Source organism: Calypte anna, chromosome 13 (assembly GCF_003957555.1).
Source record: "Calypte anna isolate BGI_N300 chromosome 13, bCalAnn1_v1.p, whole genome shotgun sequence".
Classification (NCBI taxonomy): Eukaryota; Metazoa; Chordata; class Aves; order Apodiformes; family Trochilidae; genus Calypte; species Calypte anna.
In genome coordinates this window covers 17,405,941-17,547,160 of record NC_044259.1, presented here as the reverse complement: position 1 = coordinate 17,547,160, position 141,220 = coordinate 17,405,941, and the positions used below count along the sequence as shown (strand labels likewise).

The window sequence follows — 141,220 nt, the reverse complement described above, 5'->3', positions numbered from 1 at the left end:
TTGGTGGATGCAGTATACAGTATGGCTTTCTGGGCTGCAGGTACACATGGGTGGCTCACATCTGACTGTTCATCCCCCAGTATCCCCAGGTCCTTTCCTTCAGTGCCACTCTCGATCCATTCATCCCCCAATCTGTATCGATATCAGGGATTGTCCCAGCCCAGGTGCAGGACCTTGCACTTGGCCTTGTTAGAAGTTCATGGAGTTGATATGGGTCCATTCCTCAAGCCTGTCAAGGCACAGTGCACCATCCTAAAGATTAGAAGTCTGTGCTCATGGGTGGGTTGCAAGAAGAGCTCAATAAATGTATGCATGAAGTCCCTGATAAACACCAGTTCTGGATTACTTTCAGTTCCCTTTTCAAATGCAAGGAACTATACTACAGGTCATATTCTAGCTTCTTTCTGTTTTGCCCCTTGTAACATACACTTTTATTGCCCATTATCACAGCTAGTAACAGACATGGGGTTTGTGGGTTAAGATGGATTTCTGTGCTCAACACCAGTAAGTTTAGTCCTGTCTAGCAAAGGATGACCTTGCCTGGCCTTGGGACCAACCTTCTTATGAATCCTTAGGGAACACATGTAGCTCACTGAAGCTGCATTCAGCACAAAACCCCTGGGACATTCAGTTGCAAAAATCTCCAGGAGCTGCAAGTACCCTGTGCCTCTCCACATTTTCAAGTCATCATTGTCCCCTTTGCACTGCCTGCCCAACCTTCTCCTCCTCTGATGAGCTCTATTTCATGACCTGTTTATCCTAGAGTGTAAATGTGTGCACTGTGTAACTGCGGTTATTTTGTACTGCATTTGCCTGTTAAAATGTCGTGTTAAGTGTATATTAAGTATATATTGATTTCTGAGCATAGGTTAATAGTCCACAGTCAATTGTGTGCATGAGTTGCCTCATCAGCCTGCCTATGCTTTCAGGGTAGCTAGAAATTCAGCTCAGTGCAGCTTCTCCATGTGCACTTAGACTGTTCCCTGCTTATCCTACAAGGTACAAAAGATCTGAGCATTATTATATACAGCCAAACACTGTTACAATCCTGAATGGGTAGGTATTTCTTTCTACCCTGTACTTTATCTGTTTCCAGGGAAGCATCAGCATCAGCTAGGTAATATGCTGTGGTTCCCAGTCACTGTCTTATCACAGAATCTGACATTGTGATGTGTATCAGACTAATTGTCCTTCTGCAGTGCTAATATTTCCATTTCAAATTCCAGACTTCTCTTTACATCCTGGGCAGGTAGGCCAAGGAAATCCCTGTATGGAGCAGAACCATCTCCTCTGTTGCACAGAACAGCAACATCTTACTTCCATGCAGAAGGAACAAATAATCTTTTTTTCTTGACAAAGAGGAGTACCAGTGCTGGTATTTTTGATTACCTATTGAAATAGGCTGTTTGGATCAAGAGGCAGCACTATTTCCACATGTTTGCAATCATTCATTCTTTAATGAAAACAGACCATACCTGTATTCTAATACCTACAGTAGACCATCCTCCATATGCTGTGACTAGAAATGTGTCAAGACTCTTGACTGTAGTGTAATAGTATCTATCATCTCCAAAATTCAGTGGAGAATGACAGGCAAGAAGAAAATGTTGTTCTTACCAACACTCCACAAATCAGTGAGGATATCTGCAAAAGTAACGGAGTAGATTACTAAGTTGCCTGTAACACACACACACGGAGTGTGCTGTATTCATCTTCCACTCATCTGCACTGAGATCCTCCCTCTTTCCGCACTGTAGTGCTTTGAGACAGGCTGAGATGGAAAAAAGACTGAGCATTTTGTTGGTCCGGTTGAGGACACTGTAGACCTTTAGGCCCTCACCCCGACTCTGAAGGTTAATGATTGCAATTGCAGCCTCCTGTCATGTTCTGAATGACATGGGAAAACACTTGACATTCTAAACACTGCTCTAGACTGAAACTAAAGCAAAAACAGGTCAGTTTGGGTTTTTCTCCAAGTGTTCTATGTCCCTTTCGCGTGTACATATGCAGCTTCAATACACATGGTGGCCTCTGAAAACACATTCACAGGTACTCACACTGTTATGCTACAAACCCATTTTTGCTTAGATTTTTGTAACACCCGATCTCCAAATGTCACATGCAGATACTCAGCATACATGCATGCAAGTACAACCACTACTAGAAACGTCACACCAGTATGTCTTCAGTTCTTTTAGCACCATTGATACTTGAAGACTAGCCCAGCCACCTAGCCTGCTCAGAACAGTTCTTAACCATACTACAGGGCATTTTACAAAAACCACTCGGCTTCTATTCCCCAGAAACTAGAATACAACATCACGTTACTTCCTTCAGTCTAAATACAACAATAATCTAATAAAAGTTCTCTGTCCTGACAGTCTTAACATGGAGCTCTTAGCAAGCATATACAAGGAGGGACCCTTCTAACTGTTGTAATGTAGATTATTTTTTAAAGTGTAAAATAATGCCAAATCTCAGTAATAAAATTTATCTTGCAACTCTAGAAGTCTCCTGCCTTCAGTTACATTTAACAGAAGCTACACTCTGTGTCTCCTACTGCTGGAAGCATTATAGGAAAGAAATTCAAAGAACAGTTAGAATCTCTTACAAAGCAATTTAACTTTTTCAGACATTACTCGCTGTACTGTACCTCAGAAACAGCTTCAAGAACTCTGACATAGCTTTAGATCCCTTAACATGGCTTAATGTAGCATTTTCCAAGGACATTAATAAGGAAAAGCTAGGACTTACTTTGAACTTATTCCTGGATGGAGATCCCTGACATGCCTCACAGAATCTGCTGACAATAAAAGGTAATTTTGGGTCAATAAGATAACACTACAGGTTCAGCACCTATAAAGAAGGGAAGGCTCTTTTCCAATACATCCCAAAAGTCACAAGTCCCTCTATTTGCTAAAATAGCTGGAAACTTTACACACAAACAAGACTGAAAACTTTCACAGTAATCTCTGAGGTGTCCATAGACCAGCGAAAGCTTCTGGGGACAGCAGTGGAGAAGCAGGCAGGCAACCAGCACTGCTGGGCTGGAGGGGTTTGTTCAGCACTGCCATGGAATCAAAACCAGCCACTGCTCTACATCAAAACAGACACTGGCACACACCAGTAGAGGCTGATCTCTCTTACCTTGGGGAATTTGTGGCTGAACCGTTTTCCAGATGAAGGAGGGTCGGTGGAGGCTGAGCTTGTTTCAGTCCCTAATGGAAGCTCTTCCTATAGGTGATTAGCTCTCCTCCAGGAAGTGACTTGGTGTTTGGGTTTCTTGCAAACCCCAGGGTTACCAGAGGTCAGGGGATGCAGCACTTTCACCAAGAGCCTTCATGAAAATAACCCCACATACCTTCCATTTACAGCTGATCACCTCCATTATCCCCAGGCTAGGAGGAGATGATCAGCAATTGTTAAGTGCTTCAATCAGACTAATAGCTCACTGCTAATTCTCCCAGTAATGTGAATCTAAATTCCTGGTAAACAAACTGACTGCTTTTCACACAAAGGGATGAATGCCAAAACCCTAATATTAGAGCTCTGGAGCTAAAGCTTTTAGAGCAATCTTGTCCACTCAAAGATGTTTAATGACATTATATTATGTACTAAATAATTAGAAAATGAAGGCCCACTTGGAATCAATGGGTTACTGTCTAATTAAGATGAAAAAGGGGCTCTACCCTGTTTTAAACAAGTTTATACTAAAATGGTATACCTGATAAATGGCACTGATAACTATGTCTTTACCTTTGGGCAGAACAAGACTGACATTAAGCTAGCAAAAAATAATTGTGTGATTTTTGGCTCATCTTTGTTATTGGTCCCACCTGTTTTCCTGTAAGGCATGAGATACAGCTGCTCTCCCCCCACGCCCATCAGATGACAAAATTTATTAAGCAATATTCAAATAGCTTATCCTGAGAGAGGGAAAATAATCTTTGCCTGTGTTTTATTGTGTGGCCCAAACCACAGAGTTTACATCATGAGATGCCTGGAGAGCTGAAAGATGCAGGCACTTTGCAAGAATTGCTAGTGAGCTTGAGAACATGAGAGAAGATTACAGTTATCTCTGTGTGTAAATAAAAAGACAGAAAAATGTTCTACAGGTTATCTGAGTAAATGAAGAATAATTAGTAAAATAGTCTTCAACTGAAATATATCTAAAAAACCTCTGTTCCAAATAGAGAGCCATATTACAGAAAAGCACTAAACAGTTAGAGCAACTGGAACTATGTACCTGACAATTTTCATTCCACTTTGATTATACAACACACACATGTACTCTGTTGCATGTATCGTCCCCTTGAAGACAGTGCAAAAATACAACAGTTACGTGAGACTTCAGTTTTCTTTCTCCTGCCAGACATGAAGGATTCCACATTGACATCCAAAGCTAAATTAATGATTTTGATTTTTGTACTCCTGCCTTCCTCCTTCCAGTATACTGCTCAGGTAAGGAAAACAAAGGTGTTTTCCTGTAATGGTGCTTATTGTTCTATATTGTGTCCATTCCTTCTCCTAACTTTTTTTTCTCTCAGAAAAGAACAAGTATTATGTGACAGATTATATGTATGAATTTGTGACTGTGGTAACAAGGGATTGATCCTGATGACACAGGAGGTCCTTTGCAGTCTTAAGTCCCTAAACAAAGCAAATAGAAACTATTTCCCACATTATTTTCCCATTTTAGTTATTCTGTCTTTGTTCTTATAACACTGACCATTCCAATAGACTATAGAAAGGGTGATTCCTCCACAGACTTCTATCAAAACGTCAGGCACTCAAAAGTTATAAGAAAAAATAACAAAATGTGTTTTCCCCTATGAAAAGATCACTATTAAAACCAAGGTGACTTTGAATCTACAGGCCAGTTTACTGTCCTGCATCAGAGATTTCATTGTGAGCTCTTCAAAAAAATGCCAAGGGCTTTCAAGAAGTGTGGGTATCAGTTATAATTTAGGCTTCCTTTTACCTCGGACTACAGGAAAACAGCTCCTAAATTGGAATAAAGGCAAATGTTTCTTTAATATGTTAAATTATAATGCATGTTAAGTAATATTCCAGATCATGCACACTGGACAGTTCTGTTCTCTGTGCACCCATTACTGCTGAAGACTCTTATGTGCATCCAGTTTCATAAACAACTTGCTCAAGAAATGTTTTACTAAAGGGTGAGCAAAGTGCCACTGTAGTCTCCTTTCTTTCACTTCCTCCCCCCCCAGCCTACGCTTGATTTACTTTTTCTTCTACTGAAGTTTGCCCATCAGATACTGTCATCATAGGTCACTGAGCCCCACTGCAAGGAACTAAAATTTCTTCAACCACTTGCAGTTACTCCTTCTGCAGCTTTCCAAACCAGCAGCTTTTTTTCCCCTCTCCCTAAAGAATCTTTCGATTAACTGAAGTCAATTTTGCTAAGTGCTAGTGGCTCTCAGAAGCTTGTTGTGTCAGCAATCCCCAGGGCTCCATTATGTTTTCAGGGCTATAAAATGGAATTGTTCAGTCTTTCTGTAGAAATGTGAGACTAGCAGCTAATTCTTCCAGCCTCAAACTCACCAGATTCCACTCCCATCAACTCCAAATCAGAGCATATTCTAGCAAAATTAGTTAAGAGATTTCCCTGTCTTTTTTCTCAATTTCAATCCAGCCTTGTGCAAAATTTTTAACACACAAGATTTAGTCTAACACCCCCTGTCCTTTCCACCTGATTGCTCAGTGCCAACTACTGCAGTCTGGCTTCAGGATTCAGGACACTGGTCTGCTCAGTATCAGCCAGGAGCACAGAGACGGACACCTTCTCTGGACTGTTTCATTTGCAATTTAATGTTGATGTCCAGTTTGCCTTTTCTCTTCACCATGACCACGGATCTTAGGCACCGTACCTAATTTTGGCTGCTGCTCATCTCCCTGCCAATTATCTTTAATTTTATGATTGCTGATAAACGCACCAGATACCTTCAGGGACTCACTCGCATGAGCCTTCTGCCACGCTGAAGAATTGTTTACTATTCCTCCATTTTCTGGATTGTGCTATTTCCTCATTCTTCTGCTGCTCACAGCTACCATCTGGGAAGAAGCCAGGTAATGCAAAAGCAATGCCATGACCTAGCAGAATACATAATTGTTGCTACTACAATATGTACAAAGTTTCTGTTAACAGAAGGTGACAGAAGTACTTACACATGCAAGTCTCTGGCAAATCAAAAAGGATGGATCAAGAATTACAACAGGACTGGTAGCACTGTTTCAAATAGAATTACTCAATATATGCCCAAGAGCATAACTAGGTATCAACAGAACTTAAAAGTGAAAAGAGGTGTAAGCCAAGTGTTAAGCACAGTTTCCTGAGCTCTACTTGCTAGTGAAGTAGAACCAGCAGTCTAGGAAATTCACTTCTGCTCTCCCTCACCAACAAACACTTAGGCACGTATGTAGTTATTAGTATAATTTAAAAGCTGTCCTACTTGAACCCTCCACACTGAATAACAACAAGAAATTTCATGGTGTAGTTGTTTGGAAAGCACTGAAGCATTGTTTCATTAATTCCTCAAGGGGAAAAAAAAAGCCTCCTCTTGGAAAGGAAAATACCTGTTTTCTAATTAAAGAATTCCAGTTCTCAGACAAGATGGTGACCTTCAGATCCTCAGACATTCACAAAGCACAAGCAACTCAGTTTCTGTTGAGATTTTTCTATACGACAAAAAAACCTTACAGCATTGAAGTTGGTATGAGATGTTACATCCAGTAAACCTCAGTTGGTGTAAAGTGAGAATGCAGTAGTAAGACTGATACATTACACCCATACTTAACCTGAATTTTCCTCCTTTTTTTACACTATTGGTATACTGAACTTCATGTACTGATTGCATTTTTGCTCTAGTAACTTCAGCGAAGCAAAGCATCTCCCAAAGCAAAGGTGTAAATCTGTGCATGGCAACAGCACACGTAACAAAATAAAACAGCTGCTTGGGATGAACTTCCAAACTAGTGGCTTTAAGTCATTAAAAGTGTAAAACCACTTTTGTACTAAAATCATGCATTTTGCTTTTCACATGCTGAAATTAAAATTTCCCAGCCTAAGAACTGGCAGGTTGCATAAGATTTCCCCTTCCAGTGTAGCAATATTTTAAGTTTGGTTTAGTAGTTTACATGGGATGGTTGCTTCATGACCCCAGACATACAAAATGACTCGGGTATCCTCAGGAATTCATAGCCCATCTTCATCTAAATGTACACCTTTCCCAGCAGCCTCAAATCAGCTGAAGGAGCAAGCAATCCACAGAGAGGAGTTAGAAAAGCATCCAGCCAGTGAACCAGCTGACCAGCAACAGAAGCCCTGGACATGTAGGCAGGCAGGTACACAGCATAAAGGAAAGCTTGCTTTACAAGATATATAAAAGCAAAGTCAGTCCTTTAGATGCTCTATTTTGCACAGACTGAGCTAATCTGGACAAAATCAAGCATAAAAGGAGGACACATTTCATAACACAAACAAGTGGACAGCTTCAAGCAGAGGGCTCTTATTCAGTCTAATGCAGATGTCAGTTAATTAGAGTAGAAGGTTATATCATTAGCAGCCAAATCGATATAAAAGGAATTAAGAGCTCGGACAGCAAGCTCCCCTGCTTTCCAGCACAGCACCTGGGGCTGTATTTAACTAAAATTCAATACACATTAGCGGACAATCGATGCAGTCTTGTATGGGGATGTCTTCTTGAAACACTTTAATTGGACTCTCTAGTGTTATCAGTGCTAAACAAGATGTCAGATTAACGTAGAAAGCCTTACCAAATGGGACTGGCAGCCCACAGTCTGGAGAGGCCACATTTACTTCTATTAAAACCTCATTGGCTTTCCAACATGTATTAATAGTATTGTTTTCACAGTTATCTTAAGAGTGACAGAAAAGGATCTTTACATACAGATGTTCCATCCAGTAAAACTTGGCCATCTCCATACCACCAACAGCAGGTCCACTCCTTTTTTTGCAATTTCAGTCCTAGGCTTCATTAATCAAGAACCCATCAGTCACTGACAGTTTTAACCCTGAATTTATAACCTCTGCAGAGAATACAAATCAATATTGAAATCAGCAAGTGTAAAATACTCAATTGACCCAAATCCTGTAGCTGGTGTGAAATTTGACACAGCTATATTATATGTAGCAGCACACACTTCTCATGACAAAAATTTAAAAGGCTTTCGATTCTGTGTATTCCCTAAGTAAAACTGCTCTACTGTCATATTTAATAGCCATATCTTACTGCATTGAATTCACCTTTGGTAAAATTCAACAGGTAGAACACAGCAGCTATATTACAAATTTCCTGCTCAACAGAGTGGATGCTATAAACCAAAACTAATTCTTTCCTCTGAAATAATTTATCTAACAAAATAGGAAACAAGTAGATCTGTAAGAGAACACTACCAAAAGAAACAAAGAACATGTTCACATTACACTGAAGTGTACAACCTAAGGCACCTTGTTGCTGTGTAAACTTGAAGATACTGCTCAATTAACCTCCAGCTACTACTGTTTTTAAAAATTACTCCCCTGAAAAATGCATTACAAAGATCAGCTTCCCCTTAGGCAGTTTCTACATAATACAAAGCACATAATTGTCCAACAACATAAATATGCAGCACTGTAAATCTCCATCTGACAGCACATTCACCCAAGTTCTCTACCTCAAAAAAAACCCAAACCAAAATTACATCTGGTTCTATGGAACCATAAACTATTTTAACAGGCAACATATTATGACACAACAGAGTATATTAAGATGTGCCATGCCTATCACGAACAGTCTATTAGTTTCAAAAAACAGTGACACAGGGAATCGGATTAAAACCTATGACTCTACTACTGACTTCTGCAGTATTTTTCAAATGTGCTTTTTAAATAACAGTGCCCTGAACTCTTCACACAGGACACGAGAATTTGTTGTTTTGGAATACACATTCCAAAAACCAATGCAGCATAATGAAAGTTCTGAAGATTATGTCAATGTGATCTGCGTAGCTTTCACACGTTGTATAGCACTTTCGTACTGTGTCCTGGAAAAACATGAAACCATTATTTCTCCCCAGTAATAATAAATCATCTAAGCAATGCAGTACTTTCTGTAATGGAAGAGCTACACACTGTATCTTCCATTACCTTCCAGTTTAATTAAATGTTCCTTGAATAAATCTTGTGCTTACACTCTTGTGACATGCTACCAGTGCTGACTTCTCCATTTATAGACTGACTGGATTCAGTCCAGTCGTCCCTGCTTCAAGTACCTGCCACTCACAGAAAACTCCAGCTCTCAGAAGCAGTCCTATTTGGGTACTTTTTTGCTAGTTATTAATTTGGTATGTCTGCAGAACTGAATTAATTATACAAGTTAGGTACCAACAGACCTCTTTCAGCTCACTTATTTAGAGTGGCCAAGAGGCTGAAGGAGAACAGGACACCAGCATTCCTTGATGTGAAAGTACCAGAAAAAAATTTAATTTACTAAGCAGGGATACATGCACTTGATTTAGTTTCAGTTTTCAATTAGGCAGAAAGCATTGGTTCAGGGAGCATGAAAAGCCTTCTCTTTGCCTTTGAATAGAGAATCTTCTTATTCATCTGCCCTGACAGCACACTAGCAGTATGGGAAGATGTCTTCAAAGAAGTCTGTGCATTTTTAAAACACAAGAGTCCTTCAGATGGCTACACCTTGGTAGTCCAAAGAATCATCATGGTGACTGAAGCTAAACTGTTTTACTTTGACCTAGAACAGACAGAAAAAGAGTGTATGAGGGGCTGGAGCATGACCAGGGAAGGGCAAGGGAGCTGGGGAAAGGTCTGGAGCACAATGAGAGGGTTCTGGAGCAGAAGTCTGCCCAGGAGGGGCTAAGGGAGCTCTGGTGGGAGCTCTGAGGTTGAGGAGCCAGGGGGGGTCGGGCTCTGCTCCCAAGGAACAAGTGATGGGACAAGAGGAACAACCTCAAGTTGTGCCAGGGGAGGTTTAGTTTGGACCTGGGGAACAATGTCTCCCTGGAAAGGGTTGTCAGGGCCTGGCCCAGGCTGCCCAGGGCAGGGCTGGAGTCCCCATCATCCCTGGAGGGGTTTCAGAGCCCTGGAGATGTGGGGATGAGGGACATGGGATGGGGGTGGCCTGGGCAGTGCTGAGGGAAGGGTTGGACTGGATAGTTTTCAACCAAAACAATTCTATGATTCAATAGATCATCCTTCAGTAGATGAAGGGATAGCTTTCAGAGGAGATGCAGTAATATTTTAAATCACTACTAACTTAATCATTAAGAGTAATCTGACCAAATGCGACTTCGCAGCCTGGGAAGAGAAGGCACCAAGTACCATAAAAGTTCTTCCAGATCATGTCAGCACCAAATAAAACAGAATGAGGATAAGCACTAAATCACCTACCACTGGCAGCAAATCTATATAGTGGTATTTTCCTTTCCTGAACCAAGACAGTCACCAGAAATTTTCATAATGTTGCATTTTAATATGGACTCCATGATGATAGGGAGCCATGTGAGCTTTTCATGGTGGTAAGAAAAACACAGTAATCTCCTTTCATTAAATACATCCCTATGAATTCCCTAATATTGCATTGCCATTACACAAATCTAGTGGGGTTTATGAGGTTTTTACAGTTCTTGCTCCTAAAAGGGAGGAGAAGAGACATATGCTGTATGTATGTTTGAAACAATTTAACAAACTGAGCATCTAGAGAAAATTCACAAAACTCTCTCAGAAACAGTTTAAAAGCATTGGTTACAGAAATTCTTAAGTACTTCAGCAGCTTGAGCTAACACTCAACACATCAGTGTGGGAGTTAAACCACCAGTTAAACTGCAGGTCCTTAATATCCCAGTGTCTGCTGATCTGTGGAAAATCAACTGGAAACCAGCTATATCACAGAAGTCACTACTGGGTCTCTTGGACTTTTTAATCCATCATAATACAGCTAGCACCAGACAATTTAGATGTACTAAAACCTGTTTCAGAACAGCATCACTCTCAATAAAAGAAAATAAAGTAAATTATGTGCAGAACATAGTTTAGTAATATTTAACTTCATTTTCCTCAGGATGTCTAATATGATACACAGTTACATCAAGGAAATAAATTTTGCCTTTGTATCAGATCCAGTGACAGCAGAAACCATTTCTGCAGCAATTCATCCACATGGCAGAAGTCTACATGTACACTACTTTATCTTCCATTTGAATTGTTACAGCTCTGTTAACAGCATCGGAATTTTAATCTAATTAGCACAGGTAATAAAAGCCCTGTAATGCAGCCTTGCTGTTTACTTGGATATTCACAATGTCCTCAGAAACCTTTCACTTGAGCAAGGCTTGGAAACCACTAAGTTCCAGAGGACCTCATCAGATCTGAGAGGACAGCAAAACGATACTGCAAAGTTAATTAAAATTCATTTTTTCATCACTACAGTATAACCTAACCTGTTAAGACACATTCTTAATGCTGTTCTAACATTAAGGTTCAAAAGAACATTAGAGAAATACTGTGTTTAATTTAAAAAGATCAACCTGATGATGGCATCCTTCCCATTAAATATACCCTCTCGGATTCAAAATGGAAATGCTACTGAGCATGCTGATTTTGTGATGCACCGAGCAACCACAATCTCTCTTATGATCAGGAGGTGCTATGGGGACTGACCATTTAGTTATTTTGTAAGGTTGCAACTACTGCTCCAATTTGTATAAAATGCTGCTGCCTTAAAACATAGTAATGGATTGCTGATCACCATAAAAATCCTCTTCTCAAATGCAAAGCAAGTATAGTGAGAAAAGGGGAAAAAGCACCTGGACAGACCAAGTACAGATGAAGATTTGCAGAAAGAACACTTAGAAGTTTTCTAACATTGGAAATCTACACTAGGCTGTGATGCATAAGGAACCTACCAGCAGCTTTGACCACTGTTTTACTTCCACGTTCAGTTCTTAGGGTAAGGGGAGAAAAAATCGTGTATCAATAGCTTCTACTTCCAGCATAAACTTTCACCAATAATGAAGGAGGCAGTGCTGTCTTCACTTTCTTCACTCTTTGACTCCAGCAGCCTCATGAAAAAAAACAGTGGACCTTCAGCCCAATTAGTTCTTTCACTGCCATCTAAGTGTACAATCAATAGCATCAAAAGAAGGATGGCAGGTGTAGGACCAATCTTTTAGCATACAGCACAGCCTCCTGTCAGGGGGCAGTGCCAGTGCTGCAGTGCCTCAGTGCTGAGTGGGCTGCTCTCAATAGTCACAGATTTCCTGCTGCTCACTTGCAAGAAGAGGCTGGAGACAACACACTGAGTTGTGGTCTTCTTCTCCTCAGTGACCTTGAGGATGCACAGCAGCACATCAAATGTACCCCAGTAAGTCTAATTGAGTTCTTACAGTTCAGCCTAACCATCATTTTTTGAAGATGGGCTAAAACAACTGTCTTGGTCCATTCTCCATTAAGTCAGGAACTGCAGTTTAGCAGCAATCTGAAGGCTCTTGAATACCAGAGTCCTTAAGAACCTGCAAGTTCTTTACAGTTTCACTGTGATATCCAGGGGTCTTAGTGGGTAATGTGCTAAGCAAATAGTTCATGCTGGTTTCCTCAGAGCTCCTGGGATAGTTATGCATGCATAACTGATACTCACACTCATCAGAAGCTGCAATTAAATAAAATATCTTCAAATCAGAAAATATATGGCGTGAGTCAATGGATTTCTCCAATATGAAGAAGTGATTCAGGCACAGTAAGCACTTTTGCTGCATGACACCAGGGTCCTCAGAGGCATTTTATGTCACTTCATCTCAATTAATCTCCCAAGAAAGCATTTCAGACCTGAGCAAAAGAGGAAAAAAGACATTACTGACAACACACAAAAGCTTAGTCTTATGTCATAATTACTTGAGTCATAGGCTGATTTACTGGAATTCAGGCAATAAAGTGTGGAAAGGACAGCTATCTGCTGTGAATCAGAGAAGTTCCTTCAGATACTGATGAAATTGTTGTTAGGGATGAAAGTCAAAGAAGATTTCCAAATCACACCTTAACACATTATTCAGCTTTGAAATGTTCCCCATTTCAATTCTGGACACACTGTGCACAAGGAATTCAACAGTTCTAACTCTCACATCAGCTTCTGGGTCACAAGATGGTTTTCAGCTCTTGCAGAGCAGACAAGCAAAAAAGAATAAACCCACAACTCATCTGGTGCAGTATGAAATCCATCTGCTTAGCCTTCCCCCAGTGGGAATGTCTCAAGGAGCAGAGGAGATTCTGCCACAGCCCCATCAAACCCATTGGCTACCACAGCCCCAACTTCCCCTGGACACAAAGGTAATCCACATCACACAACACAGGTGCCAAGGTGAGTTTGAAAGCTTGCTGCCTTGCTATGGGGGCTATAATTTTTTTAGAGAAAGACTACGTGCTTTCCAGGACTATCTGCACTGCATCTGTCACTTAAATCCTGATTAAAAAAGAGTAAAGAGCTGTTGTAGTAAAACCTTACTGTCTCAGCCATGCCTGTTTTCAATCAGGGCAGTTACAAACTTTTCCTGCAGTGTACCTATCACTGCTTGTTGCCTAAGGGCACGGGGTAGGTATCACTGCATCAAACAGCCAGGGGAAAAGATGACATTCTGTGCTCCATTACTCATGTTAACACACTCTCTGGCCATCAAACATTTCAGATTGTACTGGTCAGCACTGTGACTGTGGACTATAATGCAACTCTGCCACGTGAGATATCTTGCACTCAACTCACCATAATTAATAAATGGCTCCTTGTTTCTGTTATGCAAAATACATATACTGTTATACAGTACATATGGATTACAAGATTAATAATTGGTATACACATGAAGAAATAATGGGGGTGGAGAAATCAGAAACTGAAGATGGGAAAATCATATTAAAAGCCTTCCCTTCCACTCTGCTCAAAGACTAACCCTAACATCCCATTTTTCAGTGCATTTTAAGTGTCCCAAAGCACAAAGTATCTATTTTTGTCCCTACAAGATCACTGTCCACACTACTGCACCTCACTAGGAAGCTTTGTTCTGCTTTTTTTCATAACATTCTTAATTTCATATTGTTTGTCAGACCTCCAGTTTATACTAAACAATTCTTCCTCCTCTGGTGGGTCTGCATTTTTTCCATGTTTATGCAGTGCACCCTCTTTGTCCACTCAGAGACCTGTCTTGGGCTTCAGAGATTTACAGTACCTGAAACAACTTAATGACTCTGCCAGTAATCACCTCCACAACTACTGGGACTGGAGTCAGACTGTCACTTCTGCTGCTGCAATAACCAGGGCAGCAGAAGGAGTTCCTGTCAGAAAAGCCAAAAACTTCTATTTCACCAAGGCCATATCATACAGAAATGGGAAAGAAAAGCTTGTCTCCATGGGATTAGAAGTTTGAAAAGAGCCCCCTTAAAACAAATAAAATACTATGCTCAGGAACTCAACAACTGTGTCAGAGCTGATAAAAATTTCTGGGTAAACTTGTCCACTTTTGACAGGAAATCTCTTGTGTTCTGAGAGTATCCACAGATTATGAGAATTTATTCTTCATTCTTGATGTAAATCAACCATAAATGGTTTCCTTCACATCTTTGAGTCACGTGGTTTCCAATCTCTAACCTCAATGATGTCCTGGCAGGCTGTACAAGAAAAAGAAAGAGTTGCATTAACTGTGCTAAATAGATAACAAAACCAACAGTAGAAAATAAGTTCTTACCACACCAAATTTATCAGTGTAAAATTATAAAAGAATGTGCAATCACAGCTGATTTTAAACAAGGTAAAAAGCACAGTTTGATAGCATCATAATGAAGAAGTTGAATGCAGGTACTGCAGAAGTCTGGATTTTCTCTCTCCACAGACAAAAATTCCCTCTATTGGCAAGACACTTGAGTTGGTAAGACACTTAGGCAGGATTTCATTGAGCTGTACAGTTGAAGATGATAACTCTGAAAAAATAAAAAAATCCTTTTAAAACACCTGTATTGACACAACCCATCTGTGGGATGGACATAATTCTCCTGCAAACACTCACACTGAGCTTCACTGCTTTTGTTACCATGTGTGAGGGGCCAGAGCCAGGTTCCTCCAGGTGGCTGTGCAATGACATGGCCAACAACCCCCTGTTCTTCCAACAGCACCCAATTAGTGCAGCTAAGTTAATCTGTACTTCCCCAAGACATTATTAGTTTTCATGCGCAGAGGATTTAATTAGTCCCCTGCTCTAAAAGCCAGCTCCGGGTGTCACTTAAAAGACTCATCCATTACACAATGGAATGACAGGAGGAATTACGAGTTCTCATTATGAAGCAAGTCTTGAGAAATTGAATTACTGTGTCTGAGGCATATTTAAGTACCCTTTCATCTCCTCTTGCTGCTTCATGAAAGAGCCCAAACGCCACCTTCTGCTGAACACTTGCAACTGAAACCTCACGGAGCACCTCAAGCATACTGTCGGCTTCCAGACAAAGAAGCAGCACGCAACACCAGGTGGCACAAAACCGGAGACAGATCACCTCTAGGACTAGAACCTAGGACACATGGAAGGTGTCAGACAGACGTAACGAGTATTTCTGCTACCAGCAGAATGCCTAAGTCAGTCGTGAATGAGATTTCCAGGTGCTGCTAACTGGGGGAAGGCTCTCGAAACAGTCCCCTGACAGCACTGACTTTCTCTGACTTCTCTGAAAGGCCTTTCCCCTGTATTTCTGTAGTTCTTGTTTCTTCTCACTTTGTAGCATAAAAAAAAAAAAAAAAAAAAAATTAAAATAAAATAAAATAAAATAAAATAAAAAAAAATCAGCTTTTGCACCTCAGTGTTGACATCTGGCTCCAGTGGGCGGGCACAGAGCCCGCACGGTGCTGCTCAGGCAGCACGCAGGGCGCAGGCGCAAACCGCGCAAGGGAGGGAGGAAAAAAAAAAGCGGCAATGCTGAGGAAAAGGGGAGGGGAGGAGAGGGAGATGGGAGCATGGCACCCGCAAGGAACACTCAAATCGCTTCCGTTCAGCCTCGCGCTGCGGTTATCCTTGCTCCCAGAGCAGGCGCTTCCCAGACAGGGCACCCGGGGAACATGGGCTCGGAGGAGCCCCGGGAGCCGCTCCCCCCCTCAGGCCGCAGCCCCTGGAACCGCACACGGACCCGAAACGCGGGCCAGGCCGCAGGGACGGCAGGACAACACAGAACAGGACCGGAACAGGAGCGGGCCGGGCCGGGCCGGGCGGAGCCAAGCCACCCCCGGTACCGATACCGGTGCCACCTCCAGCACCGCGCGGTGAAAACGCGTCACGGGACAACTGACCAATCAGGCGTCAAGGCTTCAGCGCGCCTCCTCTGATTGGTTCTGCGCCGGTCCCCATCCGGCGGCCGCCCAATGAGGAGGCTCCATCTAGGGAGTGGCAGGCACTCAGTGTGCGTGGCTGCGATTGGCTGGGCGCGGGCGGGATGGCGGCGGCGGGAGCGGCGGCGGGGCTGGGGAGCGGCGACTTCTCGGATCTGCGGGAGATCAAGAAGCAGCTGCTGAGTGTGGCGGAGCGGAGCCGGGAGCGCGGGCTGCAGCACAGCGGGAAGTGGTGAGCGCGGCGGGGAGGAGGGGGAGAGAGGGAGGGAGGGGGGAGAGAGAGAGCGGCGGAACCGGGAGTGTCCGAGCGGCCCGGGCTGACCGACCGACCGACTGACCGACCGCCGGGTCTGCCTCTCGCTCCCGCAGGGCCTCCGAGCTCGCCTTCGCCTTGGACCCCCTGCCGCTGAGCGAGCTGCCGCCGCCTCCCGCGCTGACAGAGGTACGGGCCGGGGGCCGAAAGAGCGCGGCCCGCTCGGGTCCCGGTGCCGGGTGGGGAGGGAGGTGAGGCCGCTGCTGCCGCTCCCGGTACGGCGGTGGCGGGAGCTGGGAGTGCTGCGGGCCCGCGGGATGGTTTGGTCCCGTCGCGGATGGTTTGTTTTCCCGAAAGCTGTGTGCAGGGTCCTTCCCCTCCGTGCTGATCGTTGAGCTGCCGTGCTGCCCTGCGGCTGCTGTGTAACCAAACCTGGAAGTCGTGCTACTTAATTTTACTTTTCGCTCGTCTTCCCCAAGACCACAATTTAGAGTATGCAAATTACGTTGTGCCATTAAACTTGTGTGCTCCAGGACACGAGGAAGAAGCTGTATCTCCATCTCCACCTCTGCAGGTCCATGGGAGGGCTTCTGGGTGTTATCTGACAGCAGTGTAACACATTCTGAATGCATTTCAAGGCACAGTTGCCAATAAAATGCCTTTAAGTTAGTGGGTTATTAATGTGTGACGTGGAATTCCTCAGTAGGTTTCTTACTTATGGGCATTCACACTCACTGAGCACAGTTCCTGCCTTCTGTCAGCATGCTGCAGTGTGTTTTCTGGAATCTGGGTTAAGTGTTTCTAATTAGTCTACTCATTATTTGAGAACTGGGAATCCCATCACATGAGGGAGTGGATGACTTTTCCAGTGGTACTCAAACCATCTCTGAAGGTGACTAAGCCATGTTTTTAGCTTCAGAACAGCCTCCTTGGTGTGTGTGTAGCTAGGTGATTTTCCTAAAGCGTGTTGGAGCTCCTGAGGTCTGAAAACCCTTCTGTGTCCCTGCAGGAGGATGCTCGTGATCTGGATGCCTACACATTAGCCAAGTCTTACTTTGATCTGAAGGAATATGACAGGGCTGCCTATTTCCTGCGAGGCTGCAAGAGTCAGAAAGCTTACTTCTTGTATATGTACTCCAGATACCTGGTAAGATGGAAGGAGAAGTTCTTCTCATCCTGGGCATACCTTATTTTTTTCCTGTTCTTCTCCAAATGACCACCCAGAAGTCTGAATTGTATGTTTTGGGGAAAGGGAGATAGGGGTGTTAGAACTGGGACATTTGTGAGAACTCAATTTGCATCCTTATCCTAGTGTTAGAGGAGTTTCATACTGCAATATAACCTTAGTTTTCCTTTTCTCCGCAGTCAGGGGAAAAGAAGAAAGATGATGAGACAGTGGATAGTTTGGGTGAGTCTCTGGTGTCAAGGAACACAAGACAATATAATTAAGCTTACAGTAATGCCTCTTTATGGCTCTTTCCTTGCTTGCTGGACAACAGTGTGCTGTAACATGATTTCCTTCGTTCTGTCTCAGTTCATTGCATTAATGCAGGTTACGGATTGCCATCAATTGGTTCTTCTGTTAAAGGAGGTGATCACACTAACTGATTTTTTTGTAAAAAGAGGAAAATAATCACAGCCTGGAAAGCCTTCAGGTCATGTCAGTGATGATTCTGAATGTACCCTAGACTTCACAGTTGCTGTTATAAGAATCTTGACTGGAAATGAGCTGTTTGACCTTTTCCTTCAGGACCTCTGGAAAAAGGACAGGTGAAAAATGAAGCTCTACGAGAATTGAGAGTTGAGCTCAGCAAGAAACACAAGGCACGGGAGCTGGATGGGTTTGGCCTTTATCTGTAAGTGTCTTGTATGTTCACATGTCTGTGTGTGGATGTGCAGAGTATTAAGATTCTGACTAACTTGGTAACTTTTCTTTACAGGTATGGAGTGGTGCTGCGGAAGCTGGACCTGGTGAAAGAAGCAATAGATGTGTTTGTTGAAGCTGCCCATGTCTTACCTTTGCACTGGGGAGCCTGGCTGGAACTTTGCAACTTGATTACAGATAAAGAGATGGTAAAACTTGGGAGATGACCAGGATGTGGTCACAAATTACAGTTTAACCTGATTCAGTAACCAGTGGTTCAGTTGCCACAATACTGGTGTTACCCACTGCTTTATTCTGTGCCACTCTATCAGGCAAGGCAATCCAAGACTTTAAGATATGTTGTCAAAGCCTCTTTTTCTTCAGTTGCTTGCCAGGCTGTAGTTTGAGAATGTTTATACAGGCAGGGCTGGTTTCTTATCAGTCACCCACAAAATGGTTCAAGGAGTGGCTGGCTAATTCATGTGTTCTGTTGTAGTTCCACAATTACTGAGAAATTTTGGTTGCCTGATAGGATATATAGAAGCACTGCTTTTAAAATTAGAACACTGCTGTAGGTGTTTGATTTGTCAAATGCAAAGGTGCACATATGAGATGAACTGTATCAAGTAATTGAACTTGGATATAAAACCAAAATACATTATTTTCCTTTATGCAGCCATGAGAATAGGTTGGGAGTGACTAAATGGAATTATGTGATCCATGTTGTTCTGCTTTTTAGATTGGGTGTCTTAATGCTCCTTCTTCCAATATTCTCAATTTATAGACATTATTTAGTCTCTCCTTTGAAAGAACCTGATACTGATTCTTGGTCCTGATACTGGTAGCTGGTGTAGCTGGTGTTAAAATTTAAGGAAGTGATGGCAGGAAAGCCTCCTACCTCCAGACCTTCTGCTAGATCATGGGAGGGAAGATAATGGATTCTTTGCCACAGGTGTCTGTTAGAATACTACTGATTGTCATCTCTTCCTCCTCTTTGATTCTTGCTAGCTGAAGTTCCTGTCCTTGCCAGATACATGGATGAAAGAATTCTTTCTTGCACACATTTATACAGAGCTGCAGCTGATAGAGGAGGCTCTGCAGAAGTATCAGAGTCTCATTGATGCAGGATTTTCCAAAAGCACGTACATCATCTCTCAGATTGCAGTTGCCTACCACAATATCCGAGGTCAGTGACAACTAACTAGGAATGAGCCTTGTAATGCAAAATTGGCATTTTTAGTTCTTGTTCTATCATCTGCTGTTGTTTCTGCAGATATTGACAAAGCTTTATCCATCTTTAATGAGCTAAGGAAACAAGATCCTTACAGGATAGAGAACATGGACACTTTCTCCAACTTGCTGTATGTAAGGGTAAGTGGTATTTCTCTTGCCTGTCCAAATGGTGGTATTTACCAGGGGTATGTTACACACTGATAAAGCAGTTGGTGTTGTCAAGCTTCTCTCAATATAGGCTTTCAGCCTTTGCCTTCTTCCCAAGGCCATGAAATAGATGCAGTAAATGCTTGGGTTTTCTTTGAAACTAGCATGCTTCTTCTCTCATCACTTTATTTTGTTTCACTAGAGCATGAAGCCTGAATTGAGCTACCTGGCTCACAACCTGTGTGAGATAGACAAGTATCGTGTTGAGACCTGCTGTGTAATTGGTGAGAGCAAATTTGTTGTGTTCTCATTAAACTGCAAGGCTGTAGGAGGAAATATTAGGGACAGTTGTGAAAAAGATTGTCCTGTGAGGCTATCAAAACCATTGCTGAATGTAGTTCTAGGCAGCCTAAAAAGCAGACCAAATTACAAGGTACCCTTTTCCCTCATTTCTGCAAGAGCTGCTGTAAAACTGCCAGTGCAGAAAGGAGCTGAAGAAATCATTACGAAGGCCCATGATAATTCCCTTATTTATAGTCTTGAAATATCAGTGGAACTAATTGTTTGTCAGAACCAGGGAATTATTTGTTAGATTATGACTTAAGTTTTAAGGCCAGAGGGGTGGATTTGTTGTTTTGTTTGGGGTTTTTTTAATTATTTTTATTTAATTGTTACTTTTGCTTTAGGGAATTATTATAGCTTGCGTTCCCAGCATGAGAAAGCAGCACTCTATTTCCAGAGGGCCTTGAAACTGAACCCTCGGTATCTGGGAGCCTGGACACTCATGGGACATGAGTATATGGAAATGAAGAACACATCTGCAGCTATCCAGGCTTATAGGTATCACTCATGAACTGCACAAAAGACTGCAGACGTAAAGACTGACGTACTGTCTTCTATTTTTTGTTAGTCTTTTGCTTCTTGGTGTTGATCCTGACTGCTTTATGATTAGTTCATCTCCTGTTCTTTGGCAGACACGCAATAGAGGTGAATAAAAGGGACTACAGAGCGTGGTATGGCTTGGGGCAAACCTATGAAATCCTGAAAATGCCATTTTATTGTCTCTATTACTACCGACGGGCGCACCAACTCAGGTAGAGTTGAGAACAGTGCCGTGTTTATTGGTGTTCACTCTGATGTGCTTGCTGCTAACTAAGGAATCTTCATTCAGGAATTAAGTTGAGGAGGGAAGTATCAGTGCTGTGTGGTTTATGCAGTCTCGCTATTTCAAATTCTTTCAGTTATGTTAGTTAACTGTTACCAAATCTTTTGTCAATTAAATGCTGAGAACTCTTGATCAGGAGCATAATGATGTTTTATATAAGGGTGATGGATGCTGCCAGGTGTAGATTTTACTTTTTTTCCCATCACCCCTCTGCTCCCTGAGATCAGCTTGCTGTCTGTTGAGCTACATTTAGGAATTGCTTTTCTTGCAGACCAAATGATTCTCGTATGCTGGTTGCTCTAGGAGAATGCTATGAGAAACTCAATCAGTTGGTGGAAGCTAAAAAGGTAAGTTAGAGCTGATGTGTGGACTAAACATGAGTGTCTCCCAGGACACCAGGTGGAGTCACAGCAAAACTGTGTAGCTGGTGCTGCAGGAAAAGTGTATACTGTGTTGTCAGGAGATTTTTGAAACCATTTCTGTGGCAGTTAGAGTTGAGGGAGTTGTGCTGCAATATAACTTGAGCGGATGGTAAATGGGGTTGTCTAGACATGATGCATGCCCCCTTGCTGGAAGAGTGTTGTTTTCTGTTTCTAACTTGCTTGCCTGGGTCATGAACTGGAGTAATTTTTGTGTGTGCTTGACTGACTTTCCCCTTCCTTGACAGTGCTATTGGAGAGCCTATGCTGTGGGAGATGTGGAGAAAATGGCACTGGTGAAACTAGCCAAGTGAGTATGGATTATAACTGAACTGTCTCTACTGTGTTAAATGCAACTAGCATTTGACACCTAATGATGAAATGCTGAAAGAAGGGGAAGTGTCCTTAGGTAGTATTACCTTTGGAGCTGTGTAACAGCTGGTATCTTTTGGTCTGTAGTGACTGCAAATTCAGGTGTCCAGCTTTAGCTTTATCTTTTTCTTGGATAACTAGAAGGAATGGTAGCATAAAGTGGGTTGCAAGGGACCTTTGAATTCTGAGCAGGCAGTGCTAGAAACTGTTGTATTGAAACTTAAAGCAAGCTTCAGTAGTAGATGATGTAAAAAATTGTATTTTTTTTTTTCTTCCCCAGTATATGTTGTGACATTGGGAAGGGGTCTAATGTGAAACAAATGTGAACACTGAAATCAGCACTGATTTTTAGTGGGGTTAAAGTAATATAAAGTAGAGTGAAGGGTAGGGAAACAGACAAGCGAAAGGTGAAGTTGCTGTACAAAGACTTCTGGGATGTAGCAGGGAAAGAAGGAGCACAGTAGAAAATAGCCAGTAAATAAGATTGCAAAGGTCTTGTTAAAAGCTTTAAAAATTGGCAGAGTAAGCAAAGGTCCCTGCTCTGATTGTCACTGCCTCTAGCAGTTAGTATCTGACTCCCTTCTGGTAATATAAATGTTCTCAACTCTCAACCTGGATCATCTCCTTCTGTGAGGAGCAGTGCATGGTGCATGTCCTGCAAAGCCTGAAGGAGAAGACCTGACTTTAGTCCAGGTCAGAGTGAGCAGGGACTTTCTCATAGATGAGGATGGTCTTTCAGTGAACAGTCATGCCCCAGTGGCTCGTTTTTCTCCTTTTCTAGGCTGCACGAACAGCTGAATGAATCTGAACAAGCAGCTCAGTGCTATATCAAGTACATTCAGGATATCTATTCCTGTGGGGTAAGATGATATCTTGGCAATAAAAGAAGTAAACATGGTGTAGAACTACTTTGGAAGGCACTCAAAGATGATGGTTTTTACCCCACTCACTGTAGGAGATGGTGGAGCACCTGGAGGTCAGCACTGCCTTCCGTTACCTGGCCCAATACTACTTCAAGTGTAAGCTCTGGGATGAAGCCTCAGCGTGTGCTCAGAAATGCTGTGCATTCAATGATGTGAGTAGTGTTACAGTCTTTGGTGTGTCTTTCTTACGGGATCTGTAACCTTAACCTTGACTCCACTAGGAGCAGAAGGAATCCTTTATTGAAGAAATAAGGGCTGTCTGCCCCACAGGTCACATCGTGAGTGGTGGTGTTGAATACCTGACCACTAATGCTGCTTAGGATTGATTAAAAACTGATTATGATGTGGGTAGTAAAGTTGAATCATGTAGCATTGGTGTTTGCTGCATAAAAGGATATGAGGCTCCACATGGCAGTCTTAAGACTGCTGAAGATCTTGGTGGTGAGGAGGTGGTTAAATGGTCACAGACTCCCACACACTAAGTTGAGATGGCACATAACGTTTTTTCTCATCTTCTGTGGATAGACAGTGCAGTCATACTTGTGTTTTGTATGTGACACTTTATTGAGACGTTCTGTATCTGTGAGTAGGCAATCTTCAGTTTTTAACTGCAGCCTAGTGGTAGGCACCTAGTGCAGATGATTGGTCTGTCCTTAACAGCTGTCTGGAACTCTGCAGAAGCCCAATTCAGCTTGTTTAAAAATTTTCCAGTCTACATTTACTAGAATATTTAGACAGCTTCATTGGCTGATGGTAACACTGTCTGGAATAGCTAAGTAATATGCAAATCAGGTGAGAAAATGAAGAAAGACTTTTAAAAAAAGTGACATACCTTAACACTTTTAAATACCAGAAATAAGAAGTAATGAGGATGGTTTTTATAGGTTGTAGGCTTGCAGAATGACAAACTACTATAATTTACAGTGCTTAAATACTGAATTTGACCAGAAACCAGTCATCCATAGTTGTATGTATTACTCTTTTTTTATTATTATTTTTATTTTTATTTTTATTTTACAAATTGTTTTTTTCAGACTAGAGAAGAAGGAAAGGCCTTGCTGCGGCAGATCTTACAGCTTCGCAACCAAGGAGAAACTTCATCCACAGATATTGCTGCTCCCTTTTTCCTCCCAGCATCACTGTCTGCCAACAACACTCCCACACGTCGTGTCTCCCCACTCAATCTGTCCTCTGTAACACCATGAACAATGCTGCTACCTCTAACCTGTGCACTGAATGTGACATTGCAGATGGGGCTTGCAACCACTTGTTTCTTTCCAGTGAAATTTCTACATCCATTGTTGCCTTCATGTGAAAGGTAGGAGTTACTAGAGCCCACACCTGAAGACAGATGTGCCCCATCAGGCAAAGGTGCAGTCTGCATGAAAGATGTGAGAACCTGCTGTACTTCTCACCAAGTCATTCCAGCCAGAGGGCAGGCGTTCCAGAACACGGGACCTCTCCTAACTGAGGGACTGGGAAGAGCTTGTCTACTTGAGTTAAAATATATTTGAAGTTTTATTCTGCCCTGTTATCTCTGGTCTTTGCTGGACTTCTTTGGATGATCTCTCAGTGGGTATCACTGCTGTTTGCATCAAAAACTGTTACCTGCCATACTACTTCAGGACTTTTGCTTGTCTTGAACTACACAAATGATGTTCCACTAAAGCAGCAGACACAGGCACTAAGAGGTGCCATGTCTGTTGTGAAGGACTAGTAAGTGTTAGAGGAAGTCCAGGTAGCCACAGCTGACAGCTGTTTGCTGTTCTGCCTGTGGATCTGACATACTTTGGCTTTCAATAGAAAAGCAGTCAGTGATATAGCACAATTAAAAAAATAATTGTTAAGTTACTGTCCTTGGGCTTCCTAATGGTGCAGCTGTCATGTACACTCTAGCAAATTAAATTGGATGTACTGTAAATGGATCATTTTGGTAAGGATTGCCACATCTCGTGGTCAGGGCTGCCTCTCGTTCCTTTTCTCGTGTGCAGCCTGGAGTAAGGCTGAGTGTGAATTTCAGGATACACTTGTATGCCCATATACTACAGCTGTAACTGTAAGTGAGCAGGTTAACATAAACCAGAGGACAGTGTCCTTGGATGCACTTGCTTAAAACAGAAACTATGGAAGTGTTCTTATCCTGTTCCTACTTGCTTAAACTTTGCTAGTGGAACCTATGTGTATGCTTTTGAGTTTGCTCAAGTACTTCTTCAGATTCTCTGGTCTGCCCATGACCTTCACTCTCCTCAGTATTCATGTCTAACCTTGGGTATCTTGTTCAGTCTCAACCCTGAATCTAAGTTATCTACAGAGTTTGGGTTTCTCCTGGTTGCTGGCCTATCCCACTTGGGGTTGCTGTTGGAACACATGTATGTACATAGGGTAAGGAGGATGATGACTGAAAAATAAGCAGCAATGATGTTTAAGAAAAGTATAGAACATATTACAGTGATGAGTCTCAGCCAAACAGGTTACTGACCAGCAGCCTGCCTGTGTGCAGTGTCCCTCCTCTCAGAACCAGTATTATTCAACATCTTTGTCAGGTACAGGGACAGTGGGATGAAGTGCAGCCACCCAAGCAAACCCTCAAGCTGGAGGGTGGTTGATACTCCAGAAAGAGTAGGTGTGACATCCAGAAAGATTTTATGGGCTTGAGAGGACCCATGTGAACATCATGAAGTTTAACAGTGCTAAGTGCAAGGTCCTGCACCTGGGTTGGAGCAATCCCAAACATGGACACAAGCTGGAGGGTAAATGTGAAGAAGATGAGGCCATGACAAACTGGTCAGCTGTGAGTCAGGCACACAGTGCCAGTCTCTTGAAGACCTCTGCTTCTAGTGCTTGGTTGCCTTCTTTTCTGAAAGACTTAACGGTAAAGATTTGGCACTAAATCTGGCACAAAAGTAAGGCCTAACAACTACGTATTAAAGAGGGATTGTGATGAAATTTGGCATTCAGGGTGAAGGACTCAAAATTAAGCCTTTGTCACTAATTGTGTTCAGGCTTTGTCACTGACCAAGAAACAACATTGTAGAATGGAGATAACCTGCAAGTCCAGCACCCAAATAAACTCTTTTAGTTTCTATAGATGTTTTTTGTTTTTCCTCCTGCATGTTGCTGTGGTTAGGAAAAAAACCAAGCCACCACACATCTGTATCACTTAGTTTGCAAAAAGAAGAGTCTGTTTTTGGGGAAAAATTAACACCTTATTTGACCAGGTCTAATAGCGATACTTACTTTCTCTGTAAAGTTACAAAAGGAGAATTATTTGAATTCTTGATGCATTATTTTCAGCCTACCCCCCCCCTTCAGGGGTATCACTGTCAGTCCTGGGATGGAGATGAGGAAGAACCTCGAGCAGGGGCTTCTGTGGATACTTTGCACAACTGCCTCACTGATGTTTGAGCTGTGCAGAAATGTGATCGCTTTAGCAGTTGATTCAGATGGATAAACAGTTCTGATTCATTGTCTGGACTGGAGCTTGTTCTGCAGAACATGGTGAGTGGCCTCTCGGGGGAGGTTCATGGCCTGGTCAGCACCAGCCTTACACCCTCCTGCTGGCAGCTCCTTCCTTTCTTCCTTTCTGCGATGTCAGCCGCAGGGACCTCAGCCCCACACCGCTTTTCTGAGGGGCGGTCTGCACGCCGTGGCCGGGGGCTGCGGAGGCTTTGTGCCGCTCAGGCTCCCGCCGGGGGGCTCCGACCCGACATCCGCAGCGAGCCTCCAGGCCTCTCACCGTCCCCGACAGACCCCTGCCCCTCCGCTGTCGCGGGACTGCCGGGCGCCCCTCCGTCCCCTCCCCTGCCCGGGCCGAACCCGCGGCTCCCTGACTCGGCGTTGCCATGGCGGGCGGGCGCTGCGGCGGCGGCGGGCGGGGCCTGCGGCAGACCCCGGCCCGACAGCGTAAGGCTCCGCCGCGGGGAGGCGGCGGGGCGGGCGCCCGCCCTCAGCGTCGGCGCACAGGAGGCAGCGGGGCCGGTGCTGGTGCGGGGCCGCGGCGGGAAGATGGGTCCACTGTGCTCCTCCCTCGCCGCTCGGCATCCTCTCTTGGCCGCGGCACGGTGAGCGGCGGCGGCGGCGGCGGCGGCGGCGGCAGGGAGGGTGGGCCGGTCCCCGCGGCTACGGAACAATGAGTCGGGTCGGCTGCGGGACCGGGGGAGGGCGGCGGCTTGGCGCGGGGAAGCGATGGAGGTGATGGAGCTGGGAAGGAGGAGGAGGAGGATGTGCGGGAGAGGTGTGGCAGCCCGCAGCGCCGTGCCGGAGGCGCCGCAGGTTCTGCCGGCCCCGAACCATTGTGCTTCGGGTCGGTCATTGTTCGCCTCCCCGTCCGGAGCGCGGTGCGGCGGGTACAAAGGCGGGGGGGCGGGGAGCGGGATCCGGGGATGGGCGCGATGTGCGGAGACTGCGGCCGGCTCAGCCTGGGCTGGGCCTCCGTGAGATGGCAGCGGGGGCGGCGGGAGCAGCCGGGCTCGGGGGCGACTCTGCCGGGGGCGGCTCTGCCGGGGACACCCGGCCGAGCGGGTGGGCTCGGAACACACCTGCCGGTGCCTCGGAGCGCCGGGGCTGCTGTCTGCGGGCGTCAGCCCGAGGGCGTTCTCCTCCACGCAGGGGCCCGCAGGATGCGGCTCTTTGTACGCGCGACACATTCCTTCTTCACAGCCATAAACGGGGAGACGTGCCGCCTGCGCTTGGGTGCGATGTTTTCTCGCTTAGCTGGACTGCCGTCCCTTGATTTCACGATGGCTACTTAGGACAGAGCCAGATTGCGCGTTCTGTCTGCCTTATGGCACTGAATACTCATCTGTAGTCTACTTCCATTTTTTTTTTTTCTATGAATGCAGATATACAAAGGATGCTGAATATACCTTCTAGACTAGGCACATAGAGAAGTATAATTTTTTAAAATTTAATTTAAAGTCTTGTGAGGAAAAAAGGAATGAGATGTGTTTTTTAAAGCATTTGCATTCTGATACTGTCCTATGCATCACCATGAGGTGACATGTTTCAGTCCCATTCTCAGTGTCTCGTATTTGCTGGATCAAATTCTGCACTGGTGCACACACTGATCTAGCAGCCTGGGAGGCTCATCAGGAGAATGATTTGTGTCTTTTCAGACAGTAATGGGAGGTTTATTGCTTCTGCTCTGACAAGGGTTTTGTTTCTATTGATCTGGATTGCTTCTCTACATATGAATTTCAAATCCAGGCCTGCTGTACTGTAAATGCTACCTTTGCTGGCACCACATCAGGTCCAGATTGGTGCTTGAGTGAGGTAAATATCTGGTGATTCTAGGAGGCTCTTCAGGAATGCAGGTGGTTCAAGGGTTGGACTCGATGATCTCTGAGGTCCCTTCCAACCCAGCCAATTCTATGATTCTATGATTCTGTGAATGGTTGTGATATTGGTGAAGTCAGAGTGGTTACCTGGGAATTCTTGAAGAGGGGAGTGCTGTTTAAGTGGTTCTGTAGCAGTCAGAAAATATCATGGGAGTCTCAGTACTGGAAGGACATCACGCATCCAGAGCAGGACGACCAAGACAGTGGAGGGTCTCACCAGCAAGACTATTGTAAATGTGTGCTGGGTTCTGCTAGACCTTTTATGTAGCTGGAAAGATGCTGCTGCATAATTTCTCTGTCATTACAAAGCATATATAACCTCAGGGTGCTCAAGTCAAGAAAGTGCTATGGAACATAACTGGCAAAGTGATGCCCAGAATAATTTTCAACTTTGATTTCTATTCATCCGTCTGAGCCAACTGATATTCTGATTTTAAAAATGTACAAAATTAGTCCTCCAACTGTAAAAAAGGTATGGTGATGGAGTCTACTGTCATAAGGGTGGTATAACTCTGTAATGTGAGTTGTTCAAATCCAAGTAATTTTTTAATTAAAACTTTTTTCCCCCCCTCTTCTTTTTAATCAAACTATGGGAGACTGAAAATGCTTGCAACTTGGCTTTTGCTACTGAGTCATGGTAATTTTTCGTTGTGGTAAATATTAGTTTTTTCTGTTTGCTTTGTGAAGTTGTGAGACAGCAAAGTTGCCCTTACCAGATCCGTGGATTCTGAATCACTTTCTAGTTGGTCATTCCTTGTATCTTCTGGGTTTCATCAGATTTCTTTTCAGTCACTGTGCATGGCAATGCAGTGTTGGCATTACAAGACTGTAAAACAAATTTTTTTTGTTTAAAAAAGAAAAAACAGTCAACTTGAATTTATAATGGCATGTTTGCAATATGTGTTTCTAAATCAATAGCTTGCTCAATTTCCTGACAGGTAACCTCTTCAAAGTTCATCTAGAAATATGTACCACTGGAAGATCCAATCTTTACCAGATTATAACAAATCTATGTTCTCAGAGATGGATTCTCTGCTGCCTTCTCTTTAGTAATCATTCACAGCTATGCAAAGCATCTGTACAATTCTGTGTCATCAGCTCAATATCCAGAATCCATGAGGGTACAAAAATGTAATTTTTGTAGTGCTTCTAGCTTCTGAATCCTTAAGGTAAATTTGAATTTATCTTCTAAAATACGAGAACTAGGAATCTTTGCTCCAGGAGGTGGGGCTCTAAATAGAAAATTCAGTGGCACATTGGAAGAGTCATGAAAAAGCTCTACGGCTTATCCACATCAAACACTGTTAAGTGAGCATAAATACAGCTTTTCTGTAAGTGACAGAAAAACTGTGGTTCACAGCCACAGTTTGGATTCTAAAACATCCAGTGAACTTTAAAGGAAAAATAATTATATGCAAGCACTTTTAGAAAAGCAGGCTTCCAGTTCATTTCACTAAAATCTAATGGTGCTGTACATTTTGCTTGCTCTGTGTTTGATCCTCTGGTGAGTAGCTGAGAAACTGTCACATAACATGGAAGCTTTGGGATCTGTTTTATCTGGAAGATGACGTGGACGTCACAGCCAGCACCCTATGTTAAATAGACTGAATCAGCTGTTGTCAGAGGAGAAGCAAAGTGAACTGACATATGTGACCATCCACACTGCATAGTTAAACCAGGAAGAGGCAAACGAATGCAGCAGACATTTTAGTACACAGCTGCATAATGAAATTCTCTTAGTTTGCAGTTAAAAAAACCACCAACAGATAAGGAATAACAATGAAGACTGGATAGGCCACAATTCCATTTCTGACTTGGGATGAAATGTACCTCTGTGATGAGTAATAAACCAAACTGATGTACTTGAGAAAATTGTTTAGCTAGAATGGCTGCTATTTCATGCCAATTATTCTTTTATGTTAAAAATTATAATACAAAGTAAAACATTTTCTCAATTATTTTATCAAAAATAACAAAATGAATTAATTAATTGAGAACAGCTGTTGTGTCCTGTTTTTACTTTATGCACTCCTCACATCTACACCTGGGAGGTGATATCTCAGTTACCATTTAACCACCTGTATTTCATTTGTCAAGCTATTTGTTGAATTTAGTGGAAGTTGTTTATTATAATAGCCTTACATATACAGGGGAAAGACTTGTTAAACCTGACATTACATGGACTGTAAGCAAAAGGTCTAAGTAACATGGAAATCAAAACTGAAAAGAAGAAACAGCTGCTGAGGTCCCAGGTGGTTTAGGGTAATCAATAATGAGTAAGAAAATAAATTCAGGAGAAATGGTGAAGTCAGAGTTTCTGGATTTTTTTTTTCCTGTGTGTGTGTTGGTTTGCTAAAAGTCACTAAGATGATTTTCTTCTAAAATGGATAGAACTCAATGCTGTAGGCAATATAAATTAATTAGAACCAATACTGTACTATTTTGCATAGATTTGGGGGAAGGCTAGGTATACAAATGTTTTACTAATGAATGTTTAAGAGATCTAAAATTGTATTAATAGATAATATACACTTTTATTTTCATGAACATGGGTGTTATTTTTGTTCTTAAAGTTCTGTCATTCACAGAGAAGTCGAAGGGTTCTTTTACACTGTCTTGTATATAAATATTTAAGGTTCTGTATTCCATCTTTGTGCATTGGTGAGAGAGAATGAGATGCAGTCACTTTTGGAGGATCAGTTAGGAGAATTTGCTTTAATAAACAACCCTTAGTAACATCCCCTTCTCATCTCTGATAGGAAATTATGATCAGTCATAAGCAGTCTAAATAAGTAGAGTATATTTGGGACACTGGAACAACACCGAGTAATTTACATCTGAATGAACAATTGTGTTCGTTACTATTTGGTTGCGTATAACTAAACAAAAAGTTGTATTAATTAATCTGGAAATGCTTGTAAGAATGAACCTGTAAGTTTACCAGAGCGTCTTCAGGAAGTGTTTCAGTGGCACAATTGATAGCTAATGAACATCCATGCATATCCAGGGGTAAGTATTACTGACCTGGTGGTATTCTGTCTGCGGGGTTCTGTGTTAGCAGATCCCTTTGAATTGTGTTGTGTATTTTTGTAGGTCACAGCATGACCTACATGTTGCTGTTTTCCTGGAATATGCAGTCAGTGGCAGTGATCTGCATGGCAGCCTGTGCTGGGTGAACTCAATGAAGATGTAAGCATTATCCTTGGAAATGGGTTTGAAATGATACACAATAGCTTAATGCCTATTAAAATCTCTATTAAATTACCCTAAGGTATTTACTGGTTTCAGGTGCAGCCTTAATGGAAATATATGTGTTCAAGACAGCATCCTGAATGTCTTAAATAGAATCTTTTAATTTTTTTGTGCTTTGCCATGGCACATACAAATTAGCATCTCAGCTGGGTTTAATGGGTAGTGTTTCATGCTTACATCTTTGCCAGCTGAGAATCCACCCAATCACCTGCTTATAAGGGAGGAGAATGCTGCTCCCCTATTGATGGGGAAGCTGATGCTTCCATTTGCAAAGCAGCACAGTTCAGCTAAAGATTATCCTGTGATTTCTAGGGCTAGTTTTTAAATACTAAACTGTAAGGATAAATTCTACATTTAACATGAGTTTTGCTTTATGCTGGTTATTTGCTGAGTCCTATTCATGTTATTAGAACTATGTTGTTATTATATGGGGTTATTTACACTAGCAGGTACGGTGTTACCTCCTATGTTTTCATTTGATTGTTTTGTTGAGAGGGCAGGGAATGACAGTTTCTTGTCCCTCACCCGATCAATGCTATTGATAGAAATGAAGATTTCTGATTTATCTGGTGATAGTCCTGTTTCAGACCATTTCAGTATCAGACAGAAGGGTAAGGATCATTACAATTCAAAAATTAGAAGGACCAACTCTGGTCAGAGTGTATTCCTAAGTGAATAATCTTAAGTGTTTCTGCTTGTCATGCTTTTATTTCTAAAGTTATTTTGACTCAAAAAGTGGGATAATGGGATATTTACGTACATGTTTACGTTTCTGCTGTAAAGCTGATGTGAAGAGACAAACTAATTCATGTTGGCTTAGTTTTTGCTAAGCTTTCCTGGTAATGGGAAAATTCAGATTCTTTCCCAAGATAATGGAGGGAATGGGCAAGAGGGATAACAGAACATGGGAAATTAGAGCAATATTTATGTGAGGTTCTGGAAGGCATTGATAGAGATAAGTTGGGAGAAGAAAACAGATGTTTTGAAGTTACATTGGACTACAAGCTGATAAGGAAATGCAAAACATAGTGATCTGGTTGGAAATAAGATGTCCAGAACAGAAAATTCATCATAGAGATTTGTGTTTAAACTGAATGTAGGAGGCAGGAATGCAGATTTTTCTTACTTGTACTGACATCAATATCTACCTTTATCAGCAATAACTGAGCTAGAATGGCAAAACCTTTCACAAGTTAACTCTTATTTTAAACAGAAAAAAAACCTTAAATGTCTGATAATCTTTAGTAGTGAATGTGAAATACCCTTCTCTGATACCTGTAAGACAATTGATAATTATGGTTATGGCCTTAGAACAAAAAGGAAGTGTTACCAGGAGGAATATATGGGGCATGAACTTCCCCTTCCTGTTTGTTGTTTTCTTGTTTATATGCATTTCAATGAAATAAAAGATGTTTCTTTGGGTTTTTTTCTGGCTTGTTAATGGAAGGAGAGACTGATCCTGTAAATGCTGGGAACTGCAATGTTTCTCTTTCTGGCTGTACATGTTGTCTCTGGCAGTGGTTGAGTGTGACCCTACTTGCATAAAATACATTTACAAAAACATCTTTTCAGTAAACTAAGAATGGGCTTTGAATAATGCTCAAATACAAAACCACTGGAATGTGTTCTTAGACCTCCATCTTGCAATGAGCTGGGCAGGCTGATAGAGCTCACCCTTTCCCGATAATTCTGCCATTCTTAAATACTGTGTCTAGTCTCCATCCACATACATTTCGTGCTGCAAAGTATGGATTCTGGAAACCACCTCTTTCCTTTCAGGATAGGGCAGGATTCTGTATTTTCACTGGTAGTGTTCTTCTCAGTATGCATCATGTTACGGCAACTTAGAGGGAAATAATTGCATGGAGAAGAGACAGATGGTATTTTAGCCACAGAATACCAGAATATTGGTTTAAATCTTCTCAGCTTTGCTGTGGATAACAATAATGCTTCTGTCCCCTTTTGACTGTTTCCATGGAGTTGTCAGCAAGTTGGATAGAGTTTTTGGTTCAAGTTTTAGAGTGAGAGCCAATGGTAATTTTAGCATGAGTGGCCTAGCAGCACCAGATTCATACTGTATTCCTCATGCAGAGCCTCAAATCCTATGGTTATTGTGAGTTCAGTTTTGAAGGAATGCTAATATTCCTGAAAATCGCTGTATTACTGATTAAAAATCTAAATATGAGGCTATTAATTTTGTACAGTCAAAAGCAGGGAGTGGTTAGGATTTGTTCTGAAGAGCTATTTATCACCTTTTGGTGGAATAAAATGCATGAAAACCACTAATGTGAAAATCACCATGTTCAAACCATAAAAAGAAATACAGAATGGAACTGTTTAAATGCTACAAATATTTGAGCTGCATTTTTGGTTTCATCTTGGGATACTGAAATATGATTTCATACCAAAATAATAGAAGTCATACTTTTAATAACTGTTTTGATTATTCGTGTGTTCTGTTACATGACATAACACACACACAACCTGGAATGCAGCAATTAGGACTTGAATTTTATTCTGAAGCAATGCAAAGCATGTGTGAAACCTGGTAAATAAAAGCCAAAGCAAAGACTGAATTTTGGATTTAGTCAAGTCCAAAACTGGATTTGGAGACAGGATGAGATAGGATTTGGAGAGATAGGGAAATGTGCATGGCCAGTGTTCCCCTTGTTATCTATATGCCCAATGATGGGATTGGCTTAGGTGGAAATGCTATTTATTAAAAATATTGCTTAATATCAGATCAACATGTGACGAGTTCCTCTTTAGCAGAATTTAGATGATTGTATGAATGAGACAGTTCAAGAATTCCTGTTAGTCCCTCCCTAATCTTCTAGGTGCTGTAATATCCCTTGAAACTTCCTGCGGGACCTGGTGGACTTTGGAGGCTTCAGCCAGAGGATGTAAAGTGGATGCTCTGTTACAGGTGATCAGTTAACCCCTTGAAAAAGACAGAAGATACAAGCTAGTGCTTGTACCAGTGTCATTCTGAAGTATTTTTTCCTTTGTGGTAGTGACTTCTGAGAAAGGTGAATATTCCTCTGAGATGGTGGGAGTAAGTCAGCACACTGGGTCACCTGTGTGCTTTTTCCCTGTTAATGGCACAGGTTGCTATTAGCAGTTGTCTGAGCTATTGACTTATAAATACTGTTGAGTAGTGATTGTCATTTGTGCTGAACTGCATAGTGTTTGTTCATCTTTCTGTTGTCCTCTTGTGCAAAGAGGAGCTGAAACTGAACCCCTGACCCTGGAGATCCTGAGTCTATAAACATTTTTTCCTTTTTGATATGCCTCACAAAATCACATATACTTGATTCAGGTACACTTGAAAAGTACGCAGGTTTGGATTAAGCACTTTACTATGTTGCATCAAGACTTATTCTAGAGAGGTTCTAAACCACAGCCTACAGAGACCACAAAATCCAAATTTGGCCACGGAATGGCCTGAGAGTAATTGAGGGAGGCAGAGTCCTTTCCAGAGTTAGCATGTGATGATGATTTGCTTATGAAATGTATGTTTGGTGATACTGCACATGAGAATCCAACCTGACAAGGGGTTTTGCAGCTTCTTCAGTCTGCTTTCCTCATCTGTGAAGGAGGCAGGTCTTTCTGCGGCTCTGGAGATGTGCTTGAGAATGGAAGCTGGGGAGGAGTGGCTATCTGTTCAGATTTTTTTGTTTTTATGATGTAAAAGCTGTTCTGCCAAACAATTAGCTGATGTTAGATTTGGTAAATAGGTCTTCACAGAACTCACAGACGTTGTGAATGAAGGAAGCAACTTTTTTGCTACAGTTTTCAACAACATTTAGTTAGTGCTTGGCTTGACAGAGTTGGTTGGTTTTGACACAGCTGTTTCATTTTTAAGTGTGATAGTACATAAATCAAAATAGTATTCTCAACAATGATGCACTGATTTCACAATAGCAGGGCAATTTTAATAAGACAGTTTCAATATTTCCAAAAGATAAATATCAAGGTTTCGATTTCTTTTCTGTTTGGCAGGGAAATTCTACATTTTCAGGATTTTCCACACTACAGAAATTATATATATTTTTAAAAAACAGGTCTAGATTTTGAGACTATTGAAACCTTCTTAGATTTGAACCCTTTTTTCTCCTCCCTTCATCCTGTAGGGCTTTCTAATATTTTTGATGCTGAGAAAGGAAGATATTTAGAATTACACAGAGCAGATTTGTCTTATGGTGTTAATCATGACCTGGTCTAGAATTTCATGCCTTCAGACTCGATAAAATCAGTACAATTTTAGGGATAAATGCCGTCCTCTGCTTAATAGGGTCACATTGTAAATTTATGGGGATCTGTGAAGGATTTGATGTGTTGTGCAGAAAACTGTGCTTTTATGCAAGATGCTGATTTGGTCTTTAGGGAGAACAAAGAAGTAAACAATGTAAACCAAGAAAATAAAGCATAGTGCTGTTAGAGTTGGAAACAAAAATACAAGCATAGTGCTTCTCATTTGTTTTAGTGATACAACAAAATATTATACTTTTCCTCCTGCATGTCAGTGAATATTCTTATGACAGTGGGCTTCCTTGTGGCTTTTCAATGCAGAAATACACACTTTTCTCTGGTCCACATTTTGTGTCCTTAATTCTAGCCTAACCTATGTTTAATGTGCCTGTTCTCTTTGTTTACTGTACCTGAGCCATTGCCCATATCTGAACTATTGCTTCCAAAAGGGATTAAGAACACCTCCTATCTAAAAGGGGCTTTCATACATTGGAGAATTGCTCAATTTTTTGACAAATGCAAAACCCCACAGATGTCAAATCCTCTTTTGTAAAGAGCCACAGGAAATGCTGTACCTTCAAATGAGAGTTTGGTCAGGTTTACTGAAACAGCCTCAAAATTCCTTCTTGGGTTAAAACACAGGGAAATGAAACTCCTTTCTTTCCCTTCCTTCTTCTGGTGTGTGCAAGGTTTTGTTCAGCTGAATAGACTTTTGTATTTGGAGTTCTCCCTACTTCTTTGTGAGCACAGGAGGTTGATTGATTGATTTGTACTAGAAGTAAGTAGAGAATGAAAATAAATGTGCAGCCTGACAATAGTGCAGGAGAGCTTGCCTCGAATCTGGTATCAGAACACTGATCATTTTTCCTGCAAAGCTTCGCCACTGCTGCTGCAGTATGCACTACCCCCTTTTTTGCAGCGTTCATTTTTCAGCACTTTGTCAATCTCCAAACAGATAAATCACATCTTTTCCAACACTGCAAACCAGATCTCCAAGCATTCTCTCAGCTAGGAGCCACAAATGGGAATAATGTTTACGTGTAAACTTGGGGATCCTCACCATTTTAAAGCTACTTATACCATTCAGAGTGAAGACAGGACTGGTGCTATTTTTTAAAAATATGAGGTAAGTGTCCCCACTTTGCATGGGAGTTAAGAGCCCAGGCACTGCTGAGAGCCCCTTGTGAATGTTTTGGCACACTATTATTTTTATATGTCTGGTTGTGCATTCCCACAGATGGTAGTTTTGGGAGACTTCTGTAGATCAGACATCAAGGGGAAAACAAAATACACACGGAACAGTGGGTTATGCTCTACTGCTGCCTGTCAGAGCAAGCAGTGTTCTGAGGGATGGCAAGCAGTGTTCTGAGAATTTAAATCCTTTCTGCTTTCCCACCACTAATGAGAAAAAAAAGTGCATACAACTGCTGATGATTTTATTTGTTTAAAGGAAAATACTACAGTGGGGATTTTCATAAAGCCTGAAAGAGTTATAGGCCCAAATTCCACTGAGTATTTGGATACAAAATATGCATGGGGAGGCATTCTTGGTCTTTTTGTTCAGGTTCATTTCTATTGTGGGTGGAGGCCAGATGATAAAAGAGCCATCAGGATGAGCTGATTTCTCTGCCCTTGCAGAAGGCTTTTATGACCATGTGTTTTTGGCTTTAGTTTTGCTACTGCCAGAGGCCTGCACTGTGGTCTCTTAAAAAATCAAGCTGGATTTCCTCATTGCTCAGGAGATGCAGCATGTGCTTTTGTTCATTCATAGTCAGGGTTATTCCTGTGTTGAGACTCAAGAGATTCTGTATGTGGAGGCTGAACAGCCCAGCACTTGGTCAGTAGTGAGTAAAATTTACCTCACGGAAGGCTTTGCTTTGCTCTAAGGTGGGGTTATGCTTTAGGATAGGTTTTAGAGAGATTTTGATTGGTTTTCTAAACTTTGTGGAAACTGCCATGTTACTGCTTTATTTAAAAATTAAGCGTTACACTTGTATTTGGATTTGCTTGCTAAATACAGACATAAAAACCTGGACTTACCTGCGAGTAGCAATTCCGGGTGACCAAAATGAGAGCGTGGCTGCCAGTGCGGGCGTGAGGAGCGCTCTGCAGGGCCTGCATCCGGAGTCTTCAGCTGTTTTTTCCTTACTATCTCATCCAGATCAATTCCAATTTGCTGCATTCTCTCAGAGTATTGCCGAGGCCCTATTACTCCTCTGGCAGTACTGTGTGCAGATGACCTAGAAAGCGCAGGCAGCTGCAGAAAGAGCCAGCTTGCCTCAGCCCCGCTGGTGCTGTAGAACTCGCGGTAGGCCCGGGGGCCTCCATCTTCCAGCATGCCCACCTGACCAAGATTTTACACGGCATCACCTCTTATTTTTGAGATACGTCTACTTCTGAGTCAGGGAAGATGCCTGGAAATAAATAACCCCTGGAACCTGTCCCCTGTGGCCAGCGAGTGGGCCCGGCGGGCCCAGGTACTCTGGCCGCCGCGCTCCCGCCCCTCAGCCCGGCGGGGCAGGGCTCGGGCTCTGCCTGCCTGAGGAACGGCAGAGGACATGGGAATCGCGGGGTTCCGCCGGCCCTCTGCTCTGGAGAGGCGGTTAAAGGAGATGGGGAGGTGGATGTCTGACAGACAGGAGGAACGGCCCACCGTGCAGAGGTGGGCTTGCGGATTGCTGCTTTCCTTTGGCCATGTGGGAGGCTGCAGAGGTCCCCGGTGGGAGCTTTCTTGTTTTGGGAGCACCGTATGTCCGGGCTGGTATTCTGGTGAGGGGATGTCCGGGTGTGGGTGGTGGGCAGAGGCCTCCGCAGTGTCTCAGCTCCAGCCCGGCTCCCGCGGGATACGGGAGGGGTGGAGGTGGCTGGGGCTGAGGGATTGCTCGGCCTGGTGCCTCTTCACTTGGATTTGAAGCTCATTCCCCATAAGAAGAAAGGTGGTTTTTTTCATGGAAATCCCAAGGAATTCCCAAAATATAACAGCAGTTTTAATTTTTTTTTCAACTGAGATGAGAAGGAAACTGTAAATCCCAGAGGAATCTGTTTATAATCCCATTTCTTCTGTTTCATACCATACAGGTGTAATGTTAGCTTTGTTCTGATAGATGAGAAATGCAGTTGGTTATTCTTCTGTTGTTCTGTGAAGCAATACTTCATCGAATTTTTCTCGTTTTTCTGAACAGCTATAGGCAAGAGTGATGGGAGGGCAACATAATATTTTATTTTTGCTCATACGGGCTCGTTAGGCAGGTCTGGTTCTTCTTGAGTCCCACGTTGCCAGTGGAACTTTTGTGCTGCTCATGGATGTGACATCTTAAACCTGAGGTCAACAGAGTAAAGTATGCCCCAGTCCCACAGAGGATAATGTGCCTAGGATTACTTCTCTGTGGCAAAATTTACATTATGTGTGTTATTTTCTAAGTGTTTGAACCCTCTAGCATATTAGGAGACCTGAGTATTAACAAAAAGATAACCTACAATGTCCTGGAAAAGAAAGAACTAGAGCAAACATCAAATAGAGGGAAAAGTAAATAAAAAAGGAAAGCATGGAAGCCTAAAGGAAAGCAATAGCAAAGAGTGAAATTTGTAGGAAGGAGTGTGAAAAGAATATTAAAGAGACGAGGTAGGAAGAATCTTCTAGTGGCTTTGCTCACTGAGTTGTACTTGTCTTCGTAGGTTCAATCTTTCCTCAAGGTATTTATGATTTTTTAATGGCTTGTTCTGCCACGGGAAGCAGCACACTTATCCACACATTCAGTGCTTGTCATTCTATGAGACTGACATTTTCTTTAGACCTCTGCAAGTGTGAATACAAACTCTTCAACCTGCCTATATCATGCAGCTAAACTTGAATTTATCTTAAAACAAAACAACTCACCAAAACCAACCAACAAACAAGCCTTGAGATTCAAATGTGCCTTTTCATACAGCAGCAGTGCTAATTAAGTTCAAGTGTCTTTTTGCTGATAAATACTCTACAGCCTGTAGCAGTGTGTGCTAGTTCTCGTAAAAAGTGTGGCAACTTCTTCAATGAATTCATTTAGATTTTCATTCATGATGCATCTCAAAAGAAATGTGTGCAACTGTTACTTGCAAATGTACTTGATGGATTTTCTGGGGAGAGAGGCTCCTTGTGATCTCTAGACTGAATTTTTTATGATTTAGAGATGTGTTTAATCTTGCTATCTTGGATGGAAACTTGCATATAGGATTTTTTTAAAAAAATTTTTGAAGGCCTCTTTTGCTTAACCAGGGCTTTTCATGGCTCCAAGGGCTCCAGCAATAATTCCAGCAGATTATACTGACACGTGCTGGTAGAGGGCAAAGCTGATACAAGACACTCCAGCTGCTATTGTACTTGGCAGTCATTCCTGGTAAACAATTCTGCCCATCGTTTTGCTTACAGACATCTGACGGATGCTTCTTGCAATCTCTGAATAGTTGCACTGCCAAATAGACTACCAGGTTTTGAAATGGTTATTAGGGTCATGTTATTCTCACAATCTGGGAGCACTGTGGTGGTTTTATTATCCTTGAATTTGTTTCATCTAATGGCATCAGTACTGTGCCCTTTGTACTTCATAGGGAGGTCTGTATACTGAAGGCTGTGTCTCACTGAAATCAAAGAAATTTATCTAGAGAACTAAACTGTTTCTTCTCAGACTTAAATTGTAGGATTTAGTCATGTGTACTGCTGAGAACCAGTGCATCTCCTTGGCTTCCTTCCCTCCTTTGGAACCAAGAGTGCTCAGTGTAGTAAGGACATGGCATCCAGTGAGTTATCCTCCTAATTTGCTAGATTTCCACAGCAGACTTCAGGGACAGTGTTCTTCAGTAATATAATTAGCATCCTGTGGGGGGACTATCTGGTATTGTAAGATACCAGGGGTTTTTATGAGAGATTATTCCCTCACTGCAGTCTGCATGGGTCTGCGAGCAAGTGTTGGTAAAGATTTTTAGAAATGCTTTGGCATGAAATTCAAGTTTATTCATTAAAAGCAATATGATGGGGAGCTGGCAAACTCCCATGAGAGAACATGAACATGGCACCATCTCAACCCCTGTTCAGTGCTGAGACACGGACACAAAAATTTCTAGGGAGCTTAGTAAATCCGCATTAATTTTGCAGGTATGCAGAATACCTCTTTATCTGAGGATGTCAGTGCCAATAACCAAGATAAATGCTAAAAAACCCCAAACCTTCCCCTAAAATAATATCAGCATAACCTAGTGGGTATATGGGGCAGAGAGACAAGTTCATAGTGATATGACAAAATCCACTGACGTGCTTAGATTTTAGCCTACTGCATCAGTTTGGCTGAAGACTGAATCTTCCTCAAAACATTCACTTGGTGGAAACTGTGGAATTTTTTTGTGTTCCTTTGGAGATGCAAAGGGGTCAATTTCTCATCTGATATCAGCTTTTGCACACTGTTAGTTCTCTGTTGCTACAGAGACCCAGAATACTGGTGAGGACTTCAGCACTTCCCCTCCCTTCGTGTGGCATATGGTAGGTGTGTTGTGGGAAGTGTTTGAGTTTGGCACAGGATCTTGCGGGGGAGGATCAAGGGGTGGGAAGGGTAAGGGAAAGGTGCTGGTGGTAGGTCCTAGAGACTAAAGTTCCTGCTTTGTGGTTACCTCAGGCTGCAAGGCTTGGATTAAGTAACCTGTCTTTTCTAGTCCTGTACTCCAAACAGCTCTAATCCTTATCATAAAGTCCTATCTTCATTGCATTGTGCCCCTTTCTGAGAACAGAAAAAGGGCATATATGGAATCTCCACTAGTGCAACAGGCATGTGTACAGAAGCCTGATTGTGCTGAGATCTCTCTTGCAGGTTTTCAGACAAAGGTTGCAGTGTCTGGGGAAGTGAGCTCTCTCTTGTGTTGAGTAACCATGTGAGCTATCGTGCTGCGTTGTTCACTGTCAAATAATAGTATGTCTTATTTCTCACAGGGCTTCCAAAGCAGCTGAGTCCAGGACCTTAAGGAATGTCACTCAATAGGTGCTGAGCTAACTGGCACTGAAAGGAACTGAAAAACATGGCAGTCTGTATTTGAAATAATTAAACACGTGGACTCTCACTGATAAGAAACCATGTCAAAAAAAGGACGTAGCAAGGGCGAAAAGCCTGAGGCACTGATTGTTGCCCTACAGGCTGCCAATGAGGAACTCAGGACCAAGCTAACAGACATTCAAATTGAGCTGCATCAGGAGAAATCTAAGGTGAGTGAGGGTTTGCTTTTAAGTAACAGTGTCAGTGCTGAAGGAGAGAAACACATGGAAAAAAATAGTATCAGAAATTAACAGATGCAACTGTTTCCTGAAACAGTGGTCTGATTCTGTCCCCACATAAAATATTTTCTTACTGTGGATGTTATGTTGCTTCTGTGGAAAAGACTCCTTTTTACTGAGATACAACTTTGAGAAGCCTCTGGCCCTCAAATGGAACAGTATGTTTTCTGTAACATCTTTGCCCGTGTTCCAGCTAGTGGGCTTCATCCTAGTCACACAGGGTTTAGAAACTGTGTAGTGTTGCTGTTCTTTGAATGGCTGATATTTCAGCAAGACATGCCCTTATTTCAGGTTTGAATGAAGTGCCCTCACGGTCTCTTTGCCCTCACGATTTAGGTGAAACATACCTCTTAACACTACTATAGATTTTGTAACCTATGGAAAGGTAATGGGCTGGGTGTTATCAAAGTATAAAATACTGGCTGTTGTTTTACACCTCCTGTGTGCATACATTGTCCACGTTTGATTGAAATCCTTGCAAAGAGCATCAGTTTTGCCACAAGAGATGCTGAACTGGCTTTGCAAAGAAATGTACCTTTTGTTCTCCACAGTGTTGCTGCCTCTTCATTTAGAGATGCATCTGGTGGCAATCACAATGCATCTGTGTTTTATAGTCATGGTACAGCTTTTGTGCAATAAACCCTTCTGTGTTAAGTACTAAAGTTCCCTCAGCATGGTTCGGATTAAGACAGTCTTCAGGTTTATCAGTGTGTGCTTAATGAGCAGAGAAGATAGCAAATGTCTGTTTAATAACTCCTGGTGAATATTTATGAAGCAGACTGGAGGCAGTGCTAGCTGCAGACAGGCATCCCCCACCTGGAGTGTGGTGGCAGCCATGTTTTCAAAGGATGATGACTAGTGACACCTTGTTTTTCCAAATGGAATATAATTGAAGTCCGTCAGCATGGTTCTTTGATTCCTTTGCAGATAAGCATATATTCTGGGCAAATAAACCCAGAACAACCTGTGTCTGGCTTCCAAACCTGAATAACCACAAATCCTTCAGCCTCTAAGAGGTCTTTTTTGTATTTTCTTTCTTCTAGGGACAGATGTTCTTGACAGTATGTCAAGGTTAATCATACTGGTAATCTCAGACAACTATTAGCCAGTTTAATGGAACTGATTTGTATAATTTAGGGTAAGCTAAATGAAAGCAAGAACACCCAGTTCTGTGTTATCTGATGTTCTGGCAATTGCTGGGGGCCTTCTCCCTCCTACCAGTGGGGTGTAGAGCCATTAATTTGCAAGCTGTAACAAAGCAGACATAATTCTTCACCCTTTTTTTTTTCCTAGATGGTCAGTGACAGTCTTGGAAAGCAAAAATGTTTTGTGATTCATTCTTTCCCTTGCAAGCTTTGGCTTTCATGTGTTTCACACTAGCAAGGCTTAGTTATTCTCTTAAGGAGCTCCAGTATGGCTGCCAGAAAATTGGTGGCCCAGGGATCTTCTGTAATGCTTTCCACTGTATTCTGAGTCTTGCTGCTTTTGTTGTCTTTGCAGCTATGGAATTCCACTATGAAAGTTGCCAGTGCAGATTTTTGTTGCTAGGCATCATTTCAAGGATAGCCCAGAACGAGAGTTATGAGAGTAGGAAGGTCTTGAAAACTAAACCAAAAAAAGCTGATCTGAAATATGTTTAAATGTGCTCGAGTAATAGTGGAAAGGAGGGGAGCAGAAAATGAACAAAATAATTGAACTGCGTGTGCGCTTTGGTACCTTCCAGGTACCCACACCCAGATGTTCTTGTCCACTCCTGCAACTAAACTGGACTGAGTGCTCAGGGTATTAAAGTAATTGTCATCAGGGAGTAGTGGGGGGGATAAAAAATACTATCTCAGGAAGTAGATCACACTTTAGGGATACATTGGTTTAACTGTACTGAGGACTGGTGGGTTGCTCTGTAACTGTGATATCAAAGCTAAGGACAAAGAAGTTTAAAACTGTTGCTAATGAAGCGTAGCAAAGGATTTTCAGTATACTTAGCTGTTCCATAAGCATAATAACCAGTGAGGTGTGGTTTTCTGTAGATACGTGTCTAAGAAGTGAGTACTAATGCCTTCTAAAATTCTGTATATGGGTAGGAACATCTGTAAAAGAAAATGTTTCCTGGGCTTTCAGATTTGCACCTTACCTCATTTGGAATCATACAGAGGCAGTCATCTCTTTCTCATCTGATTGACTGCCCATGTCCATGAAGGTTGTTGGAACTTTGCTGTTTCTGAGCCCTCTAGTTTTCTGGTGAATTTGATGGAGGTTGACTTGTGGGTTAAAAACTTGTAAGACAAATGTGTCTTATACATATCTCTGTGTATACACGAGACCTGATTTCCTGAGGAAATTTTTAAAGTTTGTGTAGTGTCACTGTGTGAGGCAAGACATCTGGAGAAGACAGGGTTGTTTGGACTTGAGGAAAGGAAGCGTAAGATCGTTGTGAATGCCCTGGGTGTTGGCCCATATTTTGTCGTAGGAGGGTGGAGGACCATCTAGGGTCTAGGTCTGCAGCAGGATCTTTCTCTATTTGACACGGCTGTGTCTGGGTGGGTTTGTTTTGATAGCACTGTGTCGGTAGCAGGTGACTCACATTTTATGTCACTGTAGGTTGCTAAACTTGAAAGAGAGAAGACTCAAGAAACAAAGCGTATCCGTGAGGTGGAGCAGCGCAAGCAGACTGTGCAGATCACAGAGCTCAAAGCCAAACTCCATGAGGAGAAAATGAAGGAGCTGCAGGCTGTGAGGGAGAACCTCATCAAACAGCACGAGCAGGAGATGACACGGATGGTGAAAGTCCGTGACAGCGAAATCCAGCGCCTCAAGTCCGCGCTGTGTGCGCTGCGGGATGGCAGCAGTGACAAAGTAAGGACAGCGCTGACCATCGAGGCGCGTGAGGAGGCCAGGAAGCAGTTTGACTCCGAGCGCCTTAAGCTTCTGCAGGAAATCACTGAACTGAAGTCTGCCAAAAAGCAGGTAGATGAGGCCCTTAGCAATATGATCCAAGCTGATAAGATCAAGGCGGGGGATCTTCGGAGTGAGCATCAGTCCCACCAGGAAGCCATTTCCAAGATCAAGTGGGAGAGTGAAAGAGATATCCGTCGCCTGGTCAGTAAACAAAATTTTCATGTATTCTCTTAAGCTGCAGTGAGTTTGCCTCATGTGCCTCTTCCTTTTTATGAATAACAGAACTCTGCAATGCACCTCTGTTTGCAAAACTGCTCACTGTCATGGCAGGCACTGGCATGGCACTGTGTCATGGCACTGTCATGTCATCACAGCCACTGTGATGGCAGGTGGCATCTCAAACTAAGAGAGTGTAGTCGGAAAGGACTTGGCTTCCAGAGATGTTAATACATGTGCAGTGTTGGAAAAAGCACGTTTGCATCTTGTAGTTTGTTTCTTTCTCTGGCCTTGTGATACTATCAAAAGCACATTAAAGAGGGGAAGTACCTCTTGTTTTGGTCTTGGTAGAGCCGTTAGTAATTACTGGGGAAAATGAACACAGTGAGGCCCATGCCAGCAGTGATGCAAGTTACCATGTTTCCCTGTCTTCTGGACCTGTTTGCAATGGTAGACATTTTGGCTTGAAAACTGGAATTAAAGATTTGACAGATAAGTTAAAAAGAGTAATTTAAACTGTAAAGAATGATTTTTTAAAAAAAAAAATTAAAATTCCCTTTTACCCCTGATTCAAAGTCTGCGTATTGGAAATATGTGTTGCCAAAATGGTCAATAATACACCACAAATTAGTAGTGATGGATTCTTCGAATCTGCCTTCTGAATCTTGACCCTTTTTGTTATTTTCATCCCATCTGCAGTTCTGTGTAGCCATGAGGAGAAACGACTTTTTCTCATCAGAAATTGAAGATCTCTCTTCAGGGTTTTAATGTAAAAATGAACTATAGAGAAATTCAGCATAAAACTGACCTATTTAGTAACACTGAAATCAACTCTGGTTCCACCTATATATTGTATGCTTTCATCTGTAGCAACTGATGAAAGACTTTTTGAAGGTTATTTACTCCAAGAAGTCCAGAATTATTTTTATCTGACTTGCATAAGTAGTTTTCAAGTCCATTGTATTGCTGTCAGAGTGAAGGAAGGTACATCAGAGTGACAGCTAATTAATGCAGATCAGATCTAGCCCTACTCATTTGAAAAATATCTTGGGTGAGGATTTCAGCAAGCCTAGAAAGCTGCAACACCAGAAGACATCTTTGTCGGCTTGAGGCAAAATTTAGCATAGATAACAATTTTGTTTAAGGGAATGATTTGTATAATTCCCAGATAATTGTACTTTTATTCTGCCAGAGTGATTTGCATAGTCTTTTGCCAAATTTTCTTGAGTCCAGTGATGTTGTGAGAAATTTTTATGGCTGAAAGAATTGTATGCAGTGATATTACTCAGTTTACTCTAAAATTTTCCTCTCAACCATCATTCTTAAAGTTGCTGTGAGGTCAAGTAAGAAGCACTTCTTTTTGTCTTGGGATATTAGGCAGAAATGAAGTAACAATAAAATGAATAGCATTTTTCTCTGAGCAGAAGATTAATAACATTTACTTGTCTTTTACTGGCACAAATAATTGACCAAAACACAATGTGAAAGCCTGAACTCTTCATCCAATTTTCTGTTCGCACATCATGCTGTGCTCAGTTCCTGGGCTTCACTCTTACGTCAGGCTTGTGGATAAGCTACTGAAACTCAAAGCATGTTGCTTTACAAGCCTGGTGCAAATTTAAGTAGTGACCACTGGTATTAAGTAAATCATGTACTTCCAGGTTGGAGAAGGCTGAAATGCTATTGCCTTCACACAGTAATGTCATTGCTCTGGTGTTTCTCTCATTCAGATGGACGAGATCAAGGCTAAAGACAGGATCATATTTTCCTTGGAGAAAGAACTGGAGACACAGACAGGCTATGTGCAGAAGCTGCAGCTGCAGAAAGAAGCTCTGGATGAACAGCTCTTCTTGGTGAAGGAAGCAGAGTGTAACATGAGCAGTCCCAAGAGAGAGATTCCAGGAAGGGCTGGAGATGGTTCGGAGCACTGCAGCAGCCCTGTACGCAGGTTTTACAGGCAAAGCAGTGAAATGGCTGTGTTTCTCTTGCTTAAATATTTTCTCAGGCCCTGGGAAAACGTTCCCACTCTTACTACAGAGAATTGAGGTCCATAGATTCTTCAGGGAGAATGCTTGAGGGACAGAGCTTTGTAAGGCTGTTTCCTCAATTGCTCTGTTTACAAATACAGAACATCTAAAATAATGTGCTTCTTTGGAAGACTCATTCCATGAACTAAGTGGCTAGCATGCATTCTCAGGAACAGATAGACTTCGGAAGATGGGCAGGGATAAGGTTGGGGGATGGAAGCCAGGAGACTCCCATGAGGTCCTCCTCTTTCTCTGACTTAATCTCCCCATACACAGCCCTTGCTGTCATTCACAAAGCATGCAGCTCACTGGTTGTGAGCCTAAAATATGATGTATACACACATGTTCACCCATACACAGGAGAGGAATAAGAATGTAGATGTGATTGTTACCGAGAGGGATTGTTACTTTCTGACCTGATGTGGTGACTCAGCAAATAGAAGCAATGTATAGGGAAAGGCAATAAAATTAGAATTTTTGCCTTTTTTTTCCCATCATAAGAAAATACCAACACATTTTTGCTTGTTTTCTGTTTTTTTACGCAAGTGAAAAATTTCCTTTAAAGTATCTTCCTAACTAAATACTTCTTTTAAAAAAAAACAAAAGTATGTTTTTGCAAGCATGTTCAATACTGTAAAAATCTGTAAATATAGTAATAATAATCCAATAATAACAGGTGTGTCAATAATAGTTTGTGAATGATGACAGCTTAGGTTACCTGTTTTATACTTTTTGAGGATTCTTTTCCCAAACACGTATTCTGAGAAGAATGAGTAACTCTGTTGTTGTTCCCCTGAGCAGGACTTGCGCAGGAACCAGAAGAGGATAGCGGAGCTCAACGCCACCATCCGGAAGCTGGAAGACAGGAACACGTTGCTTGTGGATGAACGAAATGAACTGGTGTGTGAGCTTTACACTCTCAGACAGAGGTTGGGAGCCACAGGGAAAGGCAAAGAGAGGAGGAGGATTCAGGGATGATAGCCAGCGATGAATATGCCTTTTCCTTCCTTCAGGCTAGTCACTTAGGAGGCTGGTTTTGATTTTCTTGTTTTTTTGTTTTTTTTTTTTATCCTAGAACTGAACATTTTATGCTGAATGAAGCAGTGGTTTTATTGAAGTTATGTGAGTACAAAATCACAGTGAAAGTTGAGGCAGTGAGGCTTGTAGGTTTCTGTATGAATGCTTATGCTCCCTTCTTGACCCTTTGAGCATACAGCAGTATATAGGATGATGCCTTTGTTAGAATGATCAGCTCAGCACAAAGGTGATGTCTTTCCACAGCCACATGCCACCTTGTCCTCCCTTGGAAAAAGAGATAAACCTATAAACCACTTAGTATAGCTGAATGGAGATAACTTTTCAGAGGAAGAGATCCTGGCTTGAACTCTAGTTGTACCAATATTCAAACTTCCAAGCATGCCCTAGGACACCTTCATATATTATGGGATTTGTTGATCAAAACACAGGTCATCACACATGTGAACAAATATTTCATTGTGTGGCATTAAAAACCAGATTTACAGCTGTGCTGTTATTGCTGGAATCCAGACTGATTATGTACCTATGTTAATCTCTTTCAATGAGAAAATCAGTGGGTTTCTTGCAGATGAAGCACAGGTAATTTTGGGCTTTTTTGTAGCACTTTTGCAGTTTTCTTAATGTTTGTTGGGCTGCTTATCTCTGTCTGAACTTTCCTGTAGATAAAGCCACCTTCTGGAAACAGATATGCTTTGAGATTTATAGATAGAGTAAGTTATGGAAGCTGTAAGCATCAGTTCCATTAGTTCACTTTCTCTGGCATTTTACTGGGGCAGTAGTCCAATAGGGAAGTAACAAAAATAGTTCCAACAAGAGACTGACAAAAAGTATCTTCTCTTTGGATTATTTACAATTATTAATTGCTATATCAATCCAGTTGAAGCGTGTCCGAGAAGCTGAGAAACAATGTAAACCTCTTCTGGAAAAGAACAAGTGCCTCACGAAGAGAAATGATGAACTTATGCAGTCTTTGCAGCGCATGGAAGATAAACTCAAAGCAGTCACTAAGGAAAATATAGAAATGGTTGGTACTCAAGAGCAAAAAGATTACTGCATGATCTGTGTCTGTTATTGTGGCCACATATGCATAGTGTATACATGCACATTCACAGAGAAAATGTCTTGTATATTGTGTGTAATACTGTTTATAATTAGACTTCTGCTAAGCCTGATTGTGTTGTGTCTCTGGCTTGCAATAGCCTCTGTCTTTGTTGTGAGTAGGCTGATTGTTTTGTGATGGATGTGGCTTTCCTGCTGATTAGGATTAGGCAGTCAGATTGACTTTCTTGTACTATAGAAAAAATGCTTCCATGTTACAAAGTTAATGCACTTTGAGACTTTGCAATTCACCCATGCCCAGAAGCCAGATCAACTGATTGCAGGTGTCCTGGGTAAGAAATCTTTTTCCTCAGCTCTGGTAGTACAGATCACATCCCCTTGAGCTTTCCCATAGCAAAGAGCAGGGACCTGAGAGTCTGCATGCACCGGTTGTCAGTGGGCAGCACCACTGGCAGATATTTGTGCACAGAGCACACATGTTCTAACTTAGCTCCCTGACACCTGCTCTTTACACTACAGATACCAAATTTTGGGAGCTAGTGAGCTGTGGATGTCTGTAGTAATTATCACAGGCTGTAGCCATCTCTTCTGCCACACAGGCTGAGGAGCAGATGAACCTTCTAGGTAAAATAGACGTGGTACTGCATTTTTTGCCTTTCCTCCTTGTCTTTCACATGACTAAAGCATATCCATTTCCTCACAGTACATGGTCATAGGATGGGTACCATGGGGTCATGGGAGTAGATACTATTTGCATAGCCCCTGGACAGCTATATTTGCCACATGTTGTAGCATCTTGATGCAGGCAGAGGTCTGATATATAACCCTTCAGGGCTGCTCTAGAGGCTGTGTTGTGACACAGTAAGTGAATAGATAAAGCTTTGTTAAGAACTTGGACTTGCTGTGTTGCTTTCTTGTTAAGACCTGCTAATGGGTATTAATAAAGCTATAAAAATGGTGTAGCTCAAGTGTGTTTAAAGAGCTGTACAGCTTAAATGAAAGATAATGTCAAGTTTTTAACCTAACCTTTTGTCTTTTAATTCCTGGATTTTATTTTATCTGTTTCTTCTTGTTACCACAGAGAGAAAAAATAACATCACATCCTCCTCTAAAGAAATTAAGATCCCTCAATGATCTGGATCAGGCTAATGAGGAACAAGAAACTGAATTCTTAAAGCTTCAGGTCATAGAACAACAGAACATAATTGATGAGTTAACAAGGGTACGTAGAAAGGATTCCTGTGCACAGCTCACACTGATAGTATTTCTTCTTCTAACTAGGAGTCTGATTGTTAGTATCTTTCCCTCCTTCAAATATTTAGATGTAAGTGTGCATGGATGCAGTTTAACTGAATTTCTATCAGGGCATCAGCCCCTACAACTCAAGAGTTTAATTCGTGTGTGAATTGAGCGCTAGAAATGAGTGCAGACTAAGAACTGTGGAGTTTGGGAAGATACCTACAGGTTCATGAGGCAGAGCTGTACAAAGCTGTTTTACCATTAAAACTAAGCTACTGTTGAAAAGTTTCTGTAAAAAGAGGCAGGCACCCGGTGCTGGAAAAGTGTGTGCTGTTAGTGATTCATTAGTTCTCTCAGTTAATACTGGCAGTCCCCATTTCAGCTGACTTTGTGTCATGATGTTAAGGGGAAGGAGAAAGAGCTTCCAAACCAGGCTGTTGCCTCTTCTAAGACATCATTGCTAGGATAGAAATCAACACTATCATCCATCTAATGACTTTAAGGCAGAGGCAACATCTCTGCAGGGAAGGCAGACAGCCTCTGATACAGTGACCAAACTCGTCCCTCAAATCTCCCAGTAATTTTAACAGAAAATCTATCAGCACCTGTTGTTTGACAGGCAACTGCACAGCAAGGGTTATTTTTCATATATCTTCCCTTCTCCTCATGCTTTTCAGCTGACAGATACACAGATTTGGATATGAACCATCCTTTGACCTGGAATCAGATTTCTGTTTGAATTTACGAACAGAGAGTTGGTGGAATCCCAGTGATTTGTTTCCTGTAGATTTAGCCTTCTATGGCTTTAAACAAGAGAAGAGAGAGTAACTTTATAATCTTATTTTCCAGGACAGGGAGAAACTCATTCGTCGCAGAAAGCATAAAAGGAGCTCGAAGCCAATTAAAGTAAGAGCAAAAATTGTTTTCAGCTTACAAAAGTATTGGTGGGCTCCATTGCAAAACACACTTCAGCAATCTGATTAAAGAGAGCTTTGTGGATTATAACAATCGGGTTTATAAACACCTTACTTACTTTGGAAGAGCTTTTCAAGTCCACTTTGAAATTCAGTTAAAAGTGCATAGCTATTTTAATTTCAGGAAAATGGGTCTTTTTCTCCCTCTGTTAAATAGTAATAATCTTCCCTCCATCTGTTTTCTATAAATACTGCTCTCAAGGTCTGTTATGCTGAGATGTGTTTTACATTTCCAGAGACCTTCCCATCTATCTTCTGTCTATTTTTCACAGCACATATGGGCTACATCAAAATCATTGTGCATCTTTTTTATTCAAGTGGAAGTTTCTGCCTGGTAAATCGAGCGTCATCTTCTGCTCAGTTCTGCAGGACTTTGGCTACCCCCTTTTACTACCGTGAACTGGGTCAAGTCCAAAGCTGGCATAATTTACATTTTTAGAGCTGAGTAGTCAGTAGTTGTTCAGATAGCTCCTTCATCAGCTAGATGTGAAGAATGACTTTGCAATATCTACATCCCGCGTTCCACGTATATGTATTCCACATCCTAAATACTGTGTAGGAAACAGATCTTGGTTGCTCTTTGTCGTCCAAGGACATCCCTTAGTTTTTCAGCTGTGTTCTGTGAAAGTATTGCAACACTCTCCTACACACAGAGAATTTCAGACCAGTAAATCCTAGATGTGTCATCACGTGGTTTCTATATGAATTTTGAAGCAATACACAGCAGATATCACTTAGAATTGAAGACTAAGGTATTTTCATCAGTCACCTTGTTTCTAAGACAGAGATTATAGTATGGGAGAACGTAGGTATAGTCTTAATTTGGAAAAATAATAAAAAAGACTATATATAGGAGGTTATTGGCATCATTGGTACAGTTTTTTTGTGTGATTCAAATTCTGGGTTTAGAAGGTTGTAACCTGTCAGCAAAAGTGAAAAATGTCACAAAGCAGAAATGCATCTTAAATGTTTGTTGATCAATTTGTCTGCAAAATTATTCATAAGCCAAGAAATACTTGGCTTAGATCACTACTCTGCTCAGATCTGTACCCTGAAACCCAGCCTGCAGTGTCAAGCATGTATACCTTCATAGAGATGACTCACAGTTTTAGTTTGCTTTAATTCAGTCACCAAGATTGGAGACAGTGAGGTGTCAGACACACAACCAAACTGTAGTGTGAGCAATCTCTTACAACATGTGGCAGTAAGTACTTAAGTACTGGAAAAATGAATGAGATAAAAGTTCCTTCACACTAGTTTTGTATTAGCATAGCTTTCACTCACTCCAACAGACTGAGACAAATCCTCAGCTCAGAAAAATCAGTCAGCAAATGTTTTCTCCACAAGCACAAGACCTAATCTTGAATATAATTTCCTGTGGGTTTGTTTTGAGATGGTAATTGCAGGGCCAGCTCATTGCTCTTTTTTGATGTCTTACCTTTTTTAAGTAACTAGCAATGTGATTTTGAACTAGGCTTTCCCCCTCATCAGAAACTCAGGCTACCTGTTTCCAAGGAGATTCAGAAGCTGTGCTTTCCCTTCTTTAGAGACATGTGGTGGATACAGTTTTTGGATACGATGATGATTCCATGGACTCGGAAACCTCCTCTGTGGCCTCATATAGAACAGACAGAACACCAGCAACCCCAGATGATGATCTGGATGAGGTAAGATCTGACTCTTTCTGTAGGCAAGGACAGGTTTTCAAGAGACTTTGACTTCAAAAACAAGTGGACAGGCTCTCAAGAACATTTAGGTTTTATAGTACATATTGAGAGGTAAGTTCTTCATTAAGCTTGGCCTCAATTTTGGTTACTGCTGTACTGAAATGCTGAGAGGTTCTTTCAAAATCTACTCCATAAATACTGCAGCTATGATCTCACTGAATCTGAATTTTTTCCTCTCCCCCTTCAAGAAAGTAAACCTATCACATCTTTTAGCTTAAAGATATATAAATTCCACATTCTTAAAACTTCAAAGCTCTCAAAAATGCTTTTTGAGTGAAGACTTGTAAACCAACTATCACTCTTGCATGCTTTGTTTGGGCAGTTTTCTACTGCCTGGTGCTTAGACATGTCCTTTCTTATCTTTCAGGGCTTAGCGGCAGAAGAATCAGAGCTACGGTTTCGACAGCTGACAAAAGAGTACCAGGCCCTGCAGAGAGCATATGCACTACTGCAGGAGCAGACAGGAGGCCTCATTGATGCTGAAAGAGAAGCCAAGGTCCGTATTTGTTTGAGGGTAATAGCATTTCATTGCCATCAGGACATACAAACCCCTAAAAGCAGTATGAAAGAGAAGGAAGTTATATACAGCACCAGTACAAACAACAGAGATGTCCACTTCACTTATTTGCTGAGTACATAAAGTAACACTGAAGAATGGACACAATCACTCTGTTTACAAAGTCTGTCCTATACCTCAACCTGAAAACTGCAGTTAGGCAGGCATGCCAAAGCAGGCAATTCTGTAGCTTGGCACAGAATTACAAGGATATTCTCATCTTTTGCTTTCCCAGGTATGAAGGGGTTGGGTTTTAAAGGCAAGCATAGGGCTGTGGATTTTCAGAAAGGCACGTGTTGCACCAACTTCAGGAATATTCACCCGAGTGTATTTGCTGCTGTAATGCAATGCATGGTAATAATGGGCTTGGGTGGGGAGAGGGGGCTGATCTACCACACTGTTCCCAGGTGTCATCTCTATGCCAATCTGAGTGGTAGCATAAAATATTGCTGAGTCAGAATCTGACTAATGATTCCTTGTTCAGCGGAAGCAACAGCATAAACCCAGACTCTGCAGTGTTTGGTTTCTTTTTTCATACCTGTCACACTGCTGCTTTTGTTACTGTTTCATGCTGTGTCTGACTTCCAACAGGCCCAGGAACAGCTCCAAGCTGAAGTCCAGAGGTATAAAGCCAAGATAGAAGATCTGGAGAAAACTTTGGCACAGAAAGGGCAGGTAAGCACTTCTTCTGTATTTTCCTATTGTGGATGTTATGTGTTCTGCTTACAAAATACCCAGCACAATTTCAGTATAGGCTTCCATGACTTGTAATGTCATTGTTCAGCAAACAAGCAGGTCTAGCAAGTTCAGAAGCCTTCCTGCAGCTTGGTAGACTAATATGTTGTTATTCTGTAAATGAGTTTGTTCCTGTAGGATTGTAAAGTCCAATAAACATGCCCAACTTCATGGTGTTCGATTATTCTGTCATAGTACTGCTTCATCCAACAGGACTCACACTGGGTGGAAGACAAACAGCTTTTCATTAAGAGGAACCAAGAGCTTTTAGACAAGGTATGTTCCAAAGTTTTGCAGGCTTACTCTGGAAGGTAATCTGGATCCTACAACACGCTTTTTAGACATGCAGTCTGGTGTTTATAGGTGTAATATAAGGATAGAACAGCATAAATTAATATATGCAGGATTACATATAGAAAGACAAACCCTCTCCAGTTCTGCTTTGGCTCTGCAGTTGCTGATGCAGCTGCTCTGCTGGTAAGCTCCAGACCGAGAGCTGTAAGCTTTACCCGTTGCTCTGGCACCGAAGCACAGACTTTGCGTTCCAGTGGCAGTGCACTGAAGAGGCTGGTGCTACACTGCTGGGGTGTGTTGAGCTCAGCTTCTGGGTATGAAACAGCCATAAAAATGCAGTCACCCTCTAACACCAGGACCCTTTCAGACTCCTAGTCCCTGTGCATTCTGAATATTTTTAAGGGTTTAAAGTCACCCTTAAGTCCAGTGGAACTTGTACTGCTCCATCTCTTGGTACATTTAAGAATATCACCTGTTTGTGTGTGGATGTATATATGTTTAATCATGGAATGTAAGGATACAGAGGACTTCAATGTCATTTGCCTATCACCAACAGTAACAGCATTGGCCATACATATGACTGCCATCAGCAAGAGGCCATAACTCCCAGCACCAGGTCTCTTGTCATTTTATAGCTCCCCAGACAAGGCTGCTTGGTCTGTGTTTCATCCCTTCCATAAATATACCTTGTAATTCTCCAGCCATGTGCCATCCTTCCCCATCCAGACAGACTGACTCATGGGTTCTCATTTGTCTGATCTTCACTAGGATTGGATTCTTACAGGAAAACCTTCAGCCTAAGCATTTTATGGAGTTTAGGATGTTGGTGAGCAGAAGTTCACCTGTGAACTAAAACTCACTGAGATAAATCAGCAAGTAGTGAATCATCTATTGAGTTTGTGTTTTGCACTGTCTGTGCTAGCTCAACTGCTGCTCACCAGATATTGTTTCTTGTAACAGTCACACAGATCATGAATTTCTCTATTTCTATTAGATAGAGAAACTGGAAGCAGAAAACAACCGTCTGCAACAGGAGCTGCAGGATGCCCGAGACCAGAATGAGCTGCTGGAGTTCCGCAACCTTGAGCTGGAGGTGATGGATGAGCTCATTACAGCAGAGCTGGCAGCAAATTAAACTAGTGTACTTGCACTGGGCACAAACTTTAATCAAGTGTTTTACAACAGCATTTCTGTGATATAACAGAGTAACAAATCAGGCCCAGCTTTTTTAATTGTGAGCAAAAGTATGTCAGCTGTAATATCCTGGCAATAATAGGCTCCATGCTTGACTGGTTCAGCTCTCTGCTGGGTGCCCAGTGGGCATAGAGAAGCTTAGCTGATCAGTGTCAATGTGGCTTCTGGTTACCACACCTGAGGTTATGTTTTTTCTGATTCTCGGAGCAGCCTATTGTCAACATGGTCTGTTTGTACTGCTGGCCTGAAGATGACTGAAATCAACAGAAATTAATTACATTTAAATTCACCAAATAAGCAAGGCTTAAACCCTATCAAGGGTTTAGTTTTGGTTTTTTGTTTTTTGCTTGTTTTTTTTTTCATGAACCTGAGTGGGTCTTGGAGGAGAAAGAAATGTTGAGCATGCTTTTATATCATCAAATAAATAATCTCCTGTAAAATATTTAGCTCAGGTTTAGGATCCTATCCTATTTGGCACACTGATTTGCAGACCAGGTCTAAATGTTTCTCTCATTGACTTCCAAAATGAAGAGCTTGTTTTTGCAAAGCATGATGTAAACAGTTGCTATGGCATTTAGTGAGTTTTGCGTGCATCTCCTTCATTCTAATACGTTCTGTGGTGTCTTTATATTTATTTTCAGGAAAGAGAGAGAAGGTCCCCACCATTTAATCTCCAGATTCATCCATTCTCAGATGGTGTGAGTGCTCTACAGATCTACTGCATGAAGGAGGGTGTTAAGGTAAGTCAGTTTTAAGTAAGGCAGCACTTTTAACTCTGGGAGTGGTGGATGCTGCCTGTATAACTCATTACATTCATCCCTGCTAATAACTCCACTAAACCTTAATCATTTAAGCACAGTCTAATGTAATGTAAGAGTGTGAGATAAATGGAATAGTTGAATTGGGCTCATAATTTTCACCATAATGATAAAACCTGGCTCAAAGACAACTCTAATCAGTGTGTGATGCATCTCCATGGGATAAAAGAAAATGGTTACTTTCAGCATGGTTTATAGGAGGGGCAAATACTGCAGCCATGATGGAATGTGTAGGCCATGCCTTTACTTTGTTCTCTTTGCAGGATGTCAGCATCCCAGACCTCATAAAGCAGTTAGACATCCTAGGTGATAATGGGGTAAGTTGAAGTGGGGGATATTTTCTCTTTACAACCTGCAGTTTGTACAGTAGAGTAAGTGAAATCTGTACATATCATGGCTATATTCTCAGGTATTTGTTAAATTATCTAGGATCAGAGCAATTAATTTAAAGAGTGTTCATTTCCATTAAGTTAAGGATTTCTGAGATTTCAGTAGTCAGAGAACTAGTAATGAAGTATCAGCTTTAACATCTGGTTTAGAAGACTGGGATGAATGTCCATAAACCACTGATACTTGGAACTGGGCCTGACCACGCTCCAGTCTTTCAGGAAAGCACATGAATTGATTTGGCAGCCTGAGCCAATCACAGCTTCATCAGGACTAGGATTCCTTTACAGTTTCATAAATAGGCAAGAATTATCAAATCTTCTTTGGTTTTCTAAAGTGGCATGGGTGTCCACTTCAGTCATCCATGTAGAAAGAGATCATCCTGTATCACTGTCCAGCATACGATATGCTTAGGAAAGGGGATAAGAAATAAAAACAAAGGATTGTGTTTAACTCTTCCATTTGCTGGTGTAAATCAGCATTACTTTTATAAAAGCTTTAATGGAAATTAACCTTTTGTGAAACTAGCATGAAGACAGTCATGCTAATTTTAATTTGCATTTGTCATAAGATGCAGTGGAATGAAAACACATACTTAGTCCATATGTATGGACAGAAAGGCAAAAGCACTGTTCTTTTTAATACAGTCATGAATGTTCTGATGGAACAGGATACCCAGTTCTGCAGGGATCTCTTGAAAACTGTAGACCTAGCCTTTAGTCTGGATTATCTTTTATTTATGCGGGAAAGTGCTGCCAATTTTCTTCGCTCTTCACAGAATTTAAGAAATGAAGAACAAGTGGCTATAATTCAGGCTTCCACTGTATTGTCCTTGGCAGAAAAGGTAAATTATGTGCTTGCTTTTCTCATGTGTTATCTAAGGTCTCATCTGACACTGGAAATTTTCTGCTCTGTTGTTGTTTTCAATATTGACAGATTTTCTAGTGTAGGAGTGATTCCCCAGATTAAGTCAGCTGTGCCAGCACAGACCCAAACACCTTGCTAAAGCAGCAAAAATATCAAACTCAGCTGGCCCAAGCTGTTAAGTCAGAACAACTGCAAATACAAAAGGAGTGCAAAATGAAACTTGCAATTTTAAACTGAATAAGCAACCAACTGAGATTTGAGACATAATTAGTTGCAGCATGGGATTTCTAGTCCTGAGATTTCCAAAGCTTTTGAAGGGATCTTGTATGCAAAATTTCCAATGAAACTTATGTGTCTAGAAGTTATTTCCTTAGGAAATTAAAAAAAAAAAGTGAGGTTAAAGTTGTTCTCTGTGGTTCATATGCATCACGTGATTTTGTCAAGATGACAGCTGCCAAGGATTCTACTCCTCTATGGAGAGAATTGGCATTTACCCAGCTAAGCTATTTTTGAGATTATAAAATCCCATCACAGGCCCTTATCCATGAGATGAAATGGACAGACATTGCAGCAGCCCCTGTCACAGGAGAACAGCCTCGCTATGGGCCCAGAAAAAACCATAGGCTACTAAAAATGGACTAATAAGATGCTGCAGTTGTCCCACTCACTACTGTCCCAATGCCCAGAAAAAACAGCAGGTTACAGCTCTCATTCTGTTCCCTCCAGTGGATCCAGCAGATTGAGGGAGCTGAAGCTGCTTTGCATCAGAAGATGATGGAACTGGAAAGTGATATGGTAAGCAAACTTTCCTTAGTACATATTTTAGGAGCAAGATACTGAGCATACCACATTTCCTGGGTCTGCCAAAAGGTAACTGAACAAATCTTTTGGCAAATTAAGTATGCAGAGTTTCTCTGATTATTGGTGAAGCCATAAAATTGTTATTAGTCTGGTTCATGTGCAACAGCAGAATAACATAGAAACACATATTGTGAATGTTTGATATTTTTGTCTCTCCATGAGGGTAACTGTTTATTGATAAGTATGGAGAGCAAAAAGGTTGCTCAGTGATTTTCAGAGTTGTAAATGACCACACTCTTTGTCTAAGATTCACAGTCTAAACATCAGCTGTTTTACCACATTTTATTCAATCCTATTGGTATGTGGGGAACTAATGAGTTACCACACTGTTTTCTTTTGTTACATTTACGTCCATGCCATTCTAAAAAAGTGTGTAAAGCATTCACAGCTGAACTGAAGTTGCTATAACATCTATAAAGTCAGTACCTTACCTTATTTTTATTCTAGCTAATGGAAGTAACCTAAAAGCTGAACAAGCATAACTAGAAGAGTTGGATAGCTGTAGTGGTTTACACTCTATTTCTATGGTCTGTGCTCTAGTCAATCCAGCTTTAAGTAGGCCAGGAAGCTAAAGCACAGCAGCTTTTCCCAAATAATGTGAATGTGAATATGACTGTTTAGTTTACTGTGTTTCACACTACTTCCAAAGTGAGAGAGCACAAAAAGAGTTGTCCGTGATGCTAGAGGAGCTATCCTCGGATAAATTACACAGAAACCCCTAAATTGCATTACTGAAATGCCAAGAGGTATCACTGAAGTCAAGAAAAAGATGATGAATTTAGTTCCACGTTGATTAGATTTATTACCATTCAAAAGCAAACCCTAGCTGTTTTCCTTTCCTTCTTTTCTAGCTGAGTCAGACATTAATAACTCTGCAGAATGTCAATTGAAGACCAATCTCCCATCCTGCCTGAGTCAGATATCTGTAGCTGATTTAATAAAACTTCCCAAAGTATTTTCTGTAACTAATTTGTTTTTGAGTATTTTGAGTAACTAATTTTCCAAATTATGCTTCATTTGTAGGAGCAATTTTGCAAAATAAAAGGTTATTTGGAGGAAGAATTAGACTACAGGAAGCAAGCTCTTGACCAAGCATACATGGTATGTACAGAGGAAATTGTAGAGCACATAATGGCCATCGCCATGACAGGACACAGACCCCTGTTGGATCAGGAAGAGAAGTTTTTGCTATTTTTATTTTTAGTACCTGTTTTTAATTTTTTTCCCTTTCTTCAAGTGCACTGCCATGCAATCTACACAGCTTCAACACAAAACCTAGCTTTTTCATGTCAAAAAAAGGCAGATCTCCTGAACTCAAACTCTTCTGTTAAAGTCAGATACTGTTCATTAATGGTGGCTTTTCCAGCTGGAGTCAGTGGAACTCAGATCTGCAATTTTGTGTGTTCTCTTCATGTCATAGCAAGAAAACAGTATGCCACAGAGAGCAAGAGTTCCTGCTTATAAACATACAAAATTCTGATACATAGGTCTGATAACTAGTTGTGCAAGTTCACCATGGTTTGTCAAGTTAATGAGAATGCTCACTGATTAGCAGGATTAAGACTAAAGTATTCTGATGGTGACCTTAAGTCTTCTCTCTTTTGCTTTTTAGCACAACACATAAAAAATTTAGAATTGGTGGAAAACCATAAAATAGATATGAAAATTCTATCCAAATCCTAATCATCTCTGTACCTGCATAAAAAGAAGTCCAAATGAGGGATTTCAGTCACAAATAATATTAAAATATATTTTAAAAAATTAATATCCTTTTGTCAAAACATTGAACCATTTTATGAGTCCTGTTTTCACATCTTTGCACACTTGAGCACAGGGACCACCTCTCATGCAGGTGCCTGAATCTTCCACCAACCCCCCAGATCCCATTGTGGTTTAAACAGTGTTTCATCTCTAATTGGCTTTTGGTATTGCATCAACCAGAGGATCCAGGAGCTTGAGGCCACCTTGTACAATGCTTTGCAGCAAGAAACAGTGATAAAGTTTGGGGAACTACTCACTGAAAAACAGCAGGAAGAGTTGAGGGCAGCAGTAGAAAAACTAAGACGTCAGATGCTGAGGAAAAGCAGAGAATACGATTGCCAAATTCTTCAGGAGAGGATGGAGCTGCTCCAGCAGGCTCATCAGGTAAGAAAAAGGAACCATGCACACACATACAGCTTTGCTGTATAGCAATGTAAAATGAGGGCATATTTAAGCAGGCTCCAGCTCATCAAGCACCTCGGCATCTAGTTTTTGAGTTACTTCATCCTTAGTGCTTTTACTGTGCAGACAAACACACATGATGCTTGCTTGTGGATGATTGTTTTAGCATATTTTGAGTCTTAAAATTCCAAAGTTGTCATTCAGAATTCTGTCCACATGAGTCTAGCTTTGTAATAAAAATTGTCATCCCTAGTTACTGGCCTGGGCACCAGAGGAACCGTATGAATGCTTCAGGCTGGTATTACACAAAGAGATTTCTTTTCCAGACACTTCTGCTTTTTCCCTCCTGTAAAGTGGGGAGTTGTTAGGTGTCACTGCTGAGACACAGCACTTCATTTCACATTTAAAGATCACTGTTTGCTGCTTTGCAAGTGTAGTGTTGTATATATTTATATTTATGTTCAGATATATTTGTATTTGATATATTTATATTTATATTCAGATTATATTTGTATTCAGATCTAATAATCATACTTTTAACCCTCTGTCAACACATTGAACTGTGAGAAATCCTAATGAATCATGATGTAATTCTAAAGAGTATAATCATGATCTTATGTTTTTTATCAATTCAACGCAGGATTAATATAAAATAGATAATGTGAAACACATCCACTACTGATACTGATTTCTAGCATTTGAGGATACAGTCACATATATGCACAGCATATTTTGAGCAATTGTGCACATGATAAAGTTGTGGTTAGGCAGGATTAGTGGGTGAAGTTATGGCACAGCACAACGTTGTCCCTGCCAAAGAAATGGACTTGTTTATAGCCATTTGAACATTAATCTGTGCTTAGCAGTGCAGCTTTACTGAGAATTTAGTCTAGATGCTTTCTTTTCTGATTTCCAGAGGATCAGAGATTTAGAAGATAAAACTGACATCCAAAAGAGACAAATTAAGGATCTGGAGGAAAAGGTTAGTTCTGTTACACTTCTGAAACACACTGATCAACTTTTTTGAAAGTAATGACCTCATTCTCTTGAACATTTTCTTTGAACGTATTTCAAACTATTGCAATATGTGTTTTCACACTCTGTGAAAACAAGCACTGCATTTTTTTGGTGGATGAGATCAGCTTTGTCACACTGAGTTTTGTTACTTGTGGATAGGTTAGACAGAAGTCTTGAAAAGAAAGATGATATCATAGGCACAGCATACTACTTCCAGTAATATTTTCTAGAAATGCCAGATTGGTGTAAGATGCATCTCCAGTGGCAGTCTTCTTGATTTATCAGTACTTGTAAATATCAATGTAAATGTGTAAACTGTTATGTGAAATAATGTCTATATTAATACCATAGGAGTGCTAAGTAGCCTTTTGAGTTTTTATGTATGTTCCTAAAATGAAGCAAGTGGGTATAATACAGAACTTGATACACATAGTTTCTTCCACTTTTCTGACAGTGTTTTTTTGATACAAGGACTAAGTGTCTCTCTAATATATATAACTCAGAAAAATAACAGATGATAACCTGTGATGAATATAAATAAATAAAAAATAGCAAAATTTATACCACGGTCAAAAGGAAACCTTGAACAGGACACCTCTAGTGTCAATTTTCAAAAGAGCTTTTGATGCACAAAAATTCATATCTCAGAAGTCAACACATTAATGATTAAAATGAGACATCAAAAAAAAAGGTTATTAAACATGTAATGGCTAGGGCTTGATATTGTGTGTATAAAAATGTGTATTTGTATTCCAAGGCTATTTCCAGCATGGATTGCAGGCACTTGATTTTGTGACTTCAGTCAACTCATGTGGGTTCACAGGGACAGTTACACTTCAGGCTCTCACTTAATGGGATCTGTTTTCTAAGCATGAGGTTCTTGCAGAAGTGGCTAAGAAATAGTGTTTTCTGGATGCATGGTTATTCTAATTGTCCTACAGAGTCCAAAAATAATCTGTGGTTTACAGTGCCATCAACTTAATTTTTATGCAATCTTTTTTTTTTTTTTCTTTTGCAGTTTCTATTTCTATTCTTGTTCTTCTCTCTTGCCTTTATTCTTTGGCCTTGATGTCAATGTGCCTCTTGGAAAGGTAAGGCTATTTTATTTATTTCCTCAAAGATAGCTCTTACTGCAAAATTTGCATCAGCCAGCCGTGGTGGAAGAAAAATAAGAAACCAGGATGTTTCTTCATGCTTAAAAAAGATTCCTTGATTAAAAATGCATTCATGACATTAAAATACTGAACAGTTTTTCTTATTCCTGTCTGTTTTTAAGATGGAGCATCCAATAGAGCCTTTGCAGTAGAGCATGCACCCTCAGTGCAATACAAATTAAAATTTTCATTAATACTGGAAGTCATCAGGAAATGTCCTCCTGATTTTTTAAATTGTTTTTATTTTTAAAATTTTTTTTTCAGAAATTAAAAAAAACACACACAGTGATGGATGCAAATGCCAAAAATCATCCACAAAACCAAATAAAATACTTTTGTTTTGATATGACATTTTTACTTAGAAAAGAAAGATTATTCATGTGAAAAAAATTAATCCACCTGTAATTGAACTTAGAATAGGAAATCCCTAGTCCCAGAACAAAACCATCAATAAATGCTCCTGAGGCTGAATGCATGGCTTTGTATGCCAGTGCAGAAGAGAAGGGGAGGCAAATGGAGAATTACAGACATAACTGGGATCAGTCACATGGCTTTTCAGGTATTGCAGTTATATACCAGCAACTTTTGAAATAATAATTTCCAAAAATAGAAAAAAATTCAAACCTATTGTTCTGACATCAAACTGCAGCAGTGCTGATAACCTCTGTCTTGAAGCCTGTGAAAATATATGTCAAGTGCCCTATCAGTGTCTTCAAGCTAAGAAAAAACCCCTTCAGATTGTATCCATGTGCACGGATTCTGTGGTGACTTTCAGACTGCTGTTCTAGCATCCTTGGAATTAGCTCTGCAATGTATCCAAAGGCAGACTGAATTCTTTTCTGCAGAGGAGCCATTCCTTCGCTGTCCTCAATGCAGAAAGGGAGAACCACACATGAGAAAAGGAGAAGAATCAGGACCATCAGAAAATACAACAAAACCTCCACATTTGCTGACAGCTTGTACACCCTTTGGGACTGATTCTGAGGGCTGGTTTGGCTGGTTAGAAAAGCTAATGGGGTGTTTAAGGTTAGAACTCTACATTCTTCCTAAAATTCTTGCAGATTTACTATTACTTGCTTGCAAGCATTCTTCTACCAGCATGTGGCTGCTGAGTCACATCTACCACTAGCTCTCTGCTGGTTTTATTCACTCCTCACTGGCACATTCATTGAGCCAGGATTAATAATCAAGAGAAATGTAAGCATTTTTCTGCCCCTGTTGGGACTGGCAGGACTGTCACAGCTGCAACAGAACCAGAGCAGAATTAAGGCTGATTTCATTGCTGGGGTACAATGAAAAAACCAGTTCCCTTAGGACTGTGTCAAGACTTTTCTTTCCTACCCCCCAGCCCAATTTTCAGTGAGTTTTCTGCTTGTCATTGAAGCTTTAGCAGGTGTGAATCCCTTGGGTGTAACTTCACTGAGCCCAGGAAAGCTGCTTAGGGGGTAGGTGTTGTGGGGGGAAGTATAAACTCAGTGCTTTTCCAGAGAATCTTCATCGCTGGGAACTCCCCTGAACTGTAAAGACAACTGCAGCAGGCCCAGCATCACAGCAAGCATGGTATCTGTAGAGTGTTTTACTGAGGCAGTCACTCTACAAGTGTAAACCAAGTCTTGTAGCAGTTCCTCAAAAGGAAGGCAATGGTAAGCAGCTGTGAGCTCCTCTTCCCATGCCTGATCCCAGTCTGCACCCGCTCCATTTCCCTCCACAGAATCCTCACTACTCAATATCTGAGGAGATCTCTCAAGACGGAAGCAATGTGGGAATGATGTTGATAAGACTGAGGGATTTTAGCAAGGTCGTATTTTCTGAAGCTAGAATACATGGAATCAGAGAGTAACTAACAGTGATTTGAGTCTACTGATCACTTTAAAAGCCATCTGCCTACCTGGGTGACTTTGACATTTGAAGTAGCTCAGCAAATGTGAGCATGGTGTGTGGAGTGTGCCATCAGCATTTCTGGTTCTTAGAACTACTGAGCTGTACATCACCAGGGCATCTCTACAAAACTGCTTTGTTAACTTTATCATAAGAGACTTCACACAGATCCTTGATAAAACAACAACAAAAAGGAAAATGTGTCCTTGAAATGTACCCAGGGAGCCATTTGATGATGAAAGGTCTTTGGTTTCCTTCGTGCCTTGCTGCAGTTCATCCTTTACTGGCTTCTTAAGTAGCTGAGAGCAAACCAGGATGCAATCACACATGATACTTTCTGTTTTTTCTCTCTCAGAGTGAGCACTGCACTCAGTCCTGAGAAGTCCTACACTTCTCAGATAAGGAAGGACAAGCACTGTGAATTGAAGCACAGTGCAGCAATATGTAGTATCCAGACCAGCAGCTCTCTAACTCCTGTTTATGTAGGATTTTCCTACCTGCTGTTTTTCTTGTGCTTGTGAAATACACAAATTCATTTATTCATGATCACCTGCAGAAGTCAGGTCTGCATGGATTTTGTACTCAGCGAACTTTACCATGTAGGTTTGAATGCTGAGAAAATAAAGGCATAATAATGGCCTTTTTCCCTGGTTTCAAACCTGAGACCTGCAATTCTTTTCCATGGGTAGGGAAGGATTCCCCAGAACAGGAGCAGTCTGTGTTTGCCTCAGTGCTGTATCAGCCAAAGTCCTGGGGCTGCAGGTGGATCACTTGCTCTCCTGTCACTGGAGAATTTTAGGCAGCTTTCATTAAAGGGTTATTGAAATGGGTGCATAACTATTCATCCAAAGATGACTGTTGGGGATGTTTATAGACCAGAGGGCTACACTTTCTTGGGTTAAATGGACTGGCTTAGTAAGATACCCAGAATCTTCAAAAAGGCCTTTTATACAGACAGACAGAAACAGTTTAAGGCTGATAACTGTAAGAACAGATCATTCCAGCTTTCTGATGGATACACTGCATCTTGTCAGCTGGGATAGGGTAGATAGAGGCACTCATCACTTCCCTGATACAGATGTTCTTTTTTTATTTTTATTTTTAGAGTGCTCGACCCCACAGCTAAGTCCTTATAAAGGCAAATGCTTCCACCTCCCTGATGAAGAGAACATTGTTTACACCTATTTTTAAAAATATAAAAAGGAACAACTTGTAGCCAAGACTGCAACCACCTTGTATTTTAAAGCCATCACTCAAGATTTGTTACTTGACAGTTCCTGTCTAAAGCTATGATATATGCTGCATCTAATGAAATTCTATATGTTGAAAATACAAAAGGGGAAGAAAAATGAACTGAACCTACGTCACTGTAGGAAGAACTTGAAGGAACGAACCACTTCCAGCTGATCAAGTCAGTGTGTCTTGGGCATGGAACCAAAGTTACAACAGCAAATTCTATCCCTGCTGTGCAGGGCAGTTGTTTAAATGTGACACTGTCATCTCACAAATGGATCAAAAGTTAACAGGACAGAGCGGGAGAAACATGAGCTGTGGAGAGATGCTGACAGCAGTGTTCAGTTTGAACTGTCTGGCTTCCTCACTGCAGGAGCTCCTCCTCTCTTTGGTTTTAACCTCAGGAACAAATGACAGCTGCAGTGGTGGGGGGAAGAAGGGAAAAATGCATTCTGGTTTATTACAGAATGGGCAGGACAGAGCAGCATGTTTTGTGCTTGAGATCATAACACAGCATCACCCTGCTTGACAAAAGAAGAGGGTGTCTGGCGTAAGGAGGATTTCTGACAGAGCTGTAGCCTTATCTCCATACTCCCTTCATGAAGAACGGCCTGTCCATGGTCAGATACTTTTCATACCCTTTAAAGACTGCCATTGGGATAATAATGACTGTACTTGGTTTTACAATTTGAATAACACATTGAGAATCACTGGGTTGCACCTTGGACCTACAGAGTAGCTTCAGAGAAAGCAATGGAATGTGTTGCAGGACAGAGGGGGAAAAGCCAACCCCCTTGTCCATGTGGTGTGATCCACGAAGCATCAGCTTCCAACTATTTTCTCAGCTTAGAACAAAGGTTTTGGTTTGGCTTGTTAAACTTATTTTGTTAGCTGGCTTCCTGATCAATGGCACACGAACCAAAAAATGGGGAAAAGCTGTGTGTACACATCCTTATTAGAAGTAAGAAGTATCACTAGTCTGTTAAATTCTTCCACAGTTAAGAGTAACTAGAAGTAGTTTGCATTTCAGAGCATTACTCACCTCTCTAATCACAAAGCCCGAAACCCAGTCCTGGTGTCTGCCTGAGGCATCCCAGGTCCATGCTCCCTCTATATTCAGTAAGAAACAATCCTGAGGAGTGTCACAGCTGCAGCAAACGCAAAGGGCTGTGCCTGATGCTTGCACCCACCTCCCCTGTTCTCCCTGGTATGCTGGATGAGCAAGGCATAACAATGCACTGCTCTGTGCCTCTGCTTCCATTTCCCTGGAAATGGAGCTGTGCCTGTTGAGACTTCAGGTTCCTGTGGCAAAGCTCCTTATTTGAGCTGTATCTTCCACGATGGAGCCTTAATTTTAACTGTGTGGGTGAAATGGATGTCTGTATTTCAAAGCAGAAAACTAAGGGCCAGAGCACAGCCTGTGCATTACTTAGATCTTCAGGACAGGGCTCACCTGTATTAGCATCTTACACACACAGATGCTGCTGCCCATCAGAAGCTTTAAAAGTGCTTTGAAAAAGGGTCTCTCCTTTGCTTATTTACTTTTGCAGACGAAGCAACTGAGGCACAAAGCAGTGAAGTACCTTGTCAGAGCAACTCATGTCAAAATCAGTTCCTCAGTCATAGCAGGGATGAAGTTCCTCTGGTATTGAGGATGCCTGCCCCTCAGTTTTTTCGTGGTTTTTTTTTTTTTGGCTGGAATAGCTTTTAATCATTAAGTCCTACTGGATTCCAGTCCTCGTCTCAGTTTCTCCATGATGACTCCTAGCATCCTCATTTTTTCCATGCCCTGGGATTGTGTTAAGCCTTCCATGAAAGGTTAGAAGCTATTAGTAAGTGATTTTTTTTTTTCTTGCTTCTTAAAATGAATTTAAATTACAGTATGACCACATCTTGAAGCAGTCTGTTTCAGTCAAGGTTTTTAATGAATTTTGCACCAGCTGTATGTTGGTTTGGTTTTGAAAAAAAACAGGCTTGTAGGCAGATATGTTAAATGAATACAGGTACATTGCATGCTCTTTGTTCATATTCTTTCCCCTCAGCAAGAAGAATCCATGGATAAGGCTGGCCCAAACCTATATGTGCTTTTCAAAAGTGCTGCCAGCAGTTCAGTCCTAAAGCTCTGGATTAAAGGCCCTTCAAGAGTCTTGTCCCACACCTGTGTCTCCTTTAGGTCACTAAGCAACTTCACCACATCTGATTAGCTTCAAAAAAGGGTGTTTCCTCTCTGGTTATTCCCTTTTTCCCTTCTTACTCTTCTTGTCCCCCTGTTGCAGCACCGGTCCATGTCATACATTTGGCTGTAGTGTCCTGCATATTAATGCAGGCTGGAAACTGTTCCAAGATGGTGCAGTAGCTTCCACCTCTCCTTTGGTTAAAAAACTAAGGAGGACTAGAAACATTTTTTTTGTGCCGTCATAAGGAAGGTTCCTGTCACAGATAGAAGTACCCAGTTTCAGAACATACCTGACTGATTGTGTGGCAGGCTTCATCATTTAGACACTCTGAGCCCTGTTATGCACTTAAGCAATTTCTCCTTTTTGCCTAATTTCCCCTCAATTACTTTTACATGTACATATGTATGCAGGTGCTCCATTTCCAAGGGCTCAGTGTGGGGAGTGGCAGACAATCCACAGTTTATCTTGCTCTGCAAACTGGAAAGGTTTCTTTATTCTGTGCAGAGAGCTGAACAGCAGCTGCCTTACTTGCAGCTTAACATAAGCCATGCCTAACACACACTTGCTTATATGAGTAATACAAACTTTCTGCTGTCAGCTATATCAAAATGAGTTTGATGATTGTGTATATATATATATACATGTATCTATATAGTGTATATGTACATATATATACATATATATACATCTATCTATCCCCTATTATACACAGTAAAATGTACACTTCCAATCTGTGTATGGGGAACTGGATCTAGACTTGTTTAGCTGCCACAACTGGTACATTCCTTGTGGTTTAATTTTACATCTCATGGGCAACTGGTTTTAGGATCTGTTTTCATGGTGTCTCCCCTCCTTCCGTCCCAAAGCTGTTTATCCAGGGCTTTCTACTGTTCCTGGTATTTAGGCCAAGTATTGAGAATCCTTCCTTAAACTGGTTGCTGCAGTTGATCTTCCCTCCCCAAAACCAACTGGCAAAGTAAAAATCAATTTACTGCAGCCTTGAGGAAAACAGATACAGCCCTGGAGTCCTCCCACCCACCAGTCCTTGGCTGCAAGAGTACCAGCTCTCCAGGCTATGCACACAGTCAGCTTGACTAAAACCTGACTTACTGCTTGTCCTCTGCTGACCAAGCTAGAAGATTTTGAAGCCTCTTCTTCCAATTCTAAGCACTTCAGTTGAAGGCCTGGTTAGGTGAGCTGTGTTTAGGCAGTGGGGTTGCAGGGGGAAACAGGGCTTATTGCAGTTCATATGCCTGGCTCACAGCTCCATCCTCTTTTGTTGAGGTGCCTGGAGGACCATGCAGACATTTTTTTGTAGATGTGCTTCATTTTCCAGCTCCCTACCATCATCTCAGTGGGAAACATCCTCTGACCTTTCCATTCATGGCATCCATCCCATGAGGACTGAACGTGCCAGGCTCTCCTCCCCTCCAGAGCACAGGTCAGTAGACAGCCACACAGTTGCTGGTGATTCAAAGGGTTTTTTTCTTTTCTCCTGCCCTCCCTCACATCAGCACCTGTGATTTTATATACATATATATATATATACACCTTTTGTTCCCATTTTTTTTGGGTGTCTATTCCAGAACAGAATTGTAAATGACTTGGCAGAATGACCCTTTGATAAACACTGGATATGTATCTGTACTATATGTATTAACGTGTAGAAGAGAATCCTTACTGTATGTAAAGTTTTATGAATGGTTATTTTTTAATTTATGTATTTAATATAGGATTCAATGACCTCTGGTGTTTTAGTTTGTATAAAAAATAAACTGTGTTTTTAAAAAAAAAAACAAAACAACAAAAAAACCCCAACAACAAAACAACCGCTTTACACTCACGGAGATCTTCGGTGTCTGTCTGCAATCTGTTCCCGCGCTGCCGGTGTCCGCCAGGGGTCAGGGCTGGCCCTGCCAGCGCACCGGGTCGGTGCCGGTGCCGGAGTCGGAGCGGGGTCGGTTCTGCGGGAGCTCATCACGTCGAGATAGAAACCCAAACACCCGCAGAAACACGGCTGCTTGGATTTTTGTTGGGTTTTTTTTCCCCATCCTCACGTGCTGGATTCCCACCATCATTCCAAAACACTAAACGTGTATTTGTAACATTTTTTTGTCGTGCTTTTTGAAAGGCTTTAGGCTCTTCGGAAATTCTGTCCTCTCCCAGGCAGTCTCTGCAAGTTCTCACTTTAAAATGGACTTTAAATGGTTATTTTGATCGTAGTATGATCCCTGTATAGGAAGAAATTTCTCCCCATAGATTCCACAGGGTGTCCCATAAGGACTGTGTGAAACAGACACCCCCCAACCCAGCCGAGCAAAACTGAAAAATCAGAGCAGGTCTGCCAGGAGGAAACACAAGTACTCTGAAATTCAGGGTTCTGTTCCTGGTTTGTGGATTATTACTCAAAAGGTCTGGATCAGCAAGTGAAAAACAACTTCCACTCTGTGTACTGAGCTGCTTTCTGTTGTTACCTACAGGGCTCATTAAATGACCTTTGGGAGACAGAACCACAGAGCAGAGAAGTCAATTTTCTTCCATTTTAACCATCTGCAGCCATTTAGCTTCTCACTAAAACAAGCCACCCAGGGTGTCCTAGGCAAGCTTCCTCTGACGCTCTTCTTTTTTGCAAGTGTTGATGGCCCAACAGCCACAGGAAGGTTCTGAACTTCTGTGGGGAAGCTCAAGGGTTACTCCTGGATGCAGCATCCTGGTGGGTTTTCACAGCCTTCTTGTCCAGGAGAACAGAGTGACTTGTCCCACTTGTCCCATTTCTGCTGAGGTTTTAATTTGGAAGGATCTTCATGATTGGAATCGGGGCAGCAGTGAACGGCAATGCTTTTATTGCATCTGTTGTCAGAGAGACAAAATATTATGCAGCCCTGCTGGGGAAGACCATAATCCCAGAGGTGAAAGGCAGCACAGCTCTTGGAAGCTGTGTGCACTACACAAAAAACCTTTTGGAAGGAAATTTCCAAGGAAAGTCTTAGAGGTGAAATGGAAAGCAGATTTTGAAGGTGCAAAATCATAGCCAGGTGTTTACACCTATCCCATCTTTTTACAGTCAAATTTATGAACAATCTAAGCTAAGGAATATTATATAGCCACAGAATAGCCCAGTGAATTATTATTTAATTAAAAAGAAAATCATTAATGAGCTTTCCCAAGATCCACTGCAACTTGTATCTATAAAGTGTTCTTAGAAGACTGGAAGACATTAAGTGGGTCCACGACACAGAAATTCAGATCTAGATGTAGATCTCTACTATTACAGGGTTTATTTAGAGTTCATTTATTTCACATAGAGCTAATTTTTATCACAATGACAAAGACAGATTTTGGGTCCAGAACTTTCTGGATGTTTCTCTGGGACAGCTGCAAGGCATCTCCAGCTACAAGACAATGGAAAGGCTGGGACAATGTGACAGAGCCCGAGAGTGTCTGTGCTGTAGTCAAGAGAGAGCAAACCTCATGTGAGTCTGTCCCTGGTATGTGACAGCCCTTCAACCTGTCCCAGGGGCAAAGCACCCTGTATGGTGGTAGCCAGAAGCAGGCTCCCCTTGGGGCTTGTCCATTTTGCAGTCTTTTATCATGAAACATGGTGAGTAAAGAGCTGAGCTGTGTCACAGACTCTGCATCTGTCAGGGGAGGCCAGGACCATGGCTTGTGAAGGAGGAGGTATGGCTGCATCTTGCAGTGTGTCTGTGTTGTCTCTGCAGCCCATTTGGATGGCAGTAGCTTTCCATTGTTTGGGAGATTGTCTAAACATAGTAAAAACCCTAATAACTGGCAATGTGCCATCTGCTCTGTGTCGAGGGGGGCTGAGCCTCTGAACACAGCAGAAAATTACACATTCTGAAGCCCCATTCCCACTTGGATCGAGGAGCATCCCACAGCTTGTGCCACACTGACAAGAGGCCATTGTGCAATGTCTGCTCCAGCCCCTGGCCACCGAGTGACAGCCATGAACAAGCTGTTTTGCACAACAAAGCAAATCCTGTGAAAACCATTTTAGAAGCCTGAAGCAGGACTGAGACGGGAGATATAATGATTTCAGTGTGTACAACAGATGGAGGCTGTAGAGCATGCAGTCACTAATCTATGGATTACAGACTCCCTAATTATAGGCTGACACTCACCATTTCTGAGAGGCACCACCAGCCGCGGGAGGGATCCTGCAGATCAGTGCTCAGCAGCCAAATGCCATGTTAGGGATAACTGGGAAAGGAACACAGAGTAGAGAATGTAACTCCACTAACTTCTTGCTTATTCGTGTCTTGGAATGCTGCATGGAGTTCTGGACTGATGCAGATCTTGTAAACAGGATGGGGAATTCTTGGGCCATTCAGATTTATAAATCACTGTATATTAAGACATGTTTTCCTCAATATTTAAGAGGAGCAAACAAAAACATGGTATATTTAAAGCAAGTCATCATGAACCAGCATAAGTATTTAAATACTAAACCAAGTATATTACAGCATTTGCCTGGCTGTATGAAATATGTGATGTGTTGAATTGAAGGCCATCAATCATGAGATTGGGATGTCTACATATCTCAGTACCTGAGGTGTCTATGCCACTGTGCCACTGAAGAATAGAATATTACTGCATGCCATAGCTGCTGGGAAGAATCTTGGCAAGCTGAGTTAAAAGCTGAAATTTAGTAAGTGAACCTCACTTGGCTCATAAGACAATGTTTGTTCTGAGAATAGTGTGCAGAGCTCTCATGCCAAGCCTGTATGTGAGCTAAAAGTCACACAAAACCACACAAAAAATTTACTGGATCCTGATCTTCAGAGGACATAAGGATTTGGGGAGAATGGATACTTATAAAACAAGGTGACTCACAGAAAGAATCTGTATATTGTAAAAAAAAAAAATTGCCTATCTTCATCTGATTTCCTTTAGACTCCTAAAGCTGAGTTGCTGAGTTAATGCATTCTTGTTTGATGTCCTACATGAAATCATATTATTAAGTGCAGAGGCACAGCTGACTGCTCCCTGGTTAGCACTTCCCCATTGCTACGGCAACAAACCACCCTGCAAGCCCCTGAGAATGGGCTTGGTCCTGTCAGATACTCCTCCTTCCCCAGGCCTGCCTGAAAAGCACTGGGGCTTCTTCCAGTCACAGCCAGGGCAATTTAAGCTGCTGTTGGCCATGCACTCCTCAGGTGCCAGGAAGTGAGAGACTGAGGAGGGAAAGAGAAGACAGGAATGGTAAGAGCACCAGACAGGTGGTGAGCAGGGTTAGGAACATCTTCAGAACAAACCCCATAAGGGCATAACTGGCCCAGCACAAACCCTCACCAACATCTCCTGCTGGAATATTTCCCAGAATATTACCTGGTGATTAACCTTTCCATGGGCTTTTTTGGAGCTGAACATCTCATGTCAGCTGAGTACTTTGAGTACTTCTCGAAGTAAGTACTTCTTCAGCAAGTGTGAAGAAGTCACTAGCAAGACTGTGTTTCCATTGTGCTTAAACCAGCAGGAACAGCTTAGGTGAGTGTTACTGCTCCTCATTTACAGAGGTGTGACAAAGATAACAGCCCAGCCTGGGCTGTTCTACCCACCAGGGAAGGTGAGTAGAAAACTGACGGTGAAGCATTCCTGCATGAGCCCTGTGCTCCTGTGTTGCAAACCCCTGGAGCTGGGGTGAAGGCCTGGATGGCGTGTGTCTGTGTTTCACATGTTAGTATTTGAGTGTGAAAAATGTGACAGGAAAGTTGTGATTTTACTTCTTTGGAGCTAAAATGGGGAAGGAGAAATATACTGCTATATGCCCACAAGACCCAAAGAAATCATGAGCTACTCTTGAAAAAAATCAGCCAAAAACTTCTTGATGAAATTGTAGCAGAAATAAAGACTGACTGCCTGTGAAAGGAAAAACTTGCCCATGCTTGTCTTTAGCAATAGTAAAATGACTGAAATGTGACATTGCTTCGGAAAGAGACTGAAAATGCTTCTGGAATTGGTTCCCTACCAATTGTCTAAACATATACAGCTCAGTTAATATATTAAAGAAATGCAACACAGTGTGTAGTGAAAGCAGCTAAACAAAAGCCTTTTCCATTCAGAAGAAACACAAGTTAGCAGTCTCACCAGTGAGGGGGGCAGACCATGTCTTGTGCCAGTGGTACCCACAGCTGTGCCCACTGATTTTCTTCTGAAATACTTCAACTCAGGATCCAGCAGCTAGACCCCAAGCTGGCTGAGGCTGCTGGTCAGTCCTTGGAGGGGAAGATACTTCTCTCCCTTCTAAAGGCACAGCAGAAACTCTTGGTATGCTTTCTTGCTGCAGTCTCCATTGAAGCTCTGCTGAAACTGCACCCACAGGTGAGCATCTCCTTAGGTGAGCTGCACATCTGCTCCTCAGAGGCTGCTGACTCCCAGGTGCTTTAAAGGCTCAGATCTGGAGCAGACTGTTTCCTTTATGAGCAAACTGCAATAGAAATAGAGTAAGGATCATATAGTAGTGCCTCCTTAATTTTTATTCCTTTATAATGTCCCTTATTAGCTGCATTTAGAGATTTGAATGGAAAAGCTTCTGAAACGGGAAGTCTCTTGTTTGTACGTTCTTTGTATGTTTTCAACTATATTAGAAGTTCAGTAATGTTAACCTGACACGAAACATATTTTACAAAACAGGATTATTCTGCCTTGCATGGTCCAGGGGAACATAATGACCTTCCCTTCCTGGAGACAGATAAAGGAGGTCTGAAAGCACTGCCTTTCCCCTCAGCAGGGAATTCACTGCCCTTCCAGAAACTTTGCTGGCAAAAGACAACAGTTTTCAACAGCAGTTTCCAAGTTAGGGATCTGAACTCCTGTCCAGGCCTGGAGAGAATACAACTGGATGTTTTTTAGGATTAATGGAGAGCACACACTGAAAAAGAAGGAGGGCAAATGGCAGATTTGGAAGTACTCAGCACACAGAAAAAACAGTCCATTTTCATTAGATACCTAAAAAAGTTTTTAGTGAATGAAACCTGTTACGTGTACTGGAGTTCAGGTACCCCCAGGCCATTACAGGTTCCAAAGTGATGCTCAGAAAGCATTCTGTGTCAGTCCATCCAGAACCAGCACACAGTTTCAAACAAGGCTGTTGTTTTTAGCCATAGCTAGAAAGCATTGGTCTTACACTTTCCCTGAAACACCAGAGAATTAAGGAGAAGAACAGCAATATCCACCAAGTGCTATAATAAAAAGACAACAACCTACAGCACTTTGGATTCCTTTACATCAGAAATAAAGTGACCATTTACCCAAAGTGCCTTCTTTAAGCCCTGGGTAAACCAGCCAGCACAGTTGCAGTTGCTGAAATGACAGGGCCTGTGAAAAAAACTAGAACATTGAACCTTGGCAGGAAAGACAATCCCCCATTTTCATATTTTCAGCACAGAAACTTCCAGAGGTCACTGTAGTATCTGTTACTTCTTATCAACTCTAGCCTGGGCACCGAATGAAGGAGCTGAATAATGATAGACAGTCACTTAGTCTCAACCTGTAATAACATTCCACAGATATGAAAACTGCTTGACCACCTGCATAGATTTGTGTCTGACACACACACACAGGTCCTCACTTCCATATCACAATGTGTACTTCAGAAATTGTGGAAAGGTAAAAGACAAACGCAGTGAAGAGGAAGAGCCACACTGCAAATGTCACCTGTCATGTTCTCACCATTTTCCTACACCAGAAATCAGTGGTAACAGGGCAAATACAAGGAAAAAGATTTTAGCTTCACAGACTGGCAGTTTGAAAAAAATTCTGAAATTCTTAAAATACTGTATGTTTTATGGGATGTACATTGAAGGCATCAGCACATCTGGGCTGCAGACTGGTTTCAAACTCACATTGAAATTCAGAGTTTATCAGGAACAGATACAGAATTCATGTGTTTCCCTAGGTAAATGACTAATATATTGCCCTTCACAATTTTTCAGCCCAAAACATCTCATTGTGTTTTGAAAGTCCACAGCCATTGACACTCCTAGCCTGCCTGTGCTCGATAAGGGGCCCACATCAAAGTGCTGCAATATGGACCCTAGGTTTCAGCCTCCCCAGAAAGAAAACATCTGGCTCTGTATCTGTTCATCAGTCTCTCTCTTTTTGCTCTTATTTTTTCCTTCTTGGTAAAATCTGTTCAGTGTAGAAACTAAGCACAATGGTATTTTGTGGTGCAGAGTTCCCTCACAAGGGGAAGGAGCCTGCGGTGAGATGAGTCAGTGCAGCTCTGCAGCTGCCTCTGGGACAGCACTCACAAGCCCTTGCTGGAGAACCAGAAGCAACTGAGATGGAAGAACCAAGCTAAAAGTTAGGAAAAGCCCCTCCAGCGTGAGCAAAGGTGGGTTTGAACACGAGCAGTGGGCTCATCTCTCCCGGCACAGCAAGGCCCATGGTACCAGGTTGGCACAGTTGGGTTTTACACATTAGCTAATGACCTTTTCCTGGCCCTGCTATTTTTCACCTGAACTACTGAAAATGAAGATGTAGCCGGGGTCATGGCAAGCAGAGGTTCTAGTTTCTTCAAGACATCAGCCACTCCAGTTTAGAGAATATGGTTTTCCTCTGAAGAGACAGCAAACGGACTGCTAGGCAAGGAGACTTCCAGTCAGAGCCTGGTCCTTTTGCTACTGGCACAGTGAAGATGCTTTTGTCATGGGTTATGCCAGAGGTTAGAGGCTGTGACAGGAAATATGCACAAACAGCAGCCCTGCCAAGATACATTTCATTGCTTGCTTCCTCACAGTCACAACAAGCCATACAACCAGCCAACCACAGTTCCTTTCAATCCACTGTAATTCTACTCTGTTGATATCTAATTACTGATTATAGGCATGCAATCAGTGGCATGTAATCACTCATCTCTAGATACACCACCTGGTTTTGCCATAGGGCATCACTGTGCTCTCCTGCAGCTATGGACAGGGAGATTGAACGCAAAACCGCTCCAGGTCAAGTGCAACACCATGGAAACAAGAAAATCTCAGCTTAGACCCCAAGTCCTATCCAGGAATAAAAGTGGGCACAGAGAGGACAGGCTAGAATGAGAGGCAGTCACAGCAACAGGATGACTATTGGGGCATTGCTATACTCGTGCCATGCTGCCTGCATTTCCAGTGGGGATGCTCATTTTTAACAGCAAAGGTAGGATTCTGTTTTAGGCCCTTACTGTGCCCGTCACATACTCCCCATCAACAAATGTGTAAAGCAAGATCAGATGATTTTCTGAATGACATACAGAGTTGAGGTGGGGAACCCCATGATGTGCAGAGCAGCCTGGAGGATCACAAAGGTCTCTTCTGACCTGATATGTCCAAAAACTTTGAAAGTGGAGCATGGTGATGGAAGCAAAAGTCGCTGGCCCTCCTAGGGCTCTTTGGTCACCTGACCATCATGAATGTGCAATTTCTTGGGGCCTGAAACAACTCACCCATCTGTGACCTCTGCCTTTAAATGTAAGATAAGCACTTTTTTGTCACATTTGTCTCTTTCACTATTTCTTCTGGTTTTGTCCTTAGCCTGACATTTCCTGAGGCACACGAAATGCAGTGTTGGAGGCTGTCCTGACATTGCTGCAAGAATGAGTCAGCAGAACCACCCTATTTATCTCCTAACCCCAGTAAATCATGCAGAGAGAAGGCAGCTCTAACTTTGCATGAGACAAATGACTCCAACTAATTTCACCGTGGCTACTGCCATACTTGTAATGAAGTTTTATCAGGCCCTACAGGAAGCACATGGGGATGAAGAAATTGGTGTGAACCTGCTACTTACCCTTCTCCAGCTGAACCTGCAGACCTTAGAAGCAAATGAGCTATGAAACCAGATGCACATTTATCATGCTAACAAAGTTATGCTGACACTGTGTCCATTCCATGTGTAATTTAAGATCTGCTGCCCCCAGGCTCACAAGAGAAACAGTGTAAAGCCATTTTGTATTAACTTGACATCAAGGAAGGAAATGTCCTAACTCAGGACACAGCTCTCTTTTGCTGGAGCTTGTGAGCACTGGTGAAGGAGAGGGTCAAATCTCATCTAATGTCAACAGCCTGTTCCCTTCAAATAACAGTGCATTCTCCAAATCTAATGAGCATGGTGGTGGATATTTACTGTTGATGCTGCTCAATAAAATATAGCTATAGAACTTAGGACTGTGTTTATTCTTCACTAGCAGCCTAAAACAAAAGTGGATTTCACCTTTTTAGTGAGACAAAGGAAACACAAGAAGATCTGAACCTCTTGGTGTGTGGTCAGCCTCTAGTGGCACAGGCAACATTACATGAACAAGAAGCCAAAATTTATGACAGGCTTCACTTTAAAAAAAAATTCCTGTTTTGTTTTTGTAATGGACAGAATGACATTGATAGAGCACCTGGGAACTGGGAACCAGTAGAGAAGTTTGCCCACAGAGGATGCAGAGTTTATCCAATTAAGAAGCTGCCTGCTGGCCTGGCAAAAGAATCAGCAAAATCACCAGAAAATACCCAGCAGAGAACAAAAGTGCCTTGGCAGCAGCAGGCAAGGTGTCCTAATATGACTTCTCCTTTGCTGTTCGAATGATTCAGTTGGCAATTTGAAGTCCCCTTCAAATATTTAAAAGATAGCACTTAGGAAGTGTGCAGCCTCACAGAGAAAATGCTTCAGAAAGTCACAGGACATGTGGTGCCTCTCCCTGGCTGCTGGGCAGCTATCTGTGCATTCCCCTGCACAGGTACCCACAGGGAACCAGCTGGGGCTCAGGCAGCAGATGAGGAGAAGAACAAAGGACCCAACATGGGGCTGAGTGCACAGAATAAGAAAATTACCACCCCAGACAGGGTGATTATGTCCCATCTTATGAACTAATCCTTTTACAGGAAGGGATTTGTCTCAAGACCATTTCCAAGAAGGCTGCACCACTCCCTCCATTCATAACTACTGCAGTTCAACCCATAACCTGACTGATTTCCATTTCTAAGTGCTGCTTGATGAAAACAGCTCTTACTCAACTTGAAAGGTGCAGTCTAGTCAGATGTAAATTAGAAGCTTGCCACCACAGAACATAATTTCCCATAAAATAAATACTGTTGCCTGAATCAGAGTACTAGCTTACTTCTTTTCTTTCCAGATATGACCAGCACAGCCCATCTGGCCAGCTCAGCTCAGGTCCCTGGATCATGGCCTCGTGTTCTGGGGTCCAGACGTGAAGGCAGTCCTTGAGCCATCGAAACACCCCACGGGGCTAATGTTTTGGCTCTGGCAGCACCCACACAGGTGAGTTCAAACCTGCCACCTCCATCCTCCCTGGGCTCATGCTGGGGAGACAGCCTTTCTGTGGGATCCCCTCCCTGATCCCTGTCTCTCATCTGCTTGGCAGAGAAAAGCCATGGGAGATCTGGTTTGTCAGCAGGATCTGGAGATGTAGCACTCGTGACTGAAAAGCATTATGTCAACTAGCATATAAACATGTGATTTAAAGGAAAAAATGCTTAATTACAGGAGACAGGCATTTGGTCATTGTATAATTAGAAGCTTCAAATCTGATCTGAGATACATATATACAGAAGTATGAACTGCTGAACTAGAGACCTTACAACATGTAACAAAAGAATCTTAAAAGCGAATGGCAACTTGAGAAATAAAAGCAAGAATTGCCTTTTATACAGTGAATAATTTCCGTGGAAGGTCAAATTTTAAAGCCTTCTTAGAAGAGCCCCCATATTCCTTTACTAGTGCAGAAGATTTCACTGCAACAAGGCACTAGGAAAGATAAACATTAGAATAAGGATTTGAATGAATATTGCTATTAAAGTACAATACTGAAACTTTTGCACATTTGCAGGACCAGACAAAGGCCAGGCCCTGTTCCAAGGAATTTTAATTCCCCATAGTGCTATACAACCATATGGAGAGGTCCCAACCCAAACAAGGGGTTCACTCTAACTTCACCATGGTTAGTGCACAAGGCCACGGGGCAGTCTGTTGCTCCAGAGCGCACTTTTTGTCCTGAGAAAGGCTCACAGCCTCAAGTGCTATTACTTGGCAACTAGAAGGAGAAGGCTCTGCTTGCTGTCTAAAGTATTCTGTCCACCCCCTCTGAAATCAGCAGATGTGTCCATTTCTCCCTTACTAGGGGCAGGGCTGGCCAAGATGGTTTTCAGCTTCTGCTGAATGGATCCAGCTAGCAGCAGGAGGAGAATAAATTAATTCATGCTAAGGCAGTCCCTTAGGAAGGTGAAGGCCTGGTGGGCAGCCGCCATCTTGTGTCCATTGGAACAGCCCTGGTGGGCATCCAGCTCCAGAGGGAGAACATTTGCCAAGAGAGCAGCAGTAGAATAAACTACAGAAAAAAAAATAAATCCTTTTGGCTATTTGAAAGGGTATTTAATTTCTTAGCTGCCTGGCACTGTGCTGTCCCTGCACCTGGAGTGTGACAGTGCCATGTCCCTGATTGGGGAGCAGTTCTGTGAAGCCACAAAGCCAGGGCAGGTGCATATTTTAGTTCACATACGATCACAAGAACAACCACATTTAACCCTCTCTGGTGCTGCTTTAGAAAAAGTAAGAGTAGATAACAGAGCACTGTGTTCAAGTAACTCAGAATATGGTGACACACTCTGTTGATCTTCAGTGCACCTCCTCCTCCTAACCCCTTCAGATCTGGATAATTAACTGAATTCTCGGTCCCTGTATATTGTTCCACTTACACAGAGGAAAAAAGGGACAAAATTAATGACACTGGTACAAGCCCAGACACAAAAGCAGAGCACTTTCGGCCTGCCAAAGGAAGGAAACAATCCCAGACCGTTTCCTCCCTCAGAACTTCAACCCTCTGTCAGACAGCGCCCACAGACTCTCTCACGATCAAGAACACCGCTAAGGCTCAGCCTTGGCTGTTCTGCTGCCTCGGGCCTCCTGCACTGGGAATGAGTTCTCACCTCACCCTCTCAGACTGTCGGGGGACCCGGGGGAGGCGGGAAAGTGACCGGGGCCGGGGGGGGAAGCCCTTTCCCGCCCGCCCCTGCCCCCCCGACGGGCCCATGCCCCTCGTTAGCGATCCCACCCCCCGCTCCGCCCCTCCGAGCATCCTCCCCCGCCCCGTCCCGCCCCGTCCCGTCGGGCCATGGCGGCTGGCGGGCATCGGGGCGATGAGGAGCTGCCGGTGTACCTGGCCCGGCCGGGTACGGCCCAGGCGGTACCGCGGCAGAAACGGGGCGGCCTTTTTTGTAGCGTCGAAGGCGCCTTTGAGAGTAAAACCCTCGACTTCGGAGCGCTAAAAGTCGGGCAGCGACGACCACCAAAGACCCCCGAGCCTGCCCCGGACCCTGGACGTGATGCGGACGCCGGAGAGATCCGCGTTACCTCCGAGGAGGAGCAGCCCCAGGAGCGGGAAGCCGCGGACGACAGGGTAGGAGCCGGGGGGGGGGGGGGGGGGGGAGGCTGCGGACAGGGGAGGGAGCGGTCTGTGCTCGCCCCCGATCCCGCAGGAGCCGCGGTGGGTGCGGGGCCGGTTGAGGGTCCTGTTCTTGAGGGGCGAGAGGGGCTTTGTTGTGCCTCTCCCTCTCCCCCTCCCTTCCCCCCCGCCCCCCCCCAGGCGTATGGGGAATCCGGGTGGACATCCCCCGGGGCTGTGTCGGGGTGTCTGGCTTCAGTTGCTGCAGTTGCTCTTTTTATACTTAAAGCCCCCCAAACCAAACAAAAACCACAAAAAAACCGCGCACCAAAAGGGTGGTTTTGAAGCTGTTACTTCACACCAGGCAGAGCCGTATCTCGCCCTGACACGGATGAGAGGCAGTGCGGGACGTCTTCTGGGTCTGTGAGTGGCAGGCACAAAGTTTCTCAGCTTGTGCCAGACCCGAGGTAATAATTCGTAGGATCATAGAATAATTAGGTTTGGAAGGGACCTCATCCAGCTCCACAGCGTAGGTCCTTCTGCCAGAGGGTGGGGTGTTTGCTTTTTTGGTTCTGGTCCCATTTACACCAGTGTGTATTTGGCAGGAAGACAATTAAACTAATGGTGCTGAGAGAATTCCTCAGCTGGGATTTCAGTGAGCTTGTTGCTCATTTGCATACTGGCGGGCCTGTTGGGCAATGAGGTCATTTTGGGCTGAACTTTTCAGAAAATGCTCATCTTAAGGGCTTTCAAGGGTGAGCTGGCTAAATTAATAAAATGTGAGGGTTTTCTTAAATTGAAGCAAAAGTCACTGAAGTAAATAGCGAATCTGCAGCTTAGCCTGGAGAAGTGGTGTGGTTGTCTCAGGGTTCTGCAGGGACCTCAGCTTGCGTCTGGACCTTGATGCTCTGCAGACCTTTGAGGTCACCCCAGAGTCAGGTGGGAGCAAGAGAGGGAAGTGCAGTGACTTGGCCTGTCTTGGTTTTGGGGAGAAGCATCAAACTGCCCTTAATGTCTGTTGCCTTCTGTAGGAACTTCTAGCTAGGCAAGTGGTTGCTTTGAAAATTTTTCACTGCACTTTGATTTCTTCATCCTCTGCTTTTTGGTTTCTTAGTGGCACACTTTGGTTCCTGTTCCTGAGCACTGCACCTTCACAGCCCGTTTTACAAAGTCAGGAACAAAATTAACTTATTTTTCTCAGTACCAACTTTGTCCATATGCTTTGAATAGCAGCTGCAGAACCGTCAACTGCATTAACAATTTTATGCTGCTGCTTGTTGGAAAAGAAGCAGAAACTCACAGTGGCCTGTCTGCAGGCTTTGCTGTGAGCTTTTCTCTATTAGCTGTACTAAAAACTGGAAACAGTCTTGTTCCCTTTTAAGGTCTTATGTAGCCTCTTATCTCTAGAGTTTTGTAGCTGAGGTTTTCAACAGCTCCTCTCTTCCTGGTGATTTCTGCTCCCAGATTTCTTCCTCCAAGGCTTTTCACCTGATAAGCATCAGGAACCAAACCCTTTTTATCTGCACGTCTTGCCTAAGAAGGTTGGAAGCTTACTGTATGTGTTCTTTTGTGTGGAAGGAATCATATGACTTGGGACTACAGCTTTCAAGCTTCAAAGTGTCCCAGAGCATGACAGTCCCAAAGGGAAATGCCCATCATGCCCACTGAGGCACCCTGACTGGCCACAGAGGGTTTGCTGGTGTTGAACCACAGATTCAGAGCACACAAAGGCTCTTTTGTCAAAGCAGATTAAACTTCTTTGAATAATTTCACATATTGAGAAACAGAGAGAGGCATTAAGTCATCTACCCTTGTCCAAGCATCTCTTTTATTAGGAAAGCTGTAAGTAAGACACTTTTTTTTTCTTTTTTTTTGGTAATGGCATTAATTCAATGCAGCATTAATTAAATGGCATTAATTAAAGCAGCAGCGTTTCCACAGGAAGACAATTGCAGTATGTAGCTGCCCAGTGATAACCTGTGGTGTCATACAGCCTGCCAGGGTGATAGAGGAGGACCTGCCTGGGTGGGCACTGCCACATCCCAGTGCCCAATCCTGGCACAGGACTCAGCCCAAACAGATGTGCCTTTCAGGTGCTAAAAGCAGGAGCTGCTTTCCCTGGAACAGGAATCTGCTGCAGCAAGGGTTGTTGTTGTTGCAGAGCACTTGAGAGGAGGAATAGTGTTGGTGGAGCAGATTCTGCTCTGATCTAGACCATTTGCAGACACCTCATTTAACAAGAGATATTTATCTTGGCCCAGGTGTCTGTCAGTAATAGCCTGGAGAACTTTCCTGCAGCTTTCTTAGGAAGCTGACGTATCTTTCTTCTAACCAGAGTGGGCCACAATGCTTCCTTTACTAAAATGAAGTCAAGCAGAGCTTCTCTGTAGGTCTCAGGCAGCACCCTCTGAATTCCTGTGGTAGGGATGCTCACAAAGGACTAGTAATGTGTCAGTAGGTACTGGAGAGCTGCACTACTGGGCATGTGTGAGGACACGTGGCTTTGAGGAGAGGGGAAGGAGCTTTGTGCTTTGTGCCCAAGAAGAAGCTAAACCAAGAACCTGTGGGAGCCTTCTCCAGACACCTCCTCATTGCTCAGCCCTGTAGGGATGATGCTGCTGTTCCATCCCCCTGTACAGGGACAGGGGCTCTCAGCTCACCCCAGACAGTTTGTCTGTTCTGCTGCATGGTTCTGCAGTGAAGTCGTCATTTCCAAGGCAAACTGGCTGTGATCCCACAAGCAGGGATCACAGCTTCACCACAGGCTGGGGAAGCTCCATCAAGAAGGAGGAGAAGTAGAAGCAGAAGGAGAAGGAGAAGGAGAAAGAAAAGAAAAAGGCTCCCATGCTATGAAGAAGCCAGGAGTGTGAGGGACAGTCCCCAGCAGTAAGAGCAGGTGAGGGTCCATGCCTTCAACAAGAGCTGCTGGAGGCAGCCAGTGCCACAGGTCCTTCCTGTGTCCAGCTGTGTCATACCATCCAGATTTGGCTTGTGACATACCTTGGAAGACACACAGGGCTGCCTCGTGTGGAGAAGGAGGCTTGAACTAACTCAATTCTCCCCGAGTTTTTCTGACACTTGCAGAATGTGCTGTGACTTCAGCATTTAGCTTATTTCCATTTCCAGTGCTGGGGAGCAGCAGCACCCACCAGCTGCAGCCCTGCCCTGCCCAGTGAACTCTGCCTGATCCAGACCTTGCAGTTATACACTGCCTTTTAGCACAGTTTAAAATCCTGCCCCTGTGGGAGGGATCATAGACCACTTGGACAATGTTGATTCATAACCTCAGGATCACCCCTTTCAGCAGAGAGCTGAACAGCTTTTTGCTTTGGTTTCCTTCTCTTTTTTTTTTTTTTTTAAGAGGAGAATGTGGAGTTACATCGTTTCTGGTATTTCTACAAACAATAGGAACAAACCCAAGCCACTGGACTAGTTCCCACAATGCAAACACGACAGTTAAACTCTATATTATAATTCATAGAGTTTGATGCTAAATACTCTTTATTGAAAAAAGTCCTGCACTTTTTTTCATATGTTTTTTAAGAAATCTGATGCCTGAAGCACAATAAGAGGTCAGCTCTCTGGCTGCTCATTCTGGGATACAGATCATTGCCACCAGTTTTGTGGGCTGGCAGGGCGTGCAGGATGAGTATTTCTTATTGTCCCAGCAATAACCTGGGACACCCGGTGTTCAGAGGGATTCTGGCCTAGTGGTTTAGAAGGGGCCTATGTGCAGGACAAGGAGTTCTTTTTTATGTTTGTGATAGGGTTTATAATGCTTTTTACCGTTGCGAAGTGATAGCCCAAAAGACTCTTCTTTTGAAATAAAAAGCTGGTGATATTTTTTCTCCACGTTCAACAACTGATAATAGATCACCCAGCATGCCATAAAGTACACCACAGGTGAGTTGCTCTAGCATCTAGCCCATTGCAGCAGGTACAAGAGGTGATGATTCTTTTAATGCTGTAATTTTTTCCCTGAGGTTATCAGCAAGACCTGATACTGCATCAGGAAAAGTCTGGTTTTGTGACTGGCTTCCAGAGTAGCTGTGATTGCTTCTCCCCATCCAGAGACCAGCAGTGTGCTTGTGCAGGGGGGCTGCCTCAATAAAAACACCCTCAGCAGGACAGAGCATCCCCGATGCCACAGCTTCTGGGTGATGAAGCCCAGCAGAGTACGAGGGGCTTCTGTCCCTGCCAAGCTTTGGGATGAGGCTTAGAACTGGCTCCCTGATGTCTGTGGTTCTGGCAAAGGGTGTCACAGTGGTGTCACCACAGCCTCCTGGCAGGTACCATTCGACTGAAACATACTTTGTGAGCCAAACAAACTGTATGAGCCACACAGACATTTATTTTTGTTCTCACAAATTTGTGTTACTTTTGGGATGCCCATTTTAGGAAAGACAGGAAAACAATGAAAAATTAGGAGGAGTAGCTGAACGTTTTGAGTTTTGTGAGGCGAGACTCACTGGTTTCTCACTTGGAAGAGGCTTTGTTGTGTTGGGATCTCCTCTAAGCATTTTTTATGAACATAGCTGAAAGTGTCAAACACAAACTTCAGTAGGTTTAAAGTGAAATGAAACATTGTGGTTTGGCTGCAGCAAAGTAGTTGACTCTGTCCAAAATCTTTTCCTTTTCTTTTTATCTAAGAGGTCAGTACAGGACAGAAAACCCCAGCTCTGCCTCTGCTGTGTGGGAACAGTGATTTTGTCTCTGACCCATGCCAGATGTGCCACTGACAAGGTGGATGAGGCTTTTGGGGCTGTTTCATTGGCAGGTGGGCACTGCCAAGACATGGGTCTTCAGGAGGATTCAGCAGAGTCCTGAATTGTAGCTCAGCAGCTTTTCTGTGTCAGTCAGCTGCTGCTCTGCTCTTCGTGCACCACAATCAAGGGAAATTGTCTGGGGCTTTAAGGGAAGGTGTTTGAATTGCTGAGGGGGAAGCTGTGTGCATCCGTGGTAGAAGCTGCTCTTCTCCAGTATCCTCTTGACTGGAAGGAGAGGGACAGTGTGTGTGCAGGTTTCACTGTTGCTGTGAATCCCATTTGGTGTTGTGAATCCCATCTGGGGAGGAGCAATCCCAACATGGTCTTGAGGACTCGGAGGTGTGAGCCAGGATTGAGAGGAGATTCAGCTCTGGGAAGTGCAAGCAAACAGACTTAGAGAAGGACTGTAAAATGTAGGTGCCATTGCAAATGGCCTCAAAACAAAGGGGGTGGGACCCAGAAAAGTAATTCCATATGTGTGGCTGGCTCTTCAGAGATGGTCTGGCTGAGTGCAAAGCTGGTCACTGATGGTCAGCTCTCATCCTGAAGAAAATCATGGCAGAGATCCGCTAGAGCTGCATTTGCTGTTGCTTTCCATTGTTGCCTCTGCAAAGAGGTGGAAGGCAGGGAAGGTTGATTTTTCTGCTGGGGAGCAGTTGCTATGGATGGCTGGAGGAAATGGGAGGAAAAAACAGAAACCAAACACACTGACAGCCTTCCTGGAGACAGGGCTGAGAAGCTGGAAAATATAGCTGGACCTTGGATGGTTGAGCTGTGCTGGCTATGAGCTGTGGGTCAGATCCAGCAGCATCTTTCCTCTCTTTCTGTGGGGAACAGCCAAGCTCCATGACACAACAGGCAGGTTTGGAGCTGGCAATGGGTGTTTCCATTCAGCTGAGGGTGGAAAAGAAGCAATGCTGAGTGGAGAGCTCAGACTTTCCCAGTCCTCCTTCTGCAGGTCAAAGGGGTAAGGGGGGTGTCTGTTTCACAGAGCAGGGCTGGCCCTTTGCACCCTGAGGGAACTGAGTCATTCCAGTGGAACTTGTGTAGCCAAAACTCACCTGATGGAGGGAGGCAAGCCTGTAGTGGAAGCCATCCCCATCCAGACTTGGCGTTCTGTTTCACCAGGGACAGCATTTTGGGGTACCTGGGGAGCTGCCTGCAGGCTGCCTGTGGGGCACAATGCCTGAGGTCTTGGTAGAGTTGGTAAAGTGAGCTCAGTTTCCACAAAGAAGCTCCATAGAAGTTGTGTGTCAGTGGAGAAAAGAAGTAAGAGGTTGTGCCTTTCAGACCACGATGATGTAGCTGAGCCTAATAAAAATCCTGGTTTTCAACATACAAATGAACAAAGCGAGGAGGGACCTGAATTTGGCTCAGATCTTCCCATCTTGTCAGAGGCTGGTGTGTGAGGAGAGAGACAGAAGGGACTGAGCTGCAGCACCTGCTCAGGTTTTAAGCCCTTGAGCCCTTGAGGCCACTTACAGATTCAGTTTTTTCCACCACATACCCTTAAGTTCTGCAAGACCAGGGCCACCACCTTCTTGCTGTCATGTTTCTTTCTCTTCCCTTTTTTCCTAATGTAAGTTCTGGAGTGAGCCTGGCAGCGTCCTGCTCGCCTCTGGCCTGCCTGGTTTCTCCAACCCTCCTGGGGAGGAAAGCCAGCCCCAGGAAAGAAAAAACACCTGTCAAGTCACCCAACACAAGGGCACTTCATTGCTCTGCAGGATCAGGCTGTAATTGAATTAACTGGCCTTGAAGCAGCAGTCACTCGTGTACACATATTAGCATATTCCATTTGACATGTTTGGTTTCAACTTCATTTATTTCTGGCAAGGAGGGTGTTATTTTTTTTTCTTTCCTATTTTTCTTTCTTTCTTTCCTTTGAAGGGTATGTAGCTGAAGCCTGGCTTTTCCAGCTGAAGTGTAGTTATGTGGTGGGTGTCCATTTAATTGTTCTGAGAGGCAGCTGCTCACAGTCCATGGGAGCAAGCCCTGACTGCAGGCAGATGTCCCTGGGAGGAGCAGTTCTGATATGGTGGTCCTGAATCCCCTGCCTGCTGTTTTCTGGGGTTGGGTCTCCTTTGTGCCTCCAAACACTGACTATCCAGAGGTGAGCTTGCTCCAGAGAAACGGACTGGCCCTGGAATTGCTCTGACTTCTAGTCCTTGATAAGGCTGCTAGTAGTTTCTTGAACAGTTGTCCACCCCGAAGTCAGTTTGGAGAGGTGATGGATGTGCTGTGGTAATACAGCTGGAGTGGCAGTCACAGCTACTGCTGTTAATGTAGTGGTTCCTTGAGAACATTAAATGCTGACCAAGGAGTTTACTTTGTTTCAGGCCATATATCTGATTTCAGTTATGTTTCTGAGGAGGTTATGAGCTGCAAGAGTATTGCCATTTTTAAGTAACTTTGAAATTGATCCTGCTTCCTGTTGAGAATGTTTTGAAGGATGCAAGTGGCACCTCACTGGCTGCATCTGGAGGAGGACCTATGGAAAACAAACTCTTCTTCCATTTTGAATGTTTTGTGGAGCATGTTCTACTGTGTATTTGTGTGTGTCACATAGCAATCAGGAGGAAAGCACATCTCTTCACAGGAAGGGTCTGAAGTCACTGTGCCTGGCCAGCATCCAAGGGGCTGATGCAAGCTCAGCTCTTGAAACTATCCAAGTCAGCAGAATCTGTCTGCTTTGTAATTTATCTATTATTAACTAATTAATTGCTACTCCAGATAAAGCAGCATGGCCCCACCCAGCACAGAAAGATAAACTTTCTGGAAAACAGTTGAATAAAGTTTCAGGAGGTTTGGTGACAGGGATTAAAGGGTCCTTATTATGTCCAGACCCAGCCACTCTGATTTCAGTAGAGGCCAGGACCTGTTCTGGAAGCATCATAGCACTTACAGACACATCCCTGCCTGTGGATGCACCAGGGGGCTGGGGAGGAGGCAGTGGTCCAGCTGGGCCAAGCATCCTGGGCAGTTTTGCAGATGCCCTTGAAGTCCAAGCAGTAATAAGTGTGTTATTGAGAAGCTGCTGACTTTCACTTCAAGCTGATGAAAGCTTTTTGGGGTTAGAATAAATCTGTATCCAGTAAAATGCTCTAACAGCCTCCAGGGAAGCACACATAGCATGATAGACTAGGTGAATAATAAAAGCTTTGGGCTGGGTTACTGAGCCAGCAGAGACGTCAAAGGTTGTGTTGAGGGAGGGCTGCCATAACCAGTCTGCATGCTTCAACCCTTCAGCAAGGACGTGTTCTTAACACCATGAAGTGTGACCCTCCACTAACCCCCAGCAGCAGAGCAGAAGCTCCAGGCAGCCCATGCTGCCATCACCCACTTTCCTGGAGCTTCGTGGTAGTCAGAGCTGGCTGCAGCCTCAGGGATTGTGCTGTGAAGATGCTTGGTGAATGGAGCAGTGGTGAGCAAGCATTCCCCAACCACTGCAGACCACAGCTGGGTTCTGTTTGGGGACATGAACCAAAGGGATGGATGGGTGCTGATCACCCAGCTCGTTTTTCTAGCAGGAGATAGAAATTGGATTGACAGTGATGCCAGTGCTGGATGTGGATGTGAGATTTGGGTAGTGGAGGACACTAGCTGCTGCCTGGCTGTGGGGTCTGCAGGGAGATCTCGGTGATTCAGATCTCTGCCTGGTAGAGGAGCTGCCAGCCTGGGAGAGGCCAGCTCAGGCCATGGCTCTGCAGGGCAGCTCCTGCCAGCAGCATCTGGGGTCGTGTCGGACTGGAGAGGGCAGACAACTGCTTCCCACCATAGCACAGCTCCAGTCCTGTCCTGCCCGCTGTCAATGCAGTCCCAGACCAACATCGTTTGTCCTGACACCCCCTGGGTACAGGTAACCAGCCCTGCATTCAAACCTTGCTGCCATCCCGTGGTGTCTACACAGGACACAGCATTCTCGGAGTCAGATGTGTAGGGCATTTTAAAAATTTATTTATTTATTTATTTATTTTAATATTTCCAATTCCTGTGCTCGTCGGAGAGTTTCAGGTGATGGTGATCCAGGTGCACTCTGGCGGTACTGTCATACCCGTTCTGTTAGAAATCTCTTTCCTTTTCACTCACTATTAGAACAGGGAAGCGTTTCAGCTGGCGAAGAGCCCGCTATCGGCTGCGGGCTGTGCGGGAGCCTGGTACCAGGTGCGGTGCCCGGTGCCCTGTGCCCGGTACCAGGTGCCCGGTGCCGGATCCTGGTACTGCGGCGCCCCCTGGAGGCGGCGGGCGGGCTGTGGGCGGGGCGGGGCTCGGTCCGTCCCCGGTGGCTCCGGGCGCGGCGGGCTCGGTCTCGGCTTTGTGCGGAGCCGACGCGGAAGGGAGGGCAGCGGCGGCGGGTCGGGCCGTGCCGGGCGGGCGGTGCCATGTCGTACCAGGGCAAGAAGAACATCCCGCGCATCACGGTGGGTGCCGCGGACCGGACCGGACCGGGCGGTGCCGGTGCCGAGCGCCCCGGGGGGCGCGGGGCGGGCGGGGTGGCGGTGCCCGGTGCCGCGGGTCGGACCGGGGCGGCTGTGTCGCGCAGACAAAGAGCCTTAGCCCGGCTCCGGTCGCTCAGGTGTCTCGGCTATGCCGGGCGCCCCAGGCTGGGCAGAACCGCACCCCGACGGGCTCAGCTCCGGCCGGAGCCGCCTCGTCGGTCACCCGGCCCCGCAGCCCATCGCACCGGAGGGTTTGCTACGGGCGGGGAGCGGGTGCCCGCTTCCCCAGGTCAGTCCGGCTGCCCGTCGGGCCATCTGCACGCACGGTGCCGCGCCCCGAACCCACCCTCCCTCTCCGCATCAGGTGCAGCGGTCGGGGCTGTGCCGGCGCAGCTGCCCCCGCACCGCGCCCACCGCCACCCGGCAGCGGCCGCGTCAGCTGAAGGCGCGGGGACCCCGCGGTCCCGCTCCATGCTGGTTCCCTCTGCGGGGCTCTCCCGACCGGCCCTGCCGGTGCCTCCTGCTGCCCGGTGCAGCCGCTTTCCCCGGGCCCTCCCCTGAGGCGGCTGCTTGGGGCTTTCTTCTGGGAGCGCAGTCAGGTCTTTCATCTTGTTGATGGCTTTTCTCTGGCTTCACGTAGCTCTTGTTTTTCCTCCAGAGGACAGCTTTGGGCCCTTGAAGAGAAAGGAAGAACAAAGCACTTGGATTTCATTATTCTTTTTAATGTACAGCTGTGAACAAAATGGTCCCAAAGAAGCACACAGATCATTACCTCTATGAAGAGAAATTCCTTTGTCAGCCTAGATTCAATTGTGTTAATAAGCAATATTGCTGCTTTATGCATCCTGTCTTTTCTGTGTCCCTAGACCCACCATGGTGACAACAGCATTACTGCTGCAGGTGGGATTTCTCCCATTGTCTTAGGATTTTTCTACAAGGACCTTTATGATGTGCTTTGCTGATATGCAGGGCTTGTTCTTGCTCCTCTGGGATCTGTCAGGAACTTTCTCACCTCAGTGGCAATCTAATGCCATGACTTTCTTTATTTCTCTCTATGAAATCCTTTCCGCTGCCTGCTGAAACTGAAAATGCTGGGAGTGAGTGATGTCTGGTGTCTGTGTAGCTGACATTACAGGTAACTGTCTCCTCTGTCTTCTGATGCTTGGTGAAGATCCTCTAGGACTCACTTCCCCTGTTGAGCAGCATTATCATGTCCTGGTTGGGGTGGAATTGCTCTGGAATTCTGGTCTGGAATTCCTGCACCCATACTCTGAGACTCAAGCAATGAAATGAAGTCAGGTGTTGAGTGGTCTTCTCTGAATAGAGTGGCACAAAGACAATCTTGGCTATGGTGTCTTCCCTAGAACAAAGCTGCTTCTGTCCCTTTCTACAGATTGTTTATTCCTTTTTCCTAGATTTCTGCCCCAGAATCTGTTCTTGCTGGTCAGGACTCACAGGGATGTCTGGGGATGGTGTGTTGTCAGCTAAGTGGTGTTTGCTGGCAGACAGATATTCAGGGCTGTGTTGAGCTGTTAGGATATAAGGTATCATGGTTGGACAGAGATCTGGAGCATGGCTGTATATAAGGAATTACGGGAGCCACCTCGTGCTGGCACGTGTCTCACCTTTGGATCTCAAAGCTAATAGCAGTGAGTGTGACTGAGCCCATGAGTGGAGGGAGCAGTGCCTTCCTCACTGCTGTCACCTGAGCAGTAGGCAGGGTTGGCTTTTGGAAGGATGTACTGCAAATTTGATTATTTTTACCTCCTGACAACTATTTGAGCTGCCTAGTGTGATTCTGGTGACACAGAAACACACCTTCCTGGTCCCTCTGGTACTCAACAGTGCTACTGTCAGAATTCATAGTTTCTGACAATAACATCTGAAAACTCACAGTTTGCCTGGTTTATCTGTCTCCAGCAATTTCTGTTTTTTTCTAGGACAGCCATTTTAGTGGAGAAGCCACGAGCATGGGTGAGGGGTGTGAGAAATAAATTGCTGTGGGAGTTAGTCCCAACCTGGACTGTAAAAGCAAAGTCAAAAGCTACATGTGACAGTGTGACAGGCATGACTGTGGCCATTGAAGGAGGACTGGGGGAGTATGGGCATATCTGTTGGGTGTGATGTGGAGAAAACATGGGGAGGGAAGGTTAGCTGAGCCTTTTGGCTTTCTCTGTGATTGCCTCATCAGCTTGGTATGGAAGTGTTGCTCTTCACTGTGCCTTAGGTTGTGCACAGTGCCTCAGAGAACAGTAAACGTATCGTTACTTTTCCAGATGTGTGCTGGTGCTGGGATGCCCAGCTCAGGAGAACAGTAATTTCAAACCTTCTGTGTCTATTGAGTGACTTTTTATTAGTTCCAAAATACTTCTTCTCCTGCTATCCGCAGTATGTTTTTCTATCCCTGGAGACAGATTGCTGAGAGACTTTAGTGTGGAAATGCCTTGCCGTTCACAAAATAACTGTTAACAGAGCAGTTGGTTGAATCAAAATCACCCAGTCTTTGTGCTTTTGTCACTTAAACCTTTCCTATTACAGGTAGACTGGAGTTGCCATGTTTTTTCTTGGTGGGAGCCACCCTGCCACAGCCCACAAATACCATCTTTGTGATGTCTCTGGTGCCTCTAAAAGTGGTGAGGTCTGTATGGGGATGGCAGATATGTTGTATCACCTACAAGTGGGATAAAAGCCTCAGTTTCTGATTAGACAGATTTTGGTAGATGTTTCTTACCATGCCCACATACTGTTGGTGAATCACCAAGGGTAGCTGGTGGCTGTCTGTCTGTTCCTGTTATTCCAGCTTGGATTTTTCAATGATGTGTAGTGCAGTGTAGGAGAAGACATCCAGCCACTGATGAAACAGCATTATAACTAGTGGCCCTTCTTTTACAAGAAGGGAAAGAGCAGTAAAACCATGCACCTGCTTCCATGCTATCCAAATTATGCCCTTGTGCTTTGTAAACAAGGTGAGCACTATTCTGGGCTGGATTCAGCAGCCTTCTGAAAGCTGCTGCCTCCCTTTCCTTCTGCAGCATCACACAGAGATGTTAAGAGACCCCCTGATATTTTGGGAACTCAAATGGTCGGATGATGCTTAAGAGCATCAAGAGCAGAGTGTGGGCATGAGGGAACCGGTAATGGTTTTGAAAGCTTGATCTCAGATGCCAAGGGAGAGGCAAGGAATGTTCAGCAAGAGGCTTCCCAGCAGGGCGGGGCACAGGGGCTGTATCCAGGGAGGTTTTGGCAGAGCTGTGCTGGAAGGATGCTTCCAGACCTTGTAGGGTGGCCCCTGTGCCTGCAGAAATGGGTGGTGACCCAAGGTACCTCCCTGGTGACAAATGGGCTGTCTCTGGCTGCTTGGAGGCTTGCTGAGACACTGTCAGTGTGGAGATGGGGCCATCGAGCCTGACAGGTCTGTGTGGGCAGTCGGAGCTGGGTGCAGCCCCTGTCTGCCTGCCACCTTCCCTGCAGGCTGCCCCGTGGCTCTGCTGGGCCCTTGGCACTGGGGATGGTCCCCGTGTGCCATGGCAGCCGGGTGCTGAGCTGGGCAGTAAGGTGCTCCCTGCCCTGCCACAGCTCCCGAGCAGGAGGGTTTTTCCATCTGTGAACAATGGCTGATGACACGGCATGACACTGGCTGGCGGCGAGACGGGGTGGGTGTGGAGACACACAAATGAGCCCTGGCAGGGGAAACAGTGCATTTATTGTAATCTGAGGCTGCTCTGGCAGCCTGTGCTGCAGAAGCCTGTCTATTAAGTCAGACTCGTTTCCTCTCAACTGCTTCTTTCTCTTCCTTTCTTGTTCCCCCTGCCTCTTAACGTCTGGGTGTGCTCCTGAATGATGCCAGAGCCTGTAGATGTGGTATCACTTGGATTCTACTTATTTAACTCTACTGTATCTCTTCTTCCTAGCTAGTGGGTGGGTGCTGATGCCATCCTTCTCTCCTGTGTGTGCAGGGTGTGTCTGGCAGCCAGGCTCGGGGTGGGCCCTGCAGCCCCTGAATGCATGCCTTGTTTGTGCCCCAGCCATTGTGGACCTTGCAATTTTGTGTACTAACAGAGTTAGCACTGAGCAGCCCTTCACATCTGCCACAGAATGTCCATTTGTGTTGTTGGGCAGGCATATTTTCTAAGTTCATATTAACAGTTTATTCAGTAATTGTCAAGAGCTGCAGCCTCCTACCCCCATATCCCCTGTGCCCATCTCCCTTTGCTTTCTTGTTTCTGATATGCAAGGAACGCAAGGCCAGCATCAGTGTTTGCTGGCACTCCTGCACTCCTGTGAGAATGAACTCCAGGCCTTTTGGGAAAGTGAGTTGGGAAGGTTTAAAGGGCATGGGCAAGACAAAAATAAAAAAAGAGGTTTGAGTTGTGTTACTGGATGTGGGCAGGGAGATTTTTTTCCATATGTGTAGGTTAGGTAAAGCCTGAGAAGATCTGCCTGGGCTGGGGACTGGTTATGTGTCAAAAACTCCATGTACAATTGACTGAAATTTATAATGTCTTCTTCCCATATTGTCGTGGTCCTGAGTCTTCCATAGCTGACTCCTGATACTGTTGCTTGGTAGGTTCTATCCACACCTCTTGTACTGTTAATTAAATACTGATCATTTGCATCTATAGGAGCTGTGGCTCAGCTGCTTGCCCTCTGTGACTAACAGGGTATAGGCAACTAGCTGTGGTTATGCTTTCCTCTTTTAGAGGCTTCTGAATTTGAAATTAACAGTATTGTTAGTAAGATGAAAATTGGGTTGCAACAAAAGGAAGGATAAGTTCTCTGTGGCAAGGGAGGAGGAGGATCAGTGGTTCATCAACAGTGGTTTTTTTGTGTTCAGGGTCCTCAGCCCAGTGCTGAGCATCACCTGGACTGTGCCCACAGGAAGAGACGTGGTGCAGGCTGAGAGCTGGCCCATGAACCTGGGTGGGGCTCCTGGGCCAGCACCACCTGTCTGTTCTCCTGCCTCAGCTGTACCTGAGGAAGAGGGCTGCCAGTAAAGGTGGTGATAGCCCCCAGGCCACTGGTTGTGGCTGGCATCTTCCTGTGCTGTTGCGTCCTGCTAAAGCTGCCCTTTAAAGGAGCTGTGCCAGGAGGTCTGTGACCAGCACCATGCCTTTGCCTCCAGACCCCTCTTGGACAGCAAGGTTCTGCTAGACCTCTGCTTTGATGTCTTAGAAAGAGGGGAGCTGGCACCAGGTCTGCTTGTTGGGGAAGGCAGCGGGTGATATGGGAGCAGGGTAACAATTCATCTGTGTGTTATTCACAGTGGGAGGCTCTGCTCCCCATCAGTGTTCAGCTCACTGAGCTGGGAAGGTAAATCCCTGTGGCTGGGGCTGCTGGTCATTGGGACAGCCCTGGGGAATCCCTTGCCTGGGAAGTGAGGACAGAGCGTGTCTCTTCCCCTGCAGCAGCGCTGAGCTGCAGGCAGGGCTGTGCCGTGCGTTCTGATCCTTTCCCCACCCAGTTTCTTTGTCTCGGCTGTGTGTGGATGAGATTGCTGTAAAAACGCACAGGGGCTCACGGGAGGATTCTCTTCCATCCTTCTGTTGCCAGGGAGGAAGGTTCAAATTGCCACCACTGTGATGATACTTCCAGAAATCACCCCAGGGGTGGCAGATGAAGAGCAAACCCAGTTCCCTGTGGAGGCATTAATTGTTCAAGATCTTCACAGCATGAGGCTGCTGTGTGAGCCCTGCAGAAGGCTCTGGTCAGCCATGGAGGGGGATGTATTCAGGCACCAAAACGTGGGCTGTGGGCACCAGGGGAGAGCAGAGAGGAAAGTAAAGGAAGCTTGAGAGCTGGGGGGTTGCTGGAGGTGTTCTGAGCAGTCAGGAGGACTGCATAATCTCTGAAACAGCACAGTCAGTTCGTGTCTCCTGAGTATGTGTGAGATGGGGCTGTTCTCCCCTGTCCTGCATGCACCTGGTGTTTGGACTTGTGCAGGTGGGGGCAGAGAAGCAGGACCTCTGCCTTCCCAGTTCCTCAGGATCTGTTCCCCACAGGACAGTGTTCCTTCTCTCCCAGCAGCATATGCCTGGTCCAAAGCCTGAGCACAGGAAGGTCATAAGAGCAGTGCTGGTCTGGGTGCTCCTCCACTGACCAGGACGGGGGTCTGTCAGAAGGGGAACAGAGGAGTTGGGAAGTGATGAGGAATGCAGGGGAATGCAGTTAAGTGCTACCTGGGTATTGTGTAGATGCGTGACCTTTGTGTAGATGTGTGACTGCATGTCCCATTGCTTTTTGCCAGGTGGTAACAGATGAGAGAGTTATAAATTTTCTTCTTCAATGCAACTTGTTTTGCATGGTATTTGGATAAGATTTAAGGACATGCCTATAGTTACAAACTTCTGTTGTTTTGCTTGTGCTGTGTGCAGATTTATGTGCTTGATGACCTGGTGTAGGAAGCTTTGACTTCTCTCTGTATATGCTACAGGAGCAGTATTTGCTGTGGCCCCAGTGGCTCCTTTGTACTCACTCTGCCTCAGTGGTGTCTCTGGCAGCTCTTGTTTCATTCAGAAACAGCCCTATGAGTACAATTTTTTCAGTCCTTGCTCTTGTTCCGCTGTTCCAAGTGTCAGTACAGATGTGAGCTTCTGCAGTGTTGGCTGTTGGGGCGAGCTGTCTGGTGCAGCAGGACCCAAGAAGGTCCTTCCAGCTGTGCTGGCTTCTGAAGAGCACCTGTGTCACCTGCTGCTGACAACTGCTGCCTTCTTCCCTCCACAGAGTGATCGTCTCCTTATTAAAGGAGGGAGAATAGTCAACGATGATCAGTCATTCTATGCTGACATTTACATGGAGGATGGCCTCATAAAGTAAGTATGGCACTTCTGTTACCTCTAGGTCCCCTAAATCAGCTTCAGGTTGGGTGCTTACTGGCTTTTTGTGGGTGTGGTCTGTACCCACCTTGCCAGACAGTGAAACTTGGTAGCCAAGTCTGGTTGGAGGCTCAGTTTTCTGCAGTGTGTGTGAGCTCATGCTGGGACCAGCTCCGAGCTGTGTGAACTGAAAGAGATGTAATAGTTCATAGCAGAGAGACTTGAAAAGGCATTACTTGCTTTATGGTAAGAGGGAAATACACAGCCTTCCCAACATGGTATATTTTAAAAATCCAGCAGCAGAAAAATACTTCAAGAAGTGGGACTGTATTTTCATGAGGCCATTTTTAGCAGATGGACAAGAGCATTCATGATTGACCAGTACTACCCAGATAGAGATCAGAGCCACCTTCAGGTATTTCTGGGGCACAGAGTTCTTGTGTATCCTTGGGCAAATCACTTAGCCTTGACTGCAGCCTGGAGGTCACAGAATTTCATTGCCTTGGAAGTGAGATGATGTGTCAAGTGAATTCTGCTAATAATGCAGTGAGCAGTTTAAATCCTTTGGTGATGGATTTATCTCAATAACAGTGGTGGAAAGAGCTGCTGGTATATTGCAGTGAGGATGCTGGAGTGAGCAGAGCAGTTCTGTCCGCAGAGCAGTTCTGTCCACAGAGCTTTTGTTATTCTGAAGAAAAAAGCCTGCCAAGTGACTAAGGCTGAATGAAATGCAAAAATGGAATTTGCTCCTCATTTGCCTCCCCATTGTACCAAGGAAATCAGAAGTTTTTCACTAAAAGCAAAATGTCTTTTATCTTGATTTGTCAGGGAAGGCTGAGGAAGGCTTGATGAAAATAGGATTTCTGAAAGAAGAGATTTGAAGGCTGGGTGCTACATATGGACAGATAAAGGGATTGAGGAGGTGGGGGGCTGAGTGAAGGTAGTCCTAATGTTCAGGTGGCCTGCAGGAGGAGTGGCTGTCTAGGGAGGAGGATGTTGAAGGCTGGAACTCCACAAACTCCAGAGGGCTGTGGTGGTATTTTAGGTCATGAGTAGATGTATACTAGAACTTAATAGGTTTCCGATGTTCAGAAGATACTTTTAGGTATTCAGGGTTTTAGCTGCCTTCACTGTTGCTGATAGCACAGATGTCCTTCAGGGCATGAAGGAGACAACATGAGAGGGAAGGACTCTGTGCTCCTTGGGAAGAGAGAGCTCAGAGCTTCCAGGCTGTGCTGTGAGCCCATCTGTGCTGGACAGCCATTCTGTGTGCTTTGTGAGCTCCTCCACAGCTCCTTGGAGGGAGCTTCACTTCACCCTTGGGACTCTGTGCTCTACAAGTCCCTGATGAGCCCTCAGCTGGCCTGGCAGCTGTGGCATTACAGTGGGAAATCATCTTTCTCTGTAAGTAAGCCTCAGACTTGAGCCTTGCTTAAGGTGGGCAGAAGGACAGGGGAGAGGAGAGATTAGAGGTGCAGATTACTGTAAGCAGGGCTGGTGTCAGGTTTTGTGAGCATGTACTCTGGGTGAACAGGCAGGATCATGACACTGGAAATGCTTGCAGGAGCCTCCTGAGTCTGTGGGGTATGAAGTGTCCCACACACAGACAGCTTCTCACCACACACTGCAGAGCTCTGTACATCCATCAGACCATCTTCCCCAACTCAGCGCCTGTCCCAGCCAGCAGCTGCCATCAGAGATACCACCAGAGCAGTCAGACAGATGGCAGCCACCCCCTGACTGTGCAAGCCGTAGGTTCCATCAAGCTGGACACTCCTGTGTTTGCTGCAGAGTGGGTGGTTTCACTCTGCTGGGGTTCTGCCAGCCCAGGTGTGGGAGTAGGGAGCAGTGGGGCATTTCTGTGGTGACCTGGCTGCTCCCAGCTGAGCTGTTCATTGATGATGATGTGGTTGGTGTTCCTTTGTGTGTGGTGACCATCTTGGTATGCTCTCCTCAGGCAAATTGGAGACAACCTGATTGTCCCTGGAGGGGTCAAAACCATAGAGGCCAATGGGAAGATGGTGATCCCTGGAGGAATCGATGTCCACACTCACCTGCAGATGCCATACAAGGGGATGACAGCTGTGGATGATTTCTTCCAAGGAACAAAAGCAGCCCTGGCTGGTGGCACCACCATGATCAGTGAGTGCAGCTGGCAGGTCCTGTATATGAGCACCCACCACTCTGGAAACATTGCCCAGTTACTTCTTTTTTTTCTTTGCTTTTCTCAGTCGTCTTTGTTATAAAAGTCCATGACAGTGTGACTATCTTTTCTGTGATCTGTGTCAATGCAGTTCAGAGAGTAAGAATTGTGGTGAATCTTTGGGATCCTTAGTAATAATTAAGTGGTTGGTCAGGAGACTTGCATAGGACTCCTTACCCTTGTAGATCCTGTGCTCTGCAGTGCTTCATTGCCTGCAGCCACTGGTGCCCTTGGGACCCTCAAAAAGAAACAGTGGCATAACTTTTTTCCCCTGTTATATTAAAATAGGGCAGCATGATGCTCAGATGACTCTGAGCAGAGGAATAGAGCAATGTCCTGGCATCCTACACTGTTTGGAAATAAACAGTGCTAACGTAAAAGGAAAGGAAATTCTGAGGTCCTTCCCTGGAGAAGGCCATGGTTGTGTGCTGGTATGAGGCCCAGGTTTTGCTGCTCTGCAGTGGAACTGCAGGGTTTCTTGGGATGCAGGAGCACCTATTGATCCTCCCAGCAGAGAACTGGGTTTCTTGTCCTCCCCCCTCTGGTTCTCCTTCCCTTGGGGCCAAAGTAATAAGTTGTGTGAAACAGGCTGTGGCAGGGCATGGGGATTACACGGTGGGCAATAAAAGGCACATTAGTATTGCGGGGTGGGAGGAGGCTCTGAGTTAATGGTGTGGAAGTGGTGGTGAGGAAGGACAGGGCCCTTCAGCTTGCAGCTGATTTCTCGGCAGAAGGCTGTAAAAGCCCCTGGTCCCTTGCCAGAGGCTGTTAAGCAAAGGCTCCGTGTGCTTCCCTGCCAATAAATGCACTCTGGGGTGCCCAGGTGGTGACAGAAACGTGCCGGGAAGACGGGCCCAGGGTGGGCTGCTGGAGCAGCTGTGGGGTAGCCCAGCTGGAGAGCTCTGGCCCACCCCATGTCCCCCTGTGCCTCTGCAGTGGACCATGTGGTGCCGGACCCTGAGTCCAGCCTGGTGGAGGCCCTGGAGCGGTGGCGGGAGTGGGCCGAGGGGAAGGCCTGCTGTGACTACGCCCTGCATGTAGACATCCCCCGATGGAGCCCCCGTGTCCGCCAGGAGCTACACACTCTGGTCCAGGAGAAAGGTTGGGCCCGTGTCGTTGGGTGCTCCACAGGGAGGGGCAGTGGGGGGACCGTGTCCACGGGGATCCTGTGCCGTGGCCGTGAGTGGGACCATGCCCTGTGGAGGAGCAGGGGGGGAAGGTGGGAATGGGAGCCTGGCAGAACCCCCTGGTCTGGCTCACCTCTCTCTGCTCTGCCCCTAGGAGTGAACTCCTTCATGGTGTACATGGCCTACAAGGATTTGTACCAGATGTCCAACACCGAGGTGAGACCCTGCCTGGTCCCTGCCTGAGGGGCCGTGCGTGGTGCCAACCCCTGGGCAGCCCAGGGCAGTCTGTCTGCTCATTCATACTCATTCTTTCTTGTCTCTGTTTTAGCTCTATGAGATATTCAGCTGCCTGGCAGAGCTGGGTGCCATAGCTCAAGTTCATGCTGAAAATGGGGACATAATTGCACAGGTAACTAACTGCTCGTCTGCAGTGTGGGGACTAAAAACCTGTTCCAGGCAGATTCGGTGTAGGGCACCGACAGAATGACTTTAAGCCTCTGTGGATGTCTTTAGCAAGGTGATCTGTTTGCTGCTTACCAGCAATGTCAAATCCACCAAGATTTTCTGCTGTGAATGTGTGGTGCATAAGCAACTCTGAAATAGTGAATTAGCAATCATCTAAATGGAAGAGAGAGAGAGGGCCAACAGGCAGGCAATGTTCGGTCCAACCACAGCTCATTCTTTTTGTGGAGAGGCAGAGACCTTTGCCTCACACATGGTCAGCTAAGAGAGTTAAAGTGTGTTGAAAACTGCTGTGGCAAGAGTGGAATTTTCTCCCTGCTGTAAGCAAGCAGACAGCTAATGGAGCTGGATTTGCGTGGGAATTCTTACGAGGAATGTGGTTTGGTGTTGGAGTGAGTAGGCTGTATTGGCCTGCTGTGTTGTAATTCCTGCTGGGTGACAGAAATCCAAATGTTTTGATTTTCATTAAGACAGAGAAGACATTGCTCAGTTGTGCTCTGCAACTACTTGTTTTTTCCTCTTTCTTGCGAGCTGCAGGAGTGTGAACTAAGAGACTGTTCTTTGAACATCCTCTCAGACTGCAGTAATCGGTTTTTCTTTGGACATTTTAGAGCTGCAATGCACAATTGGTTTTCACATGAAAAAAAAAGTGATCAGAGGAATTTTCTTGGTGAGGGTTTATCTCTACTTCAGCACCAGTCTAACCAGAAAGTGCCTCAAAACTACAAGTTGGAAGTGTTGTCCCAGCCCTGGGAATTGCCTCCTTCTGCCAGGACTGATTGAAACATCACAGACTGGTGTGGGGCTCAGTGTGTTGTTAGCACAGAGGCGTGATGCTTGCAGTCATCTGTTGGTGGTGGTTCCCAGGAAGCATGCATAGGATTTGTATGTCTCCCATTTCAGTCCATTTTACTTTCAGTGGTCCTGGAGACTGTTTCTCCAGAGTGTGGTCAACATAGGAGAGGAGGTTGCAAGGGAAGAGATGTACTGCGTGGTGTGAACAGAAATAGGACCTGAGCAGAGCTCCAGACTTCAGATCTGATGTGCTGTAGGTGGTGGGAAAGTGCTTCATGGTGGGTGAAGAGCAGGACCTGAGAAGATCATTGTGAAGTCTTTGCTTGTCACTTTCTCTGTGGCAGAAGAGGTGGCAGAGGAGGTAACACAACACTTACCTGCTGTGCAGCCACATCCTCCGATACTCTCCTTCAGCAGCTGTGAACCCACCTGTTACAATTGCTGGAGTTACGTAGTCCTGATGCAGATTGGTGACATTTAATACCCATAATATGCTCAATACTCTACAAGACACAAGAAAAAGTGCATAAAGCTGCCTGCTGAAAGGCTTACCAGTACTGCTGCTGTGCATCCACTTCACTGTGCACTGTGGTCCCACAGGAGGCAGGGTGGTGGCGGTCCTAAGGGCTGGACACAGCAGGGATCTGCTTTTCTGTGTGGCTGGTAGTTTCACAGTCTTGTAACATCCCCTTGTCCTTTTGGTGTCCTAGGAACAAACCAGGATGTTGGAGATGGGAATAACTGGCCCCGAGGGCCACGTGCTGAGCAGACCTGAGGAGGTAAGAGGCAAAGGACAGTGCTGCACTGAGGACCGTTCCCCAAGTCACAGCAGGGCTTAGTGTACATAGTGGCATCAAGCAACCATTGTGTGTGTCCATTTACACAGGCAACACAATCTTCTTCATTATCAGCTCACAGAAGAGCAAGGTGCACTTTTGGGACAAACATTTTTCAGTCTTGCTCAAGTTCCCTGGCAGAGATGTGGGCTTCTGAGTCTCCCAGAGATTAATCAATCAACATGAAGTTCTGTATGGCTGTAACAACACTTGAGGCTGGTTTGAGGGGCATTTATCTGGTATGGGTGACTCCTCTTCTCAGAGGCCTGAGAAGAGTTAAATGGCAAGTTTTAGTTCCTCTGAAAATTCACTGTTCATGTCTGTCTGAGGGCAGACAGATTCCAGCCTCTTCCTGCTTAATTTCTGCTTAGGGTCTAAAGTGTGTTTAAAAATCAGACAGACAAAGCCATTGGTGGAAAGAGTGGGAAGGAATTTCCTGGTTACAAATCATTGTCAAGACACTAATTAAATTACTTCTAATTTTAGGTTGCAGGGCATTCTTCTGTTTGGTCCACTAATCTGAGTTGAGTCTAATTTTAGATTGGTTTTCTTGAGATAGCTCCTTGCTGAGAGGTGCTTTTAACTTTCTGTAGCATGTGACAGAAGAAAATGAGGAATTTGGTACAATAGCGTAGCTGAGCAGAGGAACACAGGGAAAAACTTATACTTCAGGATCTAGTGGTTATAAAATCAGTTGACTTAACTTAAAAGTGTAAGAAGTTGAGGGCGTTATGTCCGGTAACAACATTTATAAACTAGTGTAATACAGTGCTTACTGTCTTTGAAGAATGAGACTGTATTTTCCTGTACAGGGAAGTGAGTCAATGTCAGATACACAGACCAGAGTCCCTCTGTGTGTAAACTGCCATTTATTTTTATGGCTCTAAACCCATTGCCACTAGTTGGCAAGCTAACCTGCAATTATGGGATGCTGTGGTTGTGCCAGGATTTGAGAACTGTCCTATTATCATAAGACAGCACTGCAGCTCTTCTCATCCAAAGTCGGTGAAACCTTGCTAAGTGTTTGATCTTGAAATGCCATTAAAGCATAAGGCAACTGAGAACAGTGCAGGAAGGCTCTAGATACCATCTGTTCAGCCAAATTGAGATCTCATTGCCTTTGGAAAGAAAGTGTCCCTCTTCCAGAACCATCCTTTACCTGGCTCTACCTTTATGTAGAGCCCAAATGACTCTGCTACATCCCATGAAGCCTGCAGGTTGATGGCAAAGTATTAGGAGGGTGGTCCATGGCCCTGTGGGTCTGCTCTGTCCAGGAGGGGCCTCAATGGGGGTTAAAGACATGCTTTTCTGCCAGGTGGTTGGGCAGGATGGTGCTGCTCCAGGTTGTAACCTTCTATGAAGGGTATTCAGTGATGGCTTTGGTACTGGCTACATGTTAAACCCTGTCATGTTAAACCCTGTCAAGTACTTAAGTCCAGAAGTGTGTTGATAAAAATATTTTTCTTGTTTAAATCTGTGTTTAAACAAAGAGAAGAACCTCTTTTCAATGTGCAGCAAATAGGTCTGCAGAAGTACAAGAGGTGTAAGGGTGTGTGCGTTTGCTTCTCCTGCTGCTGGGAGAGTTAAGCCTGCACTGGTGGCTGCCTGGCCCATGGGCAGTGACTGCTCCCTGCAGCTGGCAGTCTGGCCTCCCCTGGGAAATAGCTGATTGGGACATTGTCTTTTTAAGGCTTCTGTTTTGAACTTTCTCATGCTGAAGCTTGAAGCCAAACTGTAGAGCAAACACTTGGAGAACTTCTGGGGCTGAGCTCAGGCTGAACGCGGGCTGATGTAATAGTCCAAAGATATCCCTGGTGATGGAAATCCACCCTCCACTAACAGCAGGACAGTGACACACGGGGTGGGTATCAGCAGTCTGGGACCAGCAACAGCTGCCTGGCAGGACAGCCAGGCCCTGGTGCCAGCAGTTTGCCAGCACAGCCCTTGGCACCCTGGCCACAGGCAGGGTGACTGTGGTGAAACCAAACCCAGCCACAGGAGAGCCTGGAGCTGTGAGGGGTATGAAGGGGCAGACCCTTTGGCTGCCAAGTGTCAGCCTGTGAGCCATGCGGTCCATCTGGGCAGCAGTCCCCGGGCTTCGCTGGCTGTCAGGAGAGCTGGAACCAGGCAGAGGAAAGAAGGGCAGATGCAGCTCCTGGCTGGTCCTGGCGCAGAGTCCCTAGGGAGGGTTAACCTCCCCTCGGGGGGCCTCAGGTAAGAGCAAGGGCACAGGGTGTCAGCAGCAATCTGTGGTGTGCAGAGAGGAACAGGGACTCTTCCCTGCCAGCCAAGTGCTCCTTGCAGCTGTGTGCCATTCTTTCTTCCAGCTGGAAGCAGAAGCTGTCTTCAGGGCCATCACTATTGCCAGCCAGACCAACTGTCCTCTTTATGTGACTAAGGTGATGAGCAAAAGTGCTGCTGACCTCATCTCGCAAGCCAGGAAAAAAGGTGAGTGGCAGCTGCCACTGCACACAGCCTTGCTGCTGCTGCTGGGGTCCTGGGCAGCTGGATCCCCGTGTCCTCATGGTGGCTTTGTGAAGACCACCAAGACTGCCTCAAGTGCATCCCAGTGCTTCCCCCTCTGATGGGGAGCAGTTAATTCAGGGATTTACCTGACTTGTGAAGGGCACAGGGACACTGCACCAAGCCACATGAAACCACCTCCTGCTGTCACATCAGGTAACATCAATGTGTGGGTTGCAGATAGGAGCACAATGTCTCAGTCCACATCCTAGTTTGTCAGCATGACAAGTCCTGCTCCTCCAAAAGCCCTTGCTCACCAGCTGCTGCCTTCTCCCCTGGCCAATCCCTAGAGTCAGGCACCAGAAGGTGAGTGAGGAACAGGAGAGGGGGATGAGCCTGCCAGCTCTTCGGTAAGTATTTACTGAGGGATAAGGGAGGAAGAATGCACAGGAGATGATGATGAAGGACACAGTGAGAGTCTTGGTTGTCAGCCCAGCGTGGGTTTGGTGTCAGGCTGCATTGTTGTCTGCCTGCCCTGATGTGGGCTGTCATTCCTGCCCGAATTGCCTGACCCCTGCCAGGTGTCCCCACACTGCAGGTCAGCTCTGAGACATGGCTGTTGGGTGAAACACTCCTGCTACAGCACAGGGATGTCAGTGCTTGCAGGAGGGGCTGGGGGCCTCACTCTCCAGGAGTGTGGTTGGGACAGGGCAGGTTGAGGAGGAGGCCAGGTTGCCAGCATCATTCATCTCTGTGTTATCTTCTGGGGAACTTGGTTTTGGTGCCGTGCCTTCCTGTGCTGTGCTCCCACCAGGCTTGCTGCACCAGCAGGATCTGTGCCCATGGGTGGGAGGGTCCCTGCCATGATGGCAGGTAGAGCATGTGCCTTGCTGTCCCTCCTGCCTGCCCCTGCACCTCAGGTCCAAGCAGGCAGCATGGGACAGGTGATGTGGTCTGGGTGTCCTCAGCAGGCTACTGGTAGTGCCGTGGTAGTGCCCCCAGGCTTCACCAAAACAGTGTCCTTTTTGTCCCCCTTTCCAGGCAACGTGGTGTTTGGTGAGCCGATCACAGCCAGTCTGGGGACTGATGGGACACACTACTGGAGCAAGAATTGGGCCAAAGCTGCAGCCTTTGTGATCTCTCCACCTCTGAGCCCAGATCCAACCACTCCTGACTACATCAACTCCCTCTTGGCCAGGTGAGCAGAAGCTCTGCCAGGTGGTGTTGCTTGTGGGAAGAAACAGACTCTAGCCTTGGATAGGGAAGGAGGTTAGGGAGTACCTGGAGGTGAGCAGCAGCACAGCCTGCGGAGCACACGAGGCCTTTAAGGGCAGCTCCTGCACATCTGACAGGGATGGCAGGTCATTTTTTCACCCTGAAGGCAAGGGGGTGGGGAAGGGATTTGTTGAAAATAGAGAGCAAACAATAAAAGCACTTCAGCAATTTGCCTTGACCTTTCCCAGTTATACTCTATCTCTCACTGGCCAGGCACACGCAGCAGCCAGGGACATGGAGCTCATTGCTGGGCTGTCCACGTGCCTTGAATGGACCTCACAGCCCTCTCACCCTGGTGTGCACCCTGAGCTGTGTGCGTGGTGGCTGGTCTGTGTTAGGTGGGAGACGACTGACACTGAGAGGGTTGTAAATGGAGATGACCTTTGAAGTAATGCTGGAAGCATCTCTGACTAGAAGGGCAAGGGATGGCTGCTCAGTAAGAGGTCTCAGCAGAGGGACATGGTAGGATGAACCTGGGTTGTGCCCATGGTTGGTGGTGCCATGGCTGGTGTAAGAGAGGTGCCAGTGCATTTGGTGTCCAAGTATGCATTTGCTGTGGCCAAGGAGCAAGAGATGCCTCTGGTCAGTTTGAATGTATGAAACAGGTGTGGGTCTTAGGGACTGGCAGGGAAAAGTAAGCCCAGCTCCTGTACTGATCCTTCACTGTTCTGATCCTTCACTTCCACTTCAAATTTACCCCAGACCTCAAAGCAGAGGCAAGAGCACTTCTGAGTCCCTGCAGCCTGTGGGCATCTGTCTTGACATCTTTCCTGCACTGTTTTATGTGGGGCTTCAGCAGGAGGAGAAGCTGTGGGCTGGATTGCTTGTTTTCTTCCACCAAGACAAATCTGCTGGAGATTAGGAAGCGTGTTGTGTCATGAGCCTAGCTGTGCAGTCAGTCAGACATATGGCAGAAATTATCAGAGGAAGATGGAGATTACCAGTGGATTAGGGCTGATTCACAGCCCTGGGCAGAACTGCTGTGTGCACACCGTGCAGGGTTCAGGCACAGCCAGTCTGGCAGCCAGGTGCTAGAGCTACTTGCCTCACACAGGGGCTGGCCTGCTTTGGTCTGCTACCTGTCAGCCAGCAGCAGTGACTCCACAGTGCCTGCATGTCCCCTGCTTCCCCAGGACCCAGCAGCTCATGAGTGACTTCCAGGGAGCTGTGGGCAGCTCCTCACCTTGCAAGTGCCCATGTGGGGCTGGAAGGAGCTTCACTGTGGGGCCAGGTCAGGTGGAAATCTTCAGACTGAGGGGCTGTAGAAACAGAGGTGCAGAGTAAAGCAGAGCTGAGCCAGGGGCTGCCCATGGCCAGAGAAGATCCATCTCCCTCCTGTCCCCGCTGTTGTCCTACTGCAAGACTGCTGATGGTGCTTTTGTTACCTCCACCCCTCAGTGGTGACCTGCAGGTTTCGGGAAGTGCCCACTGTACATTCAGCACTGCACAGAAAGCAATTGGAAAAGACAACTTCACAGCCATCCCAGAAGGGACCAACGGCATAGAGGAACGAATGTCTGTCATCTGGGACAAGGCAGTGGTAAGAGCCACACCAGGGTGTTCTCACCCCCACAGAGCTGGGCACCCAGCTGCCTGTCTCCTTTCAGGCTCTGGGAGTCAAACAAGCCAGAACAGGAGAGACAACTGTCAGAGGTTTGGGGTGAGCAGCCAGGAGCTGTGACTGTGCCCCCAGTTTTGGTCTGTCTGGTGCCAGAAATAAAATCAGCCACAGTGGTTATGGCCCAGCCAGCCAGTGGCTTGTGGAAGAATGAGCCTGGTCCTTCCTGTGATCTTTCTCTCCCTTCCCTCACATGAGTGCTTAGTTGTCTTTGTGTCTGAGCAGGCCACAGGAAAGATGGATGAAAACCAGTTTGTGGCTGTGACGAGCACTAATGCTGCAAAAATCTTCAACCTGTACCCACGGAAAGGCAGGATAGCTGTGGGCTCAGACAGCGATCTGGTTATATGGGATCCTGATGCAGTGAAGATCGTCACAGCAAAAACCCATCAGTCTGTAAGCCCTCTGTTCATCTGTGGGAATGCTGGGGGGTGGGCTGTGACCTCTTACCCTGCTCTGTTGCTCTTCTCCTTAGCCTGGTCCAGGCAGGCATAAGGACACATATTTCTGCTTATCTGGATTCCCCTTCCAGATACAAATTTTTCTTGGCTTTGCCAGCATGTTCTTGTCTTACCTCAAGCTTAGATTCTGCCCTCTTCTGTTGTTGGAGTTCTTGCTCACATTGAGCTCCAAAGCAGCAGGTCTTGGTTCATGTTGGGATGGTGACATGATGGACTGGTGACATAAAGGGGTCCTCTGAGGCAGGCAAGGCTGTTGGAGGTGTCCACTCCATGCACTACTGACTTCAGTGGTGAGGTGTGGGGACTGAACAGCAGTGGGCAGGCAGTGCTCATGTCCATCATGACCATCATCCTCTGGTGGCTGCAGGCAGCAGAATACAACATCTTTGAAGGGATGGAGCTACGTGGGGCCCCACTGGTTGTCATCTGCCAGGGGAAGATCATGCTGGAGGATGGCAACCTGCATGTGACACAGGGGACTGGACGCTTCCTGCCCTGCAGCCCTTTCCCTGACTATGTCTACAAGCGCATCAAAGCCAGGAGGAAGGTGAGGAAACAGGGATGCCAGGAGACAGGATACTGTTAGCCCAAATTGTCCTTTTCCCTAATAACTGTTTTTTCTTCTGCGGTTCTTGGTGGATTCTGGAAACAGTGCTGCAAACTGGTGTATTTTGAACGTGCAGTTGGGATAGTTAAGGCTTGGGCAGAGCTTTGACCTTAGTGTTGGTGGTGGGCCACCACTGGAGGCTGATGCTCAGCTGGGTCAGCAGTGGGTGATGCAAGCCCTTGTTGCTGTCCTGCTGCAGCAGGGGTCTTGACCATGACACTGCCATGGCACGATGTTCCCTGGGAGCAGAGAAGTGTCACTGTCCTCTTCTCTCTGGTGGCAGATGGCAGAGATGCATGCTGTGCCCCGGGGCATGTATGATGGACCTGTGTTTGACCTGACCACCACCCCCAAGGGGGGCACCCCTGCAGGGTCAACCAGGGGATCCCCCACACGGCAGACACCCCCTGTCAGGAATCTCCATCAGTCTGGATTCAGCCTGTCAGGTAAGCACACATGGCTGGGCTGGGGGGAGCACAGAGCCACTGCCCACACTGTCCCATCCCCTGGGCTGGCGTGGGAGGCAGCTGTGAGATGGCCTGGGGCAGGCAGAGCACAGGAGCAGAGCATGAGGGTGAGACCCAGCAGATCCTATGTGATGTACTCTAGGTGGCCCTGCTCTGGCAGGGGGGGGTTGGACTAGATGATCTTTCGAGGTCCCTTCCAACCCCTAGGATTCTGTGATTCTGTGATTCTGTGATCCCTTAAGGGACATGGCCAGAGCTGGGGCCACAGAGGTGCCAGTGCAGCATCAGACCCTGCTCTTGCTTGTGGCTCTGCTCACACAGCAGTGCCTGCAGAGATGTTCAAGCCCCTGCTGCTCTTGGGGTCACCACTGGAGTTGGAGAGGGAGCAGGTTGCTGTAGACAGCCCTTTGCTGGGAGGCCCTTTGGTGAAACCCCAGGCTGTCTGACTGCTCAGTCCTGTGAAGAAACTGCTCTTAACCTGGCTTTCCCCATTCCCTTTGTGCTTTCTCCTTCTCCCCCAGGTACCCAGGTTGATGAAGGTGTTCGCTCAGCGAGCAAGCGCATCGTGGCACCCCCAGGAGGCCGCTCCAACATAACCTCCCTGAGCTAAGGGTCCCTGCCAAGGAGGAAACAAAACCCTGGTTCAAGCAAAGGAAGAAAAATGGTACATTGGTGTTTAAGAAGGAAAAGCAAATAAACCTGTTCTGAAGTATCAATGAGCCTCAAGCCTTATGTTTCACAAATGCTACTTGCTACCTAGCTTTAAAGATATTGCTTCGTTTTGTTTTATGCATAGCCTTAAAATTCTGTTGTTGTTGTTGTGGGTTGGGTTGGGTTGTGTTTTTCCTCTTCCTTTCTGTATGCATGCTGCTCAGACAGGTCACTTGGTTCTGTGTGGTGTTGGTGTTGAAGGCGTGTGGGATGCTGTGGTGTGGGACAGCAGGGAACGGCTGGAGCCGCGGGGAGGGCAGGTTCAGGGGAGCTGGTAGGGGCAGGTGGGTCTGTGTCGTGTTCATGTCCTTCTTCTCCACCCAATGCTTGACAGTGCTGTACTATGAGGCCCATGGGGGAGCCCCAGTCATCTCTGTAACAGCTGTCACAGCACCTCGTGTAAGGAGTTTTACTACTTTGTACACTTTATTAAAAAAGTTGTTCCTTCAAACAGCTCGTGGTGTTGGTTGGCTTTTTTCTTCTTCAGGCTGCTGCTGCTCAGCAGCTGGAGTGATATTTGAGCTGGAGGAGGGACAGGTTGGCTGGGTGGTGGCTGAGACCAGCTTCTCATGGACATGGTGTTTGGGTCTTCCCAGCTGGGGCAGTCTTGGAAGCAGTTTTCTGTGGGCACCTGTGGGTTAAACACTACCTTTCTATCAAGTGGTTTTTATCTAAATGAGGGTCACAGCCTTCTAAAGCTTGCAAAGCATGCAAAAATAAACTTGATTGTTTTTTAAATACTACAAAAAATGAAGTGTCCATTTAGGCTGTGCTAAATAAATACCCTTTATTTTTTTCTTCCTTAAGTATTTGACCTTGGAATATTTATTTTTACATGCCTGCAACTCAGACAGGACAAGTTGTCCATGCAGCAGTCCTTAAGGGGCCATACCAGAATAGTTGTGCCAGGGATGGGGAAGGCTGTTCATACTTACAAGTTTGGTGAAGTTCTGCTATCAAGTAATTGAAGGTTTTTCCCTGTTGCCTGGTAGTGATTAAGCTGAGATTGTGCCTCTGTTTACAGAGGAAGAGGGAAAAGGAGAGATGGGTGTAGAAGTCTTTGGGGAGTTTTTAAAGATGCAATGTTCTTACCATATAAGTACTCAAGTTTTTTGGGTTGGTTTTGTCAGCCAGTACAATGGTATTTATGCAGCAATGCATTTTTCCCTAGACAGAAGCAGGGATCGCTTCCTTATCTGATAACCACCTACTGGTGAACTAATTTCACTCCATCTTTGCAGCTCCCTGGACTGAAAAGGGTCAGATGTTCCCAGCTGGTTGTTTCCAGGCTAGCTGTGTACAGCAATGCTGCTCCCCAGCCCTGCACAAACACCCACACACCCACACCCACACACCCACACCCACGCTGCAACTACACTAAGAGCCTGACCTGAGCAAACAAAACCAGGATAGAGGAGGACAGCAGTGGCACCGTGTGCATCGATCCATGCACCTGCGGGGCACTGTGTCAGCTTTCCCCTGTCTCAGCATCTTCCTGTGACAGCAAAGAAACTGCTAAAGCCGTCTGAAACTGGGGGCTGCTAATCTTTATTGTACAGAGAAGGAGGTACACACTGCTTGGCGCTGTGTCAGTCAGTCTGGGAGGTGCCTGTATCTTCCCTGTACCCCACCTGCTAACAAGGACGCTGGGACCTGCACCACCCTCGGTGCCACCCGTACCTCTGTTGGAAATCACTGCAAAAACAAGGCAAATGGTTGAAAGCAGCGCAGCAGATGCCCCATGGGGGCTGGAGCTGGCAGGATGGAGGCTCAGAGGCAAACACCAGAGCTCCCTCAAATGGACTGAAGTGGGACCCAGGCACGTTTGGGAGGAACAGGGACTCTCCTCTCCCAGCAGGCACGGGGATGACAACTCCTATGTAGAAGTGTAAACCACACCTTTCCCAAAGCAAATCATCATCAGCTCAACCAGACAGTGATTATTCATGGTTCGTCTATCAGGAGCAGCTGTGAAGACCACAGGGAAGTACTGCACACAATCTGGGTTTTCTTCTGTGTCAGGTAACAGACTGAATTCTCCACCACATAGGCAGTGGGTGTCTGAAAGTCTTCAGCCAGGGGAAAAGCAGATTTAAACTGAGAGTCCAGTAAAGTCCTGGCTGGCTCTAGACAAGGCAGAATGGGTGTTCCTCCTGCCTAGTGACCTCAGAGGAGAAAGACAGGAAGACACAAGGGAAAAAAAAGAACTCCTTGGGGTAAGTGGGAGGCAAATGGTTCATCAGACATTCATTATATTGCTGAGAAAAGGCAAAAATGCCAAATAAGGAGGTGAAATGTCACAGCTGCAAAAACATTTAAATAACAGCGTCATTCCCAGTATTAACATAATAGACATGCTTTGGCCAAACTCAGACTGCACCAGGAGTACAGCTGTTGGTGCAAACAGTAGCTTCTTAAGTCTTGTGATTTCAGGGGTAGAGAGATTAAAAAATATACAATCGAATTACCTCTGATGTTGAAAGCCAAATGCTATCAGATTCAGCCAGCTGCAGCAATCTAATGTGATGGTGAATGGGTTTTTCAGTCTGGCCTGGGTAAGCACCTGAATGCTGGTTATTCACCAGTGCCTAGTTGTGACCTCTTTGTTTCCACATCTGCATCCTCTGACCACCACCAGCAGTGCTGAAACAGGCACAGGAACCTGTGTGGGGAGAGGAGGAAACCTTTGCTGCCTCCTCCCAGCTGAGGAAGGGAACATGGCCATTCCCAGCCTGGCAAGCAGCATCCAGGGCTGTGAGGGCAGCGGGCTGGGTAGCCGAGCCGAAGGGTGAGCACTGAGTCTATCACCAGCAGAGCTCCTGCGGGGTCTGCGCTGCTCTTAGAGGGTGTTGTTCTGCTTGTCCTTGCACGTTGTGGCCTCCTGGGTGTTGTTGTGGTGGTGTCTCATCCTTAGGGGCAGAAAGGGGGTGGTGGTGCTGTGAGGGGGGCCCAGGCAGGGGTGCGGCTGCCCGAGACCCTCCTGTTCCCTGGCAGGGGCTGTTCTGAGCCCCCCTGCAATGGCACCGCCTGCACCAGCGCTGCAGCTGATGCTGCTGGGGGCTGTGGTCCCAGACCTCCACCTGGCAGATCAGCCTCTCCTAAGCATGTGCCAAGGGGCCCCCAAACCCAGCCTGCCCATGGGCCTCTGATGATCCTCTGTGTCAGTACTTACTTTTCTCTGTTGAAAACAATGAAGTCCCTCTGGAGCATCTCCAGGTGCTTTTGAAGATGGCAGGCCTTCCAGAGCCACATGGAAAAATAGAGAGATGGGGAATAAATTACACAGTTCACACAGAAAGACAATTTCAAGGAGATTCAGAGATACCTTTAGGTATAGAGCATCTTTATCACTGCAGTGGGGAGAAGAGATTTAAGATTCTCCTTTCCCACACTGCCTTGCACTGTGGGAAGATGCCAAAGAGTCATAGGAATAAAGCTGGTTACAAGGGCAACACTGGTCTGTTTGAACAGTTTGTGGTGCTCTTGAGATGGCGGTCAGCTTGCTTGGAAAATGCAAGTCTGCCTTGACCACATGCTTGCTCTCACCTGGGACGAATTGCTTTTGCAGGTGTTTTTCTCCTTCTTAGCCAGACGCTTCTTTTTCTTGTGAAGAGGTTTGGATTCCAGGATCATTTCTTCCAGTTCAAAGGTTGGGTCACAGTTCAGCCTGCCTTTCTAGGGGGGAGAGAGAGAGGTTGGGTTGCCTCAAGGGCTCAGAGCCTGTCTTGAAGAGTCTCATAAATTGCACAGCACCTGGGAGCTGAATTTTGTATAAAATAAACTAATTACAACTGCAGACATAATCAGAATGCCTGCAGTACCTCTTACATATTTTATCAGTTCCCTCAGACAGTGGATATGGTCAGGGTGTGAGAAATGCTCATTTTGTGCTCACTGCTTCTGTTCAGCCCTTCGGCTGCTTTGAAGTGATGGTCTCTGCTGGGAGGAACACAGCAGCCTGCAAAACTGTTTTTAAAGGAAGCCACTCTACCCAACACAGAGAAAACCAGCAACAGAGGGGCAAAGTACATCCAGTTAACAAATATTAATAATTTAGCCCAGCTTTTGTTTGTCTGAAAGACAGTGGAGGTAACACTGCATGCAAAAGCCCTTGGATTATTTTCCCTTAAGGATTGTGTTACTTCTGTGCTGCTTTAATCCGATTAAAAAAGGATCAGAAACACTATATGCTGTATTTTTTATTTTACTGTGAACAATGGGCTTGTGAGGGAGAGTCATTACAGGAAGAAATGATTATTAGAAAATTATCTTTAATGTCCCTTCCAACCTGAACCAATCAATCTCTGATTCTATGTGGTGAGGACAGGCTGCAGTGTGTGACATCTGGGTACATGAGAACCTTTTAAAATCCAATTGTCTTACCATAGGAATGAATTCTGGCACTATCTTCTTCTGGAGAACAGCATCCCAGTTCACATCTGACAGGTAAGGAAAGTCTTGGATATCTTTCAGCTGAGAAAAACGCTTCTCAGGGTTCGGCTCAAGCAGCTGTAGTGGGAGTTAAATGGAAGGGGTGAGAAAGTGAGAGACCCTGAGGTGTGAAATCAGAGATCAGGTGCACACAGAGCTCTGCTGAGTGGGGCTTCCATTCCACAGCTCATTTCCCTCTGGAGCTCCAGTCCCACGGTGAGTGATGTGGCTCAGCTAGCGATGACGATTTGCCTTGAACGCTAATAAGTAAAAACATTCACGGGGGATGCCTGAGCCAGGACAGAACAGCAGTGGGTCTCATATAAAATACATATGGCTGTTAAACCAGATGCAAAGGGGCACTTGGAAATGTAAATAATGGTGACATTGCGTTATTTATTCACCAGAGAGCCTATATGGTTTGCAGCTTGTTGTGCTCCAGGGAAAATCTTCCAACATAACAATATCTGCAGTAAATATCTGTATATTACAGTTAGGCTTCATGAAATATTACCTCCATTTCATTTTAAGCAAATGGAGATATTCTTCAATTTTCTTCTTGGAAAATATGCCATGGTTCTGCCTCAGCAAAGAATTGATGACTCATTTTCATAAAAAACATTTTTGAGCATTTCACTAGAGAGGACAAAATATTTCTACATAATATTTGGAACAAAAAAATAGATGCAAGATACATCAAGTAGTACTTTATTGCTTACAGTTATTTGACAATTAGAAAACTGTATATTTTACAAAATTTGAAGCTAGTGCTTTTAGGCAGGGTTCAGTAATTCAGCTTTGCTGCCAGTGTATGCAGACAGTGTCTGACACTGTTGTTTTGTTTACTGAAAATATGGCTTCATTTCAAACATTATTTCAGCTTCAAAATTATGATTTTGAAGTAATGATTTTGAAGCAGTTTTGACAACCACTTCATTAAAAAACATCCACATCAAAGGATTTCACTAGTATCAGCACTTCTTGTGAACTTCACTACTGGGGAAAATGTTTTTAAAACAAAAAAAGTGCTATTTTTGCCAAATTTATTGACAGATATATTAATATATATTTCTAAGTTATGTTGTTCCAGAGAGATGAAGTTATAGAAGAGACTCTGGACGCCAAGGCTGCATGAGTCCGTTAGCAGCAGCCAAACTCCATCCCCATGGCTGCAGGATGCAGCACTGTGAGTTGGTTATTCCACCGGTGTGGCTACAGCAGGAGGAGATGGATGTTTATTTATATATTGCCACCTGAAGGTCACTAACTCTGAATCTGGACACAATTTGCAATGAATCCCTACAGCTTGCTGCAAAGGCCACAAGGCAGGGTGGAAGGAGATGGCTGCTCTGGGCAGGCACCCAGCCACAGCCCAGCCTCAAGCTGCCCATGGCTGCCCTCACCTTTTTCATCAGCAACAACATCTCCATGGCTGCCCTCACCTTTTTGATCAGTGACACCATCTCTGGGGACCAAGCTGCTGGGTACATCACTGTGGCTGTCCTGAAGACATGAGCGATTTCATTTGGGGAGGTGTTGGAGCGAATGTGGTACGGCCTCTGTGAAAAACAAACCCCACAAGGAAAGTGTTTTTATCTGTCTCTTTATTCAATCTCCTCGGGAAATCTTTCTTAGAGCAAAGCGCTCCCAACAAAGTATCTTTGTACACCCCTGAGCCTCCCATGGAAAGCCTCTCCCCCTCTGATCATCACAGCTCAACTGAAATAACCCAAACAATCATCTCAGCAAGAACACTGACAGTAACTGCATAGAACTGTGGCCTTACTGAGGTCACCTCCATGTGCAGCTCCCAACTACCACAACACAACTGCCTCACTTCGAGAGAGATAATTATACCACGGTGGGATGTTTCCATTTTAAAAGACTTTTGATTCCTAGATTTTTAAAGTATTTTGGAGAGTGAGTGAGGGTGTTACCAATACATCTTAAAAACTGTAGCTGTAAATCGTGAGATCAAAGCAGGAGCACTGTGCTTATCATGAACGTACACTAGGTGGACCTCAAGGTCTCCCTTCACTTCCCCCATGCAGCGACCACCACTGGTGCCACCATCTTATGGCCGTGCCAGCAAGGTTCTACACCTAGCAGCATTTCTGTTCCCATCTTTGGACACAGTGCCAACAGTGTCACCAACAGTGCCACCAAAAATCAATGTGATTACCAGTCCTGCCATTCATTTAATGTTACAAATGGAAAACTCAAATACTATATTAATACGTTCACAGAGGTTCCACTGCTTTTTACCCAACGTTTCCAAGACACTAATCTAACTGCTTTGTACAAAGCCCCCAACCTCAGCTGAGATAGCAGCAGAACACTGCTGTGACGGGCAGAGATTTTGCTTTATTGGTAATTTACACACTGTGGTTTGCATTTCCCCAAACTGCTCAGTCTTGTTACAGCAGCTGCAAGATTATTTTTTTTTTTTCCTTGCAGGATGTGAACTCAAAGTAAATCACATGGCAACCCAAACCTGGGGAGCTGTGACTCATTGACCAGCTCAGCATGCCTTGCCCAGCTTCCCCCAGGCCTGTGGACAAGGTGCTCTGTATTGTGACTGCTTCTTTCTGAGCTCCAGGCTATGATCACAAGAACTCCGGGCAAGATACTTTTGCTCCCTATGCTGCAATAACCCTTAAATTTGGCTCTGCCCCCTCATCCCTGGTATAAAGCACAAACTTTTCCAACAGTGTTTAAGGATCAATATGGGCAGGGTCAGGAGCCACATGCACAGTACCCGTGTCCGGAGCAGCTCATAGGCAGTGATCCCCAATGACCACCAGTCCACAGCAAAGGAATAGCCGGTGGGTTTTGTGGAGTTAAACATTTCAGGTGCTGCAAAACACAGAAAAAAGGCAGTTTGCCTTGCTGCAGTCTCAAGTGGGAATGAGCAATACAGATCCATGCCACAGTGAGCATCCCTGCTCTTCTGCCTGGGACACCAACAAGCATCCTACCCATTACCATGCCTTTGAAAATACCTGCTTCTTTTTTCTTCATAACAATGGCATGTGGCTGGTGGATTGGTCCTTTACCAAAGCACTACTGAACATAGAGGTTCCTTTGCAGCAACTCACTTTTTGTTTCCCTGGCTGTTGTCTCAGTCAGTCCCAGTCCCAGGACCCCTCTGCAGGGATCACTCAGTGCTTCCCTGCCCACAAAGCCCAGAAAGAATAAACTCCATTTGCTGACACAGGACTTCTCTCTTGTGCCACAGGAAATGTGCCTTGGAACAAGGACTGAAGCCAGGTATCAAACAGGTCTGAATACTCCTGCACCCCCCCCCAGAGAGCCCCTGCCCTCAGCTGGTGCTCAGCCCATCCTGATGCTGGAAAGCTGGTCCTGTCCCACTCACATCTCTGTTCATATTTAGAGTACTGCAGTTTGGCAGAGCCTAAATAGAGCCTCACAGGGTGAATGAAGGCAGCTTTTCACAAACATTAACATGCAGTGTAAGCCGAGACAGGGTGCTGACTGCACCCTTGGCAGGGGAAAGCAAATTGTAACTGAAGGAAGCCTGAGGGCCACAGGTTTTTAGGAGGGAATCAGGCTAATGGGAGGTGGGTGGGGGCACAGACTGACATGCTCTTTCTTAGCCAATGAATTTCCCTTTTGAGATTAAAGATAAAAAAATAACTGTAGATTTCTGTGTGAGTTGGGAGGCAAGAATTGCTCTAAAACAAACAAAACAGGGAGTAATGCTTCCTCTTTGTGCCTGTTTTTCTTTCTAGAGGGATTGCTTTGGTGATGCAAAGGGGAAAGGTCAATCTGGTCATCTTGATAAAAAGCAGAGTCCCAAGGGGCTGCTCTAAGGGAGGTGGTTGTGGGCTGTGTTACTTAGGTCTGGGGGACAGTGTTAGTATGAAAGTATGTATTTTGTGTGGGAGGGATTGTGTTAGCTGTATAGAGATGCTTTTGAGCGTTTCTGCTTCACTTAGCAAAGTTTAATTTATGGTTAAAAGACTTTTCTGTGTAATGTTTGCAGAAGAGTTCTCTTGGCATTAGCTCAGGATATTTCTCTGGGTCATTACCTGCATGCTCTGGCCCGAGTTCCCCCCCAGGTAAGTCAGTGTTATTTTACTTTATGTTTATTAACCAGGTGATAAATCTGTTGGTCTCTGCTTGTTTGAAAATTCAGCCTGACAGCAGGATGTGGGCTCTTTCGACCATGATGAGCATCTGCTTGCGTCTTAAGGCCACTTGGTTGGCCTAAGTAATGCTCATTTTTAAAGCAGCTATTTTATATAAAAATTGAAATTATGAGGCAGTGATGCAGCAGTGTAGGACTTCTGCTAACGGACTGAGGGAACAAATACAAGCCCTTGTGCTTCATTTTCCTCCTCAAGAGTAGGCTGCTGCTTGTGAAACACTCTGAGATCTCAAGGGTGTAAATCTTATTTTATAATCAAAACCATGCTGTACAGCATGGCATAATGGCACTACAACCTGTGTTGGCAGCACACTTGCCTTGCTGTGGTGTGTGGCATCAGCAGAGGGATGCACGTTTTCCAGCTGTGTCAGGGTGTTACCAGGTTGTTCCTTCTCCCAAACCAGAGCCTGAGCTTTGTTATACCCTAGCAGCAAAGAGCTCAAACTTTCATCAAAAAGGACTTGGTCTGTACCTCACCACAGCTGTCAAACCATGCCCTTAAAATGACAACTAGAAAATAAAAAATCTTCTTACCCATGTAGGGCTTTGTGCCAGCGATGGTGGTGACTTGTATTTCCTTAGTCAGCATGGTGGCAATATTGAAATCAGTGATGTGCACATGCCCTGAAAGACAGAGGTTGATCTGTTGCTTGATTTGCTTTACTTTCACATGAGAAACAGCTTGGAATGAGAAACATTAAGTAAAATATTCTATGGCAAGAAGTTTCTAGAACATAAGAAATTTTGGTGGGGGAACTGATAGAAAACATCTCACTTTGCAGGCTGGTTACAGGTGTATCTTGTTACATTACCTATTCCTTAATTTACCCTTTAGGGAGCAAACAAAATGGGAATTCTCAGAGTCATTATTCAATAATAACCCCACGGTTGCTCTGTCCCAGGCACAACAGGTCTCTCCTGGCTGGGCTGGCCAACCTCTGCTGCCACCAGAGACCTGGTGTCCAGCATGGGCAGAATGACACACAGCTGCCTTCCCTTCTCTGCCATGTCCTCTGTGTCCTTCCATCACTTGCCTTTCATCCCCAGCTCTCACTCCACTTCACAGGGAGCTGTTTTCATAAATATGTATTACAAAGGCTGATGAAGGATTTGATATTCCAAGCACAAATGAGCCTTTCTCTGGATACATCTTTTAGATGATTCACTTCAAACAAATCACAGGTTTGATAAACTATCCCACTTGGGAAGTCACCAAGGCTGAGGCTCTGAAGAGGTGGAGGGGGTGAAGAGGGATGGCAGGGTACAGCTGGGGGACTGGGCCACCAGACAGCACCTCCTGCTAGCCAAGAGGGAAGGACAGGGCACAGCTGCTGGGCTGTAGGCTCAGACTTTGAGGCTGGCATTTTCCTGAATCTGACTGCAGCTTCCAAACATTGCTCCTGGCACCATGTCCCTCCCAGAGCTCATCCCATCTACCCCAAACCAGCACTGCACAAGCCTCTGGTTCTGCATTAAAGCAAAGAATTTTCTTATTCTATTCAGCACCTCTGTTACCCCATAATTCCTGCCTCTTTTGTGCAAAAAGTACAAGGCTTCTGCAGATTGAAGTAACGTTTTAAAGATAAAAGACTGAAGATAACATTTTAAAGACTATGAAGCCAGAGGCATTAGGAGCTGTGGAACATGGACAGACTGTACTGGAACTTTCTTACCTTAGATTAGAGACCAAATAGGCTGTGAGTGCCCTCGAAAACCTTCCCACAGTGGTACAAGAAATAATACTGAGAAAAGCCATTACAGGGTTCTTGAAAAAACCCTCTCAGTTTTACTGGAGATAAAACTGAGCTTTTCTTCAATTTTATTAGACAAATGACCTGGCCAAAAACTCCTGATGAGTTAGTCACAATTCCTGGAAACTGCAATCTGTGACAATATTTTATTCCCAGGTGAGCTGTGCTGTCATTCAGCCAAATCTATAGACTCATCATGAAAGAAGGAAATAATTTTGTGCTTGGAATGACTGGTGAAGGTGGTCACCTGCTGAGGATTTTTCATTGTGGGACCAGATCCAAATCTCTATCAACCACTTTGTTTATTGCCCAGAAAGACATTTGCCTGATATTCCCCTTAATTTCTAGCTCACTTTAATTTCTGAGCTGAAATTGATACTGTGATACAGAATGCCACCAACCAGGGTGGCAGAGGCAAAGGCATGAGGTGGTTGTTAAGGTCAGGAAAACGTGTCCCATGAAACATGTTCCATGGGTTGCTTAACTAGAGGAAGTGTGGAGGAGTCACAGCTGGGAAGGGAGATGGGCTGAAGAGTCTGAAAAATGAAGGACTGAAGGTTTCCAGGAGTTCCATACGCTCAGGGGACTCATCTCAATCAAGTACATGATAAAAAATTGATGTTGGCAAATAGGACACACTTTGTGATTAGAGCTGTGGAAGCCTGGTGAAGGGAGAGGATAGGAGAGGGGAGCTCCAGCTCTATTCCATAGGGAAGAGATACTGAAAAACAAGCCCAGTATAGGAGGCTCAGTATAGATCAACATACTGCAATCACAGTTGCTCTGGGGACAAAGATTTCTGTATGCATGAGAGGACACAACTCTGCTGCCACAGATGAAGAAAAGAAATACTACAAGTCAGAGCCAGAAGGACACTGAAGTCAAGGGTACATCCACGGAAAATAACTCTGAAACCTCTACAACAGACAGTTAAAGTATCTCAGCAAGCAGAAAACAGGCACAAAAACAAGCACAAATTGCAGTGTCATTATAGAAGTTTGCAGATTACATCCTGCTGAGCTGAATGTGACTAAAGAGACAGAGATTTTTATCCTGTTTTTTCCCCTCTTTGGGAGATGCTGACCTACATTTCTGGGGCTTGACTGGTCTCAGGCAGCTGTCACTCTGTCCTGCAGGACACAGACCTGGGAGATGGTGACAGGTCACCCCAGGGTGTCCCCAGGTGAGGACTGACCACTCACAGCTCCACCCTGGCTGGGAGGGTCCCTGGTGCTGGGACCCCAACCACAGCTGCTCCTGTGGGTCCAGAGGTCTCCAGGGGACCCTGGCAGGAGGGAGGAGAGGTCTCTGCATCCCCCTGTGTATGGGGCAGCAGCAGAGGATGGAGTGAGGCAGGAGAGAAGCTGCTGCACGTGGGGGCAGCTTTGCTGGCAGCTCCTGAATAAATAATTAGCACTTCGAAATTCGAGGTCACATGCCTAATGAGGAGACTGCTGCCAGGCAACCCTGGTCACCCACAAGAGTCATGGTGACTCCTTGGAAGCTTCAGCATCTCTGCTGCAGCCTCTGAAGTGAAAATGAGCTCAGACACACCCTGTGCCTGCACTGACTGCTCTTGGGGTGCCTTGCTGCAGGTGCTAATGAAGATTTCTCACAAGACAGTTACTTGGATCTGGAAAAAAAAAAAAAAAAAGAAATAACAAAGTGTTCTTCTATAGAGTTAAAAGCTAATAAATATCAGACAGCTCTTCACTGAGAGAGCTCTGCCAGGATAGAAAAAATGTGTCTAGAGAGTAATGAAAAAACAGAATTAGAGTTTTGCCTAAGGAAAAAAAAAAATGAAGAAAAAATTACAGCAACATCTCTACCCAGCCCCAGCTCCTCTTTGGAGCTTTCTCCCAGTGTCAGATGCTCAAAGAAAAAGAAAATGACTGAAAGAAGACTGTCTGTTCAACCATTATTCCTCTGCTTGTGAGCATACATTACACACCGCCTGCATTGAGTGAGCATTTTCACTCAAATTATTACGTTTTGTGTATGTTTTAAGCAAGAGACAAGAAGATCTCAGAACTAAGGTCTGGTCAACAACTGACCACAGCAGCACAAAATGTGTCATCCCTTCTGAAGACACCATCAGTCAGACAGAGGAAAGGGAGTTTCGACACTAAGGCACCCCCAGAAACGGGGCAGCACCTCAGGGTGCCCAGCACCCTGCAGGGACACAAAGCAGCTGCTCAAAAAGCAAAAGAGCAACTAAAGCAGAGAAAGATGGTCCATTCCTACCTCAGCCATGGGAAGGGATGCAACAGAGAGGAAAGCAGCAAGAACCTGAGCTGTGATGTTGATGTCCTGCTCCTGGCTCTGCTCTTACACACATGCACAGCCACCAACCAGCTGGCACTTACCATGCTCATCCAGTAAAATGTTGTCAGGCTTGATGTCTCTAAGGAGAAAGGCAGAGAAGGGGAGAGAGTCATTAGTGTAGAAATGTGATGTGAGAGATGGATGCTGACACCTGAGGAAAGTCCAGGCTCTGGGGGACACGTTTCCAGAGATGTCAGGCCCCAGACAGTGTCTAAGCTGGGGCTCTGGTGGCGTTCAAATTGAGCATAAGAGACAGACTAATTACACAAGGAGAACAGGAATGGTGGTGAAGGCTGCTTGGGTTTGGGCCTGCAGCACCCAGGTAGTCCTCCTACAACAGCTTATCTTTATCCTCCTTTTGCTTCTCAGTTCCCATTCTACATGTTCCCCATTTACTCAGTAGAAATCAGATTATTTTAACATCTTTGCTCTAGAAACAAACGGGTTCCCCAAAGATTTAGCTGCCGAAATATATATATATATATAAAGGCCAAAACAAAATAATAATACCTATGGCAATGCTTCAGGGAAACACTTTCCACTGAAGGCAGAAAACATACACCTGATATGCCTGCTGTGTCCACCTGAGTGGCTTTACAAGACATTACCTGCTTTTAATGAGCTAATTACAACAGTCCCCAGCCAGGCATATGGTGATGCAGTGTCCCAGGGGAGACTCACACATGCCAGGCAGAACACAGGCACCAGGCTGGGGCCTTACAGTGAAAAAAATGAGCAGCTTTAGGATTTTATCTTGAAAAAACTAAGATCAACTTTGAACTCGCCTCTTGGAATCCAGACAGGACAATGTATCTAATTATCATGTACTTGCTTACAGCTCTCCAGCATCTTCCCACCCAAACTACCTCCAGTGGGATATAAAAACCAGTGAGGGTCCTTGTGCCACCCCCGTCCCCCAGGAACTGATGGGGACAGGTGTCTTCATCCAGAGAGAGCAGGATGGCTCCAGGTAAGCAGCTGGGTCACCCACAAGTGCAGCAAAAATGTGCCACGGGTTAGAGCCCCACTGCCCAGGTGGTCAGAAAAGCTGTATTTGATAGCAAAAAATGGTGATGCCACACTTGGTGTTTTTGAGAAAAACACTCACTTAATGAAAAACTTCAAAAAATGTTTCAGTAAAAATAGGTTGAAAAAATTTATTCTCTTCCATCATACAAAAACATTTTCAAAGTTCTTAAATGAACTTTCTTAAATGAAAGGTTTTAATCTCTGATTCAGTTTTTCAACCTTTGTTTGTTTGTTTTATTTCCACTGGGGCCTTTTCTGGTCTTGGTCTGGTATGCAGCCAATGGAATTACACCAGCACAGTGAGATCATTCCCAGAATGCAAACAATTAACAGGGATTATTTTGCGTATTGATTAATTGCATGCTCATTTTTTATAAACTGTCTGTGTCCATTTTCCAGCCTTTCACATGTATGTGGGAAGTGACTCCATCCAGCAGGCTGTGCTTGCTGTCTCTGCACAGCTTTGCTCAGAGAGGCAGCAATCACTTGCCAGGCTCCTGATGTTCCCAGCTGCAGATGCTGCAGTGTCACTGCCTCAGCTTAGTCACTTTATCACCCAGCACTGCTCCTCTGGGTTACAGTGTTAAACAACTTGCAGTACAGTGTTAATTAAATACCTTGAAAGTTTTACCAGCTGCCATGCATGTTTTGGTTGTATTCAATTCAGTTTAAACAGGCAAACCTTGCAGCCTAAACTTTAGCCTTTCCCACCTGTATTTACAAGTAACCCCCTGGTTCTTGTAAATATCCTGGGAGATTTGTCCCTGGGCTGTTTGTCTCTCTCTGTGGTGCCCAGTGCACTGTTTGGCCACCAGCCTCCTGGTCCCATAAACACCAGCACTCACTGGTAGAGAATTTCTTCCTTGTGGTTCCCTGACACCAGTGTCCCACTCAGCTCGTTCAGGCCAAGCCAACAGCATCAGGATCTGGCCCTGGCTGCCCAGGACAGAGACAGCAGTCTCCGTTTCACCATGTTTTATTGATGCTCATCCATTATTTGGTGCTGGTGAGCAGGTGCAGTCACCACATGATGGTTTCACCTCCCGGGCTGCAGCCTGCACAGGGAGCTGGGATGTCCTGTCTGCCCAGCCCAGGTGCATCACAGGAGAAATCTATGCAGGCATAAAACAAAACAAGCAGCATGAAAGGTGAGATTCCTGAGAAACCAGATGCCCACGAGATCTGAAGCAGAGCAAAACATCTCTGGTGCTCTGCAGCTCTCCCTAGCATGCTGCAGACATGGCAGGCATCAGCCTCTCTGCTTTCCCACCTTGGGAACACTGCCAAATGCCATGGACACGATCAACTCTTCATCTCCATCAGTGTCTTCATTACTAACAACCAACTATCCATTTCCCTTTAAAATGGTGTGCTATGCTCTATTTTCACACCTCACGGGAATGCTCTTCTGGAGTGATATTTATGAATGAGATAATCTCCTTGCCTTTATTTACCTTCTGCTGGTCCCTCCCTGTTCACTCCTGTTAGCAGCTCCTGAGTCCAACCCCTGGGGCACCCGAGGTCTGCATGGGCTGGCACACCAGGAGGAACCAGTCTGTCCCTCTGGGGACCAACCTGCCTCCCATACAGGGGAAGGTTCTGCCTCCTGTTATTTTGCAAGGCTTCAGATGTGTGGAAAGAGCTCAAGTGTCTTTTCACTGTCAGTGAAAAATCTTGCTGGCCAGCAGGAAACTCTGAGCACTTCTAGAAAGGGATACAGACTCAGACTGGGTTATGGTCCTGTTCCTTGTCCCTCAGTGCACTGCAGAGGGGAGCAGAGAGCAAAAACCTCTGAGGGCCACAGTAGGGGAATTTGGAATGCTGATGCCTACTCTCCCTGGGCCAGGATGGATATTAATGAGCTACGGCTAATTAAACCTATCAGAGACAGCATTTTGCAGGATTATCAGAGAAATTAAGTATGCCATATCCTAGCTTTCCCAGAGGGAGAAACACCAGGCTCCCTGTTGGATGTCAAAGGCTTTTCTCAGGGAAGCCTGGTGCTCCACACCAAACAATTGCACGTGGCAGAGTATTTTGTTAAGCTCTTCAGCTTCTGTTTGTCCCCTCGTGCCAAAGAGGACCAAGTCCACCCCTGCTGCAGCCTCCAGGCAGCAGTCTGCTCCGAGGTCCCCAGCTGACCTGTGGATGATGTGCCTGCTCTGGAGGTAGTCGAGGGCCAGGACCAGCTCACAGATGAAAAGCTTCACGGTGCCCTCCTGGAACCGCACGTTTTGTCGGAGGTGGTAGCGCAAGTCCCCCCCAAGCAGCAGGTCCACAACCATGAACATATCTTCTTCATCCTGGAACGAGTACCTAAAATGGCATGAGCAGGGTTCAAGGACGGAAGTATTTCAGACAGACCGGTTATAAAGGGACAAAGGGGACCTCTGGGAATACTCATGCCCCCGGTGCAGCAGTGGAAGTGCAGCAGTGAGAGCTCTGGATAAACACTCTCTGCTCCCCTTGGGGCCCACACTCAGCTCTTCAAGACACTTTGTCTTCTCCAAGCAGCCCAGGGAGGTGACCCACAGGAGCAGCCTGCACAAGGCTCTGGCTCTCCTGACAGCAGCCTGGTAACAAACCCATTTGCTCAACACAACAGGGGATGCAGCTGCTCTCTGCTGCTCCTCTTTAGGTGACCTCTTTTGATGACACTGCTTACCAAGTCTCCCTTTGAGACAGTCTAACAATCAGCTACCACCTTTTTTCCTCATGCATTTTTGCTTTACACGTCCCAGCTGCTGAGTGAGATTTGCCTGGAACAGCTTGTTCAAGTAGGAAAGCAGAGTTTGGAGACTTGTCCAAAGCTTGATGTGTGGTTCTCATTCAAAACTTAGAACCCCACCAGCAAACTCCTGGGAGTTCACTTAACAGCATTCTTCCTCTCAAAGGAGACTCTGAAGAGGACCACCAGGCTATTCAAAGAATTGTGCTCTTCAGTGTGTTTTAGACTCATTCTTGGGTTTACTTTTGGTAAGTTCTACCTCATCCTAAAAATTAATACAATATTAATCCAATGAATCCAATATCCACTAAATTTAATTACTCATCATCCCAAGGCAATCCCATAACTAAAGGATATTGGCTACTAGATCATGGGCTGTAGGAGACCACAGCACTTAAAACATTACTGGTGTCCTAATAACATTAACCTGACAGACTCTAAAGGTAATAGAGTCTTACTTAAAATTCCTATTTTACTGCTCCACTGCAGGCAAACATGCTGAATCACACAAAGGGGGAAGAATTAGTGTACCTTTTCTTATTCATCTGGTCAATCCCATTGTTAATGGTTGAAAAAGGGCTATAACCAAACCAGGTAGGTTGCATTTATCAGGTACTCTTAAAGGAAAGGGATGCTTTTATGTACACATTTCCCCTGTGGTTATATGGGCTTCTGCAATAAAATCTGAATGGTATTATTGTTCTGTCAGTAAATTCAAGGATAAACTGCTTTTATCTTTGCTGGTTAGCATCAATTCAGTCAGGTATCAATAACATATTAAGGCAGCCTGTTTAAAGTGCAAAATAAACCACAAAAACAGAATCAGGAGGAGAGGCAAGGAGAGGAGAGCCCTGTGAACAGAGCACTGCTTGGCCATCAATCCTGTGCTGCTGCCAGGAGTTGCTCTGGGCTGCGAAGCAGCATGGTGAGTAAAACTGGGAGATGGCAATGTGCAGGACCTGCCTGGGAAAGAACCACAGGGCAACACATGAATAAACTCTTGTGTTTGTCTAGGGGATAAGGGGGCTCACTTCTTGTTTAACTCAACAGGATTCCCCAAAAGAGAAGCCTACTCAGTGGAATCCAGGAGAAGCCCCTGGGACAGGTCCCAGGAGCACACACACACCTTCTCCAGAGTGACCATAGGCAGGATGCTGACCTCACTGCTCACCCACCCCAGCACCACAGGATGCTGGCTCAATGGAGAAGCAGGTAAATCTGGTCTTCAGGATGTCTGAAGTGGCAACGTTGACTCAACCACTAAGTAAAGAAGCAACATCTTACCATAAATTAACAAGGAAGGGATGTTCCAGGCCCTGCATGATCTGCAGCTCCTTGAAAACATTTCTCACTTCATTCCTCTCCACGCACTTCTGTTTGTTCATGTACTTCATGGCATACATCTTCTTGGTGTCATTCTTCTGCACAACACAGACCTAGAAGGATAAATTAGAGACAATTTGTTAGCAGATTTTGGCAGGTAAAACACAGTCCCACCAGTGTTCTCCAGTGGCTTTGGCCAAGTCCCAGCTCCGTGTACTGACACTGCAGCCATGGACATTGCCAGTAAATACCTCACCCAGTTTTCAGCCAAATAAGAAATTTTGCTTAGGGGAAGGAATTTACCACCACAAAGGCAGGAGGCAGGGAATCACAATGGGTCAACATTTTATGTAACAGCAGTAACTAATCTTGGTTTGCCTGTCCCTTCCACACCAGTTACTGTTTGAAGAGTCCTTTCCACCACAGAACTGCAGTACAGAAACTGGGGAGCAGCACCTGACCCCCTCATCCTTTGTAAGTCTCGTTCAGCTCACAAAGAACCTTGGGCTTGGTTGGAGGGGTAGGGGGGTTTGAATTTTAATCTTTCTTATAATATGTCATCAAATTTAGAAAGAAATGGTGCTTCAGTGGGAGACTAAGCTGGTAAGAGTACAAAACAAAACATGCTGGGTTTTTTTCAGATGCATTTCCACAACAGTTTATGAGTTTGGGATGGATTTACAAAGGTTCAGTCAACCTATTTCTTTTGCCACCAAATAAATCTCTCTGTCTAGAGATCTCTTTCACACTCTGCACCCAGGGCACACTCCTCTTCTGGCATGAGTGTGCCCTTAGGTGAAGAGGAAAATGACAATCTAGAATTCTGTCAGTGTAGACAAGCATGGAGTTCCATAACAGCATAAAAATGAAACCAACCTATGACTGTAACCTGATGCTTAATAACAAACACTGTGTTTCACAGAGAAATATCCCCTTAAAACACCCTGCCAGACCTTTCATGTTGATTGTAGCTCCTTATTAAATATCTATTGTGATGGTCAGTGTTGCTTTGTTGGGGAATCTTAGAAACTGCTTATCCAGAAACATAATGAAATTCAGTTCATTTGATTTATTAAGATCTCATTTCAATCTCCTGTAATATAATTTGTGGCTATGGAACTGAGGAGGAACCAGGGTCTGATTCTTTCTTGATTACCAGGAGTTGAAGCGTGGGTCAAAGCTGACTAACAATGCAGGATTTATTTCATTACTCTCTTGTGAGCCTCTAATTCACCCATTTCTCACTTCTCCAGCTGTCCAAATGGTGATTTATTCACAAAATACTCACTTTTCCAAAGCTGCCCTTCCCAATAGCTCGCAGAATTTCAAAATGGTCGAAGGTGACTGCAAGAAAGAGAAAACATTTAAATATTGAATGGCTGAGCAACCTTTTGATGCTATTATATAATTACCACTTTTTCTCCATAAGAGCTGAGAAAAATAAGGGAAACCCTAGCAACTTGCTGTTGCTTTTGGAGATTTGGGTGCTGCGTAAAACTTGGTGCCTAACAAACCTTTTTTTTCTTTCCAGCACAGCAACAAAGGCAGTTTCCCTGGGTCAGCCTTTTTCAATGGCAAATCAGGCAAAGAACCATCAAGTGAATGCGTTCACTCTGCCCTGCCTGTTAAACATGAAAGTGTCACCTTATTCCTGCTGAAACCAAACACAGAGAAGTTTAGTTTATCTGAGGTTTGTACTTTGTAAGGTCACAAATGGGCAGTGGGATCTTGTGTCCTCATGGTGTTCTGGACACCCATTTGATAACTGTGCACTCAAACACAGCAGCCCTGAGCACCACCTTTGCTGCTCCTCAGCATCCAACACGGCTCTTGCTGCCCAGGGGAAGAACAGAAGAGCTGCAGATGGTGCAGGTCAGGATGGAAAGTGAACATGTATTTCATTTCACCTGCTGGCTTCTGGCTGGAGATGGGGCTGAGGAGTGGACATCTGCACAGTGGGGGAGAAGACTCTGTAAGTGCTGATCTGAATGACCCTACAGATCAAGTGTTTCTCCTCAGCCAGCATGAAGCTGCCCGTGTCTCATCAAATGAAATCACTGCAGCAAACACAAATTGCCTGTGTGGGGCTTAGACCCTGCTGCTGGTTTCTGGAGGGGGCACCATGGCTGTGACCACCAGGGGTGAATCCTGGAGCCACCACCAAGTGCCGGGTGATGGGGGAGACACTGCTGTGAGAGCAGCTTGGCCATCAGGCTGCAGAGCTTTCTGAGACCACAGCTTGGCTTGGAAAGTGCAGCTCTCAACATAATTGTCTTCTGCTCCTTTCTTCATTAGCTGAACTGAGTGGCACAGAAAGAAGTGTTTGTCTCCAAAGCTTTCTAGCAGATGAGATTTCAGGCAAGGAACCTGCTGCTAATCACTGGGACATCACCAGGTGACTCCTCGGGACAGACCCACGCATGAGAGTCATCAGAAATGCACCCCTAGGACACATCCTGTTTCACTGCCACGGCACAGCTATGGGTAAGAGTACTCAGACTTTGCTAGTGGACTGTTATTTGTTTGTTTTAACAAACTGCATGTTTTCTCCAAACAAGTGAAGCAGGCAGACTGGTTTTTATTCAACATAATCATGATGCATCAGGGTCACCACACTGCCTGAGCTCTATGCCCACTGAGCCTGCCCAAACCTCCTCCAAAAACAAGGCTGAAAACAGCCACTGCCTACCTGGCCAGGGGTGTAATACCTGCTGGGTAACTGAGTCTTGGATTGATTTTTTAGAACAGGCACACTAAATTTAAAAAAATTGTCCTTCTTGTTGCTGTTGTCTTTTCAGGTAGGATGCCACAATCTAACCAGAGCAAAGTTTATGGTTTACAGCTATAGCACTTGCAAAAAAAGGCAGCTTTTTAAGGCACAGAAGCCCTTTTTGAAACCTGTAATTACAGCATCAAAATTGCAAATATCAGAGCTGAACACAAGCTGATCACAATTGAGTTTAACTTGGTCTGTTTACTGGTTTGACATCCTGAGAGAAGGGTGGTGGATATCTGCAGAGCGAAAAAGGGATAGTGAAGATGTTTATCACCTGCAGGGAAAGGTGAGAGGGACAAGAAGCCCTCGGTGCCTTCATGGTGGAGTAAGCAGGAATGTTTTCCTGAACATGTTAACACCCTCTGCCTCCTTGTCTTCTACTGTTAATGTTTTCATTAGTATTTTAAACACAGGTCTATAACTGAGCTGACTTTAAGAAAGCTAAACTGCATACTTTTTACTTAAGGCTCTCAAACCAGGTATGATCACATTTTAACCTCTCTCTGTTTTGGCTTTTCTACCATCCCCAGTTTTCAGGGAGCCAGTCCAGAGGCTCACTTCCAATGAGTACTGAAATTTGTGGTGTCCAAATCAGGGACTAAACACATGTTCTTCATCCTGAATCCATACCTACAGATCTGACAAGCCTCATTTAGCTGCCTGGTGGTATCTAAAACAACAAAAAAGGCCAAAGCATTTGCCCTTCAGCAAGAAAAGTCATGTGATATGCCAACTCAGACAAATTATGTTTTAGAGATGCCAAGAAAGATAACACAATTGCTATAGAGAACCAACTGAAGCACAAGCATGAAACACCATTTTGAAGCAGGGGTTGTATTTGTAAACCCAGGTTGAAGGAACAAAATTTATATAGAAAACACAAGACCTAACTGGTCATGAAAAACATCCTCATCAGGGACAAATCAACCCTGGCGAAGCCCCCACACCTGCTAAGAGGAAGTCAGTGCCTCAGGGGGCTCAGGTCCTCCCATCCCACCATCCCACAGCACCACACAGTCTATTAGGGTTCATCTTCCTTTGGTCATTGTAATTTTCCCCATTTTCATTATATTTCATCCCTTCCTTCCTTCTCTGCTCAGCAGCCTTAGGAAACCAAGTGCTACCACAGCATAGGGAGTAGCAACACAAGCCCCTCCATGCTTGTGGGAGACACACAGTGCAGATCCAGGAAGAAGAGGAACAAAGATACAGCTAAAGCTCCCCTCAGTTCTGGGGCAATTTAAAGACAGAATAGCTGTTGGTGGGATAGAGAGGCAAAGGACCTCAGAACGATGGATGTCCAGCTCACCCAGTCATTGTCCTCACTGCATATCTCTTTCTGCTTCATCTTTTATCAAATCTGGCCAGCTGGGGACAGCATCTGGCTGCCATCCTCTGGGATGCTTTCTTCTCCTTTTTGCCCAGAAGCAGCACAAAGAAAATCCGGCTTTCAAGATGGTCTTATCCTGACTATATGGGGAGGGGAGATCACCTTGCAGCGCTGAACCTTCTGTCTGGTTATTACATTTTCTTTTCATCTCACTAGCTTATTAGCCACAACTGGGCCTGCTCAAAGGAAACACTGAGGGGAAAAAAGTACTGTCATCCCACTTCAGCTGACAGAAAACAAAGCCCCCTTGGGAAGTACATGTTTAAAGAAAAAATAAAATAAAAGTATGGTGCCACAGAAAATAATCAGACCATAGCAACAGCAATTTCGAAGACAATCCAAGAGGCCTTTTGACTGTTTGTGCACCCCAAAGGAGGTAGGTGCGAGCCCCCCTGCCCTGTCCTGTGATGTCTGTCCCTGCAGAAGGAGTCCATGAAGGGCTGGGCTATTCCCCTTACGTCCCCAGTAATCAGGATTGCATCCCCTCTGACTGGAGCTGTCACCTTCAGGACAGCAGTTTATAAGTTATCTAGGCTCCCTTATATTTTGCTTTTATTTCCATGTATTTGTATTTACATACACATTCTATTACTGTACTCAGGTGAAAGCCCATATGGCAGCTAGCAGGCTGACTCATGCAAAAGGAAACATGTTTATGGAACAATCATTTAATGACTATCACTATAATCTTGGCAGCATAGTGACACTGGCCTCCAGTACTGCTCTCTGCAATGTTTTCTCCTTTTCCAGCTGCTCAAGCCTGCACGCTGCTCTCTCAGTGCCGAGGTGTTTGCACCCCTGCACATGAGCTGGTCCCTGCACTGCTGGACTCTGCAGTCCCAGAAGATGGCAAGGAAAAGGTCTCACCATCTTCATTTCCATCGCAGCGGGGTAACTTGCTGGAGGTGTTTGCTCCCATGGTGTGCTCAGCTCTCTCTGCTCCTCTCAGTTACGTTTCCACCCTCCAAGCTGGTGCCTGAGGAACGGTGTTGCCCTGGTCACTGCAGGAGGCAAAAACATCATCATCCAGAGTAAAGAATTGTTTTGCAGCCTGCAGATTTTCTGAGGGTTCACTGCTCTGGAGACAAAACTGATTATCAGGTAGAAAGCCCATTGTAATTGAGTTTACCGGAGAAACCCTGTAAGATCATAACGTTCTCACCTAGGCCAGGATTGATTGCTCCTGGGAAATGTAGAAACAGCCTAATGGGCCAAAAGATCTGCGCAATCTGATAGCTTATTTTGATACTGATAGCCCTGTGAAACACACATTTTCTTATGCTGGAAGTACAAAACCCTAGAAGAATAAAATGAGGGAGTTAATGGTGCAGCACAACTTGGACTTTATCCAGCCCAGAGTGTTCCCTAGGACACTCCTCTTTTCACTGCACATTTAGGGGTGCAATGCAGCTACATCTGTCTCAGATGTACATTCTGGGGACACAGCTACTGAGTAGCTTCACTTTTTTTTCAGATGTGAGAAGGTAGGTGCTTGGGAATGCCCAGGCTGTTGGCTCCAGAGCCAGGCAGCACACATTCCCAAGAATGTTTTATCCTCAATAGATAAATGTAAACTGAAGCAAAGCAGAGGCAATATGCCCAGGGTTTACACAGCACTGCAAGCACACTGTGCCCTGGGGTGAGGAAAAGAGCTCAGCAGGATGAAGGAAAGGATAAGATGTTCATATAGAGGCGAGCAGCTAGTTGCATTATTAGAGCTATCACTGATGGGTGACAACTGAGCTGCCTCCCAAGAGGACCACTAACTTGGAAGGGTTCACAAATAATTTCTCTTACTGCCTCTCCCTTGCTGAAGTGCAGCAGGGTGCTGTTGCTGGTCTGCTGAGCAGGTGAGGCTGGGACAGTCACACCGCAGTACTCGGCACTATTCTGTCACTATTGCCCCGAGGAAATTAAAAATTAACCTGAACTCTTCCGCAGCCCCAAACAAGTTCAGGAAGGATGGGAGCAGGATCTCTGTCTGTCACCTTCAGAGCTGCAGCCCGGCCCCGCAGGTGCCGACCTCTCTCAGCTGCTGCGTGGCCACTGTCGTGTGTCCCCCCGCCACCCCGCGCTGTCCCCAGTGGTCACCGACCCCCACTCAGGGGAGCAGACCCCACTCCAGAGAGCACGAACGAGGAAGGCACCTACCTGGGGAGCAGAGCGGGGGGAAGGGGCGGCGAACGGGACCCTCCTGCGCCGGCGGCAGTGACCTGCGGAGGGTCCGAGTGAGAGGAACGGAGGGCCCGGGGGGAAGGGGACGGAGGGTCTGGGGAAGCAGCTGGCGGAGCCCGGAGAAGCGGAGGGTCTGGGAGGAGCCCAGGAAGGAGCCGCCGGAGAAGCGGAGCGGCCGCACCGCCGCACGCCCGGGGGTCCCGTTGTGCCCCTGAGTCCCCCCGGCGGGCGGGGCCAGCGCAGCGCGGGGACACGCGTGGGTCGCTCCCCGCACAAGATTTCCCCGTCCCTCCCCCTGTCCCCTCCGGCTCTGGCAGCGGGTCCCGGCTGCAGCAGCCCCGCAGCCGGTGCCAGCCCCCGGGGTGGGCGCGTCTGCCGCTGTGACAGCCCCTGCGCCGGGGGAGGGACAGTCCTGTCCCTTCGTCCCAACACGACCCAAAACCTGCAGCCATTTCGCGACGTGCCCCCGCCAACCCCCTCCCAAACTGGTCCGCCTGGGCGGGGTCATTCAGTCTTTTAAATTTGTGAAACGTCACAGAGGTTTATTGCTTTAAAATAGGCAAATTACTGAAACTCCCCCTCCCAAGGTGCACCCTGCCTTACAACAAGGAATTGCCGCCTTCTGGAGGGGGTCAGTCCCTCAGAGTGCTGAGCCTGGGGCCCAGTTAGCCTTCAGCTAAGTGCCTGAAATAAAAGCATCTCTGGTGAGCAGGGTAACAAATCCGTGCTGCAGGGAATTTTAATGATTTATCTACAGCTTCAGCAGCAGGAAAACCTGAGATTCCCTTCCATGGCCGAGGTCGGACTTTATCTTTTGGAGAGGTGAGACCCGCATGTTTAAGGGAGCTTTGCCCAAATGGACTAAAAATTGCGGGATTAAGTATCCTTTCTATTCTGTCTTTCACATTAGCGATTAAAATGAAATTAGTTTTTTTTTTTTTACTGTAAGTCATTAGAATTAAGTTTTTATGATTTATTTTTGGCTTTGTTTTTGTTTGTTTGGTGTTGTGTTGTTTTTTTTTTCCAACAAAAGCTAGAGCCAGTACAGCTAGTGGCATCAGAAGTTAAAATGTTACAAAAGTATTAATTCAGAGTTGTTCTCTGCAGAATAGGTCACCTGGAGAGAGTTTCAGGGCATCTCTGGGCAACAGATGATGTGCTCCTGGGGACACACCACAGCTGCGAAGCAGTGGTGAAATTCCGGGGAGCAGCGGAATTCCCTGCGGAGGAGGTGGAGGGGTAGGGGGGTGTCTGCCTGCACCGACACCCCGAGCAGAAACCCGGGGAGGAGAATCAGCTCCCCAAGGCACCCGTCATGACAACAGCCACCTCCAGCCTTCCCCGGCTGGTGACACGAGCAGGCGGTAGATCTCTGGTGCCTTCTAATGGAGAAGAGGCAGAGAGTTGGTTCCTCTCCTCCCAGAGGCTCTGCAAACCCAGTGTCTGCTGCACCGCTACGGGCATCCGGAATCCCTCCCTTCCACCCCCCCCAGAAAACCCGGGCTCTGCAGAAGTCTCAGGGAGAAAAGCACCGAACTGCTGCCATGGAATGTATTAAAAAAAAAAAAAAAAAAAAAAAAAAAGTGGTTTTATTCTCTTTTACACTTTCAGGGTTTTATCTGTTCAGCCAAATCTATTTTTGTTTCAAGTACAAAACAATTGTTAGCAATGGCTTTCAGAAGTTTAGCCATGTTTATTGTACGTATTTCCTAGAACCTTAATCCCTAAAAGAAGTGAACTTGGAGTGCCCAGATCTTCTACTGAATCAGAGATATTTTGAAGTTCTATTACGTGGATGCTTGATCAAAAGCGTGGATATTGACACAGAGATTTAATCCAGTTTAAAACTGCTGTGCTGAATATTTCACTTAGTTTCAACCCAGCAGAATCCCTCGCAGCTCCCTGTACCCAGTCTGTTCTGGCGGGCGGGATTTGGACCCAGAGGCAGCAATTCTGCCGTCATCCACGGAGGGTCACTGGTGATCGATGCTCATGGGCTCACATGGAGAGCAGTAACTTCTTGTTTCAGATACCTGCATCCGGAGTCATCAGGGAAGGTGATGCCCGCTCGTGGGGAGCCGCTGGGCCACACATCCCCCATCCCCAGCATCAGTTCCTGGAGCCTCTTCCCTTCAGCGTGTCGCAGAGGTGCAGACACCGGGGCTCCTCCAGCAACGTGGGGTCTTCCACAAGCAAGGAGCGAGGTTGTTCCAGATGGGCAAAGCTGTCCCGGTGTCAGTTGATCCGTCTCACGGAAGGGAAGCAAGGACTCATCTCTTCCAGCTGAGGATCAAACCACTGTCTATCACTAAACAGATTGCAAACCCTCCTGGGGAGCAGTGAAGAAATATATTACTCCTCTGAAAGACCCTTAAAAGTCATGAGAGATGAGATTTGCCTGAGAAAAATCGTAAGAGGGGATTCCTTCTCCACGGATACAACTTGAAGGGGGTCAGTGCACAAAAAGATCCTTGTCTTCATCTGATCATCTGAAAGAGTGTCAATATCATACATTGTCTGTGGCTTTGGAAAAGCTGAAGGCAGAGATGGATAAGCTACACAATGTCGAGCTCTGTTAGGGTTTGGGGGTTGGGGTGGTTTTTTTAGTTTATATTTGACAGATATAATTACTACCTTTATCCTCAAGAATGAACCATGCCTGGGAGGCATCAAGTCCCAGTTCCACAGCCAACAGGACTTAGGTATGGGTACTGCCTGTCCATTGTTGCACTCACAGCTCCAAAGGCAATGCAGACACTTTCAGAGCTGTACCGAGGGGCATCCCTCAGCACCACCCTCGCTCCATGCATTCCCTTTCCTCATCTCTACTTACACCAGGAAGAGGAGCACTCTCTTTTCTGACACAGACAGATACAAAAGGAAATCTGCCTCATTTCATTTACATGTTTCTCCTGCCACAATGAAAGTCACCTAACCTTGATTTTCTTGTGGGTTTTTTTTGTTTGTTTCTTTGTTTTAAAATTCCCATAATATTTACATTGTGAAAAACTGAGGAAAATCATAATATGGAAACAAATGTTTTAAATGCAGTTTTAAATATATTTCTGCAGAAGTGAATGCTTTATGAACAGCTTTGTGCATGATAATGGTAGTGAGCATGTAACAGCTCTCCTGGGAGCTGGGATGTTAGCAATAACTAACAACAAATGAGCTCAGCTTTACTGCACTGAGAACAGATGCACAGACAAGTTAACTCTGTTTTATGGGCACACAATGTGTCAATAGATGCGCTGGGAAGTAAACAGTATTCCTACTCCCACTGCTTTTCCCTAGTACCAACCATAACCTCACACACCAGGAGATGCTCTCTGTCTCCATCACCTGATCCCACCAATATTAACAGACTGTCACATGAAACTGACTCGATGCTCTCCCTCTGCTATACCTTCGTGACTCATTTTCTTTCAGGTTGAAAAGGCCACCAGATTTGTCAGGCGGGATTTGTTCTTAGTGAAGCCATGTTGGCTGTCTCCAGTAACAAATGTTACCAAATAAGAACTATCAAAGTAAAGTGAGGGTCTAATTCGCACAGAGTTCCTGTCATGGCAACACGAGAACTAATAAAAATGTTATAAACAAGAAATAACAACAGCACAAGCCTTATTACAACAGTTAGAAAAAGATGTATTTATTCACTGGTTTGTTCAGGTTAGAGAACCTGAGGTCTTATTGCTGTCATGACTATACAAAGAAAATCTTACATATAAAAGCATTCTTATCCCAGAGGGGCTTGATTGCCGTATTTGCTTTCCAGTTTTTATAATTTGCACTTCAAATCTCTGTGGGAAAAAAATTGCTATAACAGCTGTTGATTTGTATGAACTAACTTGCATAAATGTTCTTCCTCCTCTCCTTCAGGGAAAAGTCTGAGTAAACATGAGCCAGGGAAATCTATTCCCTTAGAAGTATCTTCCTGGCAATCTGAAGAACTTGGTTGCTTGCAAAAGTAATTTTAGCACTGCAGCATTTTTTTACCTATGCTGGTGCTCAGCTGTTCACAGCACCTTTCAGTTAAGACCACAGCTAGCTGAACATCCTGGGTTTTGGAAAAGAAACCTCTGCATTTCTTAATTTTTCTTTCAAGTTTCAGTGAATGTGCAAACATCTGGCAGATTATCTTCTGAGTTAAAAAGCAGTGTTTCTCCTGGGGAATGAGTCCACCCTCAAACTCCAGAATTATTAAACAGTGAGTATCCTGACCACTTGAAGGAGTGAGGAATCGACCCTAAAGCACTCCCAGTGTAATTCCTAACATATAAATGGTGACAATACCAGAATTCTGATGGGTGCCTAGTGAAGCAGATGGGAACCCTAATGTTTTTGCTGGTTTGTTCTTCCATACTAAAAAGCTCTGAGTGGCTGAGCTAGCAGACCCTGATGCTCAGCATGATGCTGTTGTGCAGTATTTATTATCAGGAGTTGCATAGCCAGGTATTAAACTTTAGGAATTTTTCTGTCTACTGGTAACAGAAGTCTACTGATTTGGGATGAAACCTAGAAATCCTAACCTCTGTCAGCCCCTGCTGGTGAGTCCCATGTGAGACCTGCCAAAATGCTTAATTACAGAGAGTCAATTATTAACGATGTCTCTCAAGTGCAGAGATGCAGACTGTCTCCCATGGAAGCTCTCCTGGAGCCAAACCAGGCTAAGGATCCAGCAGCAGAGCCTGCAGCACCTGGGTCCCATCCTCCATCCTTGCACACCACAATTTTAAAGCAGAATGGGCTCTGATTCTTTACAAACACTTTCAGTTTTGGGGTTGGTTTTTTTTTTTTCGGAGACTCCAGGGGGACGGAACAGTTGACAGGGAGGTCCCATGTTTTCCTTTTTTTTTTTTTTTTTTTTTTCCCAGGCAATTAACAAGTCTGAGTCCTGCAGCAGGACCCCCTGACTGAGTTCAGTGCCATGATTGCTGACCGTGAAACACTCTCATCTTCTGTGCCTTGTTTCACCTGTGTGTAAAATGGGTAAGATGACATTTCCTGTCCTGATGACTCTTTTGTGTGGCTTTCTTTATGTCTGCAAATTGTTTTGAGTTAGAATGTGTGTTAGGATAAAAGGAAGCAAGTTGTCCTTTGAGGCAGAGGATTTTTTGTGCTACAGTGAAAACTACACTACAGAAACGGGAAATTCTGCAGAGATGTCAAGAAAATGAGCAGCAGCAGTAGATAAAATCCTAATTTCTCGGAATGGTTTAACACAGAATATTGCTACAGCAGCAAGCAGAGTTGGGAGAGCTACAGCTTAATGATATGCCTAATAACAGAAAAGCCTGTAGCATTCTTTTAAATCAGCTGCAGTGCCCTTCTGGTTCCAGGCAGATGTTGGTTATAATATCACAATGTGCTGTAAAGCAGCTTCATTCTGCTTGGTCTCATTACTAAGCAGTTCACAGCTACACTAACCACAAACTGAGAAAACAAAAAAATAAATTGTTGTGGTAGTAAGAGTAGTTCTTTTTCTCTGTTTTGGTCTATCTTTAGCAGTGTTGGGAATGACTTGGGGACATTAGTATTCTGATGAAGAGAGGCTGTGACAAAGCCCATGACTACAGGGCCTCCTGACTCTGTGATGCTGCCAGTGATGGAGAGGGGAATGACTCCGATTGCTCCGTGCTGGAAACAGCCCTGCCATGGCACGGGGAGTGCAGACAGACAGGCAATTCATAACATAGGCATCATGCTCTCAGTGTCACAGTGTTAGCTTTGCACTTTGTGTGGGAGAATGATACCAGGTGAGCAAATATTTATCTTCGTGCAGGGATTGCAGATATTCGTGTGCCAATTTGTATGTGTGTGTTTGTTCACGAAAGGACAAGCTATATACCAGTGTGATTGTATCTTACCTCCCTTCTGCATCTCTTTCCCTGGCAGGATTTGGAAACCTCATGCAGGATGTGCTGTGGTGCTTTAGTCAAGTGAAAGGAACTATAGATATTGGGGTGACAGAAGGTAAGTTTATTTTTCCTTTTGTTTCTGCAATCAAAAATAATTTCTTTGCCATGTACATCTTGCCTACTCAATGTGCAGAGGGGGTGTTCATGTATTGTTGGAAACTGCTGGCAAAGAGCTAAGTCACACTCTCTTGGTTTCTGCCTTCATTATGTGCTTACACGTTTGAAAGAGATGGACCTCTACAATTACCTACTGATCCAGAAAATTCATTTGGAGGCATTATGTCTTAATCATATACTAAATAGTCTTTGAAATAGATTTGCTTTTGGTTTTTGGCTGTTATTTACAGAACTTTTCAGGGAATTCCGAGATAGCTTC

The 141,220-nt window shown here is 44.8% G+C and overlaps 4 protein-coding genes across 6 annotated transcripts; 3 read left to right on the top strand and 1 right to left on the bottom strand.

The window, feature by feature from the left end:
• The first annotated feature begins 16,487 nt into the window (after positions 1-16,487).
• Positions 16,488-24,689, top strand: CDC23 (cell division cycle 23). The gene is made up of 16 exons (XM_030459319.1): positions 16,488-16,620; positions 16,758-16,830; positions 17,651-17,788; positions 18,007-18,049; positions 18,392-18,497; positions 18,582-18,714; positions 19,514-19,691; positions 19,779-19,876; positions 20,088-20,169; positions 20,572-20,725; positions 20,860-20,979; positions 21,322-21,397; positions 21,718-21,779; positions 22,623-22,701; positions 22,797-22,916; positions 23,799-24,689. The coding sequence occupies exons 1-16, from the start codon at positions 16,493-16,495 to the stop codon at positions 23,967-23,969; spliced, it is 1,761 nt and encodes a 586-aa protein (XP_030315179.1). The 5' UTR covers positions 16,488-16,492; the 3' UTR covers positions 23,970-24,689.
• Positions 24,690-41,697: 17,008 nt separating this feature from the next.
• On the top strand, positions 41,698-65,409 carry JAKMIP2 (janus kinase and microtubule interacting protein 2). 2 transcript variants are annotated; one of them, XM_008495441.2, is made up of 23 exons: positions 41,698-41,826; positions 44,494-44,991; positions 46,737-46,946; positions 47,835-47,933; positions 48,949-49,095; positions 50,212-50,352; positions 51,219-51,275; positions 52,891-53,010; positions 53,438-53,566; positions 54,218-54,301; positions 54,575-54,637; positions 55,650-55,748; positions 56,491-56,589; positions 56,931-56,984; positions 57,833-57,898; positions 58,648-58,716; positions 59,806-59,883; positions 60,724-60,927; positions 61,862-61,927; positions 62,981-63,053; positions 63,143-63,145; positions 65,028-65,040; positions 65,378-65,409. In XM_008495441.2, the coding sequence occupies exons 1-20, from the start codon at positions 41,698-41,700 to the stop codon at positions 63,029-63,031; spliced, it is 2,463 nt and encodes an 820-aa protein (XP_008493663.1). In that variant the 3' UTR covers positions 63,032-63,053; positions 63,143-63,145; positions 65,028-65,040; positions 65,378-65,409. The 2 variants fall into 2 exon arrangements, with proteins under 2 accessions (XP_008493663.1, XP_008493664.1); XM_008495442.2 differs by lacking the exons at positions 54,575-54,637; positions 63,143-63,145; positions 65,028-65,040; positions 65,378-65,409 and having other exon boundaries at positions 62,981-63,031.
• A 16,109-nt stretch (positions 65,410-81,518) lies between these two features.
• On the top strand, positions 81,519-111,282 carry DPYSL3 (dihydropyrimidinase like 3). Its single transcript, XM_030459191.1, has 14 exons — positions 81,519-81,803; positions 97,711-97,799; positions 99,760-99,944; positions 100,942-101,106; positions 101,287-101,348; positions 101,461-101,541; positions 103,100-103,168; positions 105,553-105,673; positions 106,730-106,886; positions 108,362-108,503; positions 108,807-108,977; positions 109,410-109,589; positions 109,933-110,095; positions 110,638-111,282. Exons 1-14 carry the CDS (start codon positions 81,519-81,521, stop codon positions 110,724-110,726), a joined length of 1,959 nt encoding a protein of 652 aa, XP_030315051.1. The 3' UTR covers positions 110,727-111,282.
• Positions 111,283-113,263: 1,981 nt separating this feature from the next.
• Positions 113,264-135,136, bottom strand: STK32A (serine/threonine kinase 32A). 2 transcript variants are annotated; one of them, XM_030459085.1, is made up of 13 exons: positions 134,903-135,136; positions 133,619-133,752; positions 129,874-129,929; positions 128,547-128,698; positions 126,677-126,850; positions 123,547-123,584; positions 119,964-120,053; positions 118,017-118,114; positions 116,701-116,817; positions 115,211-115,336; positions 114,374-114,502; positions 114,000-114,064; positions 113,264-113,736 (listed from the first exon to the last, which is right to left on the bottom strand). In XM_030459085.1, the coding sequence occupies exons 2-13, from the start codon at positions 133,668-133,670 to the stop codon at positions 113,667-113,669; spliced, it is 1,167 nt and encodes a 388-aa protein (XP_030314945.1). In that variant the 5' UTR covers positions 133,671-133,752; positions 134,903-135,136; the 3' UTR covers positions 113,264-113,666. The 2 variants fall into 2 exon arrangements, with proteins under 2 accessions (XP_030314945.1, XP_008493718.1); XM_008495496.2 differs by lacking the exon at positions 134,903-135,136 and having other exon boundaries at positions 133,619-133,819.
• Between the last annotated feature and the right edge of the window lie 6,084 nt (positions 135,137-141,220).

Bases quoted from the DNA above. Each gene is read 5' to 3' on its own strand.
- CDC23 (XM_030459319.1), top strand. From the start codon at position 16,493: ATGGCGGCGGCGGGAGCGGCGGCGGGGCTGGGGAGCGGCGACTTCTCG. The intron at 18,498-18,581 runs GTAAGTGTCTTG...TTTTCTTTACAG, and splicing joins GATGGGTTTGGCCTTTATCT to GTATGGAGTGGTGCTGCGGA. The intron at 21,398-21,717 runs GTAAGTTAGAGC...CTTCCTTGACAG, and splicing joins AGTTGGTGGAAGCTAAAAAG to TGCTATTGGAGAGCCTATGC.
- JAKMIP2 (XM_008495441.2), top strand. From the start codon at position 41,698: ATGTCAAAAAAAGGACGTAGCAAGGGCGAAAAGCCTGAGGCACTGATT. The intron at 50,353-51,218 runs GTACGTAGAAAG...CTTATTTTCCAG, and splicing joins TAATTGATGAGTTAACAAGG to GACAGGGAGAAACTCATTCG. The intron at 55,749-56,490 runs GTGATGGATGAG...ATTTATTTTCAG, and splicing joins TCCGCAACCTTGAGCTGGAG to GAAAGAGAGAGAAGGTCCCC.
- DPYSL3 (XM_030459191.1), top strand. From the start codon at position 81,519: ATGGCGGCTGGCGGGCATCGGGGCGATGAGGAGCTGCCGGTGTACCTG. The intron at 101,349-101,460 runs GTGAGACCCTGC...TCTCTGTTTTAG, and splicing joins ACCAGATGTCCAACACCGAG to CTCTATGAGATATTCAGCTG. The intron at 109,590-109,932 runs GTGAGGAAACAG...CTCTGGTGGCAG, and splicing joins GCATCAAAGCCAGGAGGAAG to ATGGCAGAGATGCATGCTGT.
- STK32A (XM_030459085.1), bottom strand. From the start codon at position 133,670: ATGGGAGCAAACACCTCCAGCAAGTTACCCCGCTGCGATGGAAATGAA. The intron at 126,851-128,546 runs GTAAGATGTTGC...ATGCCATTTTAG, and splicing joins CCCTTCCTTGTTAATTTATG to GTACTCGTTCCAGGATGAAG. The intron at 123,585-126,676 runs GTCAGCTGGGGA...CTTTCTCCTTAG, and splicing joins AGCAGGCACATCATCCACAG to AGACATCAAGCCTGACAACA.